Below are 144,179 nucleotides of genomic sequence, written 5' to 3' on the forward strand. Positions count from 1 at the left end.
CATCCCCCAGCACTGTGGGGCAGCCTCCACCAGGCCCCCACCCATGTCTCCCACCACCCCCACCCCCCAGCCACCATGAGCAGTCTCCGCCAGGCCCCCACTCATGCCTCCCACCACCCCCACCCCCCCAGCAGTGTGGGGCACCATCCACCAGGCTCCCACCCATGTCTACCACCACCCCCACCCCCCAGCACTGTGGGGCAGCCTCCACCAGGCCCCCACTCATGTTTCCCGCCACCCCCACCCCCCAGCCACCATGGGCAACCCCCACCAGGCCCCCACTCATGTCTCCCACCCACCCCACCCCCCAGCAGTGCAGGGGCACCCTCCACCAGGCTCCCACCTGTGTCTACCACCCCCCCACCCCCCAGCCGCCAAGGGCAGCCCCCACCAGGCCCGGACTCATGTCTCCCACCACCCCCACCCCCCCAGCAGTGTGGGGCACCCTCCACCAGGCCCCCACCCATGTCTCCCACCACCCCCACACCCCAGCCACCATGGGCAGCCTCCGCCAGGCCCCCACTCATGTCTCCTACCACCCCCACCCCCCACAAGTGTGAGGCACCCTCCACCAGGCCCCCACCCATGTCTCCCACCACCCCCACCCCCCAGCCACCATGGGCAGCCTCCGCCAGGCCCCCACTCATGTCTCCCACCCACCCCCACCCCCCCAGCAGTGTGGGGCACCCTCCACCAGGCTCCCACCCATGTCTACCACCACCCCCACCCCCCAGCCACCATGGGCAGCCCCCACCAGGCCACCACTCATGTCTCCCACCCACCCCCACCCCCCAGCAGTGCAGGGGCAGCCCCCACCAGGCTCCCACCCATGTCGGCCACCCCCCCACCCACCAGCCACCATGGGCAGCCCCTGCCAGGCCCCCACTCATGTCTCCCACCACCCCCATCCCCCCAGCAGTTTGGGGCACCCTCCACCAGGCCCCCACCCATGTCTCCCACCACCCCCACCCCCACCCACCATGGGCAGCCTCCGCCAGGCCCCCACTCATGTCTAACACCCACCCCCACCCCCCCCAGCAGTGTGGGGCACCCTCCACCAGGCTCCCACCCATGTCTACCACCACCCCCACCCCCCAGCACTGTGGGGCAGCCTCCACCAGGCCCCCACCCATGTCTCCCACCACCCCCACCCCCCAGCCACCATGGGCAGCCTCCGCCAGGCCCCCACTCATGTCTCCCACCACCCCCACCCCCCAGCAGTGTGGGGCACCCTCCACCAGGCTCCCACCCATGTCTACCACCACCCCCACCCCCCAGCACTGTGGGGCAGCCTCCACCAGGCCCCCACTCATGTCTCCCACCACCCCCACCCCCCAGCCACCATGGACAGCCCCCACCAGGCCCCCACTCATATCTCCCACCCACCCCCACCCCCCAGCAGTGCAGGGGCACCCTCCACCAGGCTCCCACCCGTGTCTACCACCCCCCCACCCCCCAACAACCATGGGCAGCACCCACCAGGGAGACATGAGTGGGGTCCTGGCGGGGGCTGGCCCTGGTGGCTGGGGGTGGTGGGAGACATGGGTGGGGGCCTGGTGGAGGGGTGCCCCACACTGTTGGGGGGGTGGGGGTGGTGGGAGACATGAGTGGGGGCCTGGCGGAGGCTGCCCATGGTGGCTGGGGGGTGGGGGTGGTGGGAGACATGGGTGGGGGCCTGGTGGAGGCTGCCCATGGTCGCTGGGGGGTGGAGGGGTGGTAAACATGGGTGGGAGCCTGGTGGGGGCTGCCCCTGCACTGCTGGGGAGTGGGGGTGGGTGGGAGACATGAGTGGGGGCCTGGCGGGGGCTGGCCATGGTGGCTGGGGGGTGGGGGTGGTGGGAGACATGGGTGGGGGCCTGGTGGAGGGGTGCCCCACACTGTTGGGGGGGTGGGGGTGGTGGGAGACATGAGTGGGGGCCTGGCGGAGGCTGCCCATGGTGGCTGGGGGGTGGGGGTGGTGGGAGACATTTGCGATGCCATGGTGGCTGGGGGGTGGGGGTGGTGGGAGACAATTGCGATGATTTAGCGATTTTGATGGCTTTTCCTTGCGCGAGGGCGTTCTTGGGGGCGTTACTGGCGCTGCTGCAGGGTCGCTGCAATACTCTGCGCCACCCCCACCCATGTCTCCCACCACCCCCACCCCCCAGCCACCATGGGCACCCTCCACCAGGCCCCCACCCATGTCTCCCACCACCCCCACCCACCATGGGCAGCCTCCGCCAGGCCCCCACTCATGTCTCCCACCCACCCCCACCCCCCCAGCAGTGTGGGGCACCCTCCACCAGGCTCCCACCCATGTCTACCACCACCCCCACCCCCCAGCACTGTGGGGCAGCCTCCACCAGGCCCCCACCCATGTCTCCCACCACCCCCACCCCCCAGCCACCATGGGCAGCCTCCGCCAGGCCCCCACTCATGTCCCCCCACCACCCCCACCCCCCAGCAGTGTGGGGCACCCTCCACCAGCCTCCCACCCATGTCTACCACCACCCCCACCCCCAGCACTGTGGGGTAGCCTCCACCAGGCCCCCACTCATGTCTCCCACCACCCTCACCCCCCAGCCACCATGGGCAGCCCCCACCAGGCCCCCACTCATGTCTCCCACCCACCTCCACCCCCCAGCAGTGCAGGGGCACCCTCCACCAGGCTCCCACCTGTGTCTACCACCCCCCCACCCTCCAACCACCATGGGCAGCACCAACCAGGCCCCCACTCTTGTCTCCCACCACCCCCACCCCCCCCAGCAGTGTGGGGCACCCTCCACCAGGCCCCCACCCATGTCTACCACCACCCCCACCCCCCAGCCACCATGGGCAGCCTCCGCAAGGCCCCCACTCATGTCTCCCACCACCCCCACCCCCCCAGCAGTGTGGGGCACCCTCCACCAGGCCCCCACCCATGTCTCCCACCACCCCCACCCACCAGCACTGTGGGGCAGCCTCCACCAGGCCCCCACCCATGTCTCCCACCACCCCCACCCCCCAGCCACCATGGGCAGCCTCTGCCAGGACCCCACTCATGTCTCCCACCACCACCACCCCCCAGCAGTGTGGGCACCCTCCACCAGGCTCCCACCCATGTCTACCACCACCCCCACCCCCCAGCACTGTGGGGCAGCCTCCACCAGGCCCCCACTCATGTCTCCCACCACCCCCCAGCCACCATGGGCAGCCCCCACCAGGCCCCCACTCATGTCTCCCACCCACCCGCACCCCCCAGCAGTGCAGGGGCACCCTCCACCAGGCTCCCATCCCTGTCTACCACCCCCCCAACCCCCAGCCACCATGGGCAGCCCCCACCAGGCCCCCACTCATGTGTCCCACCACCCCCACCCACCAGCCACCATTGGCAGCCTCCGCCAGGCCCCCACTCATGTCTCCTACCTCCCCCATCCCTCCCAGTAGTGTGGGGCACCCTCCACCAGGCCCCCACCCATGTCTCCCACCACCCCCACCCCCCAGCCACCATGGGCAGCCTCCGCCAGGCCCCCACTCATGTCTCCCACCGACCCCCACCCCCCCAGCAGTGTGGGGCACCCTCCAGCAGGCTCCCACCCTGGGCAGCCCCCACCAGGCCCCCACTCATGTCTCCCACCCAGCTCCACCCCCCAGCAGTGCAGGGGCCGCCCCACCAGTCTCCCATCCATGTCTACCACCCCCCCACCCCAGCCACCAAGGGCAGCCCCCGCCAGGCCCCCACTCATGTCTCCCACCACCCGCACCCCCCAGCAGTGTGGGGCACCCTCCACCAGGCTCCCACCCATGTCTCCCACCACCCCCACCCACCATGGGCAGCCTCCGCCAGGCCCCCACTCATGTCTCCCACCCACCCCCACCCCCCCCAGCAGTGTGGGGCACCCTCCACCAGGCTCCCACCCATGTCTACCACCACCCCCACCCCCCAGCACTGTGGGGCAGCCTCCACCAGGCCCCCACCCATGTATACCATCACCCCCACCCCCCAGCCACCATGGGCAGCCTCCGCCATGGAGACATGAGTGGGGGCCTGGCGGGGGCTGGCCATGGTGGCTGGGGGGTGGGGGTGGTGGGAGACATGGGTGGGGGCCTGGTGGAGGGGTGCCCCACACTGTTGGGGGGGTGGGGGTGGTGGGAGACATGAGTGGGGGCCTGGCGGAGGCTGCCCATGGTGGCTGGGGGTTGGGGGTGGTGGGAGACATTTGCGATGCCATGGTGGCTGGGGGGTGGGGGTGGTGGGAGACAATTGCGATGATTTAGCGATTTTGATGGCTTTTCCTTGCGCGAGGGCGTTCTTGGGGGCGTTACTGGCGCTGCTGCAGGGTCGCTGCAATACTCTGCGCCACCCCCACCCATGTCTCCCACCACCCCCACCCCCCAGCCACCATGGGCAGCCCCCACCAGGCCCCCACTCATGTCTCCCACCACCCCCCCAACAGTGTGGGGCACCCTCCACCAGGCCCCCACCCATGTCTCCCACCACCCCCACCCCCCCGCCACCATGGGCAGCCTCTGCCAGGCCCCCACTCATGTCTCCCACCCACCCCCACCCCCCCAGCAGTGTGAGGCACCATCCACCAGGCTCCCACCCATGTCTACCACCACCCGCACCCCCCAGCCACCATGGGCAGCCCCCACCAGGCCCCCACTCATGTCTCCCACCCAGCTCCACCCCCCAGCAGTGCAGGGGCCGCCCCACCAGTCTCCCATCCATGTCTACCACCCCCCCACCCCAGCCACCAAGGGCAGCCCCCGCCAGGCCCCCACTCATGTCTCCCACCACCCGCACCCCCCAGCAGTGTGGGGCACCCTCCACCAGGCCCCCACCCATGTCTCCCACCACCCCCACCCACCATGGGCAGCCTCCGCCAGGCCCCCACTCATGTCTCCCACCCACCCCCACCCCCCCAGCAGTGTGGGGCACCCTCCACCAGGCTCCCACCCATGTCTACCACCACCCCCACCCCCCAGCACTGTGGGGCAGCCTCCACCAGGCCCCCACCCATGTCTCCCACCACCCCCACCCCCCAGCCACCATGGGCAGCCTCCGCCAGGCCCCCACTCATGTCCCCCCACCACCCCCACCCCCCAGCAGTGTGGGGCACCCTCCACCAGCCTCCCACCCATGTCTACCACCACCCCCACCCCCAGCACTGTGGGGTAGCCTCCACCAGGCCCCCACTCATGTCTCCCACCACCCTCACCCCCCAGCCACCATGGGCAGCCCCCACCAGGCCCCCACTCATATCTCCCACCCACCTCCACCCCCCAGCAGTGCAGGGGCACCCTCCACCAGGCTCCCACCCGTGTCTACCACCCCCCCCACCCTCCAACCACCATGGGCAGCACCAACCAGGCCCCCACTCTTTTCTCCCACCACCCCCACCCCCCCCAGCAGTGTGGGGCACCCTCCACCAGGCCCCCACCCATGTCTACCACCACCCCCACCCCCCAGCCACCATGGGCAGCCTCCGCCAGGCCCCCACTCATGTCTCCCGCCACCCCCACCCCCCCAGCAGTGTGGGGCACCCTCCACCAGGCCCCCACCCATGTCTCCCACCACCCCCACCCACCAGCACTGTGGGGCAGCCTCCACCAGGCCCCCACCCATGTCTCCCACCACCCCCACCCCCCAGCCACCATGGGCAGCCTCTGCCAGGACCCCACTCATGTCTCCCACCACCACCACCCCCCAGCAGTGTGGGGCACCCTCCACCAGGCTCCCACCCATGTCTACCACCACCCCCACCCCCCAGCACTGTGGGGCAGCCTCCACCAGGCCCCCACTCATGTCTCCCACCACCCCCCAGCCACCATGGGCAGCCCCCACCAGGCCCCCACTCATGTCTCCCACCCACCCGCACCCCCCAGCAGTGCAGGGGCACCCTCCACCAGGCTCCCATCCCTGTCTACCACCCCCCCAACCCCCAGCCACCATGGGCAGCCCCCACCAGGCCCCCACTCATGTGTCCCACCACCCCCACCCACCAGCCACCATTGGCAGCCTCCGCCAGGCCCCCACTCATGTCTCCTACCTCCCCCATCCCTCCCAGTAGTGTGGGGCACCCTCCACCAGGCCCCCACCCATGTCTCCCACCACCCCCACCCCCCAGCCACCATGGGCAGCCTCCGCCAGGCCCCCACTCATGTCTCCCACCGACCCCCACCCCCCCAGCAGTGTGGGGCACCCTCCAGCAGGCTCCCACCCATGTCTACCACCACCCCCACCCCCCAGCCACCATGGGCAGCCCCCGCCAGGCCCCCACTCATGTCTCCCACCCACCTCCACCCCCCAGCAGTGCAGGGGCAGCCCCCACCAGGCTCCCACCCATGTTTACCACCCCTCCACCCCCCAGCCACCATGGGCAGCCTCCACCAGGCCCCACCCATGTCTACCACCACCCCCACCCCCCAGCCACCATGGTCAGCCTCCGCCAGGCCCCCACTCATGTCTCCCACCACCCCCACCCCCCCCAGCAGTGTGGGGCACCCTCCACCAGGCTCCCACCCATGTCTACCACCACCCCCACCCCCCAGCCACCATGGGCAGCCTCCGCCAGGCCCCCACTGATTTCTCCTACCCACCCCCACCCCCCAGCTGTGTGGGGCACCCTCCACCAGGCTCCCACTCATGTCTACCACCACCCCCACCCCCCAGCCACCATGGGCAGCCCCCACCAGGCCCCCACTCATGTCTCCCACCCCCCCCCCCACCCCCCAGCAGTGCAGGGGCAGCCCCAATCAGGCTCCCACCCATGTCTACCACCCCCCCACCCCCCAGCCACCATGGGCAGCCCCCGCCAGGCCCCCACTCATGTCTCCCACCACCCCCACCCCCCCAGCAGTGTGGGGCACCCTCCACCAGGCCCCCACCCATGTCTCCCACCACCCCACCCCCCACCCACCATGGGCAGCCTCCGCCAGGCCCCCACTTATGTCTCCCACCCACCCCCACCCCCCAACAGTGTGGGGCACCCTCCACCAGGCTCCCACCCATGTCTACCACCACCCCCACCCCCCAGCACTGTGGGGAAGCCTTCATCAGGCCCCCACCCATGTCTCCCACAACCCCCACCCCCCAGCCACCAAGGACAGCCTCCGCCAGGCCCCCACTCATGTCTCCCACCACCCCCACCCCCCAGCAGTGTGGGGCACCCTCCACCAGGCTCCCACCCATGTCTACCACCACCCCCACCCCCCAGCACTGTGGGGCAGCCTCCACCAGGTCCCCACTCATGTCTCCTACCACCCCCACCCCCCAGCCACCATGGCCAGCCCCCACCAGGCCCCCACTCATGTCTCCCACCCACCCCCACCCCCCAGCAGTGCAGGGGCACCCTCCACCAGGCTCCCACCCGTGTCTACCACCCCCACCACCCCCCAGCCACCATGGGCAGCCCCCACTAGGCCCACACTCATGTCTCCCACCACCCCCACCCCCCCACCAGTGTGGGGCACGCTCCACCAGGCCCCCACCCATGTCTCCCACCACCCCCACCCCCCAGCCACCATGGGCAGCCTCCGCCAGGCCCCCACTCATGTCTCCCACCACCCCCACCACCCAAACAGTGTGGGGCACCCTCCACCAGGCCCCCACCCATGTCTCCCACCACCCCCACCCCCCAGCCACCATGGGCAGCCTCCGCCAGGCCCCTACTCATGTCTCCCACCCACCCCCACCCCCCCAGCAGTGTGGGGCACCCTCCACCAGGCTCCCACCCATGTCTACCACCACCCCCACCCCCCAGCCACCATGGGCAGCCCCCACCAGGCCCCCACTCATGTCTCCCACCCACCCCCACCCCCCAGCAGTGCAGGGGCAGCCCCCACCAGGCTCCCACCCATGTCTACCACCCCCCCACCCCCCAAGGACAGCCCCCGCCAGGCCCCCACTCATGTCTGCCACCACCCCTACCCCCCCAGCAGTGTGGGGCACCCTCCACCAGGCCCCCAGCCATGTCTCCCACCACCCCCACCCCCCACCCACCATGGGCAGCCTCCGCCAGGCCCCCACTCATGTCTCCCATCCCCCCCACCACCCCAGCAGTGTGGGGCACCCTCCACCAGGCTCCCACCCATGTCTACCACCACCCCCATCCCCCAGCACTGTGGGGCAGCCTCCACCAGGCCCCCACCCATGTCTCCCACCACCCCCACCCCCCAGCCACCATGCGCAGTCTCTGCCAGGCCCCCACTCATGCCTCCCACCACCCCCACCCCCCCAGCAGTGTGGGGCACCCTCCACCAGGCTCCCACCCATGTCTACCACCACCCCCACCCCCCAGCACTGTGGGGCAGCCTCCACCAGGCCCCCACACATGTTTCCCACCACCCCCACCCCCCAGCCACCACGGGCAGCCCCCACCAGGCCCCCACTCATGTCTCCCACCCACCCCCCAGCAGTGCAGGGGCACCCTCCACCAGGCTCCCACCCGTGTCTACCACCCCCCAGCCACCATGGGCAGCCCCCACCAGGCCCCCACTCATGTCTACCACCACCCCCACCCCCCAGCAGTGTGGGGCACCCTCCAACAGGCCCCCACCCATGTCTCCCACCACCCCCAGCCACCATGGGCAGCCTCCGCCAGGACCCCACTCATGTCTCCCACCACCACCACCCCCCAGCAGTGTGGGGCACCCTCCACCAGGCCCCCACTCATGTCTCCCACCACCCCCACCCCCCAGCACTGTGGGGCAGCCTCCACCAGGCCCCCACTCATGTCTCCCACCACCCCCCAGCCACATTGGGCAGCCCCCACCAGGCCCCCACTCATGTCTCCCACCCACCCGCACCCCCCAGCAGTGCAGGGGCACCCTCCACCAGGCTCCCATCCGTGTCTACCACCCCCCCAACCCCCAGCCACCATGGGCAGCCCCCACCAGGCCCCCACTCATGTGTCCCACCACCCCCACCCCCCAGCCACCATGGGCAGCCTCCGCCAGGCCCCCACTCATGTCTCCCACCACCCCCACCCCCCACCCACCATGGGCAGCCTCCGCCAGGCCCCCACTTATGTCTCCCACCCACCCCCACCCCCCAACAGTGTGGGGCACCCTCCACCAGGCTCCCACCCATGTCAACCACCACCCCCACCCCCCAGCACTGTGGGGTACCCTCCACCAGGCTCCCACCTATGTCTACCACCACCCCCACCCCCCAGCACTGTGAGCAGCCTTCATCAGGCCCCCACCCATGTCTCCCACAACCCCCACCCCCCAGCCACCATGGACAGCCTCCACCAGGCCCCCACTCATGCCTCCCACCACCCCCACCCCCCAGCAGTGTGGGGTACCCTCCACCAGGCTCCCACCTATGTCTACCACCACCCCCACCCCCAGCACTGTGGGCAGCCTCCACCAGGTCCCCACTCATGTCTCCTACCACCCCCACCCCCCAGCCACCATGGCCAGCCCCCACCAGGCCCCCACTCATGTCTCCCACCCACCCCCACCCCCCAGCAGTGCAGGGGCACCCTCCACCAGGCTCCCACCCTTGTCTACCACCCCCCCACCCCCCAGCCACCATGGGCAGCCCCCACTAGGCCCCCACTCATGTCTCCCACCACCCCCACCCCCCCACCAGTGTGGGGCACGCTCCACCAGGCCCCCACCCATGTCTCCCACCACCCCCACCCCCCAGCCACCATGGGCAGCCTCCGCCAGGCCCCCACTCATGTCTCCCACCACCCCCACCACCCCAACAGTGTGGGGCACCCTCCACCAGGCCCCCACCCATGTCTCCCACCACCCCCACCCCCCAGCCACCATGGGCAGCCTCCGCCAGGCCGCTACTCATGTCTCCCACCCACCCCCACCCCCCCAGCAGTGTGGGGCACCCTCCACCAGGCTCCCACCCATGTCTACCACCACCCCCACCCCCCAGCCACCATGGGCAGCCCCACCAGGCCCCCACTCATGTCTCCCACCCACCCCCACCCCCCAGCAGTGCAGGGGCAGCCCCCACCAGGCTCCCACCCATGTCTACCACCCCCCCACCCCCCAAGGACAGCCCCCGCCAGGCCCCCACTCATGTCTCCCACCACCCCCACCCCCCCAGCAGTGTGGGGCACCCTCCACCAGGCCCCCAGCCATGTCTCCCACCACCCCCACCCCCCACCCACCATGGGCAGCCTCCGCCAGGCCCCCACTCATGTCTCCCATCCCCCCCACCCCCCCAGCAGTGTGGGGCACCCTCCACCAGGCTCCCACCCATGTCTACCACCACCCCCATCCCCCAGCACTGTGGGGCAGCCTCCACCAGGCCCCCACCCATGTCTCCCACCACCCCCACCCCCCAGCCACCATGCACAGTCTCTGCCAGGCCCCCACTCATGCCTCCCACCACCCCCCCAGCAGTGTGGGGCACCCTCCACCAGGCTCCCACTCATGTCTCCCACCACCCCCACCCCCCCCAGCAGTGTGGGGCACCCTCCACCAGGCCCCCAGCCATGTCTCCCACCACCCCCACCCCCCACCCACCATGGGCAGCCTCCGCCAGGCCCCCACTCATGTCTCCCACCCCCCACCCCCCCAGCAGTGTGGGCACCCTCCACCAGGCTCCCACCCATGTCTACCACCACCCCCATCCCCCAGCACTGTGGGGCAGCCTCCACCAGGCCCCCACCCATGTCTCCCACCACCCCCACCCCCCAGCCACCATGCGAAGTCTCCGCCAGGCCCGCACTCATGCCTCCCACCACCCCCACCCCCCCAGCAGTGTGGGGCACCCTCCACCAGGCTCCCACCCATGTCTACCACCACCCCCACCCCCCAGCACTGTGGGGCAGCCTCCACCAGGCCCCCACACATGTTTCTCACCACCCCCACCCCCCAGCCACCATGGGCAGCCCCCACCAGGCCCCCACTCATGTCTCCCACCCACCCCCCAGCAGTGCAGGGGCACCCTCCACCAGGCTCCCACCCGTGTCTACCACCCCCCAGCCACCATGGGCAGCCCCCACCAGGCCCCCACTCATGTCTCCCACCACCCCCACCCCCCCAGCAGTGTGGGGCACCCTCCACCAGGCCCCCACCCATGTCTCCCACCACCCCCACCCCCCCAGCAGTGTGGGGGCACCCTCCACCAGGCCCCCACCCATGTCTCCCACCACCCCCGCCCCTAGCCACCATGGGCAGCCTCCACCAGGCCCCCACTCATGTCTCCCACCCACCCCCACCCCCCCAGCAGTGTGGGGCACCCTCCACCAGGCTCCCACCCATGTCTACCACCACCCCCACCCCCCAGCCACCATGGGCAGCCCCCACCAGGCCCCCACTCATGTCTCCCAGCAGTGCAGGGGCAGCCCCCACCAGTCTCCCACCCATGTCTACCACCCCCCACCCCCCAGCCACCATGGGCAGCCCCCGCCAGGCCCCCACTCATGTCTCCCACCACCCCCATCCCCCCAGCAGTGTGGGGCACCCTCCACCAGGCCCCCAGCCATGTCTCCCACCACCCCCACCCCCACCCACCATGGGCAGCCTCCGCCAGGCCCCCACTCATGTCTCCCACCGACCCCCCCCAGCAGTGTGGGGCACCCTCCACCAGGCTCCCACCCATGTCTACCACCACCCCCACCCCCCAGCACTGTGGGGCAGCCTCCAACAGGCCCCCACCCATGTCTCCCACCACCCCCACCCCCCCGCCACCATGGGCAGCCTCCGCCAGGCCCCCACTCATGTCTCCCACCACCCCCACCCCCCCAGCAGTGTGGGGCACCCTCCACCAGGCTCCCACCCATGTCTACCACCACCCCCACCCCCCAGCACTGTGGGGCAGCCTCCACCAGGCCCCCACTCGTGTCTCCCACCACCCCCACCCCCCAGCCACCATGGGCAGCCCCCACCAGGCCCCCACTCATGTCTCCCACCCACCCCCACCCCCCAGCAGTGCAGGGGCACCCTCCACCAGGCTCCCAACCGTGTCTACCACCCCCCCAACCCCCAGCCACCATGGGCAGCCCCCACCAGGCCCCCACTCATGTCTCCCACCACCCCCACCCCCCAGCAGTGTGGGGCACCCTCCACCAGGCCCCCACCCATGTCTCCCACCACCCCCACCCCCCAGCCACCATGGACAGCCTCCGCCAGGCCCCCACTCATGTCTCCCACCCACCCCCACCCCCCCAGCAGTGTGGGGCACCCTCCACCAGGCTCCCACCCATGTCTACCACCACCCCCACCCCCAGCCACCATGGGCAGCCCCCGCCAGGCCCCCAGTCATGTCTCCCACCCACCCCCACCCCCCAGCAGTGCAGGGGCAGCCCCCGCCAGGCTCCCACCCATGTTTACCACCACCCCCACCCCGAAGCCACCATGGGCAGCCTCCACCAGGCCCCCACCCATGTCTCCCACCACCCCCACCCCCCAGCCACCATGGGCAGCCTCCGCCAGACCCCCACTCATGTCTCCCACCACCCCCACCCCCCCAGCAGTGTGGGGCACCCTCCACCAGGCTCCCACCCATGTCTACCACCACCCCCACCCCCCAGCACTGTGGGGCAGCCTCCACCAGGCCCCCACCCATGTCTACCACCATCCCCACCCCCCAGCACTGTGGGGCAGCCTCCACCAGGCCCCCACTCATGTCTCCCACCACCCCCACCCCCCAGCCACCATGGGCAGCCCCCATCAGGCCCCCACTCATCTCTCCCACCCACCCCCACCCCACAGCCACCATGGGCCGCCTCCGCCAGGCCCCCACTCATGCCCCCCTGCCCACAGGCCCTGACAATCCTCAAGCATGTGCCTCATGGCCAGCCACCACAGCCCAAAGACACAACCAAGTATTACATGTGCCCATGATACTACTCCAATGGAAACAATGTAAATCAACACATGTGTCTCACACACACACACAATGGTTGCAAGTGAACCTGAAAACCCATATCATGACATGCATGAAAACAATGAGATGAGACCACACATTGAAGAATGAAAAAATCCAAATAATGTATTAAAAACAACAGCAATGGCAATCAAAATTAACCAAAATACACACGTAAAAAAATAACAATATTAAGCTGGCTGTCCCTTTTCAAATTAAAATCAATAAATGATAATCCAAAAAAATATCTCCCAAAATTCAAGTCCATGAAAAGGAAATGAAGTGAAAAAAGAAATAGAAAACCATTGCTCCATGGGAAAAAATATTCATAGTAAAAAAAATATCCAAATCCAAATTCCAACTATGTACAAAGTATTCAGGGTCCATCATCCCAAGAGAAGAAATGAAACCTACCAAAAAACCTATATAGTTTCTAAAATGGAACTATATACAAAAGGTGGAGCAGTGTCCGTCGACTCCAAATAAAAATAAACTATAAAGGAAACCTATCACTAAATAACTATATACAAAGGCGGCGGGCCAGTCCAGCGGTTCACTTAGTGGTGTTCCGGGCCAGGGCATCATCGAACTCCTCGTCTATGTCCCGGAGGCGGTCCTGTTCCATGGCCCCGAGGGTCCGCAGGGACGCCGACATGTTCACCTCCAACTCCCTACGGATTGCCTCGAGGCACTCGCCCCGCCTCAGGGCCCTCCGCATGGAGTTCTCCGCCCTGACCATCGTGAGCCGTGCCTCTTCCGCCCGCCGCGCTCCGCATCTATGGCGTGGCCCAACCTCTGCCACACGGAAGACACTTCCCGTCCAGGGTCCTCCTGCCCTCCGGCCGATGCCTGCCCCTCCGATGTTGAAGGCCCCGAGCTATCGTGGCTCCCACCTACTGCCTCCTGCTGCTGCAGCTGCTGCTGTCCATGTGCCCTGTCCGATGGTGCCTGCACATCCTCCTCCAGCTGGGGTGCAGTCGTTGATGTGGCCACCCCTGCTGGACGTCCGACTCCCGACTGTGGCAGGGATCTGTTGTCCACCAGCCTGGCCGCACGGTCGGAGGCAGCTCCATAGGGCACCCAGATGGAGAAGGGGGTCGGAACAAGGTCCAGGAAATGGAGGAATCCAGCCCTGGTGAGTTGTCCCAGTGGGTCAACACGGTCAACGAGCCATGCGAGAAGACGTGCAGACTCATCATTAAAAGACTGCAGGTCAGCTCGCATGGCCCGTTGACGCAACGCCACCCCACCCTGGACAGGCTCAACCTGGTGCAGGATAGCCACATTCGCAGGGAGAGGAAGGCCAGGTGTTGTAAGCCAATCCTCTCCCTGAGAACGCGTCTGGAGGTAGGCATCCCCGCTGGTGCAAGATGATGCAGTGACAGGAGCAGGGACAGGATTGCACACAGGCACCTCCGCGGCGGCCTGTGCTGCCTCCTGTCCCTGATCCTGCACTGCACCACTAACACCAGTGGAATCCCCACCTCCAGACCCCGCCACTGTCGCTTGCACGGCCTCCTCCTCCACCAAACCCCCCACCAACCTGTATGACTCCGTGCCATCTTCCTCCGTTGGGCCCTGTGGGGTCCCAGCTGCCCCTTCTGCTGCCGAGGAGTCCAACTCCAACCTCCGCCTCTTGGACCTCCCCTCGGCAGCTGCGGCCTGGGACACGGCGCCGGACTCCTCACTCCCCGACGAGATCACGGCTGGTGGTGCGACCCCTGACGCTGTGCTCCACAGCACCTTCTCCGCCCTCTTCATCAGTTGACGCTGCAGACAGGGAGAAAGAAAACACAGGCATCAGGGCACTGTAAAATGGACTCATACACACATGACAGTTATACATGAGTGGCATTGGTAAACCTCAGACATGGCATCACAATCCCCAACACACATGTCATTTCTACTTGCACACATGAGCCATACCACAGCCATATTGCAACAGCCAGCACCATCCATTCACATACAACAGCATGAGCAGCCAAAGGTCATCCACACATCACATGCAACATAGGGAGTACACTACACATGCACACACAACACCAAACTTGCATGCATGTGTACACCTCCGCCAACTGTCGCAGTGTTTTGATCGACATCCATGTCACATCTGACAATCATTCCTCCACATCCTGTGCTATGCAAGCCCACACACACAAGCACCATCCATGTGTCACACATGAGACCCCTCGCATGTGTCACCCTCATGGCCCTGTACACCCCCCCTACTTGGCCACATAAAAATACATATTCAACCTGCACACTCCTGGCACACCACCACACGCACAGCTTGCAATCAGTATGCATGTACACTTACCGCTCGACTCCAGACCGGTCTGCTTCTCAAGGACCTGGATGTGGAGCGCTGGGGATATGCGTTCCAGCACCCTCATCTGATCTTCCGACAAGTGGCCCCGGCCTTGTTGAGGGTCCTGGACCTGAAGTCCTCCCAGCGCTTCCTGACACGTTCGTAGTCGCGGACTGCCACCTCCTCCGCGTTGATGGCAGTCACGATGTCCATCCAGATCCGAGTCCGTCCTTCCTTGTCAGCGCGCAACCTTCCGAAGAGGGCATCATACTGCCCCAGGACATGCTCCACCAGGACACCAACTTCGGTGGCAGTGAAGCTGGTGCCCCTCTGCCTCCTTGGCCGGGGGTTGCCACTGGTGCCAGATGTTGCAGTGCCCGACATGGCAACCCCAGAGGCAGGAGTGGGTGGGCAACTGGGTCCTGGGGCTGGGCTGTGGGGCGATGGAAAAGCAGTCGGGAGTCTTCGGTTCCAGCAGGGGTGGTCACAGCAACAGCACCCCTGGCTGATGTGCAGGCAGCAAATCGCAGGACACGTGGGCAGCAGGCAGTCAGGCAGCAGCAAATGGCAGGTGGGAGCGTGCTCAGGGCTCTGGGGGGCAGTAATTCGGCCTTCTGGGCAGGAGCGTGGTCTTCCGTGTGTGAACGCGTGGCCAGCTTGATACGGAGTGATTTTGCACGTGAAAATCCAACACGTCTGCGTGTAATTCGAGGAAAGGCCCATAGCGCGTAAACGCGTCAGCACACTGTGCATTCATTGGCCCAAAGGCCACCAGCGTATGCGCATCTATGAAGTCACGTGCACGTTGAATAGGGCACACGTTGGAAATGTTGCGTGTTAAAAAAATGAAAGACACGTCCGAGTGTCAAAGCGTGTAATTGGTGGAAATGGCCTTAGCGCGTACACGCGGAAGTGACAAAGCGTGTAATTGGTGGAAATGGCCCTACACGCAGAAGTGACAAAGCGTGTAATTGGTGGAAATGGCCTTAGCGCGTACACGTGGAAGTGACAAAGCGTGTAATTGGTGGAAATGGCCCAACACGCGGAAGTGACAAAGCATGTAATTGGTGGAAATGGCCCTACACGCAGAAGTGACAAAGCGTGTAATTGGTGGAAATGGCCCTAGCGCGTACACACCGCGTAAGTGACGCTGGACGTGTGGGCATGCATAAAAGGTACGTGTAGAACACCATTTCCTTGTACGTGCTTTTCGTGGAGAGCGAGTGGGTGAATTCTGTACTTCTTGTCGTTTCACACGCGATTTACTTCACAGCGTTTCAAATTCGTACTCCCTGTTACCTCTGACAGCTTTTTCTCTTTTTTCTCTTTTTCTGGTTTACCTGGGCCTGTTCCCTCAAACAGTGTTCCCTTCTACTGTTGTCCTGTCTCCTCAGACAGCGTACAAATCTTCTTTTGGCGGGGGTGTTGCCAACCAAACGCGCTTATTTTTCACGCTCTTTTTCCTGGCAGACGGTGAGTCACGCAAGTATCTAACATCTGTGCTTGCCCCGTGTGTAGCCTTCCCCTTCAGAGGTCATTCTAGGCTGCGTGTGACACGCATACGTTCATTCTTGTGTTACTGGGTGCCACAGCGTAGTGCAGGTTTTTTTTTCCGCACACGTGGTCTAGGAGGGGTTGCGTGCACGTCATCTCCCTTTTTTGGGCTTCCTGTGCGTTGCGTGACCTGTCATCTTTCCCCAGGAGTCACATTCAGCCTTGCTAGAGCACTAGGGTACAATTACCATCTGGTACCCAACCCCTTTGACCCCCAATTGCCCAGGACAATAGTTTACAGCCACTCCCATACGCACATTAACATCAGTGCCATGGTTGGGAGGCGAGGATTCTGTAAGGGTGGCAAAGGTGGACAAGCCACAAGTGGTGGCCGTGGTGGATCCGGTAGGGGACATGGTCGTTACTTGCAGGGTGACCCTGTCCCCCCATGTGTGGAGGACCAGTCAAGGGCACCCATAATCCCCCCCCCGGTTGAGGCTGATGTGGCTGACACCATCAGCAGGCCTATGACACGTGCGCTTGTGCACGTTGATGTCATCAGGCCACGTGGATCTGGGGCAGCAAGGTCATCTGCTGCCCCAAGTAGGCAGGGTGGAGAGGCTGCAGGGGCAGCTGCGGCTCCATCCACCCCAGCTCTCACACACCCAGCCAGGACAGTTTCGGTCCTAGTCCATCCTGCTGACATTCCCCCTGACACCATTACACTTGAGACAATTCCTGCACCAACTCCCATGCTGAGTGTGCAATCCCACACTCCTGATACAGAGTCCACCAGGGCTCCTGCCCTTAGTGTCCAGAGCGGCGCAGGACACTCAGGATCACCACCACCTTCCAAGCGGAAGAGGAAGAGTGCTCGTCTGGCACAGGCTGATGCCCCAGACACGGCTACACAGTCCGGCCCGTCGAGGAAGCCCAGCTTCACGGATGCCGAACTGAATGCACTTGTCGAGTATGTGTCCGCACATGATAACGAGATGGTCATTGTTGCAGGATCCAAGACCACACCTGCACAAGGCCAGGCACACTGGCAGACAGTTGCGGACATCGTAAGTGCCCTTGGAATCGTGAGGCGCACAGCCAATGATTGCTATTAGCGCTGGAATGACCTAAAGCGCAGGGCAAAGAATAAGCTGGCCTCAAGTCATGCCGCAACTCTAGTGACTGGAGGTGGGTCTCCAGTAGAAGACATGGAACTCACTCCACATGAGTCAGTCGCTGGGACCTACGTCACGGAGGAACAGATCCAAGGCGTGGGTTATCTGCCTGATTATGAGGCATTGTCCGGTGAGTGCACATGCATGTGTGTGTCATCCATGTGCATGGTGTGTGTGTGAGGGCTTCTGTTTGTGTGCCAGGTGAGGGTGTGTGCGCCTGAGTCGTTTGGGTCACCCATGTGCTTCATGCAATACATTCTGCGCAGCAGCATTTGGCCATAGCAGTATCCCTTCTGCCAACAGTAGATATCTAGGCCAACAGCACGCCAGTTGCCCTTGAAGTGTCACCTTGCCACAACATTGTTGCTTATTTTTCTCTGTTCATTCAGGCAGATTGTTTGCATTCCACCACTTTTACTAGGCATTTCTCAGTCCTGTAGTCACATGTCTGACATGGCTATTATAAAGTGGAGTGACTTTGTTACCTGGATATCATTTGTTCACACATGTCCCTGTGCAATCGGACCATTTTGGACTGGCAGCTCCAGGTGAAAAATCAGACCTGTTTGAATTAGAAAAGCTATTACATGCCGGAACTGGACTGAATGAATAAGTGCTGCCCTCCTCTCCATCTTCACTCAATAGCAATGGTACATGCCATCTGTGTGATGGCATATGTATTTCACCTGGCAATCACAGGCCAATGTGTGATGCCACTACCAGGCAGCATGCAGAAAATGTGTTCATCTTCCATCTTGGTGTCATCAGTGTGTGCCATTTGCCTGCCTTTCATACGCAGTGAGGGTGCATGCATGGGAGGGTTTTAGTCATGTGGGACATGTGTCAATCAAGTACTGGTTCTGTTGCTTCTCAGCCCTCATTGTGTGCCATGGTGCTAATGCCTGTTTCCATTTGTTTTCTTTTATGTCTTTGCATGGGAAGACGCACCTGATACTGCTGGGGTTGTGGAGATGGTGCAGACCCAGGAGGGGTCCGAGGGCCGACCGACCACCAGTGAGGGACATGGTGTGGTGGTGGGTGAGAACCCACAACTGCTGCAGGTCGTGCTCTCAAGGGGTGTCTCTGGCTGCACCTCCCCCGAGCTGTACTCAGGTGTTGATTCGGATGATGAGACCTACGTGCCATCGCAGGTGTGTGTTCCTGGGAGGCATTCTGTTCTGTCCCACCCACCTGCACCAGGGTCAGAACCCTCAATGGGGATGTCAGTGTTGGCAGCTACGCCTTTGGTGGTTACGGATGTAGGGTCACACTCCGTGACATCTGATCCTGTTCCTGGGCCAGCAGATCAGAGGGGGAATGCAGTCCTGCAGCCTCAGGCAGTGCCGGCACAGCAAGGCGCAGTTCGCCTTGCCGCAGACAGGTGTGGTGCCCGACGACGTGGTGGCTGTACGCCACCTGGCAATACCGCATGGGAGCAATCCATTTACGGTATGGCAACCCAACAGGCAGCATCATCAGAGATGATGGCTCAGGCCATGGATAGGGTGGCCACTTCCATTGTCCCCTCCGAAAGGCTGATGGAGCGACTACAGCAGGCAACCGACTCCATCTGCCAGTCACACAGGGAGGACATGTTGGCGTCCAACAGGGACAGGCGGGCGGCACTGGTGACTCTGCAGGAAGCCATCTCCATAGAGTCTCATGGCTACAGGGAAGCCCCGAGGCAGGAGCTCCTTCACCTCAGGACAACTCTTGTTGAGCTTGAGGCTTCAACAAACCGAAGGACAGAACAGCAGCTGGAGCGTCTCACCCGTACGCTCTCAGCTGAGATGCAGGCAACTAGGGCGGAGGTCCGGGCATCCCGTGAGTTGTTGCATGGGGACCTCCGCACACTCATCCTCCAGAACGAGACCTACCACACCCGCATGCTTGCAGCCATGGAGGAACAGACTACGCCTTGCGTGGGCTGCCTCCCATAGTGCAACCACCTCCGGATGCAGCTGCACAGGGTGATAATAGCGACAGCAGTGATACTCCCACAATAGGGTAGCCGTGTGGGCCATGAGCCAATGGAGGTGTTTTTTTTTCCCAAGATCCACACAGATGGGTTTTGGTGTGCACCCTGTCCTCGGACCTCCTGGGTGGCCTCCCCAACCCCCCGGGCCCATTAATGGCCATTTTTGATTTTTTTTTTTCTTTCTTTTTTTTTTGGGACAATGTGTTGCCTTCCGTGGCTCCTGTGGGCATACGCTGCATTGTGACTGGGCACATGCAGGCTTGTCATGTATTTGGTTCAGATGCTTGGGTTTTTGTCACACACACCCCTGCTGCTTCCCGTTTTCATGGGCTTGCAAAGGGTGTGCCCAAGTGACATTGACGTACATGGTGACATTGGACTCCCACTACATGTGTGGGTAGTCTAGTCAATACTGTGTATACATTCCTAGTGCATATTGCTGTTGTGTTGTACACTGCATGTTGTATTGATGTGTAACTCATCATCCGTGTCTACCTCCTAATTTGCAGGTCCTTTCCTCATGTCTACACAAGGCCCTCTAGTTTGGAGATGGGGTCCATGTTGGCAGCAGTGCACCTACAACTCTACATGGCGGCAACACTGTACAGTTGGAAGTGGTGGGAGTGCAGGCATTTCCAGGTGGTGAGACTACTAATTCCTTACATTCGTAATGTCATGTTAATGGTAGTTTTGAGGGTCAGTGGCTGATAAGTGTTATTGCTAAATACCTGCTCAAGTGTGTTGTTGGTCCTGCATTACTGTGAGCATTTCAGGTGTTGCGTGTTTCAATTAGGGACACTGTACATTATGACATGTGTCATGTTGTGGGGATTACTTTGTTTATCTGCACATAGCATGACATGGCACGGTGTGTCGTGTGGCGGTGTTGGGGATGGGTTGGGTGACATGGCACTGTCCTCATGTTGCATTTTGCAAGTGGGTATTCATTTTAGCTGCTTGAATGTGTTTTTTCACAAAACTGCATTGGTGGTGTCTGTGTAGGTAGGAATGCAAACATTGTAACACTTCCAGGTGAACAATCTCAGGTTGATATGGTTTTGATGGTTGATTCTCCAGACATTCAGGATCAGTGTCAGGTTGAGTCATCATTGATTGTCAGATGGTATGTGCCAGGGCAGTGTGCACTCCACAGGGGTGTGATTTCTAGGTGAAGTAATTAGTCACTAGCTGTGTACGGGCTGCCTCCCCCCGTGCCCTTTCCCCTCCCATGCGCAGCGGCCGTGCATGTGGTTGGGGATGTGGGGCCACCACCATGTCCACGGCCAGGCCCCGTCGTGTTGCAACATTGTGCAGGACACATGCCGCCACTATGATCCTGCACACTACTGGGGGAGCGTATAACAGCTGCCTGTCAGAACAGTCAAGGGAGCGAAAGCGTGACTTAAACACTCTGAATGTGCGCTCCACTATGCCCCGGGTTGCAATGTGGGCTGTGTTATATCTTACCTCGGGTGGCGTGGTGGGGTTCCGAATTGGCGTCATCATGTGTGGGCTGAGAGGGTAGGCACTGTCCCTTGTGGAGGTGGTGATTGGTATCATTGGTGGGGTTGTGACCTTGCTCAGTATCTGACATGCATGCATGTGCAGTGGCATTCATACTCACCAAGCAGCCATGTATCGCCATGCCGCCCAGCTTCTAGGTCCCGGCTTAGGGTGGACATTCGGTAAATGAAGCTGTCGTGGGTGGACCCGGGATAGTTGGCATATACTGAGGTGATGATTCCCTTGGCATTACATACTACCTGCACGTTGATGGAATGCCAGTGCTTGCGGTTCCTATCGATGTGCTCAGATGCCCTGGGGGGACGTAGAGCCACATGGGTGCAGTCGATGGCACCTAGCACTTTGGGGAATCGTGCCAAACCGTAAAAATCCAGGGCGGCAGCATGCCTTTCTGCATGTGTTCTGGGCAGGTATATGTGCCTGCGGACTGATGGGCGTGCAGTGATGATGTTCAAGACCTGGTGTAGGCAGCGTGACTGCGTGGCCTGTGACACCCCACCCACTATGGCACTTGTCCGTTGAAATGATCCAGTGGCTAAGAAGTCCAGTACATTGAGGACATTCTCCAGGGGGCTGAGTGCTTGGGAGCACAGTGTGGGTAATGTGAGGTCATCCTCCCACTCACTCACCAGGTCCAGTAATATGTGTGGTGGAAACCTGTACCTCCCATACACCTGGTTATCAGGCATCCCGAAGAGGCTGGTTCTGGGTGTGAATATTCTGGCCCTGACTATCCTCCTCCTCCTCCTTTGGTAGCCCACGGCCACTGCTGCTAGGAACGGTATATTCATCCTGGCGTCTGAGCTTGTTTTTTTGTTTGCGCGCAAATTTATGCGTCGCGGGTCGACGTATGCCTGCTTCCTACTGGCGTACGTGTTTCTTTGCGCGTGTTGTAGGCGAGCGTGTGAAACTTCCAGCACACCCCTGAAATCCAATACCGAGGCCAATAGCGTGTGGAAATTCCCGCGCGCCCCGGAATGCACGTGCGCTGATAAACTCGCGTGTGAAACTTCCCGTGCACACCTGAAATCCAGTACCCAGGCCAATAGCGTGTGGAAATTCCCGCGCACCCCGGAATACACGTGCGCTGATGTACTCGCGTGTGTAAGTGCCCGCGCACCCGTGAAATACACATACATAGGCCAATCGTGTGTACGCGCACTTTTGTCCAATTACACGCGATGACACTCTGACATGCAGTCTTTACACGTGTGCTCCATCATCACGTGCTATGAGGGAAACACCCGTGCGGGTCACGTCACAGACGCGCTTATGCGCTGAGGGCCTTTGGTCCAATAGAATCGCGTATGCGTGCTGACGCGCTTACGCGCTAAGGGCCTTTCCTCGAATTTCACGCTGACGTGCAGGATTTTCACGTGCCAAATCACTCCGTATCAAGCTGGCCATGCGAAAACACACGGAAGACCACTCTCCTGCCCAGAAGGCCGAATTACTGCCCCTCAGTGCCCCGAGCAGCCTCCCACGTGCAATCTGCTGCTGCTGCCTGCCTGCCTGCCTGCCTGCCTGCTGCCACCTTGCCCTGCCATTTGGTGCCTGCACATCAGCCATCTGCAGGGGTCCAGTTGCTGTGTCCACCCCTGCTGGAACTGAAGACTCCCGACTGGGATAACATCGCTCCACAGCCCAGCCCCAGGACCCAGTTGCCCACCCACTCCTGCCTCTGGGGTTGCCATGTCAGGCACTTCCACATCTGGCACCAGTGGCAACCCCAGGCCAGAGGGGAAGAGGGGCACCAGCTTCACTGCCACCGAAGTTGGTGTCCTGGTGGAGCATGTCCTGGGGCAGTATGATGCCCTCTTTGGATCGTCCCGCGCCAGCAAGGAAGGACGGGAGAGGATCTGGCCAACTGTGTGGAGGGGGTGGCAACCCGCGACGTCCAGAAGATCAGGAAGCGCTGGGAGGACTTGAGGTCCAGGACCCTCGTGAAGGCCCGGCGCCTCGTGGGTGGGGGCCGGGGCCGCATGAGTACCATCCAGATGAGGGTCATGGAACGCGTACGCCCAGCACTCCACGCCCAGATCCTTGAGAGGGAGACCCGTCTGGAGTTGAGCGGTAAGTGGCCAAGCATTGCTGTGTGAGACAGGGCATGTTGCGGTGTGCTGGTTGTCTGATACTTGCCTGTATGTTTGACATAGGCCATGTATGCATGTATGTGTGCAGGGACATCATGGTAATGCATGTACGACCAGTGATGTGTGAACCACATAGTTGTTGCATGTGTTTAAATGCGACATGGGGAGCCCTATGCAGATTTTACACATGAGAGCATGCCAGTCTCTGTTCCTAGACATGGGTGGGGGTAAGGGATGGGTGCTGATGCCAGGTACATATATGGTAGCCATGTCTGTGTGCCTGACCTGCGTGTCTGTGACTTGTGAATGCAATGGATGCATGACAGATGTGTGTGACAATGCACAGATTCACTGATGCAGCCTAGTTATCCTTGTATCCGCTGTGTTTGGGGTGTATGAGGCCAGATGGATGTGACTGAGGTGTAGTGTGTGCATGTGATAGGCATGACCCATGATGAATGTGAGTTCCATATCATTGTATGTTTCAAGAGTCCATTGGACATGTATGGAAATGTCCATGGCATGCACCATGCCTGTTACTGTGTGTGTTTTGCCTGGACTGACCCATGTGTTGTGGAGGGACATGATGGAAGTGTACTTTGACAGTGGTACTCATCTGCTATTGCTTCCTGTCTAGGGGACCATTGAACAGAACCCTGATGCTTGTGTTCTATGTCTCCCTCAATGCAGCGGCTAGTGAAGAAGAGGGCAGAGACGGCGCTGTGGAGCAAGGCGGCGGGGATGCCCCCACGGCTGCAGCGGAAGGGGTGGGTGAGCCCCCACAGGGGCCTGCTACGGCGGAAGACGGTGAGGAGCCATCCAGGTTGGTGGTTTCCACAGAGGAGGAGGAGGCCGCCACTGAGGCACGCATGGGGCCTGGTGGGGGCATCCCTGCTGGTGCAAGTGGTGCAGTCCAGGGGCAGGGGCAGTAGGCAGCACAGGTCACCGTGGAGGGGCCTGTGCATGTCGCTGTCCCTGACCCTGTGAGTGCACCACCATGCACCAGCAAGGATGCCCCGTCCCAGGCCCGTCCGCAGGTAGAGGGGATGTCCATGTCACCTGACTCCCCTCCACCTGCGGACAAGGGGACCCTTGTCCGTATGGAGAAGGTCCTGATTGGGGTCGCGATGCGCGCGGGTGCAATTCGTGATGACGTGCGTGCTTCCTGGGAGGAGCACGCACGTCATCACGTAGAGCACCGTGCCGACGTGGTCCAATTGGGATCTTCCATGTTCGGGGGTTTCCTGCATGTGTCGGCCAATCTGGCGGCCCTCTCCTTCTCTGTGGAGCTATACGCCGGTCGTTCTCCTTGCCGTCTTCCGGCCCAGATGCCACCAGGGACCCCTGTGGACCTGCCCTGACCAATGCAGCCAGCTCGGTGGGGTTCCCATCCCTGCCACAGTCGGGAGTCGGAGGTCCAGCAGGGGTGGACACCACAGCAACTGTACCCCAGCAGATGGAGGATGTGCCAGCATCATCAAGCAGGGCACGTGCACGACGGCGTCGGTGGTTTCCATCAGCCTGGATGCCGTTGTGCTGGCAGAGGCAGTTGCATCGGAGGCAGCAGCAGAGTCAACGTTGGAGGCATCATGGCTCGGGGCCATCAACATCGGAGGGGCAGGCATAAGCCGGAGGGCAGGAGGACCCAGGACAGGAAGTGTCTTCTGTGTGGCTGCGGTTGGGCCAGCAGATAGGTGCGGAGCGGCGGCGGGCGGAAGAGGCGCGGCTCACGTTGGTCAGGGCGGAGAACTCCATGCGGAGGGCCCTGAGGCGGGCCGAGTGCCTCGAGGCAATCCGCAGGGGGTTGGAGGAGCAGATGGCGTCGTCCCTGCGGACCCTCGGGGCCATGGAACAGGACCGCCTCCGGGACATAGACGAGGAGTTTGATGATGCCCTGGCCCGGAACATCACGGAGTGAGCCGCTGGACTTGCCCGGCTCCTTTGTATATAGTTCTTTAGTTTTAGGTTTCCTTTGTTTCTTCTTATGATTTGGAGTCGACGGACACTGCTCCACTTTTTGTATATAGTTGCATTTTAGTTAGGGTTTTTTGTAGGTTTCCTTTGTTCATTTGGGCTCATGGACCCTTGGATGTTTTGTACATAGTTTTTCATTGGATTGTTTGATTATTTTTTTTTATTTATTCACCATGGAGCAATGGTCTTTGCATTTATTTTTCTCTCTCTGATTGATTTTATTTTTAATGTGACTTTGGACAACATTTTTTTGGATTTGGATTTGTATTTTTGATTTTTTGGACGGACATGCAGCTTATCTTTTTTTCATTGCCTTTGTAGTTTGTTTCATTTCATTTGCATTCAATTTTTTTAATACAAATTTTTGTTTTCATACTTCACTGTGTGGTATCATCTCTTTGGTTTCATGCATGTCATGTTGGGTGTTTTCCCATTTAATTGCAACCATTGTGTGTGACGGACATGGGTTCATTTGCTTTATGAACATTGGGGGTGTAACATGTAATTTCCATTTCCATGTGGGTGAATGGGTTACTTGGTAGGGCCTTTTGGCTGTGAAGGCTGACCATAACGCACATGATTGGGGATTGTGAGGACCTGGGTGCAGGGGGACATGAGTGGGGGCCTGGTGGAGGGTGCCCCACACTGCTGGGGGGGGGGTGGGAGACATGAGTGGGGGCCTGGCGGAGGCTGCCCATGGTGGCTGGGGGTTGGGGGTCGTGGGAGACATGGGTGGGGGCCTGGTGGAGGGTGCCCCTGCACTGCTGGGGGGTGGGGGTGGTGGGAGACATGAGTGGGGGCCTGGTGGAGGGTGCCCCTGCACTGCTGGGGGGTGGGGGTGGTGGGAGAAATGAGTTGGACATGAGTGGGGGCCTGGTGGAGGGTGCCCCTGCACTGCTGGGGGGTGGGGGTGGTGGGAGACATGAGTGGGAGCCTGGTGGTGGGTGCCCCTGGATGCTGGGGGGTGGGGGTGGTGGGAGACATGAGTGGGGGCCTGGTGGAGGCTGCCCCTGCACTGCTGGGGGGTGGGGGTGGTGGGAGACATGAGTGGGGGCCTGGTGGAGGCTGCCCCTGGTGTCTGGGGGGTGGGGGTGGTGGGAGACATGAGTGGGGGCCTGGTGGAGGGTGCCCCTGCACTGCTGGGGGGTGGGGGTGCAGGGGGACATGAGTGGGGGCCTGGTGGAGGGTGCCCCTGCACTGCTGGGGGGTGGGGGTGGTGGGAGACATGAGTTGGACATGAGTGGGGGCCTGATGGGGGCTGCCCATGGTGGCTGGGGGGTGGGGGTGGTGGTAGACATGGGTGGGAGCCTGGTGGAGGGTGCCCCACACTGCTGGGGGGGTTGGGGTGGGTGGGAGACATGAGTGGGGGCCTGGCGGAGGCTGCCCATGGTGGGTGGGGGGTGGGGGTGGTGGGAGACATGGGTGGGAGCCTGGTGGAGGGTGCCCCACACTGCTGGGGGGGTGGGGGTGGGTGGGAGACATGAGTGGGGGCCTGGCGGAGGCTGCCCATGGTGGGTGGGGGGTGAGGGTGGTGGGAGACATGGGTGGGGGCCTGGTGAGGGTGCCCCTGCACTGCTGAGGGGTGGGGGTGGTGGGAGACATGTGTTGGACATGAGTGGGGCCCTGGTGGTGCTGCCCCTGCACTGCTGGGGGGTGGGGGTACAGGGGGACATGAGTGGGGGCCTGGTGGAGGGTGCCGCTGCACTGCTGGGGGGTGGGGGTGGTGGGAGACATGAGTTGGACATTAGTGGGGGCCTGGTGGAGGGTGCCCCTGGATGCTGGGGCGTGGGGGTGCAGGGGGACATGAGTGGGGGCCTGGTGGAGGGTGCCCCTGGATGCTGGGGGGTGGGGGTGGTGGGAGACATGAGTGGGGGCCTGGTGGAGGCTGCCCCTGGTGGCTGGGGGGTGGAGGTGGTGGGAGACATGAGTGGGGGCCTGGTGGAGTGTGCCCCTGCACTGCTGGGGGGTGGGGGTGCAGGGGGCATGAGTGGGGGCCTGGTGGAGGGTGCCCCTGCACTGCTGGGGGGTGGGGGTGGTGGGAGACATGAGTTGGACATGAGTGGGGGCCTGGTGGGGGCTGCCCATGGTGGCTGGGGCTGGGGGTGGTGGTAGACATGGGTGGGAGCCTGGTGGAGGGTGTCCCACACTGCTGGGGGGGTGGGGGTGGGTGGGAGACATGAGTGGGGGCCTGGCAGAGGCTGCCCATGGTGGGTGGGGGGTGGGGGTGGTGACAGACATGGGTTGGAGCCTGGTGGAGGGTGCCCCACACTGCTGGGGGGGTGGGGGTGGGTGGGAGACATGAGTGGGGGCCTGGCGGAGGCTGCCCATGGTGGGTGGGGGGTGAGGGTGGTGGGAAACATGGGTGGGGGCCTGGTGGAGGGTGCCCCTGGATGCTGGGGGGTGGGGGTGGTGGGAGACATGAGTTGGACATGAGTGGGGCCCTGGTGGTGCTGCCCCTGCACTGCTGGGGGTGGGGGTGCAGGGGGACATGAGTGGGGGCCTGGTGGAGGGTGCCCCTGCACTGCTGGGGGGTGGGGGTGGTGGGAGACATGAGTTGTAGATGAGTGGGGGCCTGGTGGAGGGTGCCCCTGGATGCTGGGGGGGTGGGGGTGGTGGGAGACATGAGTGGGGGCCTGGTGGAGGGTTCCCCTGGATGCTGGGGGGTGGGGGTGTTGGGAGACATGAGTGGGGGCCTGGTGGAGGGTGCCCCTGGATGCTGGGGGGTGGGGGCGGTGGGAGACATGAGTGGGGGCCTGGTGGAGGCTGCCCCTGTACAGCAGGGGGGTGGGGGTGGTGGGAGACATGAGTGGGGGCCTGGTGGAGGCTGCCCCTGGTGGCTGGGGGGTGGGGGTGGTGGGAGACATGAGTGGGGGCCTGGTGGAGGGTGCCCATGCACTGCTGGGGGTTGGGGGTGCAGGGGGACATGAGTGGGGGCCTGGTGGAGGGTGCCCCTGCACTGCTGGGGGGTGGGGGTGGTGGGAGACATGAGTTGGACATGAGTGGGGGCCTGGTGGGGGCTGCCCATGGTGGCTGGGGGGTGGGGGTGGTCGTAGACATGGGTGGGAGCCTGGTGGAGGGTGCCCCACACTGCTGGGGGGGTGGGGGTGGGTGGGAGACATAAGTGGGGGCCTGGCGGAGGCTGCCCATGGTTGGTGGGGGGTGGGGTGGGTGATAGACATGGGTGGGAGCCTGGTGGAGGGTGCCCCACACTGCTGAGGGGGTGGGGGTTGGTGGGAGACATGAGTGGGGGCCTGGCGGAGGCTGCCCATGGTGGGTGGGGGGTGAGGGTGGTGGGAGACATGGGTGGGGCCTGGTGGAGGATGCCCCTGGATGCCGGGGGGTGGGGGTGGTGGGAGACATGAGTTGGACATGAGTGGGGCCCTGGTGGTGCTGCCCCTGCACTGCTGAGGGGTGGGGGTGCAGGGGGACATGAGTGGGGGCCTGGTGGAGGGTGCCCCTGCACTGCTGGGGGGTGGGGGTGGTGGGAGACATGCGTTGGACATGAGTCGGGGCCTGGTGGAGGGTGCCCCTGGATGCTGGGGGTTGGGGGTGCAGGGGGACATGAGTGGGGGCCTGGTGGAGGGTGTCCCTGGATGCTGGGGGGTGGGGGTGCTGGGTGACATGAGCAGGTGTGCAGGGTAGTCCCCTGTGGTGTCGGCTGCCTGCAGGGGCCGTGGAGGGTGTACAGGGAATACCTGGGATAACACAGCCAAATCGCGTGTAGAATTTCCCGCGTACCCCTGTCATACACGTACCCAGCCAAATCGCGTGTGGAAATTCACGCGCACGTACCCTGCCAAATCGTGTGTGGGACTTCCCGCGCACCCCTGAGATCCACGTACCCAGCCAAGTCGCGTATGGAAATTCCTGCGCACGTACCTGGCCAAATTGCGTGTGGTACTTCCCGCGCACCCCTGAAATCCACGTACCCTGCCAAATCGCGTGTGAGACTTCCCGCGCACCCCTGAGATCCACGTACCCAGACAAATCGCGTGTGGAAATTCCCACGCACGTACCCGGCTAAATCGCGTGTGGAACTTCCTGCGCACCCCTGAAATCCACGTACCCTGCCAAATCGCGTGTGAGACTTCCCGCGCACCCCTGAAATCCACGTACCCAGACAAATCGCGTGTGGAAATTCCTGCGCACGTACCCGGCCAAATCGCGTGTGGAACTTCCCGCGCACCCCTGAAATCCACGTACCCTGCAAAATCGCGTGTGAGACTTCCCGCGCACCCCTGAGATCCACGTACCCAGACAAATCGCGTGTGGAAATTCCTGCGCACGTACCCGGCCAAATCACGTGTGAAATTCCCTCGCACCCCTGAAATCCACGTACCCTGCAAAATCGCGTGTGTGACTTCCCGCGCACCCCTGAGATCCACGTACCCAGACAAATCGCGTGTGGAAATTCCCACGCACGTACCTGGCCAAATCGCATGTGGAACTTCCCGCGCCCCCCCTGAAATCCACGTACCCTGCAAAATCGCGTGTGTGACTTCCCGCGCACCCCTGAGATCCACATACCCAGACAAATTGCGACTGGAAATTCCCGCGCACGTACCCGGCCAAATCGCGTGTGGAACTTCCGGCGCACCCCTGAAATCCACGTACCCTGCCAAATCGCGTGTGAGACTTCCCGCGCACCCTTGAGATCCACATACCCAGACAAATCGCGTGTGGAAATTCCCGCGCACGTACCCGGCCAAATCGCGTGTGGAACTTCCTGCGCACCCCTGAAATCCATGTACCCTGCCAAATCGCGTGTGAGACTTCCCGCGCACCCTTGAGATCCACATACCCAGACAAATCGCGTGTGGAAATTCCCGCGCAGGTACCCAGCCAAATCACGTGTGGAACTTCCCGCGCACCCCTGAAATCCACATACCCTGCAAAATCGCGTGTGTGACTTCCCGCGCACCCCTGAGATCCACGTACCCAGACAAATCGTGTGTGGAAATTCCCACGCACGTACCCGGCCAAATCGCGTGTGGAACTTCCTGCGCACCCCGGAATACACGCACACGTCATTTTTCAGTCAGCGGGTGTCCATGTTTCTGGGAACCCCTTTGCACATCATTTGTCCTGGAGGGCAACAGTATTGGACATTCATCATGGCTGTATATAGGTGCTATTTGTTGGCGCACCTTTTGGCGCACATTTATTACAGGCGCAGAGACGCTACCGCCTGCTTTCTTGTGGCGGTCGTGTTTGTGCCTGTGCGCTGGTTTGACCGTGCGCTTTTTTGCCCTATTCGATTCCATGAATACGGGTTGTCGGCGAGCGTGTGGGCGTTCCGCGCACTTGCACCCTGTACTTCCCCCGTGACGCCCACATTTTGGCAAGTTGTTCCCCATTCCGAGTGTTACGCCCCGTGTTCTGCCTACTTTTGTTGTGTGCGCTGCGCTATGTGCGATTTTCGCTGTGGCCTGTGCGATTTTCGCTGTGACCTGGCGCATGCCGTTAGATGGCATGTCCGCCAACGTGCGCTGCGCACTTTTTTAGCGCACATCCGATGGTTTTCTCGCGCACGGCCTTCCATGAATCGATGTGCGCTGCTTTTCGTGCGATTTTCGCACTTGCACTGCGATTTTCGCTATTCCACTGCGAATCGCACGTTTTTGGCCACTTGCACCGCGCTAATTATTCCATGAATCGGCCTGTGAATCTGGACTCTGCTGTCTCTGCTTGCAGGTCACGAGTGCTGGACTGATTATCCCCTTGGTCCAAAGAATAGACTGTCTCTGGAAGCAGTTTTGCGATTGATTGATTGATATTTTATTTCTATCGCACTCATACACAAGTGTTGCAGAGCATGACAAGGGAGGGGGACAGGGGAGAACAAAACAGCGATCTTACTAGGCCGAGTGACAATGAGAACACGCAAGTGCATGGGAGAGGGGGAGGGGAAAAGTGCATGGAAGGGGGAGAGGTGGAAAGTGCGAAGCAGAGGAGAAACAGATAAATAACAATAAATAAATAATAAAGGCAACAAACAGTGGTAATGTAGCCAGCAATTTGCAAGTTCTCTTTCCACGAACAAAAGATCCAAATGAGGCAATAATTTCAGAAAGTCTTAAATGGCATGTTCCATATAGACCAATTCCCAGTCTATGCTTCTAATCTGCTTCACTCCAGACAACATGTTGTTTTCTTGTCAGCATAAACAAAAGTGAAGTCCTTGGCAACACCTTCACGATCTGTCCCTCGAAGGAAAGTTTCTACACTCTTCTGTGATTTCGATGATGACTGGAAAGTTTGACCTGAATCACAATACTATGCAAGAGTATACTCAGATGTCTAGTGTTTGCTGGTTCTCTAATGAAAGTGAGGACGTTGACAATTGGCATGTCTCCCCAGAAGGTCGGGGAAGTCTTCAACTAAGCAAAAAAATACAGCATTTGCTAGTCTGTTATTTTCTTGTGATAGGGACATTTGTCTTGTCCTCAATGTACTCTGGAAGTAAAAGAAACTGTTCTTCAATCACGGTGAGCAGCCTCTTTATTGTCTTTTCATTTTCAGGATCTTGAAGAAACTCTGCTATGTTCATGAGTCTTCCCACCAACGACGGGTAGGACCTCAATACTAAATTCAAATAGATCAGAATGTCTTTGGTGAGGTCAGTATTGTGTGACACCATAAGTGAGTCCAAGCAAGGATTCTGTGGCTAAGGACACAGGATACTGTATTCTTTTCCAATTTATATATCCTCAATAAACATTTGGCATGCCTTTTCTTATCAAGGCTTCAGTGTGCCTCAGTCCAAAGTTTAAAGTCAACAAGCTATTTTGTGGTTTATGAATGCAATTCTCTTCTTTCGCCCTGCAACTAGAATGCACAGAGTGTTCTTGTTTTATGTCCTTCTTCCCTTATTTTGCTTAAAGGAAACGTCCAGAACTAAATCACAGCTTTGCGCAAAAGTTCCTTACCTTTTGCTTGACTGGTCATGCGTCCTTCTTCCTTGTCATGGATCTTGTCTGCATGTGCTGTGGTTATTCCACGTTGTCTATAGTCTCTTCGCGGTGGGGTGCGGGCAGAGGGATTTCTCCGATGTATGGCTTGATATCACCAAGGAAGATCAAATCTCTTCTTCCCTGTAACTTGACTGCAGAAGGTGTGATGTCCTCTACAATGAACGGGCCATGGAACCTTGGTTCATCCCACTTTTTTCGTGTGCGATTCCTCACTAAGACAGTGTCCCCAGGGAATAATTGAGGTACACGTAATTCTGAAACTTCATCTGTTGTAGCATCTCCTTCTGTGTTCTGTGCTGCCCTACACCATTCTTGTTGTTGCTGCAGCTGTCCTGTAATTATAGAAAAACAAGATGTCATGCAATTCAAGTAGTTTTGTATTTCCAATCCTAACACTTCTCCTGTTAACTGAGCATCACATCTAGCTCTAGTTTGAGGTGTTAAAGGCCTTCGCATCCTTCTGCCCATCACAATTTCGTGCAGCGTGAGATGGTGATCAGAACAAGCTTGGTTTCTGAGTGCATACAGTGCCAGTGGAAGACAGTGCAACCATCCCTTCTTCAGAGTAAGCTTCAACTTGGCTATCCTTTCCTTTAACAAGCTGTTGAGCTTCTTGCGTATCCCCTATCCTTGAGGATGATACGCCAATGAAAACTTTCTGATCTGTTCAAATACTGGTCAATTACTGAATTAACAAAATGAGGACCATTATCTGACCTTATAACTTTGCACACTCCCCATCTGGGAAGCACCTCCCTCACCAGGAATTTGGCTGCACAGGTAGAGTCTGGGTGTGTACATGGACCTGCTTCTATCCATCTAGAGAATGGACACACCACAACAATTAAATACCTGTACCGGTTACATACTTGAATCATATCGGCATAATCGATATGCAAGTGCTGGAAAGGCCCATCAGGCCTTGGGATGACTCCTCTAATCACACGTAGTGTATGCCCAGCTGTAAACGTCTGACCGATTATGCAATTTATCATAACAAATGCAATGGGTTCTGCCAAGTTTGGTATAAACCAGTCTTCGGCAATTGTTGTTGCTAGATTCTCTTTCGTTATGTGCGCTGGATAGTGTAACTGTTCCAGTGCTATCTTCAATAAGGCTATAGGCATCACTGGTTTACCAGTGCTGTCTTTTCACCACAAGCTCTCGGAGGGGTTTAAAGAACACCCTCTTCACTTCCATAGGCTCTTTTCTTCTTGTGGTGCTTCTCCTTGGAGCTCCATTAACTGAGTTTTTGGCATATTGTTATAGCCTTCCGGCTCACTTCGTGCAACAATCATTTTCTCATGCACATCAAACATTTCCACATTCATTATTATTTCATCTTTGGTTGTCACACGCTTGTCTTCAGCGTCTGCTGCTTGATTTCCGTGTGAAATAAAATCTGTCCCTTTCATGTGGGATGCACATTTCAAGACTGTTGTGCCCACAGGGAGCTGTAGTGCCTTAATGAGCCTGTCCAATGAGGCGGTGTGCTGCACTGCTGTGCCACCCGTTCAGAGGTAGCCCTTCCTTTTTTCAGCACGCCAAGCCTGCGTGCACTGTCAATGTCACACTGGCGGAGTCACTGTACACCGTTACTTCCTGGTATGCGTGATTCTCGAATGCGAGTATCAATGACAATAATTCTGCAGCATGTACCAAATAATGGGAGATTAACCGTGCACTAATGAGTACTCGGTATTCCCCATTCGCTGTGTGCTTCATCACAGCAGCACCTGTATATCTGAGTCCATCATTTGATCGATCCTGGAAGAACCATCAACAAAGACAATTTTTCCTTCTGAAAATGCATTTTCTTTCACTCTGGGAATCTCATCATAAATTTGTGTCATAGTTCACACAATCATGTATTGGCTCTCCTTCAGTGACTGGTTCTGCTATAAACATAGCTGGGTTCACTATTTTGAATCAAACTATATTAATCGTTCGATTCGATATGACCACTTCATAAGCAGAAGCTCTTTGAGATGTCAATGTGCCCTTCGGTTTCTCTAAAATGGCAAATAATGCGTGCTCGACGAATAATGTCATTGGGGACCCCATCACAATGGTTGTAGCTTTCTCTATCGCGAACGCTGCAGCAGCCAAACTTTGTTCACACGAGAAGTGACCTCTCATTACTGGGTCCAAAATCCCATTGTAGTATGCCAGGGGCTTGTACCCTACCTTGGTTTTCTGTGTAAGGACTGCTGTCATAAAACTGCCATTCGTGTGTGAAAACAGGCATAATTCCTCTGCATAATTGGGAATCCCTAAAACTGGTGCCGTGCAAATGGCCTTTTTTAGTTTATCAAACCCTTCCTCCATGGTCTCAGTCCACATGATTTTTTTCTTTCGTTGCCTGTGCTTTCTTTAAGGCTTTTAATAAGGGCTTAGTATAAGAACTGTAATCAAAGACCCTTGCTCTGACGTAATTGCATAACCCCAGAAAACTCTGCATTTGTTTTATTGTGTGTGGCTTAGCTGTTTTTGAAATGGGTTCAGCTCTTTCAGAGGTAACCATTTTCCCTTCAAATTAGATCAGCTTGCCTATGTACAGCACTTCTTGTTGACAATATTGTAACTTATCTTTGTCAACTTTATATCCTTTCTCAGCAAGTATAGTCAATAGCTGAATGTAATCACGTCTGCTCTTTTCCTCTGTTGTGCTGCAAACTAGAATGCCATTCATATATTGCAAGGCAACACTCTCTAATGCAATATTGCTTAAGTCCATCTGCAGAACTCTATCTAAAATTGAAGGAGACTGACAATATCCTTGAGGTAGTCTTGTACTTTACAGACAAACTTGTCTGAACGTGAATGATGTCAAATCCTTCGAATCTGTGTGCAATGGGATTGGGAAACATGTGTTTTTCAAGTCAATCACCCTGAAATACTGTGCTTCTATGGGTATATTACATAGGATTGTGGACGGGTTCGGCACTAGAGGGAACTCAGCCTTGACTTTCTGGTTTATTGGTCTTAAATCTTGGATTAAATGCCAAGACCCTCCCTTGGATTTCTTGATAGGGTACACTGACGTATTACAGGATGACTCTGACGTCACTAAGAAGCCCTGCTCCATCATGGCAGAAATTGTCTTTAAAATCCCTTCATCTGCCTCCCTAGACATGGGATACTGTCATGCTTTTGGTAAGATTGTTCCTGGTTTCAATGTAATCTTCACTTCTCTGATTTATGACTCCTTTCAGTCATAAGGGCCTGTAGTCCATACTGAGACTGGTACCTTCGACATTGTGTCATCAAAATTTTCAGGATGTTTATGTGCCAACTTCATTCTCTGAGGCACCTCTCTTTTAATAATTTTCACCCAATAGATGGGATTTACCTCAACTGCCATCTCAACTTCACCTATTTGCTTTTTAAATAAATCGTCAACAGTGATGTTAGTCAATATGTAGCCTTCCCCAATGGCAATAACTGCACACCATTTTCTACCGTTCGTCATATCCATCAAGCAAAACCATTTTACCTTGCACTATAACTGTTTGTATTGCTAAGGGAAACACTTGTCCCTTTTCCTTAGGCATAGGCATTCTTGGTCTGAATAGAAAATCATCTGGTGTTCTCATCATTCTGTGTGCAAGGCCTGGTAACCATGATATTAATATGCACACTCCATATGCGAAACTCTCAGGTTACAATGGAATGGCTCTCATAGTCATTTGTCCTGCGTATGCTCTAATCATTTTGCACACGTTCAAATAATGCATTGCTGGAGTTGAACATACTATGAACTTCTCCGTAAACGGATTGTCATGTTTAGCTTTGTCATCATGTCTCATCCCAATATAATTACATGAGTCTGCCTCGAATATAGAAGTGGCACTTTCATGTCACATTCTCCTATGGAAACTGGACGTTCTTTTGTAAAAGGAACACGGTTTGTTGCTCCTGTAAAGCCCTGATTATTTATAGCGTTGCTGGACAAAGACAACTTGCCTGCACGAGCGTGGCGCACCTGTGTCAACTAAGAAAGAATTGTCCTTATCCCCTATAAAGACTTCTACCCTTGGTTCCTCATGAGGGTTTGGTGTCACTGATAGGATAGAACACATAAGGTCTCCCAGTGAGCTGTCCTAGTCCATATATAATCTTGTTCCACACTGATTGAATGGATTTCCTCCATCAACAGTGGCATCTCCTATTCCATATTTCAGTACATGTCCTGTGCCTGTTGTTTGTGACAGTTGCATCAGAGACTGTTGAGACTGTCCCTGTGGAAAGTGTGTCACCTTCTGCTGTGGATGCAAGCTTTGCTGTACTCTTGGTGCTTGCTGCTGTACTGTGTGATTCTGCACAAATCAATTTCCACCCTGCTGCGAGAACACAGATGGATTCACCATCGCTCCACTTGTGAATTGGTTGTTTTGCACCATTCCTTGACTTCTTCACATACGTGCTAGATACCTTGTCATTCCAAACGTCCAACATGTTGGCGGTGGTCTGATTTCCTGCCCATTTTGCATATCCTGTTTTCTGTTTTGCATATTTTGAGAACCTCCCTGATTACTCTGAAAACCTCCCTGATTACTCTGCCATCTTCTTCCTTGAAAGATTCGTCCTCTTGGGTAAAACCCAATATTGCTTTGATTGAACTGCCTTTGGTTATTTACCTGCTGCATATTTGATCCATCTGTACTAGTTATCATTGCCCCCTCAATGGCATATTTTGAAAAATGTTTCTGCACTAATTGAGCCTCTTTACCTATTCGTGCAGCATCCTTTTTGCGATTTTTCCTTTGCAGCAGCCTGCAATAGTGCACTATGGTCAGTTTCAGACCATGGCTTAGCCTCAATCCCTACCAATTTCTTGAGCTGCTTCTGTACCTGTTCTGGCAGCCCTTAGCATAATATATGGTAAAACATGGGTATAGATGTCCCCCAAGATTCCCGCGTTTCCAGTACCCATGCGTCTTGGAAATTCTGAAGATAAAGCAACGGTTCATCTCCCTTCATCTTGCGTGTCATTATAGCTCCCATATCAGAAGTGTCTGGGTATAGCACTTGAAGCGCTTTCCATAATGCGGTTCTGCAATTGTTAAACAGTGCTCTGTCATGTGCAGATTTAACTGTAGTCACCCCAGGGTAACCTGCACATGTCCACACATCGTCAGCTCTATTACCAAGTATGGTGATTACAAGACCCTTAACATCCCCTATAGCTAAAGTGTTCCGTCCCGTCATTTTTTCAAACTCATGTATCCACTTTCTGGCTCCAGATGTCAACATTGGGAGCTTATTTTTCACGTTTTCTCTATCCATCTGCGGCCAAGGTATATATTGTGGCCTCATTCCTCCTTTTTCTAATGAGGGGAACTTCGACACATTAAACTCTTTTTCTTCTCTATTCATTTTTCTGTCTACCGCAGGGGTAATATTCCTGCATCGCCGTCTACCTGGCAATATCCTCAACCTGCTTACATATGGTGGTGGAGACACCCCCCACTGACCGTGTGACAATCTTTCATGCCAATCTGATTGTATGGCTAACTCCGGTGCCTTCGGTGGAGTCCCAGTAGAATCCGACCATCTTATGCCCTTCCCCTAAAGAAACATCTTTTGTGACTTCTCTCGTCTTCTCTTTCTTCACATTCTTCTCTTTCTGCGTCTGATATTGTCTGTGTCCAACTCGTGCAATTTCTCTCATCCTCCTCATTTATATTCATAGTCAGCCTATCCAAGGACAGCTCTCTATGTCTGCTACTTCGGGAGGCGTCCTCAGTATCATACAACTGAGTGCTCTCAAGATGCTCATCCTCTCCTTTCCCATGGGGTATCTTTTCTCGCCCCATCTCATCATATATTCTATCGATTGTCTCTCCAATACTTCTGGTGTCAAAGTCATCTTTTAGATTTACTCTAGACGTGCCTGGTACTGAATCGTACTCAGGAAAGAATTCTTCTATATCTTCCCAGTCTTCTACTGGATCAGGTTTTTTTAACCTCTATTTCCTGATATTCGAGATCCCGTGCTCTAAGTCTTTGCTTGTGTTCTATATCATCATCAAATTCTCTACACTCGCTTCCTCTCTGACCCTATCTTCCTCTTGATCTTCCTGATCGTCATCCTTGTTCGGTTTATAGTGATTACCTCGAAAAAAATGGTCGACATGCTAAAGCAACGAATGCAAACAGTCAAATGCCAAAGCATCAAAAACCTATATTTTATATGTAAAAGTGCAATTCCATCAAAACCAGTCCATCGACAATATACATGGACTGGTTTCAATGGAAATGCACTTTTACATGTAAAATGGAGCATTTCCATGCATTTTTGTGTAACTTTAAAATGTTACATGGCCCTGTCCAGTGCTGAAATTTCAGCACTGGCCAGCCCCTTGTAACAATTTAATTGTTATTATTTATATGGGGGGATAACTCCCACAGCCTCCCCAACCCCCACGCCTACCCCCAACCCTAACCCAAGCCCCAACCCTAACCCAAGGCCAAACCCTAACCCTAGCCCTGGCCCCAACCCTAATCCTAACCCTAATGTAACCCTTAAACTAACCCAAGCCCCAACCCTAACCCTAACCCTAATTTAACCTTTAAACTAACGCTAGCCCCAACCCTAACCCCAACCCCAACCCCAACCCAAACCCTAACCCTAATGTAACTCTATTTTGCAGAGGCGATTCATATGGTGGGTTGCTATATCTCGTGGCTGCTTTAAGTTCCCTTAATGGGTACACTTCTTCATCTTTACTGGCTTTGTTTTTTATTTCAGACGGGGCTGGTGGTGCAGAAGGCTCTTCACCGCCCTCTCTGCATAAATTCAATATCCAATCTAACAGTGGCTCCTCCTCTTTTTCTTCTTGGGACATCTTCCAAAGTTCTAAACTAGCCAGGCGTTTGTCTAACTTTTTTCCAGTGTACATAGCATGTAAATATGTTGTCATGTGCTGCAGGACCGTTTTAGATATCGATCCGCCTTGGGGCCATGGCATAAACATTTTGTCTGTGGTCCCCTTAACCCATTCTGCACTGTACTGTTTAAGCTTAGGTGCATGCTTCGGCAACTGTTTGCACAAGTGTATCAATGGGGTAATGTCTTCCATGCTTAACCTGTTTATCCTCTCTTTATATAACACTTTATTATACTTTACGTTTCATAAACAAAATGAACAGTATGAGCGAGCACCAATCGTTGCAAGCTCCAATCCCGTTTTTTCAATGATAATTTTACTTTTCTCTTTTGTTAACAACAACCATCAATCCATGGCGGGCAACATTTTTCTTTTTAATCGTGCAATTTTCATGCTATTTCAAAACGTTTTTTACCTTATGATGTCATAAATTTCCAAACCTCATAAAACAGACAGACAGACTCTGGCCGGCCACACAAATGTTATGCCATCTGCTTCCTCAGTTGCATCTTGTCCCTAGTTATATTCCGACATGAAATGTAAGCCCATCTCTTTCAGATCATCTTTAATCGATCTGGTCTCCCACATCATCCTATCAATCAGGACTTTAGATGAAGGTTTCTGCTAGCGCTCTTTAAAACGTATTCACTGGGTGTATACACCTTTCGCGGCCACACTCACGATATCTCTTTATATTGCTCTGCCACACTCGAGTCAATGTTTCCCCTTATATATACATTTACATTATACTCTTACTCTGACGTTATAGATTGTTCCCACGTCTCTCCGTTACTTTTCCTTTATATTTTTCTTAAGGCATGCACGTTTTTGCCAAATATTCAGGGGCTGATTCATGGAATTATTTGCACCGAAAAACGGGGACTTGTGCGCCATTCTGCCCGCAAATCCCTGTTTAACAAATGGGGATTTTGCGGGCAGAATGGTGCACAAAACCCGTTTTTCAGCGCAAATAATTCCATGAATCTGCCCCTTAGTCTTTTTCACTCACCGTTTGCATGTTTTTCCACTCCGCCTTTCCATGCTGTTCGTTCGATCAGCTACTCGTCGAAGTGGGAACGGGTTTTTGGGAGAAAGCAAAAGTCCTTTCACACCTAACCTGCAGGGTTTTCAATTAAACTAACCACTATCTACGGGGAGCTTCTCGTTCTATTTGCCGGATGGCAAAGGACTCGTGATATTGCTGAGGACCCAAAGTTACATATGTCGGCGGCCGATGGGTATCTTATCTAATCAAATCTCTGCTACCAAGTGAACTGGATGGTTTCCAGCCAGCCCTCTGACTGAGGATCTCCAAACAGCCCTTTAAGATGAATAGCAGAACCCTCGAGATAGATGGGGATGCAGATTCATACTCATGCATCCCATAACTATGACAACCCAATAGTTTGGCAAAGGGAGTCTGTTTAATGACAAGTACATAAAACGGGGAGTACAATGAATAGCAGAAACCACTCGATCTTCTCTCTCACTTTCAACTCTGCTTAGTTTCAGAAAAAGCACAGTATGTACAGCAAAAACTCATCATCATTGTCGTGCAATCTTAAGAACCTAACATGCAACGTGATTGGTTATAGGATGGTAACTTTATCATAGGAACTATATCTGTATGTGGTAACAGGGAGAGGGGATTGGATAATAAATGTCAGGTGGGGCAACTAAGCCCTTCCTTTAAAATGACCACTATGAATGTCACTAAAAGTATGACGTCCAATTGGCTCTACTCTCTATAGGACCCTAGATTACACGGTCCACTATGATTGGGTTGGCATCAACCCCACTCATTCTTTTCCACTTACGTCTATCAGCATGCAGAACGACCAGCCAGGTGCAAAGAGTTAGTCTGCACCCCAGCTTCCCTCCAATTATGTTACAATCAATCATCACCTCAGTGATCATGTGGCAATTACTTCTTTGTAGTTTGGCCTTGAGTCTTCTTCTAGGTCTGAGAACTTTTAAGGAGCATGGGCAATGCAGAGATCCATGCGTAGGTGTGAAAGTCTCACTCTTCCAGCCTGCCTTCTTCATGTATTTTTGTGTATTTGATTTAATTCTGCCAGTCTTCTACCATCTGTGGCTTATCTTGACCTTTCTGAACAGGATACTCTGTCCTTTTCTCCTTAATTGTATCCACTGTTGGCCTTTTCCAACCACATACGACCATGGCTTCTTGGCATGGTTACCCTCAGCTGTGTTTCGCTCCATCTTAATTCTTGATTTGTTTGCTGCAACACTCTCCTCTTGAGACCTTTAGTAACCTTTGTTCAATTCTTTTCATGTGCGTAGTGGAGTTATACTGATGTATAAAGTGGTTTTAAGGTATACATTTATATGTATGTGCATGTTGGCGCTTGCCGCAATCTATTTGCTATTAAGCATAAGCAAGCTTCACGATTTCTTTGCTTTTTGTGGTTTCTTGCATCTGTGCACGCTTCAGCTAACTGAATATCTACATTGTGTACATAGCATACTTTTCTTCATCCTGGGTTCAAGATGTCATTTATCCATAGTATCACCTTTTGACTTTGTTTCCCGTCAGCATTCTCTGGTCTTTTATGAGCTATATCTATGTCCATCCGATGTTTTATGACGTCACCATTCGTCTTCCTTTATTATCTTCTCAGCTTCTTCGGGTATTCGATTCTGACAACCATCATTTTGTCTTAACTGTAGATATGGTTTTCTCAATGGGTACCTTACTGTCCAGGTTTTCTTAGGTGTCGGTACTTCAATATGTGCTGTTTCTCTTATAGGCACTGGGCAGAGCCCAACCGCTGCTCTTTCTGGTTTATTTGTTCTTCGTACGTTAGATACATTTGCATGAAAGTACCGGGTACTACGAAAGGGTCGGCTGTAGTGTGGGCGATGCTTGGCACTTCCTCTTAAATGTCATGTACTTACACATGATTACTTTTGTGATGTCTTTGGTGGTGACTGGAAACATACTTCTCATTCAGAAAGACTTTTTAATGAGGAGAGTTACATTCAAGAAAAGTATGTGCCCCTTGCTATTCATGAGAATGGACGTAGCTATGAAGTCCAAAATGATGTGATTTCTAAAAAGGGTGAAACCCTCAGGTCTGATAATACAGAAATTTAAAGTTTAGGTCAGTCTAGAATGAAACCTAAAAAGCAACATGAGGTATAGACATGCAATTTTTGTGCAATATAGATGCATTTTATTGTAAAGTGTTAAGAGATTTTTGCAAGTTTTGCACACAAATAATAATGTTCTAAGACAGATCAAGATGGTACAAAGAATAAATGACTCTGAAGTTCATGAAAAAACAAGAGTTCCGGATAACTCTCTAGCATGTCTTGATGAAAGTAGATGTATAAGTCAGTTTCATCAAATACGGATGATGGCTGCAAAACCTACTAACATGAGACACCTAGATAAAAGGTAAATGTTTACATTTTAGTTAAACTGTATGAGGGCCAAGCACCAAACTGTATGAAGGGCAAACACCCGGTATTTCACTTTTGAATCAAACACTTCTGACTGGAACTGTAGAAATTTACATTTCTACAGTGCAAATGATAAACATGCATTTAAAAGAGTATGTGTACCTAGATGAAACACTTAATGAATGTGAAAATGATGATCCTATGCTTTCGAAGGATCACATTTTGCAACAGTAACAAAAAGGACTGCAATGTTTGAGTTGTCTTCTATCGAAAGACCTGACATTGTTTGTGTATCATGTCAACACACTTTTCATAAGTCTCAAGTGCAACTAGTGTATATTGAGGAGAACATTATAAACAGTCTATAAAATGTTTAGAAAGAAATTCATCTGCATTTGTTTCTAGAAGAACGATTTGACACAAGTGAGGCACTTTATGTTTGTAGACACTGTTTTGGGTTGTGAAGGCAAGCGTCCCCAGCCAGCACGATCCTCCCCGCAATGAGAGACAATGACGGACTCTCCCAAGTCGGGAATAAAGCCAAGACAGAGTGCGGGTGAGCTTAAATGGGAGTTTATCAATCAGAATAGGGCATGCAAAGAACTCTGCAAACTCTGAGAGCGCTCTGTCTGACAATAGCAAAGACAGGCGTATATATTTACAAAAAACATCATCAGTACCTACATACTATAAGGGGCACAAGTTCAATGGGATTGGGTGGCGATGACTAGCTATAGGTGCTGCTGCGATGTGGTTGGCCTTGGCTGGAGGACGTCACTGGTCAGCCTCGTGGGTTGGGCTGGGCCTGGCAGGTCAGCTGAGTTCATCCGGGCGGTGTTGTTGTGCCATTGTGGCCAGTGTCAGAGATGAATGTCTTTTCCTGACTTATGTGCCCTATGCCATGCACACCGCAGTCATTCAGTCATTGCAATGTTATCTTCTTTAGTAAATCTATCAATAGGTTATTCTATAGGTTAATGCAACACAGGAGGAATGCACCTTGTGAGGGGTTTGATGGTGATTTATCCGTGCATGGTTACCAGTGTCCTGTTTGACTGGTACCATAGGTCGTGGGGCTAAGTCTCCGGGCATGGGACGGGCGGTACATGTCTTTCTGTCTCGTTAGAAGTTATTATGAATGGGCTGTTGTGTGTTGCCACAGTATTGGGTGTCTTCGTTGCACCGGGTCATAAGTCTGAGGTGTTCCGGGGGGTTGTGGGGTTTACGAGGGGGCGTCTTTGGATTTGTGTATTCAAGCGCAGGTTTACTGCTGGGCTGTAAATAATGCAGGTGGCAGGCCGTGGCCTTGGGTGCTGCAGCGGGGACTACAAATCTTTGAAGCGGCTCCAGCCTGGTTGGGGGAGGTGGAGCAGCGTGGCGCAGGCCTCAGCTCTCTTATTCAGCAGACTTTGCAGGGTGGGCGGGGGAGAAAATGGCCTTGCACATATTCACAAAGGTATTTTTCTCGTGTGTTGCCGACTTTTGGTGAGAACATCATAAACATTTGAACATTCTTATAATACTCATTTGGATCACTTGAAAACATACATTTCAACTCACTACATGTCTCTCGAATATAGCCAGTCTGAGCACCTTACTAGTACATTATGTTTTAACAACTACAGCATTTAGTAATATGCATATATATTTGCATTACGTGAGGTAGTAGTGTGGTTGGTGGAGCATAGAGAACGAGACCCGCCATTGTACGCGGCGGTAATGGCACATAAGGGCTGTAGATATGTACACATGACTGGCGCATTTGCCCGCGTCTTGTCACACGAGCCTTATGTACAGTTGCATTCGTCCTCCCCTGCACTCGAGCAGCATTAGTTCAGTTATGGCGCGGGACCGTGGAGTGTACAGTTTTCAATGATACATATAGAGGAGAATCCCCCGGAATGCTTTTTATCATTTGCACATCCCTGCAGGGGTGTGGGTCCTTCATTGCTGGTGTCATGTAAACATGCGTTTCTTACAATAATTACACAATTTTACAGGTTTCTTTAGTGGAAGTAGTTTTATGGAAAGGATACACGTATTACAAGTAGATTTTGACATTCGTATTTGGGTATTTTTCTGCTTTCATCGGATGACCATTCTACAGTTCTCCCCATCACCCAGGCCTCGCTGACCAGGTCATGCTGGGAGCAGTGATACACTGTGGACGGTGAAATGTTACAGTGTTAGTATCTTATGCTAGCTCATGTCCGTCTTGTTCGTGGGAACGGGTTCACAGCGGATCTGCCAGGGTGCTGCGGCGACAGGGATAATTGAAACTCTCCGAGAGTGGGGGCCGCGCTACAGTGCGCTGAGCTCACACCATCTTTGATAGACAAAATGGTTTCTGGGCCTAGCTAAATTCAATACGTGTGGGCAATGTATTCAGCAGGTGAACCCTCCACCACCTGGGCCCGGGTGGTCTGAGGGGACGCCCAATGAGCCATGGCCCTCATTGGGAAGGGGATGTAGGCAAGGGGGGGTCTTTTGGACCACTCCTCCCCTACAGTTCCCCCCTTTCGTTACTTAAGTAACTAATTCTTTAACTCATTCAATCTCCTACACTCTTCTTCGTCCATAATTTCCTCATCCCATGCTGGTGTGCCTTTTATCAGCGTCCAGGCTCTGCACACCCCCCTTAAGCTCTCATAGTCATTTGTCCTGCGTATGCTCTAATCATTTTGCACACGTTCAAATAATGCATTGCTGGAGTTGAACATACTATGCCCTTCTCCGTAAACGGATTGTCATGTTTAGCTTTGTCATCATGTCTCATCCCAATATAATTGCATGAGTCTGCCTCGAATATAGAAGTGGCACTTTCATGTCACATTCTCCTATGGAAACTGGACGTTCTTTTGTAAAAGGAACACGGTTTGTTGCTCCTGTAAAGCCCTGATTATTTATAGCGTTGCTGGACAAAGACAACTTGCCTGCACGAGTGTGGCGCACCTGTGTCAACTAAGAAAGAATTGTCCTTATCCCCTATAAAGACATCTACCCTTGGTTCCTCATGAGGGTTTGGTGTCACTGATAGGATAGAACACATAAGGTCTCCCAGTGAGCTGTCCTAGTCCATATATAATCTTGTTCCACACTGAGTGAATGGATTTCCTCCATCAACAGTGGCATCTCCTATTCCATATTTCAGTACATGTCCTGTGCCTGTTGTTTGTGACAGTTGCATCAGAGACTGTTGAGACTGTCCCTGTGGAAAGTGTGTCACCTTCTGCTGTGGATGCAAGCTTTGCTGTACTCTTGGTGCTTGCTGCTGTACCGTGTGATTCTGCACAAATCAATTTCCACCCTGCTGCGAGAACACAGATGGATTCACCATCGCTCCACTTGTGAATTGGTTGTTTTGCACCATTCCTTGACTTCTTCACATACGTGCTAGATACCTTGTCATTCCAAACGTCCAACATGTTGGCGGTGGTCTGATTTCTTGCCCATTTTGCATATCCTGTTTTCTGTTTTGCATATTTTGAGAACCTCCCTGATTACTCTGGAAACCTCCCTGATTACTCTGCCATCTTCTTCCTTGAAAGATTTGTCCTCTTGGGTAAAACCCAATATTGCTTTGATTGAACTGCCTTTGGTTATTGACCTGCTGCATATTTGATCCATCTGTACTAGTTATCATTGCCCCCTCAATGGCATATTTTGAAAAATGTTTCTGCACTAATTGAGCCTCTTTACCTATTCGTGCAGCATCCTTTTTGCGATTTTTCCTTTGCAGCAGCCTGCAATAGTGCACTATGGTCAGTTTCAGACCATGGCTTAGCCTCAATCCCTACCAATTTCTTGAGCTGCTTCTGTACCTGTTCTGGCAGCCCTTAGCATAATATATGGTAAAACATGGGTATAGATGTCCCCCAAGATTCCCGCGTTTCCAGTACCCATGCGTCTTGGAAATTCTGAAGATAAAGCAACGGTTCATCTCCCTTCATCTTGCGTGTCATTATAGCTCCCATATCAGAAGTGTCTGGGTATAGCACTTGAAGCGCTTTCCATAATGCGGTTCTGCAATTGTTAAACAGTGCTCTGTCATGTGCAGATTTAACTGTAGTCACCCCAGGGGAACCTGCACATGTCCACACATCGTCTGCTCTATTACCAAGTATGGTGATTACAAGACCCTTAACATCCCCTATAGCTAAAGTGTTCCGTCCCGTCATTTTTTCAAACTCATGTATCCACTTTCTGGCTCCAGATGTCAACATTGGGAGCTTATTTTTCACGTTTTCTCTATCCATCTGCGCCCAAGGTATATATTGTGGCCTCATTCCTCCTTTTTCTAATGAGGGGAACTTCGACACATTAAACTCTTTTTCTTCTCTATTCATTTTTCTGTCTACCGCAGGGGTAATATTCCTGCATCGCCGTCTACCTGGCAATATCCTCAACCTGCTTACACATGGTGGTGGAGACACCCCCCACTGACCGTGTGACAATCTTTCATGCCAATCTGATTGTATGGCTAACTCCGGTGCTTTAGGTGGAGTCCCAGTAGAATCCGACCATTTTATGCCCTTCCCCTACAGAAACATCTTTTGTGACTTCTCTCGTCTTCTCTTTCTTCACATTCTTCTCTTTCTGCGTCTGATATTGTCTGTGTCCAACTCGTGCAATTTCTCTCATCCTCCTCATTTATATTCAGAGTCAGCCTATCCAAGGACAGCTCTCTATGTCTGCTACTTCAGGAGCCGTCCTCAGTATCATACAACTGAGTGCTCTCAAGATGCTCATCCTCTCCTTTCCCATGGGGTATCTTTTCTCTCCCCATCTCATCATATTTTCTATCGATTGTCTCTCCAATACTTCTGGTGTCAAAGTCATCTTCTAGATTTACTCTAGACGTGCCTGGTACTGAATCGTACTCAGGAAAGAATTCTTCTATATCTTCCCAGTCTTCTACTGGATCAGATTTTTTTAACCTCTATTTCCTGATATTCGAGATCCCATGCTCTAAGTCTTTGCTTGTGTTCTATATCATCATCAAATTCTCTACACTCGCTTCCTCTCTGACCCTATCTTCCTCTTGATCTTCCTGATCGTCATCCTTGTTCGGTTTATAGTGATTACCTCGAAAAAAATGGTTGACATGCTAAAGCAACGAATGCAAACAGTCAAATGCCAAAGCATCAAAAACCTATATTTTATATGTAAAAGTGCAATTCCATCAAAACCAGTCCATCGACAATATACATGGACTGGTTTCAATGGAAATGCACTTTTACATGTAAAATGGAGCATTTCCATGCATTTTTGTGTAACTTTAAAATGTTACATGGCCCTGTCCAGTGCTGAAATTTCAGCACTGGCCAGCCCCTTGTAACAATTTAATTGTTATTATTTATATGGGGGGATAACTCCCACAGCCTCCCCAACCCCCACGCCTACCCCCAACCCTAACCCAAGCCCCAACCCTAACCCAAGGCCAAACCCTAACCCTAGCCCTGGCCCCAACCCTAATCCTAACCCTAATGTAACCCTTAAACTAACCCAAGCCCCAACCCTAACCCTAACCCTAATTTAACCTTTAAACTAACCCTAGCCCCAACCCTAACCCCAACCCCAACCCCAACCCCAACCCTAACCCTAGCCCCAACCCAAACCCTAACCCTAATGTAACTCTATTTTGCAGAGGCGATTCATATGGTGGGTTGCTATATCTCGTGGCTGCTTTAAGTTCCCTTAATGGGTACACTCCTTCATCTTTACTGGCTTTGTTTTTTATTTCAGACGAGGCTGGTGGTGCAGAAGGCTCTTCACCCCCCTCTCTGACTAAATTCAATATCCAATCTAACAGTGGCTCCTCCTCTTTTTCTTCTTGGGACATCTTCCAAAGTTCTAAACTAGCCAGGCGTTTGTCTAAATTTTTTCCAGTGTACATAGCATGTAAATATGTTGGCATGTGCTGCAGGACCGTTTTAGATATCGATCCGCCTTGGGGCCATGGCATAAACATTTTGTCTGTGGTCCCCTTAACCCATTCTGCACTGTACTGTTTAAGCTTAGGTGCATGCTTCGGCAACTGTTTGCACAAGTGTATCAATGGGGTAATATCTTCCATGCTTAACCTGTTTATCCTCTCTTTATATAACACTTTATTATACTTTACGTTTCATAAACAAAATCAACAGTATGAGCGAGCACCAATCGTTGCAAGCTCCAATCCCGTTTTTTCAATGATAATTTTACTTTTCTCTTTTGTTAACAACAACCATCAATCCATGGCGGGCAACATTTTTCTTTTTAATCGTGCAATTTTCATGCTATTTCAAAACGTTTTTTACCTTATGATGTCATAAATTTCCAAACCACATAAAACAGACAGACTCTGGCCGGCCACACAAATGTTATGCCATCTGCTTCCTCAGTTGCATCTTGTCCCTAGTTATATTCCAACATGAAATGTAAGCCCATCTCTTTCAGATCGTCTTTAATCGATCTGGTCTCCCACATCATCCTATCAATCAGGAGTTTTGATGAAGGTTTCTGCTAGCGCTCTTTAAAACGTATTCACTGGGTGTATACACCTTTCGCGGCCACACTCACGATATCTCTTTATATTGCTCCGCCACACTCGAGTCAATGTTTCCCCTTATATATACATTTACGTTATACTCTTACTCTGACGTTATATTTGTCCCACCTCTCTCCGTTACTTTTCCTTTATATTTTTCTTAAGGCATGCACGTTTTTGCCAAATATTCAGGGGCTGATTCATGGAATTATTTGCACCGAAAAACGGGGACTTGTGCGCCATTCTGCCCGCAAATCCCTGTTTAACAAATGGGGATTTTGCGGGCAGAATGGTGCACAAAACCCGTTTTTCAGCGCAAATAATTCCATGAATCTGCCCCTTAGTCTTTTTCACTCACCGTTTGCATGTTTTTCCACTCCGCCTTTCCATGCTGTTCGTTCGATCAGCTACTCGTCGAAGTGGGAACTGGTTTTTGGGAGAAAGCAAAAGTCCTTTCACACCTAACCTGCAGGGTTTTCAATTAAACTAACCACTATCTACGGGGAGCTTCTCGTTCTATTTGCCGGATGGCAAAGGACTTGTGATATTGCTGAGGACCCAAAGTTACATATGTCGGTGGCCGATGGGTATCTTATCTAATCAAATCTCTGCTACCAAGTGAACTGGATGGTCTCCAGCCAGCCCTCTGACTGAGGATCTCCAAACAGCCCTTTAAGATGAATAGCAGAACCCTCGAGATAGATGGGGATGCAGATTCATACTCATGCATCCCATAACTATGACAACCCAATAGTTTGGCAAAGGGAGTCTGTTTAATGACAAGTACATAAAACGGGGAGTACAATGAATAGCAGAAACCACTCGATCTTCTCTCTCACTTTCAACTCTGCTTAGTTTCAGAAAAAGCACAGTATGTACAGCAAAAACTCATCATCATTGTCGTGCAATCTTAAGAACCTAACATGCAACGTGATTGGTTATAGGATGGTAACTTTATCATAGGAACTATATCTGTATGTTATAACAGGGAGAGGGGATTGGATAATAAATGTCAGGTGGGGCAACAAAGCCCTTCCTTTAAAATGAACACTATGAATGTCACTAAAAGTATGACGTCCAATTGGCTCTACTCTCTATAGGACCCTAGATTACACGGTCCACTATGATTGGGTTGGCATCAACCCCACTCATTCTTTTCCACTTACGTCTATCAGCATGCAGAACCACCAGCCAGGTGCAAAGAGTTAGTCTGCACCCCAGCTTCCCTCCAATTATGTTACAATCAATCATCACCTCAGTGATCATGTGGCAATTACTTCTTTGTAGTTTGGCCTTGAGTCTTCTTCTAGGTCTGAGAACTTTTAAGGAGCATGGGCATGGCAGAGATCCATGCGTAGGTGTGAAAGTCTCACTCTTCCAGCCTGCCTTCTTCATGTATTTTTGTGTATTTGATTTAATTCTGCCAGTCTTCTACCATCTGTGGCTTATCTTGACCTTTCTGAACAGGATACTCTGTCCTTTTCTCCTTAATTGTATCCACTGTTGGCCTTTTCCAACCACATACGACCATGGCTTCTTGGCATGGTTACCCTCAGCTGTGTTTCGCTCCATCTTAATTCTTGATTTGTTTGCTGCAACACTCTCCTCTTGAGACCTTTAGTAACCTTTGTTCAATTCTTTTCATGTGCGTAGTGGAGTTATACCGATGTATAAAGTGGTTTTAAGGTATACATTTATATGTATGTGCATGTTGGCGCTTGCCGCAATCTATTTGCTATTAAGCATAAGCAAGCTTCACGCTTTCTTTGCTTTTTGTGGTTTCTTGCATCTGTGCACGCTTCAGCTAACTGAATATCTATATTGTGTACATAGCATACTTTTCTTCATCTTGGGTTCAAGATGTCATTTATCCATAGTATCACCTTTTGACTTTGTTTCCCGTCAGCATTCTCTGGTCTTTTATGAGCTATATCTATGTCCATCCGATGTTTTATGACGTCACCATTCGTCTTCCTTTATTATCTTCTCAGCTTCTTCGGGTATTCGATTCTGACAACCATCATTTTGTCTTAACTGTAGATATGGTTTTCTCAATGGGTACCTTACTGTCCAGGTTTTCTTACGTGTCGGTACTTCAATATGTGCTGTTTCTCTAATAGGCACTGGGCAGAGCCCAACCGCTGCTCTTTCTGGTTTATTTGTTCTTCATACGTTAGATACATTTGCATGAAAGTACCGGGTACTACGAAAGGGTCGGCTGTAGTGTGGGCGACGCTTGGCACTTCCTCTTAAATGTCATGTACTTACACATGATTACTTTTGTGATGTCTTTGGTGGTGACTGGAAACATACTTCTCATTCAGAAAGACTTTTTAATGAGGAGAGTTACATTCAAGAAAAGTATGTGCCCCTTGCTATTCATGAGAATGGACGTAGCTATGAAGTCCAAAATGATGTGATTTCTAAAAAAGAAGAAACCCTCAGGTCTGATAATACCGAAATTTAAAGTTTAGGTCAGTCTAGAATGAAACCTAAAAAGCAACATGAGGTATAGACATGCAATTTTTGTGCAATATAGATGCATTTTATTGTAAAGTGTTAAGAGATTTTTGCAAGTTTTGCACACAAATAATAATGTTCTAAGACAGATCAAGATGGTACAAAGAATAAATGACTCTGAAGTTCATGAAAAAACAAGAGTTCCGGATAACTCTCTAGCATGTCTTGATGAAAGTAGATGTATAAGTCAGTTTCATCAAATACGGATGATGGCTGCAAAACCTACTAACGTGAGACACCTAGATAAAAGGTAAATGTTTACATTTTAGTTAAACTGTATGAGGGCCAAGCACCAAACTGTATGAAGGGCAAACACCCGGTATTTCACTTTTGAATCAAACACTTCTGACTGGAACTGTAGAAATGTACGTTTCTGCAGTGCAAATGATAAACATGCATTTAAAAGAGTATGTGTACCTAGATGAAACACTTAATGAATGTGAAAATGATGATCCTATGCTTTCGAAGGATCACATTTTGCAACAGTAACAAAAAGGACTGCAATGTTTGAGTTGTCTTCTATCGAAAGACCTGACATTGTTTGTGTATCATGTCAACACACTTTTCATAAGTCTCAAGTGCAACTAGTGTATATTGAGGAGAACATTATAAACAGTCTATAAAATGTTTAGAAAGAAATTCATCTGCATTTGTTTCTAGAAGAACGATTTGACACAAGTGAGGCACTTTATGTGTGTAGACACTGTTTTGGGTTGTGAAGGCAAGCGTCCCCAGCCAGCACGATCCTCCCCGCAATGAGAGACAATGACGGACTCTCCCAAGTCGGGAATAAAGCCAAGACAGAGTGCGGGTGAGCTTAAATGGGAGTTTATCAATCAGAATAGGGCATGCAAAGAACTCTGCAAACTCCGAGAGCGCTCTGTCTAACAATAGCAAAGACAGGCGTATATATTTACAAAAAACGTCATCAGTACCTACATACTATAAGGGGCACAAGTTCAATGGGATTGGGTGGCGATGACTAGCTATAGGTGCTGCTGCGATGTGGTTGGCCTTGGCTGGAGGACGTCACTGGTCAGCCTCGTGGGTTGGGCTGGGCCTGGCAGGTCAGCTGAGTTCATCCGGGCGGTGTTGTTGTGCCATTGTGGCCAGTGTCAGAGATGAATGTCTTTTGCTGACTTATTTGCCCTATGCCATGCACACCACAGTCATTCAGTCATTGCAATGTTATCTTCTTTAGTAAATCTATCAATAGGTTATTCTATAGGTTAATGCAACACAGGAGGAATGCACCTTGTGAGGGGTTTGATGGTGATTTATCCGTGCATGGTTACCAGTGTCCTGTTTGACTGGTACCATAGGTCGTGGGGCTAAGTCTCCGGGCATGGGACGGGCGGTACATGTCTTTCTGTCTCGTTAGAAATTATTATGAATGGGCTGTTGTGTGTTGCCACAGTATTGGGTGTCTTCGTTGCACCGGGTCATAAGTCTGAGGTGTTCCGGGGGGTTGTGGGGTTTACGAGGGGGCGCCTTTGGATTTGTGTATTCAAGCGCAGGTTTACTGCTGGGCTGTAAATAATGCAGGTGGCAGGCCGTGGCCTTGGGTGCTGCAGCGGGGACTACAAATCTTTGAAGCGGCTCCAGCCTGGTTGGGGGAGGTGGAGCAGCGTGGCGCAGGCCTCAGCTCTCTTATTCGGCAGACTTTGCAGGGTGGGGGGGGAGAAAATGGCCTTGCACATATTCACAAAGGTATTTTTCTCGTGTGTTGCCGACTTTTGGTGAGAACATCATAAACATTTTAACATTCTTATAATACTCATTTGGATCACTTGAAAACATACATTTCAACTCACTACATGTCTCTCGAATATAGCCAGTCTGAGCACCATACTAGTACATTATGTTTTAACAACTACAGCATTTAGTAATATGCATATATATTTGCATTACGTGAGGTAGCAGTGTGGTTGGTGGAGCATAGAGAACGAGACCCGCCATTGTACGCGGCGGTAATGGCATATAAGGGCTGTAGATATCTACACATGACTGGCGCATTTGCCCGCGACTTGTCACACGAGCCTTATGTACAGTTGCATTCGTCCTCCCCTGCACTCTAGCAGCATTAGTTCAGTTATGGCGCGGGACCGCGGGGTGTACGGTTTTCAATGATACATATAGAGAATAATCCCCCAACCTGCAGGGGTGTGGGTCCTTCATTGCTGGTGTCATGTAAACATGCGTTTCTTACAATAATTACACAATTTTAAAGGTTTATTTAGTGGAAGTAGTTTTATGGAAAGGATACACGTATTACAAGTAGGTTTTGACATTCGTATTTGGGTATTTTTCTGCTTTCATCGGATGACCATTCTACAGTTCTCCCCATCACCCAGGCCTCGCTGACCGGGTCATGCTGGGAGCAGTGATACACTGTAGACGGTGAAATGTTACAGTGTTAGTATCTTATGCTAGCTCATGTCCGTCTTGTTCGTGGGAACGGGCTCACAGCGGATCTGCCAGGGTGCTGCGGCGACAGGGATAATTGAAACTCTCCGAGAGTGGGGGCCGCGCTACAGTGCGCTGAGCTCACACCATCTTTGATAGGCAAAATGGTTTCTGGGCCTAGCTAAATTCATTACGTGTGGGCAATGTCTTCAGCAGGTGAACCCTCCACCACCTGGGCCCGGGTGGTCTGAGGGGACGCCCAATGAGCCATGGCCCTCACCTGGGGAGGGGATGTAGGCAAGGGGGGGTATTTTGGACCACTCCTCCCCTACAGTTGTTTAACCAAAAAACGTATTCCTCCAAGAAGTGTCTTGAACACCATGGTAGTTCCTGAAATACCTTTTGTGCTTAAATAATTGAACATGGTTGAAGTCATTACATTGCAAACTGTGCATCCTTTTCAAGTTATTGTTAGATTGCAAACAAAGATGACAAACCTGCCTAAAAAATCATTAGTGCAAGGTGTGAGAGGCAAGGTTGTGTATTACCTGCTCAATATGCAAGAAAATGTCAACACTCTAGGAGTGAAGTGTGACATTGCAGACTCTTAATTTGTTTTAGTAAATGGTGTTGCCACTAAAGATAAGAACATTTGGCAAGAATATTTGGCAACAGCTTATAGATATTGGAAAGGTGAAAAACACGTTGGCGTTTATATTGGGGCACAATGATTTATATAAAACCAGTCTCAGACTTCTCTATGCTTGATGTTGGGTCAACAAACAAAAGCAGCGAAGGTCAGTTCCAACATCCATCTGTTGCAGAAGAGAATAGTTTGTATGAACATTACACTATTCATCCTCTACACTGATTTAAAATCATGGGCGACAGTTTAGAATTTTATCAAATGAAAGCAATGAAAGGTGCACCTTTTAGTGTCTGGGAAAAGACATTAAAAGCTCATTGTTTCCCTATGTTTTATCCTACTGGTACAGTAGGCAGATTGGACAATAGCAAGGATCCAATCTCTTCTTCAGAATATTGTTGTACAAGAATGTATTCTGAAGATTACCGATTCCACACTAATGTTGAATATATTTTTTACGTATTGTACAAAAGTGAATTTTCAACATTATGTATGCTGTTGTTCATACACTGGAACTAGATCAGAAACTTGGGCCCTCCAACTTGGTTTGTGACTTTAAGTTGCACTGAGTATGGTTGGGATGATCTTGCAGATCGGATTCATGAAAGTAATCCACAGAAAGAAGATATAAAACATATGACACCAGGAGAATTGTGTTCCATGGACCCTATAAGTGTATTGCAGTTCTTTCATCATAGATGTTTAGATATGTGACACTTTATATGTAATAAAGTTAATGGTCCACTAGGCACTGTGGAACATTTCTTTTGGAGGAAAGAATGCCAGGCACATGGGGCTCAACATATACCCATGCTGTTGTGGATTAAAGACGCTACCCAGTTTGGTAAAGAACGTGATGCTGTGTGATAGACTTCATAGAAAAATATGTAACTTGTTCCATTCCTGCTTCAGCATGTGAATGCTGATCTACTGAACAAAGTGGAAAGGTTTCAAAGGCACTCATGTGGAAAGTACTGTCAGAGAAAAAGTAAAGCCATGTACTACACTGATTGCAGATGTGGCTATCCTAGGCCTGTGACGCCAGTTTGTCGAGTGAATCATATGATGTCATCTGTTTGATATGTTACTGGTAAGTCACCAAGAAATACGTATCCTTGAAAAAGAGATAATGAATGCCAATTCATTAATGATTATAATCCTGTCATTGCCCAGATTTGGAATGCAGCTACTGATATACAGTATATTGCTGATTATACAACAGCTGTTGCACGTTATGAAAATAAGACAAAAGCTGAAAAGAGCAATGCAACTGAGGTATGGGCAGATCTATCAGCAGATACAAGTTTAAGTCAGAAACTTCTAATCTTTGGCCTGAAGATGATCTCAGATAGAGAGTGTGGTAGCTATGAAGCTGCAGATCACCCTACTAGTTTGCCTCCAAATGGACATCACAGTAAGGTATTTTGGTTAAGTCAGGTACTGAAGCCTTTTTGTGAAATTCAACAGTTAGTTGAAACAGTACCTGATAGTAGAGAGATTCTGAAAACTAACTTGATTGATAACTATTATCCAAATCAATATGTAGAATTGGAAGATTTGTGCTTATATGAAGTAGCACAATGCTACTCATATCAGAATATTGAAGCAAATGTGACAGAGGACGGTTTAAAGTACATGGTTTTACTGGTTGTCTAGTGAGACATGAGAAGGCAAGTCTCATTAACCATATGAAACTGTCTTGCCAAACTGCAGAGAAAAAGGAATTATTTCATGTTTGTCTTTTGCAGTTGTTCTTCCCATGAAGTGCAGAGAGTGATTTCCTTGGAAATTTTGAAACTTTTGATAAATTGTTTTTTGCAAATAAAAAAAGGGTAATTACATATCCCAAATTTGAACAGTACTTGAAGTTACTGGAGAAAGAACTACAGTATGAAGAATGTTTGGAAGATAAATTGATAAAAAAAGACTCCTGAGGGAAGTCAAGATTCTGCAGCAGGAAGTCAAAATATGCTTGCTGAGCCAAACTGATGTTGTCCTTGGCAAGGAAGAAGTTGAAAGTGCAATGCAACAAACTAAAGTTGCAGGTGACAATCATGATGAAATAGTAAACCTAATATAGAGCAAAAAGAAGTTTATTATAAAATTAAAGATAGGTTCTTAAGTGGTTTACAGCATGAATGTTCATGCGTGCAATACAAACCTATATTGTTGTATGCTAGTGGACAAGCAGGAACAAGTACATCTATTATAATTCATGCAATAAGACCTGTGATACAAAATTAACTGATTGCTCTTTGTTATGTATTGTAACAGCTCCAAAAGGTTTAGCAGCATTCAATGTAGGGGGTGTTACTTTACATCGACTGTTGATGTTACCAGTGGAGCATGACAACAAACTATATATTGAAAACTTATATTAATTGTAGCCCAAGAAGTAGGAAGCATTTTCAGAAACTGAAATACCTTCATTGTAGATGAAGCGAGCATGGTGCCTAACTTGATTCTAGCTTTCATTCACTTGCGAATGCAAGAGGTTTTGAAGACTGATGTGAGAAACCAGAAGGTGTCTCACCTGCTAGTCCCCGGGGATCTCTCTCTCTCAGGTGGCCAGGGCATGGCCATTATCTTTGGATCAGACTCTAGGGGTGGACCAGTGCAAGAGGATCACCTGTGTGAGGGGTCTTCGGGGAGTGGGACACGGTACCCCTCCCCCTTTAACACCTTTACCCAATCCTACCAGGTAGGATAGTTGGGAACTTTACCCCCCTTTCCCTTCACAAACACTTCCACATGGACAGCCCACTCTGGGAGAAAACAGACTTACATCTGAGCAGTGCACCAGACGTGTCACACTACTATGGTTAGGCAAAATCAGGTAATTTTTGACAATCACTCACACCTGATTTACATTAAACTTCCATGCACAGATAAAAAGGTTGAGCACAAAAGCACACTTTGAGCAGCAGTTTCGAGACTGCAGCTGAAGGAGGGGAGAAAGATGGCAAATCCAGAAGGGTTCATAAGAAGGGAAATACCCTTGACCTTTTTGGCAAAATGTTGTTACTTTCAAGAAACCTTCAAAGCAGAAAGCAAAAGACCAGGAAACCAGACTGAAGAATCCTGCAGTGTGTGTCGAAGATACCAAGGGCCCTCCTGTGTACCTGACCAAGACGGGGAGGAGCAGCAGTCGCTGTGGTATCATCCTTGGCTCCAAGAACAAAGAAGAAACAGAGAGATCAACAAAGCCGTTCAGTTGGGGAGATCGATGCAAAACCAGGTTGCAAGCGGCAACATTGTATGCTGGAACAAACATTGTTAAACGTATGTGATGAAAGATGTGAGTAAAGCTGAACTGCTGATGAATGTTTGAACTTGAGAAAGCAAGATACCATACCATTGACAGAGTGGTCCGGCACAGCGAATGTGATCAATAGAAGGTCTCTGTAAGGTATCCCACAGAGAGAAATGAAAGTAGAAGAGTGATGAAAACGATTGAATGAAGTGAATCAAAGTGCCCTGCAATGGTTTGAGCAAAACCTATCGCACATTCGAAAGTCTTTGATTTTGATACTAAGAGGATCCAAGCCCGAAAGAGGAAGATCCATATCAAGAGGATCTGAGTCTGAATGAGGGAGATCCATACCGATAGGATCCAAGCACGAATGAGGGAGATCCGTGGTCCGGGTGCGAACGAGGGAGAACAAGTGTGAACATTGTGATAACAAGGGGGGCTCCGACCTAAAGAAGGGAGACCCATGATGAACATTGAAATCGAGAACTTGTGCATGTGAAAATCCTGATAGGAATGTAGCTTTGAGATTTGTTTTGTTATGACAGACTGTCTGCAGTAAGAGACTGTTATCAAAAAAGTGGCTTTGACAGAAGGCCCTGATGTCTGTGCTTTGAACTGTGTCCTCATAGCCGAGAAGCCAGAGTGTGTGCAAAGCCTTGGCCTGTGCTAAAAACGTGGGGAAGGGAAGCCAACTGCTCAACTATCCTGACATATTATTTCCTGAACACTTTTCTTTTGCATACACCATTGTCCCACACCTTTTTGTGCTTAAAAGTAAAGATTGGCAATAGGTTTATTAGGATAGGCCCTTATTTTGACAGACACTTGACTAGGACTGCGCTATTATTATTTGATGGTCGTAGCTTGCTCCCATCCATAGATTTAGCGTTAGATAGGCATTTAAGCAACACATTGGAAATGTAAACACCCTTGAACTATGATTACTTGCATCTGTCTTCACTATTTGGTACCATGCCTTGCTTACACTGACTACCTTTTGTTTGGCGGTAAACCTGTAGTTGTTTTTGGAGACTTGTTACAATTAACTCCTGTAAAAGGTCAACCAGGTTTCAAAATACTGCAATCTAAGGATAGTCAAAAACTATAGGAAGTATTGGGAATTTTAACATTTGGAATTGTTTTGAATTCCAGGAATTTACTATTAATATGAGGCAATCTACAGACACACAGAAATGCTTTATATGATTTGTGTAAGTGTTCTTGAGGAAAATGTCAAAGCAGTCTTAAAGGGAAGACTGATATGTAACATGTTTTAAAGAGATTGCAGTTCATCTGATGTCATGTTGCCTCTTCAGCAAAGAAAGATTTCTTGTGTTGCTTTGATGTGTACACTTGTAGAGTGTAACAAGTTCCACTCTAAAATGATACTGTCAGAGAAGAAATATACAGTGGAGCTGTGATGTTTTAGATGGTCATGTTAAGCCAATAGAGTTGGATAAGAGAGTAAAAGCTTGAGTAGTTGAACTAGAGAATTACATTTCTAAAACAGCAGAAGCAGCTTTGAAACTGTGTATCAATCCACAAGTAATGTTGAAGAGGAACTTGAATGTAAGAATTGGCCTATTCGATGGAGCGATGGGAATAGTAATTGCATTTCACACTTTTCCTCACAACCCAAATATTGAACATGTTAAAGTAAAATGTGATTGTGTAGAAGAAACTCATTTGATTTCTCGGCTCTTTCATATTCCATGCTTTTTAAGGATGCCTTATTGAACAGAGCACAATTTCCATTATGCTCTGCATATGCAATTACAATTCATAAATGACAAGGTTTGACTTCAGAAGCAATACTTATTGACATTGGTCATACAGTGTTTAAAGTAGGAATGTCATATGTAGCTTTGTAACGTATAAAAACATATTGAAGGTTTGTTTTTTAAAAACATCGAAAAAAGAAAAGTGACAGCTGATAGTTCTTGTATTGAAGAATATAATAGGTTACTGTGTACTGATGCAACCTTTTACCTGTACCTGCTAAGCACTTAGCCAGGAAACATAAGGAGACAGTGAAACTACTTTCTAATAAAACCATTCCTCTTAATAGTAGAAATAATCTGAATGTATCAGAGTCGGAGAGTTGTTCAACTATAACACACTCTCATTGCAGATTTAGTAATGAAACAGGAGTTTAATGCTATTATAAAGCAGCTTTGTGTATGTTGTTTCAAATGACTCAATTGATGCATGAAATAGCTTCCACAGCAAAAAAGTAGCTATATTCAGAACTTTCATATCTTAAAATATCTGTAGATGAAAAACCACACAGTATACATTCGGTAATGTCAATTCAAAATGTAGAATTTGTTTCAAGTAGAAATCAACAATTTTCTCGAATCACACAGGAAGATAGTCAAGAATGTTTAATGACTGTCTTCGATTTATTAGTGCAGGTAACTTTTAGTGTAGATAGTTATGTAGGAATTGTTACAAATAGAATCATATGTGTCCACAAAGTATGGAAGATTACTCTACTTGGGATATTTCTGAAAGATATGCCTATCCCTGATCAGAAAAATGTAAATTGTTCTGATCTTCTAACTAAAAGCATTCAATGACATGCAATGCAGTGACGGTGGTTGTAATTTACAATCAACACAGGAAAAATCTAGTTTTTAATAACTATGTATTTATTATGTTTCAAGATACAGTGTATATGGTATGGAAATAAGACATCAGTAATGAATTTTGTAAATAGAAAAGTTTATATTAGTAAGAACAGTTTTAAGATATGTGCAATTTTTCATGAGGGGGCATTCATTCACTGTGGACATTTCACAACATGGTTGCGTTTAGAAGTACATAGGCTTGTTTGTGATGACTCTATAGTCATAAATCAAGCTTTATTGCCAAAAGGTTTAAAAAATGATTACTTAAACACATTAGAAGCAACCTTTTAAAATACGTTTTAGATTCTTTGCGTATATAAACATGTAAAATAAAAGTTTGAAATGGAAGAATAGGGTAAAGAGTGTTGTATATATAAAGTAGGAGATGGATTGTTAGTAGTTAATTTAAAATCAGTATGAAATAAGTGTAGAGATAATATTCTCAAGATTGTATAAATTAGAAGAAAAAAACACCATTCTGCAATCTTCTACTTCTTTTTTATTGTGTAAAACAATGTATATTTGAATATGTACAAGTGGTCCCTATAAGTGCCAGGTTACATAAATGGTTCCATGTACATTAATTTGAGTGGTAGGGAGTGTAGAAGGTCACAACTGTTTACATGTGGAACAAGTAAACATTAGGATGTAGATACAAAACCAATAAAGTACAATGTTTGTAAAATAGATGACATCTAACTATTAATACCAGTTTTAGGGCAGGATTTAGCTATACTGTGTTTATTAGTCATGGGTATAGGTGGTCAAAATATGGACGCATTTTTAAAAAGTATTCCAATTCAGTTCAAACATGAAAATAGCTTATTTTAAGTGTTACTTTGTTCAATGATTAAAGATGTTATGTTTGCAGTGTGGAAGTTTTCTGAAAAGTCATACAATGTATTGAGTAATTACACCACTGACCGTGTTTGATTTTTTATAGTAGTTTATACAAAATTGTTATTAGCTTCTTAAGTATGCAGGTTGCCAAAAAATGATGCACACACTTTTTAAAAAAAGAAATATTATAATGGCAATGGAGATATCATTTTTATACTTTAAATTGAAGTTTGATTTCATTAAAAAAGTATTTCACACTGCACCCAACTATGAGTGCAAATAGAAGTTTAAAAACCAATTCCCAGTTTTTAAAAATTTCAAATATTATGTGTACATTTTAAAATGTTATTATTCACTTCTCATGTGTGTACGTGGCAAACAAAGGCACACAGATTTTACAAGTAGTTTGGAAATTACACTTGTTAGGTTATTAGTGTAGCTTTTGCTAAGTGTTACTACGTGTACACACACAGAGGTTTTAATTGACAACCTATTATTTGAAATATAAGTATAACTATATTTTAAAATGATGTATACTCAAAATAATGTTACAATGTTGGCATGTCTTCATTTATTTATTTTAAAAACTGAAGACATAGTTTGGTAATATGTCTTGGTTTCCTGGTTAAGGTTGCATAAATTATTCTGCAAATGTTTCATCTAATATTAAATAATGTTTGTACAGTATCGTAACAAATCTTCATTGTAGTGAAGTGCCTTTGTAGGTCACACTGTAGAACTCCTTTTATCTTTTAAGTTGTTTTCTGACACAATGTTTATTTTATACAATTGTTCACATTTTTATTTGGCCTGCTATAGAGATGTACTTATAGAAAGTGAGATAGTACATAATTTGCATCTATATATTTTTTGTTCAATATTTTAAATAAGTGAATAGAGTTTTTTTTCTTTCCAAAAAGTAGTTTTTTTTCCCTTTGTAGCATGATTAATGAATACAACCTTTTATTGGTTGTGTACTAGGAATACATTCAGTTTTCACTTAGTACCATTATGAAAACAAATACATCAATATTCTTGTTTTCATTTAATACATTTAATTCTGTTTCAGAGTTACTAATATTGAAGAAAGAAGATGACATACATTTATTAGGTAAGACATTTCATAAAATTGATATATATCTTTAATGCACATATGTACACACACTAATTTGCATATAGTTTACATTATTATTTTCAGGGCAGCTACAGCTTTAGATAACGAGTCACAGGTTTATGCTCGTGTAGCTAAGGCGAACAACGACTGGAGTGGCTCTATCTGCGGCTGCAATGGCCACCCCCATTAACATAGTAACCACGGTTACAAACACATATTTTTGGGTATATAACACACTCAAACTGCATAAAATAAATTGCAATAGACATTGTAATATATTTCTGCAGTCTGTGTTCAATTCTATCTATTTCTGTAACTTAAACGGGGGCCCTTAAAAGGGATGTTTTGTGGGAAGGAAAGAGTAGGGTGGAACAGGGGAGGAAAACACATAAGGATGAAACATATAACAAAGGGAATGAAAATAAAAGAAACATATTTCATTTGGTATTGTCTTTATTTATTTTTGTTTTTTTTAAAGGGGAACAAAGAAATGGCCATTTGAAAATAAAAACTAAACTTGACAGTTAATCTGGTGTTCAGATATTAACTTCCGCCAATGCTTAGTTGTGGCACCCGACATGGCTACCCATTTGAGGAATTGTGCACACAGGTCTCTCATCACTGAGAGATCAGGATGGTAAAATTTTAGCAAGTGCAGTTGATCCTGCTGCTGAAAGCTTAGGCTTCATACAGTGTTGGTGATGTCCCACTAGTGGATGCAGTTTTAGAAAAAAACATAAAAAGTACAAAATATAAAATGCAAAAAAAGTTATACCTTTTGTTGTATGAATCCTAGTGTTGTTCCCTTCCCAATTCCTACCTCTTTTCCTTATCCCCCAACATGGTCCTTTTCAGGGCCAACTTTTCAGTTATAAAAATAGACAATAAAAATGCATACTGTAAATATGAATGAAAGACCTTTAACTGATACTTTCAACACAGCATGTGATAAAAAAAATGGGGCCACGAATATCCTATGTGGGAGCTGCGAGTGGCATCCTCAGTTGTTGCTACATTTAGCTTTGCATATATTTTGACAGCCGCAGCTATAAAAAACTATTTTAAAAAAACATATCTACATATATATGGGCAGTAGTTTTATAACAATTCTTTTAAGATATAGTGAGTGTAGTCTTTGTACACAGTTACTGTAACACTTTTATAACTATCTATTTATCAACAGTACATATAAATGTAAATACTTTAAAAAGTTAAGTACAAATGCAAAGTTTTTTTAACAACAGGTTTATTTGGAGGGAATGTGGTTGTACACTTTATTTTTATTTTATGTTCTACACATGCTACATCATTTTCATTAGCCCAATTGTCTGTATTATTAATGCCATTTATGCATGGCATAACAAAACCCTTGAAATTCAGGGAAATTGCCTGGACAATAAGGTAAGAAAAACATTGTAAAAATAAAAAAAAATGCAATTCAAGGAGAACACTTTAGTTGCAGCAACATTAACGTGAGAAGTACTTTTTTTTAAAACTTGGTATTCAAGTAAACACCTTTAGTTGGAGGAGCGTTAAGGTGAGCAACACATTTTAACAGAACCTTTGAAATTCAAGGAAATAACTTCAGTTGCAGGGATGTTAAGGTGAGAACTTAACGCAACAAAAGCCCTGAAATTCAGATAAAGCCACCTTGACTTCATACCGCCTGTTGCGCAGCCTATGACCACTCTGATGACATCACTGGTGACAACAATAATTACATTGTGTATAACTGATTACATCAATAACGGAATTAGACATAAGATCATTTATAAATTAGCCCATGAAAACTTTGATTACCCTGATAACAATTTAGGCCGTAGACTTGGCGATGACAAAGGCTGGGGTCACTTGCCACCAACATAGCTGGTGATCGGTAAGTGTTAACAAATACTGATGTGCATGGTTAAAAGCCAATCGTGGTAGCCCATCACTGTTTTAAAATATACAGTGGGCAACATTGAAAGCTGTAGTCAGTGGCCATGGCCAGAGGTTAGAATATAGCTATGTTAGAATATACAGTAGGCAGAGCCAAGGGCCATGGCCACTGGCTAGTATTGTGTTGAAGACACTGGCTAGTGGTTGGTTAGTCTATATAATACACAGTTGGCAAGGCCGAAGGCCATCACTTATTGTATTTTATACAAATATACAGTGGACATAGCCAAAAGATGTTCAAACTGCTCGAGGTCAAAGGCCATGGCTAGTAGCCAATATATATGTTAGAATATATAATGGGCATAGCCTGTTAGTGTTTTCAAATATTCAGTGCACGTGGGTGAAGGTTGTGACCGTTGTGCATAACTGAAGTCCATGACTAGTACTTGTTCATGTGTTAAAATATATTTGGCAATGAACACTAACCATGGATGAAGGCCATCCTTAATGTCAGTTACAGTTGTAATGTAGTCATAGGCAGTGCAACAAGGACCATGAAGTTAAGGTGGCTTTAGCTGTATTTAAAGGGTTTTGTTGCATTAACTTCTCACCTTAACGTCCCTGCAACTAAAGTTTTTTAGAAATTAAACAGCTGCCGTGGCTATATCCGAAGTTATTGGAAAATGAAACCCAGGTAAAAAGCCATTTGCAGGTCAGAAAACATGCACATGTTATTAGGATAGAGGTGGGGGGTGGTTAGAGGACACCAAGCAAATGCGGGCACTGCAGGGGGTATAGGGACTGAGTTTGCAACACAAAGGGCCTCATTACGAGGCAGGCGCTGACCGAATGAAGGGGGGCGGTACGGGACTGGCCCCCTTCATTCCATCAGGGCCAATTACGAGGTTCCCTTCGCGGGACCCGGATCAGACGTCTGGTAAAACCAGACATCTTTTCCGGGTCCCACGAGGGGAAGAGGGAGGTAACAATGGGACACATATAATGTGCCCTTTGTTACCTCCATCCCCATTCCTATTGAGCCCTATGGGGGCTCAAATGGGAATGGGGAATGGTCCCTGCAAGGAGGACTCACCGCGTCCTCCTATGTTGGAATGACCCGGTAAGTCCCCATTGCAGGAACCCGGTAAAGGAGCCCGGTTTGGTGGCAGCCATGGAGCTAATAGCTCCATGGCTACTGCCAAACTCGTAATGAGGGTCAAAGGTTTCTGTAACATCGGCTATAGCTGTGAATAGCCAACATTTGAAAGCATACTGCGTTACTGAAACAGCGTGTGTTATGGGGGGATTGAGGAGGCCATCACAGGTGTGTGGGGAGCAGGCTCAGATTAGGGAGACACTTGGTGAGGGCCTGGGAATGCAGAGAGGCATTTTTTCCTCTAAAGTAATTTTTCCTGATCAGCGCAATTACATAAGACTACAGATAGCTGAGGGTATGTGTAGTTCTGTACCTGTGGTTTTATATACTAACAAAAAACATTGTTAAAGGGGCGTTATGGTTAAGTTACACCAATACAAACCTATCCTCTTTACTGAAAAAAACTATGCTAAAGGAAGGGTCTGATTACAGTGGCCTACTAAAAACCAACTTCAGTGAAAAAAAGTTGGTGAAGGGAAGTTATGCTTCAGTTTCCCTAAGAACAACCTAGCAACTTCAGTGCAAAAACTTTTGCTACAGGAACGTTAGCGCTTCCCCAAGTACAGCGCGGGCCATGCCCCAGTAAAGCAGGAGGAGACCTTCTTCCTATTGCCACCCTTTCCTGTGACACACACCCTGAGCATCTGGTTGGACAATCCCCACTGTCCCATTTCCATTGGCCAGCATGGTGAGAAGCGCAGAATGTTGCATGTGTGCTTCCCCAAGTACCATGAAGGCTGCACCCCCGTAAAGCAGGAGGAGCCCTTCTTCCTATTGCCGCCCTTTTCTGTTACACACTCCCTGAGCACCTAACGGTACAATCCCCACAGTCCCCTTTCAATGGGCGCCATCCTCAAAATCCCTGTATGTGGCTTTGCTCTGCGTGTGGGCGTGGTGGGAATAACTTGCAGGGTAGGGGGAGTTCGTTGTAAGGGGCAGCTCTGAAAAGAGCCTTTTTTAGATGCTTGTAGATAAACACCAATTTTATTGTTTTTATTTGATTTTGTGTTTTCCTGTGCTAACATTGTTACAGTAAATTCTTCGCGGCATCTTATAGATGGGCAAACAAAACAGCATTACCAATTGGCGACAACTAAATGTCATTTGCTTGGAAAAACTCTGCATTTCCACAACTAATGAGATAATTGTTGCAGAAGAACATACCACTAGCGGACAAAAAAGTATACATGCTTCTGTTGATGAGACACCTTCCTGCCACTGGCTTGGAACAACTTCTAGGAGCATTGACCAATACTCTTCATGGTGTTATGGATGAGAAAAGCACCTTGGCAGTTGGAAAAAGCCTCTTCACTAGATTTAGCAACCTCTTCAGTCGACGAAACAAACCTAAACAAGACACGTAACCCATATGCATGCTGCCGTAGTGGATTACAATGGCATCCACAGTAGCAAAAGTGGCCAGGTCTTTGCAAAGCGCATGCATGTCAGTGAAACTGCGCTCGTACACAACGTTCCACAATGTGTCCACTCCTTCCAAACCAAAATTGCCATTGAAATGTCTTTCCAGGGCATAACTGTGCAGATATATCACAAAGGCATCACCCAAAGTCAAGACAATGCATTTCGCCATGTCATCCAGCCTCTCTACACAAAGTAATGTACAACAGTATGACCGCCCCTTCCTGTGAACCACACTCACAGTACCTGATTGGATAATCCCCAAAGTCCCGTGTCCCTTGGCCAGCATGGTGAGAAGCACACATTGTGGCATGTGTGCTTCCCAAAGTCCCGCAGGGCAGCACCCTAGTAAAGTAGGAGCAGTCCTTCTTTCCTTGCCACTATCTTTTGTCCACCACTACCTCATTGGGTACGGGTAAATAGGCACACACAATTACACCAATGCCATCCAAAACGTTAGCATCTAACACGGTCAGTTCTGCACAACACTTCATAGGTAGTGTTACAAAATCTGCCTGCAAGTGTCCTGTCACTCGAAAACATGTGGAGTAGAAAGTTCAATAAAAGATCACAAGATTTGTGCATCCACATGCCTCCACGTGTGCACCCAGCACCATAAACTGGAGGTATGAAAACCTTTTCTGTAGTATGTTTAACACTGTGTTATAAGTGCCTCTGTGTACGGTATCTGCCACTGAGTGCCCATTACATTCTTTAAAAGCATACTGTCTTTTTTACCCATCCCCTACCATCAAGTGTCACTTCAGTGGTATGTGCTTGCAATGTTTTCATTTACCCATAATCATACATGGTAATATCAAAACAGGAGCTCTCTACTTTCCTTCCGGCAATGCTACAAAATGTTTTCCCCACTAACCCATCTCCTACAAAAATCGTGAAGTTACGCCACCAAAAGCAGCACTACATGTATTTTAGCAACCTAAAGCAAGTTTCCAAAAGTTCACTGTCTGCACAGCTATGCTTCTGGCAAGGCTGCACTATTGCAACAGGCTCTTTTTTTAAAACTGCCCGCTTCTACTCTCCGCCCTCTGCAACGCATCCAGAAGAGGACTGCATGACTTGGGATGGTATCCCCTCTGCACTAAAATGTCTTCAATAGCTCCCAGTAGCTGCGAGGAATAAGGAGAAAACCCTCTACATTATGCACAAGGCCTTGTGGGCCCTGGGACCTCAATAATACAACTCTTACTTACTATGTATCTCTGTGCTCGCGCTGTTCCCTCATCCCCCTACAACTCCCTCAGGGTCAATCGCTTCTGCAAGCAACCAGTTGGTGGTAGATGTTTTTTTTTTCAGCTGGGCCTCCCTCTGCAACAGCCTCCCTGAAACCGGAGAACCATCACTGGTTCCAGGAGCACCTTAAAGCCTTTCTATTTACGTCTGCTTCTTCTCCCCCTCTCCCCGGCTGACTGCCTGGCATAAACTGAGTCTGCACTGCTTACCTGGCGACTCTGTGATGACGGGCCAAGGCCACCTCCCCCCACCAGGTGAACCCTTGCACTGCATTTCTAGCAAACCCTGCACTTGGGGACTGTTTTCTGTATCCCTAACAGTTCCTGCACCACCTGATGTGTGCAGTTATCCTTGCACTTGCCACAATCGGCCCGTATTTTTACTTTGCATTTTGTATTTTTTTTTTAAAGCGCTCACACTTCTTTGAGGCGATGTTACAGGAAATGTTTTTAAGTTGCGTAATTGTTTTTTTTGTCTTAGTTGCATATTTATAACACGCTTAAACACCCAGAGGTTTCTAAGCGCGGACCCGGGGATTGAACCTGTGTTGCTTCGTGTCGTCTTGCTTCCAAGGCGGGCACATTGCCGCTGAGCTATCCTCCCGGGACTTATTGTGATGTCTTCTTCTAACCATGAACTGAACCTTCCCCTCGCCTCACCCATGCACTTGGGAGATGTAAGTCACACCTGGCCTAGTAGGTTTGTTGTCTCTGTCTCCCCTCTGTTTCCCCATCCCCATCCCATCCCTTGTCTTGTTGTGCTTTGCTAAACATGTGTAAAGGTGCATCACTCATGCCATAGCATACAATTGCACATCACATCATTCATAGAATGAATTCATACAGTAGGATGCCAGCCACTTACCTTGTACACTGCACAGGTTTTTTTTTTTCCACAGTACCCCACTTACTTTTCCAAAATTATAGCTCACAAACAGCACTGCATTCATATTGCAAACTTCAAACAAGTACATACAGTTCATATACCCAGGATGTCTGGACATTACCATGCCCACTTCGACCATAGCCTTCTGCACTTCTTTGTACAAAGAGACCTTCAACGACACTTTTTGCGTACACATCACAAACCACAAACCTCATTTCGCTCCACAGTCCCAGTTCCATGGTTCCCATCCTGAAACTAGCCGGGTGTGGCACGTGTAATCCTGAAAGTACAGCGTAATCCGCTGAGTTTTCGTGCTAGGAAGGGGGGGATTGGAAAACAGAGTATGCGATTTGGTCTTTAGAGGTCCCTCTGAAAAGGTTTTATTTTTTCTTTATTTTGTGTTTATTTTTGTGTTTTTTACGTGTTTTTTATGTGTTTTTGTGTGTTTTTTACGTGATTGCGTACCACCTTTTTTGTTTTTTTCTCTTTGTATGCCTTCCTGTTTGCTTCTCCTCCTTCATTTTTTACTGAATTAAGGGCAATGCTTTGTGCACAAAGTACAAGAAAATGGTAGTGCCAATGGAGGTCAATGAAATGCCATTTGCATGAAAGCAGTGTATGTTTTGTAAATTAATGCTCTCATAGTGAGTGGACAACATCCATCAGGGCACATAAATGCAGACATGCTACTGTTCATAAGACACTTTCCGAGCTGTGGCTGGGGGCAAATTACACTGGCAATGTCCCATTCTCCTTTTGGGGGAATGGGTGCGAAGACAACCTTGGCAGTGGGAAAAATCCACATCATTGCAGTCATCAACTTCCTCAGGTGACGGGGCAAATTTCCATATGACATGTAACCCAAATGTAGACGTCCATAATGCACCACAACTACTTCACCAGTAGCGATGGAGGCCACATATCTACAAAGGTGAACCATCCCACCAAAATGGCATGCATGGAGACTGGCCCAAAAACCAAATACTCCTTCCAACCGGAAATTAGCAGCAATGCCTCTTTGCACGGCATACCTGTACAGATCTTGTACACATGTATCACCCACAATCAGCACTGTGCACCTCTCCATGTCCATCAAGCTCATTACACAGAGAGTATTGATAGAAAGTAGTACCGCCCCTTCCTGTGAATCACACCTTTGACACATGATTCCATAATTCCCATAGTTCCATTTGCATGCCCACCATGCTGCGAATGGCAGGATGTGGCGCGTACACTTTTCAGGCTACAGCGAGGGCAGTAAAGCAGGGGCAGTCCTTCTCCCCTCTCTACTGTTCTTCTTCCAGCACTCCCTCATTGAGGATTGTGAAATATTCATGCATGCATGCACCAATCACAGCCAAGAAGTCTGCATCCAACATTATCATTTCTGTACAGCACTCCATATTTACCGTTCAACACTCCGAGTACACGTCATGCGTGCTTCCAAAGCACCTTCCGTACAAAGGTGTGGGAAAAAACCCACAATGTCAGCATCCAAAATCATCCAAAGCAGCACCCATCACGCCTTTGACCATGCACAGAAGAGTCTATCGCTTGCCGACACCCATCACAACATAATGGAGCCATGCATGAGAAGATGTGGCCATAAACCACAATCCACATACATAACATAGCCAGTGGCACTTCTACCTAACCCGAGCACCATAACACAGTGATGCATGGAAACAAGTCACAGTTAGCAGATTCCACAAACATACCACTGCCTCCAGCCCTACCCACTTCCATGCACAAATTATTATTTCACTGGCAACCAAACCGCATACTCCTCACAACATTGGGCCTACTCCCAGGTAGCTGCACAAACCAGAATGTCCAAGCACATCACACATTCACTTCAACCCTACCCTCTTGTATACTGACAGTGTTCCAACACTGCATCTAGTGGGAACACTGCAAGACTTTTCACTGCACAATCTCCAGCCATACACCAAAAACCATAGGATGTTCCAACAATGACCACACCCATGGAAAGAACAATGTATGCATGTCAGTGAACTTCTGGTGTTCTATGAAGAGTAAAATGTGTTCTACAACCATTCTGTGAAGGTGACCACACTCTGAGAGATGCAGTCAAAACTGCACTGCTGCTGTGGGTATGGTGACGGCCTTGGCTTTCGGGTGCATGGCCTATGGCCTACGGCCTTTGGCCATGCACCCAATAGTCTAGGCCTTGGCCACATGCACTGCAATGTAATGCAGCCATGCATGGCAACATGTCATCAAGTGCCACAATCCACACACATATCACATCCACTGGCACTCCTACCCAAGCTCGGCACCGTCATACAGCTATCCATAGAAAGATTCCCCTTTTACCAGAATCTACAAACTTAACACAGCCTCGGGTGCTCCTACCCACTTTCATTCACATATGATGGGGTTACTGCCGACCCAACCAACCAACAGTATTTGCATGTCAGCTGATTTCTGGTGCTCTATCAAGTGTACAATGTGCTCCACAACCATTCTGTAAAGGTGAGGAGTCTGTGACAGATGCAGTGTAAAGTGCATTGCTGCGGGTGGTATGGTCAAGGCCTAGAAAATTGGGTGCATGGCCTATGGCCTACGGCCTTTGGCCATGCACCCAACAGTCTAGACCATGCCTAGACTGTTGGGTGCGTATATATATAGTGGGTGCATATGTATATATATTTGGTTATGTAGTTATGGTTAAATTGCTAATCCCATAGGAACAGCACTTTTTGGGTGGCTTATAATTTTGCTTCCCCTGGACGAATCATCACCACACTTTGCAAAGAAATTATATGGCGCACTCAAATTCTTTTTGCAAAGTTTGGTGAGGCTTGGTCCAGGGGGGGCAAAGTTATAGGGGGATCCCAAAATTTCTTTTTTTCCCATGAGTGAATGGGAAAAAAAGTTTACGCACGCCTACAGCCCAAACCACTGGATTAATTTTCACCAAATTTGCGGCAGGAGCAGCGGCTTGGTCCCACAAGCGTGCTTTTGTAAATTTGGTGAAAATCTGTCAAGTAGCATTTTTTTGAAACGATCAAAAACTAGGTCTAAAAAAATTAGTGATATCTATGTCCGCTCCGCGGACACACTTCCCTGTTCGCTCCACGGGCAGGACACCGATTGGTTAACTGGCTAGCGTCATGTCTGTGGACATGCAACGTGTCCGCCGATTGGCTGGAGTGAGGTGTGATGTGCGTCAGATTGTTCCAATGAGCCCTCCATCTTGGATCCGCCGACAGCGCGGTGGCGAACAGAGGCTAATTGCAGTTTTGGGGAGTGTTTTGGTGTTCAAAAGTGCTTGGGGAGGTTTGGGGAGTAAGAGCTGGGTCAAATACTGTATTTGTTTAGGTGGCAGGTGCTACTGATGTATTCACCATGCCCGCGCTGCCCAGGATGTTCGTAATTAGTGAAAATGAGGGGTGTCCTAAGGATAGTATTACTGTGCGTGTTGTCCGTACGCAAGTTGAAACTGTTCTAAGGAAAGGCGCGGTGTCAGCGGACATAAAAATTGACCCAATGCCGCAGTTAAAATGTTTGATTCTATGGGTGTGATAAGCTGCGGTGGTTGTGGGCAGGGCCTAAGGCCATGCACCGAAGACCGAAGTTATAAGCACTGAAGTTATAAACCAGCATGTGTGTGATATGCTGTGGTGATTGTGGGTGTGATATGCTGCGGTGGTTGTGGCCAGGGCCTAGAGTCTTGGGTGCATGGCCAAAGTTATATGCACTGAAGTTATAAGCCACCCTGGGTGGCTTATAACTTCGCTCTCCCTGGATGAATTCTAACCAAACTATGCAGAAAGTGTGATATGGGTGGGCCCATACAGACATTTAAAATGTTTGATTCTATGGGTGTGATCTATGGGTGTGATATGCTGTGGTGGTTGTGGCCAGGGCCTAGAGTCTTGGGTGTATGTCCGCAGGCCGTACCGGTAGGACATACACTCAAGACTCTAGGCCTTGGCCATAACCACCGCAGCATATCACACCACAGATCACACCCATAGAATCGAATATCTATTAAATGTTTGCAAACTGTTTGATTTGCAAAGTTTGTATGTGAAGGTTTGGCTACATCATGTCATTAAGATTGTAGAGTTTGGTAACAAGCACTGTAGTATAACATATCCATGGAAGTGAACATTTTGTATTGTGGTGTATGGTTAGATGTTTGCTTCAATGGTTCTGTTATGCAGCAGTATTTATGCGTTCTATTAGAATATACTTACTTTTTGATTTGTTGCGATTGGATATATTTTTTTCATGAGTTGGGTAACTGGAGTACATATTCTTTTTCAATTTCTGTGATAAAGAAAAGAGCATGTTAGTGTATGTATTTTATAAAGACTTATTACATTGCATAATAGACATTTCAGATTTTTTTAGACCCTCATATTTAGTAGTTTACAAACCAGTGTACTGTGCAATTTGCTCAGTTTCTGTGTTTGTTTTTCAAATCATTGGGTCTGTGGGAAAAAAATCAATTTCGGATTTTTGTTATGCTACAGTCTATTTGTTTGTTTGTTTTCAGTGTTCACTTGTTGTTTCTGGCTAATGTTCTATCTGTTGGCTTGTTGCATATTTTTGGAGCAGTTAGATACCTGTTGGCATATTCTGTCTATTTTCTTGTTATAATTTAGTGATATTGATTTACCTGTTTGGTTGTTGCAAAATCTTGGGCAGTTAGATACCTGTTGGCATATTCTAACTGTTTATTTCTTGTTATAATTTAGTGGTATTCATTTATCTGTTTGGTTGTTATAGAATCTTGGGGCAGTTAGATTCCTGTTGACGTATTCTAACAGTTTATAGTTTTTTAATTGAACTTTTGTAAATGTTTAATTATAGATTAGTTATTAAAATTTGGTTTTAAGAAGATAAAATAAGCGTTTGTAAGATTTGCTGGTAATCTCTGCTTTAGAGTAATGGTACTATCATTACATTCGAACCATCCACATTCCTTTTTAACATATGCAGTGCAGTGACCTGCATTGGCTGTGGCTCCTGCGTGATAGATTATAACTATTGTTGTGAAGATTTTCTTACCAAGTGATACTTGACCATGTGTGAATCCAGTCAGCTTGCAGTTGTTTTTGGTACCATCTGCATTGTACCGTCGAAGCATTAGTATTACGTATTTACTTTGTGTTTGTATTAGTAAGTGGAGCGATTATCTGAATTGCAGGTAGTACATAATCTTACATGGTTTGCATTTTGTACAAGTTGCTGAAATGGAATGGATTGACAATTAGGTATGGATACATACACAAAGCGCTCATAAGGGATTTGTTCCTGTGTCACATTGTTGCAGAGAGTGCATGTATGTTTCCACATGTATGAAATCTGGAAGATTTCATTTATAGGTATGTTTTTGTTTTCCAGTACTTGTAGTAAGTACATTAGAAATTCTTGTGGATCTTCTTGTGAGTTAACACTGAATTTCACCATTCCAGCACAGTAGTCCAATTCTTGTGTTATTCCATGAACACTGTATGAGTTGTCAGGATTGTTTGTTGCATTTCTATGAAGTACTAACATTTGCAAACACAATTGGTCTGTATTGTGTAAGCAAATGTTATCAACAATTGGTGGCAATTGAAATAGAATATTAATTGCTACATTTTTGTAGCAATTTACACCAGTTATATTTAAAATTTAAATGGACCAGATAGTTCTGTGTCCAAGTAATTTTTTCGAAGTATGTGTTGCTTCTTTGAAGAAGTACCTGAGTTTTATTTGAGTAATAGGTTCTACTTTGGTTGTGTAATTGATGAAGTATGAGCTTCTTTTACTCTCTTTGGAGGATTTGCAGTCAGATGCTGTTGCATTTCTGTTTGAATTAGTTTTCTTTTACAACGTTTTCCTTTTTGTGGAACAAGATATGTTTTTAGATGGGGTGTATAGTGAACGTAGTCTATTGTATTCTAAAATGCAAGGAATATCAGTGTTTACTTTAATTGCATCAAAGTTGATAAGAAATAGACCGTCACGTGTACGTAAGCGTGATAGTGCTACGTAGCTCAACCTTCTTTAAAGACTGTGTTACCAATATCTATCAATGCTTTGTCTAGGGTAAGACCTTGTGATTTATGAATGGTGACTGAGTATGCTAGAGTTAGAGAAAATTGTTCTCTGCGTACATACATGTCTTTGAAGAGAAGGAATCGAGCTGTTGAGCGCCCTATCCTTTTTACTTCTGAAGGTTTGTCAAGGAGAATATTGACAAACTGAATGTTGTTGGCACGTGGGTAAGTTTGTACCCAGTGCCCCCATTAACTAGTCCTTGCTCCACTTCAAGGTTACGTTTAAGCATTACTCTACAGTTTAAGGATAATTTTATTATTTTCTCCAAACCAGCTGTGTTGGAGATAGAATTTTCTAAGGTATTTAGTCTTGTTGTGATTTGTTGACACATGGGTAGTGTCATACCATGTACGTCCAGTTTGTCTGTGGAGCAAATTTCAATTATTGGTTGCATTTCTTTTTTCAACATTGTTTCAATGACTTTGGAACAGCTTGCAAGAGTTGGCATTAAGGACATATAATTGACATTATGGTGCGTTAATTGTTCTATAACATCAGTAGCATATGATTTATGGCCATAAAGTGCATGGATGTGCCGGGTTTTTAATATTGCTTGTGTTTCTTGAGATAGTACACCAACTCTAATACTTTTTAAAATATTGGCGTAAATGAGGTCTGCAGATTGGCGCATGTTTTCTGTTAATTCTCTGTATTGGAAATGTTGCCAAAGTTTGACATTTCCTATGCTGCCAACAGTTTTACGGCAGAGTTTGTGTCCTAAGGTTTTAAAAATAGGTTCACCTTTCACTGGTGTCAATTGAAGATCTCTGAAAACAATAATGTGTTTTCCTCCAAAGAGCTCTTCATAGTTTGTTTTAAGTACTTCTTGCAATCTGAGGTGAATCAAAGCCAACATTAGCTTGGAGACCATGTTCACTTCATCTATTAGTAGCATTTTCATTTGTTTTAACACTCTGTGTAGTTCCATTGCAGCTTCTGTAGAACATTTGTAATATTCTAATTTGTTTTGGTTTTCTACTGGAAGGAGCAGTAATCGGTGTAAAGTGACACCGCCTATGTTGTAGGAAGCTAAACCTGTGGGGCCAGTTACAGCTGAGAGTTTATTGATTTTTGTCAATTGTTGAAGGAACTTGCTGATGATTTTCATTAAGAATGTTTCGCCTGAACAAGCTTCACCACTGACGTATAGTAGTATAGGTTTGTAATTTTGGTAGGTACATTCTTTATTTTCATGTTGTACACCATGTGCAATTTCTTTTGTTACTTCTTGTAAAATGGTGTGCTGCTCTTTGTTCAGTTTTGATTGTAGTACAGTTAAGTGTTCTATATCTTCTTCATAGTGACACATGGTGTTCTCTATTTCTGTCATAGCTAATTCTGCCTCATTTGCTATTAGTGGTTGTCGCAGTGGTTCTTGGCTTCCTGTTACAGAAGGTTGACTACTGTCGGGAGTGTCCTTATCTAGTTGGGCCTGGAGTTCTTTTTCGTGTTGCTGTTCATTGTGCAACATTGTTTTGTACTGTGTAAAGTTTATATCGGGATAGTGCTTTCATTTGCGTTGAAAGTGTCTTCAAAGGAGTCATAGTTTTCTAGTATCTCTTCGTCTTTTCTCCATGGTTTAAAAAGTTGTAGCAGGGACATGTAATATAGTTCTTTCTATTGATGATTTTTTGATAACAATTTGATATGATTAATTAAGCTTTGTTTGGTAAGTTTCACTAAGCTGACTTCACAATCTGTCACTCTATATCTACCTTTTTTTTCATCAGGTTTTATATTATTTTTGTATGTGAAGTTTTGGGCTATGTTTTATAGACACATGGTTTCCAAAGTGGTACTCCTGTTCGGGTAGTATGTGTCTAGTAAATTTTTTTTCAAAATGTCTCGGCTGTTAGGATCATTTTTGGCTATTGTTTCTATGTCCTCATATGATTTGAGAACTCTTTTTCTAGATTTAGCAGGATCAAGACTTAGTCATACTATTTCTTAAGATTTTCCATACAAAGCAGTACCGGTTAAACGATCTGCAGCTTCATAGGAGCCACATTCTCTATGATAGAGCATTTTTATGCCTAAACTGTACAATTTCTGGGATAGTGTTTTGTCTGCTGATAGGTCATTCCAGAGGTGTTGGAGCTCTGTTTTTTCTGCTTTTGTCAAGTAGGCTGTAACATATCGTGCAACTGCAGTGGAATTGTCCGCAATATACTGCACATCTATATTTGTATTTCATAAGAGGTCAATGATTGTATTGTAATCATTGATATATTTTGATTATTTTGTTCTTTTTATTTAATATGTGGTCTTAGGTGATTTACCTTTAATACTATGTCTAACTGAAGACATGAAGTTCTTCACTTCACCTGTTTCTGTAACTGGTCTAGGGAAACCAAAGCAGCATTTGATGTAGTATTTCTCTTTGTTTTTGTATTTGCGACGACAATATTTGCCACATTTGTGTCTTTGAAATTGTACAATTTGTGCATGAAGATCACTATTTGTTGCTTTCGATGGAATTTCACAAGTGACCTATTTTTCGATAAACTATAAAACAGTGGAATCACTGTCTTGACAAAATTTAGAAGCATCTTTAATCCATAAAAGCATTTGAATATGTGGTGCTCCTCTGGCTTGGTATTCTTTTCACCAAAAGAAGTGTTGCACTTCTCTGAGGAGAGGAACAGTTTTATTACAAATAAAGTGTAGCAGAGCAATGAAACAATGATGGAAATATCTTGAAACATTAACAGGATCTAGAGAGCAAAGTTCTCCATGTGTTAGTATATTTATGTTTTTTTTTTATATGCGTAGGAAATCATGTAAATCTTCCCTTGCATATTCTGCACAACTTAATGTAACAAACCAAGTGGGTGGGCCAAGGTTTATTATCATACAACATACATCTCCATGACATCGAAACCAGTACTCTTTCGTACCATGCATGTTTTCTAACAGATTTGTAATGCTTGATTGTAAAACCTCATCTTTTTCTTGCACTTTTTGTGTTAATTGCATAGCTGACATATTTTGAAAGTGGGTTCCTGATTTCAATATGTGTGCAACTCCGTAACATAGGGCCTAATTACGGGTTTGGCGGTAGCCATGCCGCTATTGGCGGCATGGCTACCTTCAAAACCGGGTCCGGGATCCCTGAATGGGGAATTACTGGGCCATTCTGATTTTGGAGGGCCCCGTAATTCCTCCCTCTGGGAACCCGGGCCCGGACCTTCCCCATTCCCACTCGAGCCCCTATAGGGCTCAATGGGAATGGGAGAGGGAGCTAACAATGGGCAGATTACGACCGGCCCGTTGTTAGCTCCCTGGTCCTCTCGCGGGACCCGGTAACAACGCCTGGTTTCACCAGGCGTCCTTACCGGGTCCCGCAAGGGTACCTCATAATCAGGCGGAATGGGAATAAGGGGTCCGCATCCATTAGCACACCCCGTTAACCCATTCCGCCTGACTTGAAATGAGGCCCATAGAGTTGCTAGTTTACTTTCAAAGAGTAGGTGGAATATGTATTCCACATTTTGTCTAAATCTGGGATCTTCAGAATACATTCATAACGAGTGGTATTCTGATGCTGTTATCTGAGTGGGTTATCATTGTACCTTCCTCCTTTGCCAGCAGGAAAGAGTAGAGGAAAAGCATGTGCTTCTATGCTTTTTTCCCATATGCTGATTGGTGATCCTTTTGTTTGTCGCATTTGGTATGTTTCTAGTGCATCATCTATGGTGTCATTAGAGTGTAATGGATGAATTGTATAATGGTCTAAAATATTGGATACTGTAGCAGGATCTAGAAGTTCAAATTGACCAGTTTCTGGTGACTCTTGAATTATTTCAGTTGTTTCCCTTAAGTTTTCTTCAATATTTATTTCTTTTTAGTATTCATTATTGTCTTTTAGATATTGCAAGTCTTGTCTAACTTTATGTAAGTCTACGAGTTGTTGCCCAATTTTTTTGTCTTTTGCTGGTACACCATTTGCTAAGACAATTAAAGATTGCTGTATTGGACATTGCACTCCCAGAATGTGCAAGTTTTCTTTCACATCTAATGGTAAATAAACTACTTTGCCACAAATGCCTTTCACTTCAGATGGAGGTAATTTTTCTGTTTTTGGTTGAAGGCGTATTATTGCTTGAAATGGGTGCACTAGACTACAGACTAGATTTCTTATAGTTGAATGATGTGTTGATATCATGTTGATATGATGGAAGGTGCTTTTGCAAACAGGTCCTGAAATGCAGGCTAATGAATGCCCGTGTAGTCTTGTGTATTTGCGCACTGGACAGGTATCCATATTTTGCACCACTTTCATTTTGATTTTGTCTTTGCCTTTCACATACTGATTGAGGAACGGGCATAAAGATATGAAAGATTTTATGGAATGTTACACATCGACGTGCATGGCCATTTGTATACTGGACGTTCTGGTTCAGTTGAATGGAGAGGTAATTCTGAGTTTTCTGGGAATATTTTTGTAAGCAGTATTTCTTGTTCCATTATGGTATTATTAATTTTTTCATAACCTCATCCACTGCTATGGATGGAAATTGTGTTTGTTTGGTTTTGTTTGTATGCTTCCTCATTAAAATATGGTTCTGTGCTCCTCGTGTGACTCCATTCACTTCCACAGATATTTAATAAGTTATTTCTGTTGATATTCAGTTTATTGAGAAATTTATTTTGTAATTTAGTAGTTAGTTTTGTTAGTGCTTTCATTCTGTTTAATACTAAAATTAATAACTTCCTTTTGAGAAGGATTGCACTGTCTATTAAAGCTGCTAAGATTAATTTTCTACAGTAGGTTTGAAGGGTTGTGCATGATTTGTCTCCTGTTTTTATAAGATTCTGAAGGACTCTGTGGCAGAACATTTTTGCTAAAATACTTTTTTTGGTGTGGTTGCTTGCTAGTTTATCAAGATTTATAGGAGCATTTTTACCAGTAGTGGTAGCCGAATTCTTGTTGAGCATTTTTTGTTTCATTTTACATTTTGATAGAGGAGGCAAAGCTTCTGTACTAGAAGCTTGTTTTTTTTCACTAAACGACTGTAGTAGCTGTTTTGTTTGAGTGTTTTGTACAAACTCTGGTAGAGATGGATGCTTATTTTGGACACTTTTATTTTCATTTGCTCTATTTCTGCGTTTCTTTCTACGGATTTGCTTTTCAGTAGGCATTCTTTGGGGTTTGTTGAAAAAAAAGAAGGTATGGGTTGGACCGTTCTGCAATGTATGTGTGCTGTGTGCATGAGTGTCTGAGTATGATGGGAAAGATGTATGTGGTGGTGTGTGATTGTTCATTGGTCAGTTACAATTAGTTGGGAAGGCTATTCTTCTATTTGTTTGTTACTAAACTAAACTGTGGTTCAGGTGAGAGTAGAAAATTAAAACAGTTCTTTGTTTTGTAGTACTAACATTCTAAGGGTTGAGTATGTTATTTGTGTTCCAAAAAAACAGGGATTTGTGTGCCATACTGCCTGCTAATGTCTGTTTAATAAATAGGGATTTGTGGGCAGAATGGTTCAGAAATCACAGTTTTTTTTGGTGCGCAAATTACATGAATGCACCACACAGTGTGTTTGAGGAACAGTAAGAATATTAAGGTATTATTGTACTTACTCTTTTTTTGTGGAATGAGCAGGTTTCTTCGGATACGTTGTTTGTAGTTCAGATGCTGCTGATTTTCAGGAGAGTGGTCTTCACTGCAATTGTAAAAGAAAGAAGTTAGTAATTTTGTGTGTTTATAGCAGTGATGTTAATATAGACGTTGATTTTTATGTTTTTGTGGTAGTATTCTCATTTGATATTTGAACATAGTGTATGCATGCATTTCATTTGACTATGTGCAGCTTTTATATTTTATTTAGTTGAACATGCTTTGCAAATGAGTACAATTTTAAGTGCATGAAATTCACTTGTTTTTTTAAAGGTGTGTTGTAGATAGCAGACAGGTTTGGAAGTGACAGTTGATTATTGTAGAAGGGAAACATTTCAATCAATAAGTTTTTTATAGGTAGACGTGCCAACAATCGGGAGCCCCTGAGAGGCAGATTTCACCACAGCAATCGGGAACATTTATTTTTCCCGTAGGATTACATTGGGATTAGCATCAATTTAGGTGGGAGACAGTAAAAAATAGTGTGATTTTTCAATGGAAAATCGGGAGTCTTGCGCCTAAATCGGGTGGGTTGGCATGTATGTATAGGTTATGCAGAAGACAGTAAAAAATAGTGCGATTTTTCAATGAAAAATCTGGAGTCTCACGCTTAAATCGGGAGGGTTGGCATGTATGTATAGGCTATACAGGTTTAGTGACATTACTCTGTTTATATGCATTCATAAGAGTTGTACATGTACTCTGAATAAAATATGCATACCTGTAGTTTGTATTCATGCATGTGAATATGCATGCAGCTGTAAGTAGAAATCTTGGAGACTTGTACAGTAGTTTTTGTAGTAGGTGCTTTCCAATGATATAAGACTTGTACTCAGAGTGATCAACAATACATTTGAAGTGCGGAACTCAGATGATGGAGTTAGATGTAGAGGGCTTAGATGTGATTGGTGGATGATTGTGTGACTGCTTAGCTGTATCCAATGAGGGAATGGCACCGAGAGTGATGTGGAAAGGGTAGAAGGGCTGGCTAAGAGTTACGTGCTGCATGGACACTGCGGCGGTCCGTGAATAGGGCTTGCCACATCCAGGGTTTTCCAGCAAATCCAGTATGGAAAGGGGACTGTAGGAATCAGCCAATCAGATGTTGACTTTGTGGATTTGTGTAGAAAGAGAGTGTGTGTAGTGAAGATCACAGAGGTGGAGAAAAGTCAGGGTGTTGGTGCTCGGAGATATGTTTGTCGATGGTTTGCAGCAGTATGCTCAATGCAGGCATGTAGCAAACAATTTCGATGTTAAAGGAGTGGAGGTGGTGTGGAGCGTTGTGCCTGATTGTGGCTGCAATGTAGAGGGAATTCTACAAGTTTGTGAAGATATGCGTAGGATGAACAGTCCCATTTGGTTGTTTTGCACTATGCTGCTTTTCATTTGGGCTACGTCAGTGCCCCTACTTTGTTGGCAGATTTGGAACAGTTGGTTCAAGCAGTATTGAACATCCTTCCAAATGCGAAAGTCATTTTTTCTGGATTACTACCTAGGGCAATATGGGACAATAGTTCTGTTTTTGTACTCAGAAAAACATTGCTAGGTGTGCAATCAATTGAGGCATGAGTGCTTTCATGCTTAGAGCTGGTATGTTATTCTGTAATAATGAGAATATTGATTCGAGTAATGGTGTTTATTTTGAAGAAGATGGCATATCTTTTTTGAGAAATGCCATGCTATTTTGGAATGTAAGGGTTGGTTTGGAGAAGGTTATGTGAAGATATTAGTTGTAAAGTAAGAAGAAAAAAAAAATACAAAACAGGTGTCTGTCAGGCAGCTGCAAAAAAAAAAAAACGGCTCTTTTCAGAGCCCACCTCAAAGGGGAAATGGGGCACACTATTTAAATGTACATTCATCAAGCTCAGATTTTCAATATGTCCGCGGACATGGCGGTAGTCTACAGACAGTGCGTATTACATACAGGGATTCTGGGGTGGAGAGGCAAGCAAATGAGAGTGATCCGAGATAGGGATTATTCAGTAAAGTTTACTGGGTGTGGTGTGTAAGGAGAGATTTTGTCAGAACGTCTTTTTCCTGAGAGAAGAACAGATAGCTATGGCTGTATGTTTCTGAAAACAGATTATCTGGATATTGGGAGACTCATGGATACATTGGTTGCAGGTGCATGCAGAACGTTGTAGAGTAGCTGCAGATCTTGGATTCCCTCATGTGTAAGTGCACTGGCATAGAGTGCGTGGAATGAAGTGGCTGGACTTGGTACCTTTGCAGTTTGCAATGAAAGAAGCACTTGAGAAGGTCATGGACATGTTTCCGAATTCCCAAGTAATTTTTTCTCGTATTGCGCAAAGACAAATGTGGCTGTGTTCTTCTTTATTTGGTCCACAAATGGAGAAAGCGAGGCACAATGTCAATAAGGCTGTTTGTGCCTTTCTAAGAGATGTTGGCATGTCCTCTTTTCACAATGAAAATATTATGTTTGGTAGCAAATACATTTTTCGCAGAGATGGAGACCATCTTAGTTATGCTGGCAATCACATTTTTCTGAGAAATGTACAACATGCATTGCAACCTTTTTTGGAATTTGAGCACCTATTTTGCAGTAGATGTTGACGATTTCAAGTTTTTCAAACACAAAAACCCCACCACACAAAAAACACTATAGTGTAAAGAACTTCATAATAGAATGCTATTTATATCAATGCATTGCCTAATGTACTACATAGCTCAAGATATCTATTCCAATTATCTTTGACACTTTTTCTGTCAACATTATAATAATAATCCCTTGTACAGAGTTTTCAGGAAAGTAAATGCACATGTGATGTTCTCAGTCATGTCATCAATGACATTTGTGATGTCATCTTTGATGTCCTGTGTGTTAGTCTTAGCAGTGCACGGTGGTGGCGTGAGTTATGGTTGCTTAGCTGACCATAACTGGTGAATTTCAGGGAGTTTTCAGTTTTACTTGGAACCATAACGTCCATTTTACAATGTTTTTTTACTGAATTTCATAGGTTTTTAATAGCGCAACTTAACCATAACTTCCCTTTAACAAAGATTTTTTACTGAATATATATATATATATACTGAATTTACTCTCCCTTTTTTTCCTTTCCTGACATATCTAGGCCACATGATTTTCTTCAGTAACAGTCAGGAACTAAAAATTGTAAATTACTATATTCGTAGACTTATCTTTCAAGTATGTTCTTAGAATAATTCCCTTATGGTCCAGTCATATCATATGAAACATATACATAGGAGAAGGCACAACCTTCAAAGACAGCAATCCTTTTTGTGCATTAAAATTATCAGTAGATTTATCACCACTTTCTGATACTTTTGATGTTTTTATATTACTGTACTTACCCTGTATATGCTCATATTTTTATATGTTGTACTCACACTATTTTCCTTAGGGTCCAGACACATCATGTGATATATATAGATAGGGTAAGTAACAGCTTTGAAACAGAGCAATCATTTCTCTCCATAAAGGTAATCAGTTAGGTTATGAACACTTTCTGCTACTATTGCTGTTTCTTTTTCCTACTTCAATTCCCTTGTATATATTCATATTTGTATGTGGTGTTGTCTCTTTGTGATTTGTGTATAATAATGCAATTATGTAGTAAGTGGGTTTTATTACCTACTTATCACAAGTTTCACTGTACGCAAAACTCTAATATGAAAACAGTTATCATTTCAATATTGAACATGGCAAGCTTATGAATATTGCACCTCCATCATGTATGCTGCACAAAATGCCTATGTTTCTACATGAGTACCTTAGTATACTGGATTGAAGTTAATAATAGAATGCTATTTATATCAATGCATAGCTTAATGCACTGATTAGCACTTGATTTTTATTCCAATAATCTTTGACACTTTTTTTTTTATTAACATTACACTAAGAATCCCTTGTACAGACTTTTCATGAAAGGTAAATGCACATGTGATGTCATCAGTGATGTCATCAATGACATTTGTGATGTCATCTTTGATGTCCTGGGTGTTAGTGTTAGCAGTGCACGGTGGCGGCGCGAGTTATGGTTGCTTATCTTACCATAACTGCCGAATTTCAAGGGTTTTTTCGATTTTACTTTGAACCATAACGTCCCTTTAAGAACGTTTTTTCACTGAATTTCATAGGTTTTTAGTAGCGCAACTTAACCATAACGTCCATTTAACAAAGTTTTTTCACTGAATTTCATAGGTTTTTAGTAGCACAACTTAACCATAATATCCCTGACTTCATATACATGTAACATAGAACATACTAACCCCCTCGTAGTGATTTTCATGTCCGCGGACTACCACCATGTCCGCAGACATATCGAAAATCTGGGCGTGGTGAATGTTAATTTAAATAGTGTGCCCCATTTCCCCTTTGAAGTTGGCTCTGAAAAGAGCCGTTTTTTTTTTACAGATGCTTGACAGACACCTGTTATTTTGTATTTTTTTCCTTGTTTTTTTTTCTTACTTTACTCTTAAAATCTTCACATAACCTTCTCCAAAGCAACCCTTACATTCCAAAATAGAAAGGCATTTCCCGTAAAAGATAAAGAAATACCATCTTCTTTAAAATTAACAGCATTACTGGCATCAATATTCTCATTGTTACAGAAGAACATACCAGCTCTAAGCATGAAGGCACACATGCCTCGGTTGATGACATACCTAGCAATGTTTTGCTGAGGACAAAAAACTGAACTATTGTCCCATATTGCCCTAGGTAGTAATCCAGAAAAAATTACTTTCGCATTTGGAAGGATCTTCATTACGGCTTGAACCAAGCGTTCCAAATCAGCCAACAAAGTAGGGGCACTGACGTTGCCCAAATGGAAAGCACCATAGTGCAAAACTACCACATGCGGACTGTTCATCGTGGCCATATCCTCACAAACTTGTACAATTACCTGTACATTGCAATCAGACACAGTGCTCCACACCACCTCCACTCCTTTGACATCAAAGTTCTTTGCAATGTGCCTGCATTCAGCGTACTGCTGTAAACCATGCACAAACATATCTCCGAGCACCAACACCCTGACTTTCTCCACTTCTGCCATCTTCACCACACCCAGTCTCTTTCAACACAAATCCACAACCTCGACATCTGATTGGCTGATCCGTACAGTCTTCTTTCCATGTTGGATTTCCTGGCAAAACCCGGATGTAGCACGCCCTGTCCACGAACAGCCGCGGTGTCCGCGGACGGCGTCCACTTTACTCTCTGTGCCATTCCCTCATTGCATACAGCTAAGCAATCACACAATACGAATAACGTCCTCAGAACACCCCCATTTTGTGAATTTTTGAACATTTCAGGACAGTTATCTCATTATTCAACATATTAACATTACAAATATTATACTTTCATCTTGTACTCTGCACACAATGCTATCTTTCTACATTAGTAGCTCAGTATAATAGATAAAATCCCATCATACAATGCTATTTATATCAATGCATCGTTCAAAGCACTAATAACGGTATGATATTTATTGCAATATCCTTGACACTTTTTTCGGAACATTATAATAAAAATCCCTAGTACACAAATTCCATGAAAAGTACATACACATGTGATGTCATCAGTGATTTCATCAATACCATTTGCGATGTCATACTTGATGTCCTGGGTGTTAGTCTTAGCAGTACACGGTGGTGGCGTGAGTTATTTTTCATAGCTTACCATAACTTGCTATTTTCAGGGGTTTTTCGGCTGTACTTAGAACCATAACGTCCTTTACACAAACTTTTTTTAATATCACGCAAACAATATACAAACATGGCGTGCAAAAACCAACTTCTACAGATGGCTTTACACAGAATGTTGCAAAGTAAGAATTTATGCTCGTTCACAGTCAAGGTCAGCTGCTTCCATTTTTTTCTCCGGCCCCGGAGAGGCTCACGAAGCAGACCATATTGTTGTATTGTGTTTTGACCTTGACAGACAAAGATTGTGATGAAAGACTTCTCTTGAAGTAGTGTTGCTAAAACGTAAGAGAAGATAAGTATGAAATTTTTGAAACAAAACCACTTTTATATATTATATCAATATGCGAAAGATCGTTGGCACGCGCAGAGTCGTACTTTGGGACTGCACCACTCGTAGACAATGGAAATTGCAATTGTACTGTAAGTAACCCTTTAGATTATTTTATACCAAATATAATTACAATAGCGTAGCATTAAAGACCGCTCAAGTTGAACTTGTTCATTGAAAGTGGCATAATGTTTTCTACCGCGCACTATCACCGCCGAATGGATCCCCTCTCGTTTAGAGGGCTCTGAAAACGGCAGACGACACAGGGTGGGTTAATATAAATAATTTAACCAGTCTATAGGCGGTCAAGCGCTCTACTCGCTGTGCCACTTCACTGTAGCCTGTCAAGTGGCACAGCAAGTACAACGCTCGCTTTGACATCCGTGCACAGCGTGCTAACGCAAGTTCGAATCCCGGCAAGGCCAAACTCAGCCTTTCATCCTTCCGTGGTCGATAAAGGAGCACCACACACCGTGGTTAATAATAAGCACCGCTTAGATACCTCACGGTTCTCAGCGCTATATGAATGGGAAAATATTATTATTTTATGACTAACATACTCCGTTGCACTATCTTTGATAGCAAATAGTTTCACGCCCTAATAAATAAAATTATGATTTTTAATGAAGATCGGCTGGTGAGACTAATTTATGTTTTTTAAAACAGGTATGTGGCCCCATTTTGCCTATGTTACGATTTACAGACTCCAGCAGATGGGGTCTTCAACTGCCAGGTGCAGGTCCAAGTATGCAACTTCATGACCCTCACCATTTTATGGGACAATCGCCAAGGACCAATATGCCATTATGCAGTACTAGCGGCTACAAACAACATACCAACCAATAGGGTGGTCTAATGGCTCGTTATTGGAGCAACCTTCCGATTATCAGAGCGACCATTTATTGCTTTTATCATAAACCAACAGCCTATCTACCGCAAAGGAACAACGCGTGGCTCCAAATAAACTTTTGCTGATCGACAGCAGAGACAATAGCAAATCGCTAAATATCCACTAAACATTTCATCTGAAATAAATGTACTTTACCAAATGTACAATCCTGCTGTTTACTTTTAAACCACAGTTTCATATTCCGAATTGTGGCGCACTGAGTTGTAAGCTGATCTAACACCCTCTGTACCGCAAAGGAACATCACGTGCCTCAACATGAACTTTTGCGGATCGACAACAAAGACAAATGCAAATTGCTGAATATTCTCTAAACATTTGATGTCAAATAAATGTACTTTACAAAATTTACAATCTTGCTGTTTGCTTTTAAATCACTGTTTCATATTCCGAATTGTGGCGCGCTGTGTTGTGACATAATATGTGTTGTCTTCCGGGTTCTGTGCAAAGTCACTTAGGACTCTAGAGGACTGGGCGCGTTTGATGACGCACCCTGTAACGTCACGGAGAGAGGCGGGGAATATGAATGCTTTGATAATATCAGGCTTAGGGGCGGGAGATATGATTTAGTGTCGCAAAAGCAAGTCAGCCAGGTCAATAGCGCCAGTCATAGGATTATCACATAATGTCAGCGCACACCAGCCGGATTTATCGTTTCGTTAGTGGACAAAAAGTCGGTTGACGCCCATAGGAAATTGTACTATTAGCAGACAAAAGGAGTGGTCTTAAAACACTTTCACCCTGACAACGAACAATACAAACAACGTTCTCAGAACACCCCCATTTTGTGTAATTGCAACCATTTCGGGACACCGCGAGTGTTCTTAGAACACATTCAACTAGACAGATTACAATACGAACAGCGTCCTGAGGACACCCCCAGTTTGTGTATTTACAAACAATTAAGTACACCGCGAGTGCTCATAGCTCATTTTTACCTTCCTTGCAAACAAAAATGACACATACTCCGTCCTCTAAACACCCCACCATTTAGTTTATTTACAAAATGTCAGAATAGCCGTGTTCTCCGCTGACAAATCGAACGCAACAAAAACGTCTAGCACATAAAAAAACAAAACATTGAACCTATCTCATAATCCCCCACCCTCCCCAAACACTCTTACACACCAACACAGGGCACTAAATACAATTTTTTATCCACTTTTCACCGCGCTGTACGCGGTCGACGGTGAATACAAGATGGCGGGCGCCACAGAAAATCTGACGCGCTCCACGCCCCTTGCCGTCCAATCAGCGAACATGTCACATGTCCGTGGACATGACGCAAGGCCATGGGCCAATCGGGGTGCTGTCTGCGAAGCGAAAACAGATATCACTAATTTTTTTGCCTTACATTTTGGTCATTTTTAAAAAAAACTACTGGACAGATTTACACCAAATCTGCAGGACCTGGCCGCCGCTACTGCCGCAAATCCGTCCAGCAGTTCGGGCTGTAGCCGTGCGCAAAGTTTTTTCCCATTCAGTCTATGGGAAAAAAAAAAGTTTTGGGACCCCGCCTATAACTTTTCCCTCCCTGGACGAATCCTCACCAAACTTTACAATAAAATTCAGAGTGGGCCATATACTTTTTTTGCAAAGTTTGGTGAGGATTCGTCCAGGGGGAGCGAAGTTATAAGCCGCCCAAAAAGTGCTCTTCCTATGGAAACACCAACTTAACCATAACTACATGGCCGCTACCGCGACCATGTAATATATATATATATAAATGATTGACAAGAGAGGGGCGCACTCTCGTTCCCTGCACAGATAACCTACTCAGCCAGTGGTGTTCTTCTCCTACCGGTTTCAGTGCTCTTCACATCATCAGGGAGGCAGTCTTAGCTTGCAGCTCACAGCAAGTGCAGGTATTCACACTCAATGATGATTCTGCTGCAAGGACGTCTGGTAGCTGTAGTAATCAGGTTTGCAAGGAACAAGCTCACACCCAGTCCCACAGTGGGGAAAGGGGGGAGTGGCCCCACTGTGGAACTGGGTGTGAGCTTGCCTTTGCATACCTCTCCAGATCACATACAAAGGAATCTGCCACTATACATACAGTAGCTCCAGCCATCTTTACTACACAACCAACACAGCAATGAAAAAAGTATTACCCTTCCTTCCTGTAAAGCACACCCTGAACACCTGATTGGCTAATCCCCACAGTCCCATTTCCATGCCAGGGATATTGAGAAGCCCCAGATGTTGCATGTGTGATCCACGAACTACAGAGTAAACACATTGGATCTCCAACACCTCGGGAACACAATGGAGCACAAAACTAACATATAACAAAAGGTGTTCCCGAACAGGGTTAAGTTGTAATGTGATTTAGAAAGCAGTGCATATTCAACTGATAGCTGAAACAGAACAAATCATTCAGTTACACATATATATTTTTTTCCCTCACCAGTCAAATAACCTCAATTGTGCCTATTGTTGGTAGCACACATATTACGCCATTCAAAGAGTATGTAAAGAAAATATATATTTTTAATTTGAAATGAGGACACAAAAATAGCCACTTGTTGGCTTCATACATGAGAAATATTTACAGGAATAAGTAAACATATATAGACCAATCTGCAAATATAAACAGAATACATTCCATTTTGTAGGAAGAGTGGACAAACCATAATGTCATTTTAAAGTGGCTATTTTTGTGTCCTCATTTCAAATTAAAAATATATATTTTCTTTACAGACTCTTTGAATGGCGTAATATTTGTGCTACCAACAATAGGCACAATTGAGGTTATTTGACTGGTGAGGGAACAAATATGTATGTGCAACTGAATGATTTGTTCTGTTTCAGCTATCAGTTAAATATGCACTGACAGCTTCCTAAATCACATTACAACTTAACCCTGTTCGGGAACACCTTTTGTTATATGATCCACAAACTACCACACTGTTCACGGATCCAGTAATACAGGGGCCACCCTTCTTCCCTTTCCACTTCACACTTTGCAGCACTCTCTCATTGGCTACTGGTAAGCAGTCCCACAACCATCCACTAATCACATCCAAGATCTCTACATCTAACTCTATCAACTGAGTACAACACTGCAGATGTACTGTTTAGCACTCAGAGCACAGATCCCCTATGATTCCCAAGCACCTGCATTCAAAAGTACTGTAAAACTCTCCGAGATTTCTACTTCCAGATTCATCCACATCTACATCCATCAACACAAACTACAGGTATGCATATGTTTTGTAATGCACACAGAAAATGAAAACTGCATGTATGTTACCAAAGCCTGGCAAGTACATAGAATGTATGCATATTAAAAGGGTGCCTGCCACTTGCCTTGCATAATCTACTCAATAATCATACTCTCGTTTGTCCCATCTCCTCACATCAACTGACAGTTACTTACAATGCTGTTTGCTTTCAAAGTTTTCTTGTACAGGCCACTTGCATAACAGCTGCAAACCACATATGTCAATGTCAGTACCACTGTCTGTGATTTCTTTTATTAAAAAAAACTATATTGGGAACATTTGCACAGCAAATGCAAGTGCCAGATCCTATGTGAAATGTCCAGAATGCACACAAAAAAGGGAAACTGCATGTATGTCAGGAAAGAGTGGCAAGTACATACATTGCACAATTGCCAAAATACACCATTGGGAGGAAAGCCAATAAATGTATGTGTACATTGTGCTAACTGTACATTTGGATAAATACACAAAACAGGAAAGGATTCCTGCACTCATATAGCAAGCATATATGTGTGAGAAAGTTAACATTCTCCTTTTCAATCTGTACATCTTTCTGCCCTTTTTCTCATTCTATTATGACTTGCCCTAATCCATTTCCAAAGCAAGTAGTGCAACAACATCTCACACACTTCAAAAGTACAGCCCCATAGGGCACAGTTATCACTGCAGCACTGGCTCCCATACCAACAATGCGGATACTACCAAGTCCCTACTCATATGCAATGCTGTACAATTGGACACACACACTAACTCTTCCTGCTAACACATTCTCCTACAATCTAAAATAATGTGTTCTCCTATTACTGTACCATTAACACACATACCCACTAACTTCCTTCTTTTGCAATTGCAGTGAAAAACCGCCTCCTAAAAGCCAGTGACATCTCTGCTGGAAGAAAAAACCCAGAAGAAAACTACTCTTCACACCCAACAAAGTAAGTGCAGTACTACTCAGACAGTGCAGTGTTGTTGTATTGTAGCCTAGATAATTCTATCCAGCCCCACAGCACTCGCTTCACCCTTACTTATTGCACCCTGGCAGGTCCACTCGTTGTATTGTCATCAGAACATCAGTATGGCAATACCCACTAGATTTATAAAAACATTGTAATGTCCTTACTTCTTCAAGCTCACTACACTGTCATACACACCTGAAGTAAACTGTTCCTACAGGAACACACACACATACCAGTACAACCTTCCCAAGCAAATGTAACAGCCCTTTGCACAATCATACTCCCCTATGTATGCTTACCCTCATATTCAGACACTCATGCACAGTACACACAAATACATTGCACAACTTCCAAACCCACGCTTTTCTTTTTTCTCCAACAGACACAAGAGAATGCCTACCAAAAAGGAACTCTGTAGAAAACAAAGCAGAAATTGGGCAGAAAAAACTCAAACCATGCAAAATAGCTATCCACCTCTAACAGACTTTGTATGAAAAGTTAAAAAACCCAGCTAATATTGACTGAGCAAAAAGGAACAAGGTTGCAGGAAAAAAAGTGTGACATCGCTTCCAAAATCTAAAACTAAAAGTAAATGTATTAAGAAAAATGCAACTACAAGTAGTGCCAACAGTACATCTACTAATGTTAAAATAGCCACAGGTAAGCATTCCAAAAAATTAATTTTCCAAAAAATGTTCCACCATAGAATCCTTCAGAACGTTATAAAAACAGGGGCGAAATCATTCTCAACCCTTAAAACGTACCACAGAAAACTGATCCTGTAAGCTCTCATAGACAGTACCATGCTCCTCAAAAAGAAATTGTTTTTGTATTAATTTTAAACAAAATGAAACCAATAACAAAATGAATTAGTAAACTACACAAAGTACTTTACAACATACGCAATATCAACATAGATACTTTTGCAAACTTCTGTGCAGGTGAGTGGATTCACACAACCAGCACAGCACCATATTTCAATGAAGAGGCATAAAAACAAGAGCAAACAAACCCAACTGCCATATCTAGCAGTGGCTGAGGGTATGAAAATGTCAACACTCCATTTCACCAAACCAATCCGCCCCATCTAAAAATCGCCCTGCACCTCAATGTTTAATGTACAAAAACAATTCTTCAAATCTTTGCTGCAGTTCCTCAATCAGTATGTGAATGCCAAACACAAATTAAAAATTTAAATATTACAAACCATGGACTCTTGTCCACCGCCCAAATACACAGGACTATGAGGACATTCATGGGCCTGCATTTCCAGGCCTATTTGCAAAAGCACCTTCCATCACATCAAAATGTTAGCAACACTTCCTACTTTATCACTGGAACATTTAAATCACATTCTGCTACATGGCACAGCCAAATAACTCCTGGAAGAAATACACCATATACAAAGCAAATATTTTGGAAGTGAAGAGCACTTACAAAATCCAGTAACCTTAGAAGAGAGTAGCGACAAACTTGCAGATGCCAACCTTCTATTACACACGTACAAAAAAGAAATAGCAAAGTTTAAAAGCACATCTGCTGAAGTACCAAACCAAGTATGTGTGTGTTGTATCAGAACTTTTTATTCAAAGAGCACCAAAAATCTAGATATAACATACAAAATAGAAGACAATGAGGAATCCCAATGGTTCCAATTAGCTCTCTGACGTATAGCAGAAAACAAATACAAAATTACTAACCCCTCAATACTTTGCACATACTGCACTGGAAAACTTGATAATAACCAAATGACTTCACGGTCTATCACTAATGAACTGGAAATATTACCACTTCCAAAACTACCCCAACAGCTTAATTTGTATGAGAGCATTGTAATCCAAACAGTGCACCCATTTTAAGTGATAATATGCCTTCAACTGAAAACAGCCAAGTTACCTCCTTCTGAATTACTGAAAAGGCATTTGTGGCAAAGTAGTTTATTTTCTAATAGATCTTAACGAAAATGTAGACACTCTGGCGTTGCAACGGCCAAGAGATCAATCTTTGATAATCCTTGTGAATGGTGTACCTACAAAAGACAAAATAATTTGGCGGCAACTAGTAGACTTAAAGAACGTTAGAGAAGCTCTGCAATATCTTAAAGAAAACAATGAATACTACATAGAAATAAACATTGAAGAAAACCTGAGAAAAACCACTGAAATAATTCAGGATTCCTCATCAACTGGCCAATTTGAACTTCTAGATCCTACTACATTGTCAATATTTTAGACCTTATACAATACACCCACTGCACTCCAAAGACACCATAGACGATGCACTAGAAACATATCAAATGCGTCAACCCAAAGGATATCCAATCAGCATATGGGAAAAAAGTGCAGAAGCACAAGCCTTTCCTCTACTCTTTTCTAATGGAAACGGTACAATGTATGATGAAAGAAGCATCAGAATACTGCTCTTTACGAATGTATTCTGAAGACCCGAGAATCATACAAAATGTTGAATACATATTCCACCTTCTCTTTGAAAGTGAACTAGCAACTCTATGTTACGGAGTTGGACACACATTGAAAACAGGTTCCAATTTTTGAAACATGTCTGTTACGCAGCTGCTTCAAAATGTGCAGGAGAAAGATGATGTTTTACAATCAATTATTATAAATCTCTTGGCAAACATGCATGCTACAAAAGAATGCTGGTTCCAAAGTCACGCAGATGTACGGTGTATGCTACGCAATTTTGGTCCGCCCACATGGTTTGTCACTTTAAGTTGTGCAGAGTATACATGGGAAGACTTGAATGATTTCCTATGCATAGCAAACAAAAACAAAGCAGGGAGAGACATGAAAACACCAGGGGAACTCTGCTCTCTTGACCCTGTAAATATGTCAAGGTACTTCCATCACTGCTTTATTGTCATGCTGCACTTCATCTGTAATAAAACAAGTCCTCCCCTCTGAGAACTGCAACACTTCTTTTGGAGAAAATAATATCAATCCAGAGGAGTACCACACATCCACATGCTTTTGTGGATTAAAGATGCTCCTACATTTGGTCAGGACAGTGATGCCACTGTTTTGCAGTTCATTCACAAATATGTCACTTGCAAAATCCCTTCGGAAAGTGCACATTGGTCCTACTGCATCCATAAAAAGAGTTCTCAAATCATACCAAGACATAGAAACAATAGTCCAAAACCTCTCATACAAAAGTAATATTAAACCAATTGAGAAAAAAGGTAAACACATATTCAAATGTTGTGAGGGAAGCCTGGTTAAACTTTCCAAACGCAGCTGATTAATCATATGAAGCTATCATTAAAAAACTCCTAAATATAGAGAACTTTACTACATGTCCTACTGCAACTTTTTAAACCATGGAGAAAAGAAGATGTATTGGACACCCATGCCTCCTATGAAGATGCTTTCAATGCGGGGGAAAGCACTATAACAGATATGCACTTCAAACAGTACAAACACATGTTGGACAATGAACGCCAACAAGAGGAAGAACTTAAAGCACAATAAATGTAGACACTCCTGAGAGCAGTCAACCTTCTCTTATAGGAAGCCAAGAACCACTTGGAGAGCCACACATAGTTAATGAGGCAGAATTAGCCATGACTGAAGAAGAAAACACCATCTGTCAGTATGAAGAATCTGTAGAAAACTTTGCTCTACTGAAATCACAACTGCATGATGAACAGCAGAGCATTTTCCTATAGGTAACTAAAGAAATTGGACATGGTGTGCAGCACGACACTAAAACTTGTACCTGTCAAAACTATAAACCTGTACTCCTGTATGTAAGTGGTGAAGCTCGTCCAGGCAAAACATTCTTAATAAAGATCATCAGGAAGTTCCTGCAACAATTGATAAACAAAAAGGTTTCAGAAGTTCCTCCAACAATTGACAAACAAAAAGCTGTTGTAACTGCCCTCACAGGTTTAGCTGCCTACAACATAGGTGATGTTACTTTACACCGATTGCTACTCCTTCCAGTAGAACACCAAAACAAATGGTGATTGGTATGACCAGATATCTGAGCGTGGTGATTAGAAATGCAAAGAATTTATCAAGTGTTTATGTCAGCTGCAGATTTTGGAACCATAGGCTACCCCTGCCTAGTACAATGAAAGAAAAAGATCACTATGGTTCCATATACATGTGATGTCATTTGACTATATAAACATTCAGGACTGAGATACAGTATTTGATATACAAGAATGTTTTATTTTGTCTTGTCTAAGAGACTAATGGTGCCGACACATGTTTCTACCTTGCAAGCCCGACTTCAAGGCACAACAAATCCATTTAAATTCAGTACAAAAATAAAATACCAATAACAGTTTTCCATGCTCATAACAGAAAATTTTAAAATGACCATAAGCATTGTGCAAGGGAGGGAGAGAGTAGGGAGGATGAATAAAAACAAGAAATGAAAAGAGAAAAAACATTAGAATCATGTCAAAGACAAGAAAGCTATATGTCCATTATACCATCAAAGCAAGTATAGGGACCTTTTACTGTTGTTATTGACTAGATACAAACAAATGTACAATGACTATTCATGATTGTGATGCCATTAGTTAAACATGATATAAAGTTGATTTCCAATTCTTCATAACCCTTATAACAGTGTAACTCTACTGCAATCATTGTTTAAGGTAATAGGAAAGGAAGCGCCTGACTAATCAAATCATACCAAATGTTGGTAATTGAGAATGACACTGTTGTAATAATGTATAAGTCAGAATATAATGTATAACAAAAATTGAAACTGGAGACGCCAACATGAGTGTATTCAGGGCATTGCGTGGCATTATTGAATGAAAAGTAGCAAATATGCCATTGTTTATTACCCGTAACTCACTAATAAGTCCTGGCTATTTAGCCTGAATGGGAATTTCACTTTGTTGTCTGGTCAAAGTCATTAATGATTATGCTGTAAAAAATAAAATTGGGATTGTATCATTGCCAACATGCTTTGAGCAAGAGGATGATAATTCACGTTAGAGAAATGAAAAAGCTAGACACATTTGGTGTAATTGAAAATGGGTACCCCACATGTGAAAGACTGAGCCTAAGCAAAACCGCATGTATTAGCTTAAAGTCTCTCGTGTTTCAGAAAAATGTTATTGTGCATGCACGCCATATATGGATTCCATGGGGCCACTGTGATTAGGCAAAACAATAAAGACAAGGTTGCTCCAAATTCAATGAGTGTTAGATCACCTTGTGTACAATGCATGCAGTCCCACTGTGTATTGCAGATTCAGGGACTCATCACGAGTTGGGCTGTAGCCGTTAAATGCGATGGTAACGGTATTACAGCCGTATTTAAGGGCTGGCCCTATCACGAGTTGGGCGCTAAATCAGCTGTTTTACCTCCAGCTTTTTTCTGGAGGTGAAAATCCCTGTTTTCGGTGGTATTGCAGCTGTCTGTATTAGCCTGCAGTATTAGCACCGAAAATTCCCCAATGGACCCAATCAGGAATGGGGATTTACCGTTAAGGCCCAACCCGTGATCCGGTAGTAATACCACCGGGCTGGTCGGTGCTTGGGCTATTACAGTCTGCGGTATTACAGCTGGAAATACAGCTCAACTCGTGATCAGGCCCTCAGTATGATAAATGGGCTCTGTTTACCGTCATGCATTTGTCCAAGATGCTTGTAGCATGATATTGTTCAAAATGAAAGGGAAGATGCCAAATACAAAAACAACAAAAGCTAAGAATCAATACCGGTCAAATAAAGCATAACCTTCACATGGAGCAAGGTTTAGTTAATGAAGCACCTGGTACAGTTGTTGGCTTACAGACATACCAACATGACAACAGCATTCAGTTTGTCAACATCCACTTTGACAAACTTTCAGGAGTTAAAAGGATAGGACGCTCAACAGCCCAATTCCTTCTTTTCAAAACATGTACATACATACGTACATATGTACCTACATACGTACATACGCAGAGAACAGTTTTCTCTGTCTCTTGCATATGCACTCACTATTCATAAATCGCAAGGTGTAACCCTAGATCATGAATTGATTGACATTGGCAGCGCAGTCTTTAAATAAGGCATGAGTTACGTAGCACTGTCATGCCTATGTACACTTGAAGGACTATTTCTAGTCAATTTTGACGCAAGCAAAGTCAAGGCTGACATTCCTTGCCTCGTGGAGTACAACAGACTACCCACACTCTACACATCCCATCTCAAAATGCACCCTGTTCCTTAAAAAGGCAAACTTTGTAAAAGAAAACTGGTGCAAATACAATTTATACATGATCTCCCAACAGTACCACCAAAGAAATTGAAAGCAGCTGCTACTCCATCAATTACCACAACCACAGAAGGATGTACTGAAAAGGCAAATGCATACCCAACTACATAAACAAAGAGAAGTACCTCTTCAAAAAAACATGTGGACTTCCATCAATTGACTCAGACACACACATGTCTAGTCCATTCACAATTTCCTTTACAACTGGTGTAAATTGCTATGCAAATGTAGCAATCAATTTTCTATTCCAATTGCCACCAATTGTTGAAAACATTTACTCAAACGGTGCAGACCAGTTGTGTTTGCAAATGCTACTCCTTCATAGAAATGCAACAAACAATCCTGACAACATTTACTATGTCTCAGGAATAAGGCAAGGATTGGACTACTGTGCGGGAATGGTGAGATTCACCATAAACACACGAGAAGATCCACAAGAATTTCTAATATACTTACTGCAAGTACTGGAAAGTAAAAACATACCCATAAATGAAATCTTCCAGATTTCATACATGTGGAAACATACATGCATTCTCTGCAGCCATGTGGCACAGGAACAAGTCTCTAATGAGTGCTTTGTGTATGTATCTATACCTAACTGTAAATACATTCCATTTCAGCAGCTGATACAAAACGCAAATGATGGCATATTATGTACTACTTGCAATTCAGACAATCATTCCACCTTACAAATACAGTCACATAGCCAATACGTAATAGCAATGCGTTTACGATACAATGCAGATGATACCAAAAATGACTGCAAGATTACTAGCTTCACACACTGTTAAACCGTAATCATTTAGTGCCTCCTTATTATGAATATTGGCCTATGCCCATTCGCGTTACGCAGAAAACCGCGTTCGCAAAGTTCCGATTTTGGGTTAACTTTGCTGCCATTTTAAGACTCATCCGCCATTTCGATTTCAACTCATGTTCCATGTTCTAAAATGGTGAACTTTATTTTCGACTTGCAGTCGAGGCGAATGACCTTTGAGTTTCATTAATATTTAGGTTGACTGAGAGCAGACTGTTTAACCTATGCAAAGAAACCTTGCACTTCATACGAACTGTCATTTAAGTGTTGTCTGCGCTCACAAGCCTCATCCTCGTATAAACACAGAAACAATGGAGAGTAAACTTCAATCGTATGCTTTAACTGAACTGCATCGTAGCAGCTCTTGGAATAAGGCTTAACATGGAACCGAGAACCTACAGCTTCATTGTATTTCCAAGGACATGTAAACTTGTTTAATCCTATGTATAATATTGTAACATATGTCATGTGAACTAGGCACAAACTCAAGCCTTCAAATTATTAACTTGGAGAGAGGCTGGACAATATTGCTAAAATAGTATAAATATATCTGTGTTTATATGTCCAGCACTCTCACTCCTCACTGTGTCTGCTGGTACACACTGCCAGATGTTAGGAGCCAGATAGCTATCTGTTTTGCTTTGTAAACTGTACAGTAATAAAAGATACGTTTATCTTTTCAGCCCGTGATTGGTGTATTTCATTTGTGGTACTAAGCCTTGATATTTCTTTGGTCTTTCAACACTAACAAGTATCAAGAAAATTGTCACAACAGTAGGCACAATCTATGACATAGGTGCCACAACCACGGCAGGTCACTATACTGCATTCATTAAAAAGAAATGTGGGTGGTTTGAATGCAATGATACTTCCATTACTCTGAAGCAGATATTACCAGCAAATCTTGCAAATGCCTACTTAATATTCTTGAAACTAAAATGTACTCACTGATCTACAAAAGTAACATAGCCTACTGACCAATACCCACCAACAGATATTTAACTGCAAACGAAAAATAACCTTCAGCCCTGTGAAACTGGAACAACTTAGCATACACCACTGGCCCATGAGGACATCAGTTACGCTGCTATACAGTTTTTTCCCCAATGGCCCAATAATTATAGTCACAGCTATGAAATTCACACAAAAAAAACTTTGGTAACGGGACATTATGGTTCGAAGTAAAACCGAAAAACCCTTGAAATTCGCCAGTTATGGTAAGCTAAGCAACCATAACTCGCGCCACCACTGTGCACTGCTAACACTAACACCCAGAACATCAAAGATGACAGCAGAAATTTAATTGATGACATCACTGATGACAACACATGTACATTTACTTTGAATGAAAACTCTGTAGAATATGTAGACATCATATTTGATGTCCTGGGTGTTAGTGTTAGCAGTGCACAGTGGTGGCGCGAGTTATGGTTGCTTAACTTACCATAACTGGCGAATTTAAAGGGTTTTTCGGTTTTACTTTGAACCATAACAACCTGTTAACAAGGTTTTTTTGTGAATTTCATAGGTTTTTAGCAGTGCAATTTAACCATAACGTCCCTTTAACACAGTTCTTTTTACTGAATTTCATAGTTTTTTAGTAGCACAACTTAATCATAACATCCCTTTAACAAAGTTGTTTTGCTAAAGTTGATTGGTTTGAAGTAGTAGCATGTAATCATAATGTAAAGTAACATCTGACTTCATTTCACACCTTGCGGATAATGCCACATGACCATATGCTGGCGTACAGCTTGGTGACGTGTCTGAGAATCCATACACACTTAACAATAAGATGTATGCCTTGTGGACAGTGTGGAAATACATTTTTTACTGATGTAGGAACTTCCAACTTCAACATTTCCCTTGCACAGCTCGAACACTTAATCGTAGTCAGCCATTAACAATGTAGTATACAGTACATACTTTTAGCAAAAGTACTAGTGATCTGAAAACAACATGGGCTAAGCGCATCTCTCCTCCCCAAGAAATAGCACCACTGCTGTAATGAAGGAGCATGAGAAACATTGCCCCTACCTTACAAATAACACACGCACATTTTACCCCGTCCACCTACCCCCCTTTTAACTGTTTGGTGCCTCTTTGCTCATTTCCATCTGCAACTTTCCTTCTTAGCTGTCCTTCCCAAAAAAAGCCATCCGTAAACAAAGTAAATGTTCCTTTAAGAACCACCTTTCACAGTTTAAAAATATTTTTCTATAGATATATATATTACACAGCCACTGTAGTGTAGAGTAACTTAACCATAACTACACGGCCACTATATATGGCCGTGGCTGTGTGATAGATATATATATATATATGTATATATATATATATATATTACACGGCCACTATAGTGGCCGTGTAGTTATGGTTAAGTTGCTGTTTCCAGAGGAAGAGCACTTTTTGGGCGGCTTATAACTCCGCTCCCCCTGGCCGAATCCTCACCAAACTTTGCAAAAAAAAAAGTGTATGGTGAGAATTTGTCCACAGGGAGCGGGGGGGTCCAAAAACGTCTTTTTTTCCCATAGACTGAATGGGGGGAAAACTTTGCGCACAGCTACAGGTGAAACCGCTGGATGGATTTTGACGAAATCTGCGGCAGGTACAGGGGCTTGGTCCAGAAAGCGTGCTTTTGTAAATTTGGTTACCATACGTGCAGTATGTTTCTTTATAATTATGAAAAAGTAGGTCTGAAATAATTAGTGATATCTATGTTTGCTCCGCGGTCACACTTCCCTGTTTGGTCGATGAACAAGAAACCGATTGGCTAAGGGGCTGCCGTCATGACCGCGTACACGCAACATCTCTGCCCATTGGCTGCTGCGAGACTTATTCTGCGTCAGATGGTTTGGATGCACCCGACATCTTGGATCCACGAAAAGCAGAGCAACAACCAGCGTACACATGCTTTTTTCATTAACCTATTTTGCTGTGTCACAGAGCATTGGGAAAGGTTCCGACAGTAAGAAATGGGTGATCTATGCATTTGTTCTTCGGGCGTCATGATGTAATTTCTATGGACACCTTGCACATACAGTAAATGTGGGGGGTGATAACGATAGCACTTCAGTCCATGTAGTGGACAGGAAATTTGTAACTGTTGAAAGCACACAGGTATAGGTTGGCAACATTGAAATTGACAACATGCAGTGAACGCATTATTTTTTCCATTGCTATTATTATATTCATTAGTACGCCACCATGGGTGGCACATGCTACGGTGGTTGTGGCTTGGGGCTACAGTCTTAAGATATGGGTGATTAATAAACTTGTTCTTGGGGTCGCTCGTCATGATGTAATGTTTATGGACAACTTGTACGCACAGTACGTATGTTCTATGGCCTCCTTGTATGCACAGAAAATGAGGGTCCAATAAGGGCAGTATTTGAGCCCTTGCACTGCACGGGGGAGTTGTTACATTTGTAAAGACACGTGTGGTGTTAGGGAACATTGAAATTGCCAACATGCCGTGAATACATTATTGTTTCCAATGGCTATTATTATATTCAATTGTACGCCACGGTGGGTGGCACATGCTACGGTAGTTGTGGCCAGGGCCTAGAGTCTTGGATGCATGGCCGTCGGCCGAAGGCCGAAGGCCTTACTTCCAAGACTGTAGGCCCTAGCCACAACCACCGCGGCATGTGCCACCCATGCATACACCCGTAGTGTTGCATTTTGATTGGCAAGTTGAGGGGAGTGCGTGCAATGTTGGGTGCATGGCCGAAGGACATGCAACCAAGAACAAAGTGGTAAGTACTAGACTTGGAAGACACTGCACACCCATCACATGTAAGATCTACAGGCATACACCTAGGAGGGAAGCCTCTGGGCAGAGGTACTGAAGGATAACACACCTATAGAATAACCCCCACTACCACACATCACCGAGGTGGTTGTGGGGAGACCCTGCACTCTTGGGTGCATGGCTAAAGCCCATGCATGCAAGACTGAAATCATAAGCAGTGGAGTTACAAGTCAATATGCGTGTGGTGGATTGTGGTCGTTGTGTTGATGCCCTAGTGTCTTCACTTCATGGCTGCAGGTGATGGTCCAAAAAGTACATTCATAAGCAGCTAATTTACAAGGACCATGTTTCACATATGCAGCGATCGTTGTAGATAGGAACTGTACTCCTTGAAACTTGGTTGTAAGGCGTAGGTGGTAGGTTACTCACCGAAGATGAAAGGGCAGCCTACAGGCACTGCAGCATATTACTACCATAGATTAGACGAGTAGATTCCCATGTGTAGAAAACACCTGCCAATATACTTACTCCTTACTTTGTAAAGAATCCATAAACTTTTTAAAAATTGGTTATTGTACTTGGCGGAAGTATCACTTTTTCCATTTCTGTGATGAAAGAAAAAGGTGTGTTAGTGTTTGCAGTTTTTCCAAATTTACCACATTGCATAATAGGCAGTTAACTTTTTTTTGGACCCTCATATTTAGTTTACAAACCGGTGTACTGTGCACTGCGCTCAGTTTCTGTGTTTGCTTTTCTAATCCTTGGGTCTGGGGAAAAATATCCTTGTTGGATTAAAAAAAATAATTATTTTCTTATGGTACAAAGTACTTCATTTTTTCCTTTCAGTGTGTTCTCATTTTTCTGATCAATGTTATGTTTGTTGCCTTCCTGCCCATTTTTAACAACAGTTAGATACCTGTAGGTGTATTCTAACTGTGCATTTGTTCCTACAGATTTGTGATACTCATTCATTTGTGTCGTTGTTACATCCTGTTTCCTTCATCTTTCCCATTAATGTTTTCTTTGTTGCCTTGCTGCTGATTTTTAACAACAGTTAGATACCTATAGGCGTATTCTACCTGTGCATTTATTTCCAACGATCTGTGATAATCATTTATTTGTGTCATTCTTCCATCCTGTTGGGTAGTTAGATACCTTTGGGCGTATTCTAACTGTCTGTAGTCTTTGACATACTTTGTTGACAATGTTGAAGTATACATTATTTCATAGATTTTGGCTTCAAGAACATTAAATACGCATTTTTTAGGTTAGCTGGCAACCTCTGCTTTAGGGTAATGGGGCTATCATTACATTCAAACCATCCAGAATTCTTTTTAATGTATGCAGTGTACTGACCTGCATTGGTTGTAGCTCCTGCATGGTAGATTATTCCTACTGTTGTAAAGGTTTTCTTTCCAAGTGACACTTGACTGTGTGTGAATCCAGTCAGTTTGCAGTTGTTTTTGGTGCCATCTGCATTATAACGTAAAAGCATAAGTATTATGTAGGCACTATGTGATTGTATCAGTAAGGTGGAGTGCCAAATACTGCAAATTCTGCCATGGTTTGCATTTTGTACCAGTTGCTGAAATGGAATGCTCTCAGTATTTGGTATGGAAACATACATAAATCGCTCATTTAGGATTTCTTCCTGTATTACTTTGCTACAGAGAGTGCATGTATGTTTCCACATGTATGATATTTGGAAGATTTCATTTACAGGTATGCTTTTGTTTTCCAATACTAATAGTATGTACATTAGACATTCTTGTGGATCTTCTTGTGAGTTCATAGTGAATCTCACCATTCCAGCACAGTCGTCCAATTGTTGCCTTATTCCATGAATACTGTATGTGTTGTCAGGATTGCTTGTTGCATTTCTATGCAGAACTAACATTTGCAAACACAATTGGTCTGTACTGTGCAGGTAAATATTGTTAATAATTGGTGGCAATTGAAATAGAATATTGATTGCTACATTTGCATAGCAACTTACCCCACTTTCATGTGTACATTTGAATGGGCCAGCAAGTTCTATATCTGAGTGCATGTTTTGGTTTTTCTGTTGCTTCTTTGCCGACGTGCCTGGTTTACATTCCCTAATAGGTTCTTCTATGTTTGCGGCAATTTATGAAATTTTAGCTTCTTTTCTTTTCTTTGCGGAATTTGCTGTTGCATTCTGTTGCATTTCTGTTTCATTTAATTTTCTTTTACCATGTTTCACTTTATCTGGAACAGGGTATTGTTTCAGATGAGGGGTGTACAGTGAACGCAATCTATTGTATTCTAGAATGCAAGAAATATCAGCTTTGGCTTTACTTGAATCAAAGTTTATTAGCAATAGACCGTCAAGTCTACGTAAGCATGATAATGCTACGTAGCTCATGCCTTCCTTAAACACTGTGTTTCTTATATCTATCAATGCTTTCTCTAGGGTAAGACCTTGGGAATTATGAATGGTAACTTCATATGCAAGATATAGAGAAAATTGCTCTCTACATACATACCTATCTTTGAAGAGAAGGAATCGAGCAATTGAGCGCCCTATCCTGTTCACTTCTGAAACTTTATCAAAGCGAATATTTACAAACTGAATGTTGCTATCACGTGGGTATGATTGGAAGCCAACAACTGTGCCCAGTGCTCCATTAACTAGCCCTTGCTCTACGTCGAGGGTACGTTTGAGCATTACTCTAAAATGTAATGATAATTTCAATATTTTTTCCAACCCAGCTGTGTTGGAGATTGAATTTTCTAAACTATTTAGTCTTGTTGTGGCTTGCTCACACATGGGTACTGTCATACCATGTACGTCTAGTTTGTCTGTGGCGCTAATTTCTATTATTGCTTGCATTTCTTTCTCTAACATTGTTTCATTGAATTTGAAACAGCTTGCAAGAGTTGGCATTAAGGCCCTACAATTGACATTTTTGTGCGCTATGCGTTCCATAACATCAGTTGCACATGCATTATCGCCATAAAGTGCATGTATATGCCGGTTTTTCAATACAGCTTGTGCTTCTTGCGATAATACACCAACTCTAATACTTTTAAAGATGTTGGCATAAGTGAGATCTGCAGATTGGCGCATGTTCTCATTTAATTCTCTGTATTCAAAATGTTGCCAAAGGTTAACATTACCTATGCTACTAACAGATTTCTGGCAGAGTTTGTGGCCTGAGGTTTTAAAAATCGGTTCACCTTTCACTGGTGTCAATTGTAGAAGATCTCCGAAAACGATAATGTGTTTCCCTGCAAAGAGTTCCTCGTTATTATTTTTAAGTACTTCTTGCAATCTGAGATGAATCAAAGCCAACATTAAGTTGGAGAACATGCTTGCTTCATCTATTAGTAGCATTTTCATTTGTTTCAATACTCTTCGTAATTCCATTGCAGCTTCTGCAGAAAGTTTGTAGTAGTCTAATTTATTTTGATGCTCTACTGGAAGCAGTAGTAATCGGTGTAAAGTCACGCCGCCTATGTTGTAGGCAGCTAAACCTGTGGGGGCTGTTACAACAGCTGACAGTTTGTTGTTTGTCAATTGTTGAAGGAACTTGCTGATGATTTTGATTAAGAATGTTTTCCCTGATCCAGCTTCACCACTGATGTACAGCAGTATAGGTTTGTAATTTTGGCAGGTACATTCTTTATTTTCGTGTTGTACACCATGTACAATTTATTTTGTTACATCTTCAAAAATGGTGCACTGATCGTTGTTAAATTTTGCTTGTTGTAGTTAACTCTTCTGTATCTTCTTGATACTAATACATGGTGTTCTCTACTTCTGCCACAGCTACTTCAGCCTCATTTGCTATTACTGGTTGTCCTAATGGTTCTTGACTTCCTGTTACAGAAGTTTGACTACTGTCGGAAGAGTCTTTATCTAGTTGGGCCTGAAGTTCTTCTTCCTGTTGTTGCTCATTGTGTAACATTGCTTGGTACTGTGTAAAGTTCACATCGGTGATAGTGCTTTCATTTGCTTTGAAAGCATCTTCATAGCACTCATAACTATCTAGTATGTCTTACTCTTTTCTCCATGGTTTGAAAAGTTGTTTCCCTTCACAATCGGTCACTCTATATCTACGTTTGCTTTCATCTGGTTTTACATTATTTTTGTATGCAAAGTTTTGAGCTATGTGGTATAGACACAGGTCTTGAAGCTCTGTTTTTTCTGCTTTTGTTAAGTAGGCTGTAACATATCGTACAACATCAGTTGAATTGTCTGCAATATACTGCACATCTATGTTTGCATTCCATAATAGGGCAATGATTGCATTGTAATCATTGATATATTTTGATTCTTCCCTTCTTTTTATGTAATACGTGTTTTAGGTGATTTACCTTTAACAATATGTCGAACTGAAGACATGAAGTTGTTTACTTCACCTGTTTCTGTAACTGGTCTAGGGAAACCAAAGCGGCATTTGGTGTAGTATGTATCTTTCTTTTTGTATTTGCGTTAAAAAATATTTGCCACATTTGTGTCTTTGAAACTGTAAAATCTGCCCTTGCAGCTCACTAGGTGTCTGTTGTGAAGGGATTTCACATGTGACATATTTTTGGATAAATTGCAAAACAGTGCTATCACTGTCGTGCCCAAATTTCAGTGCACCTTTGATCCATAACAGCATGTGAATATGTGGTGCTCCTCTGGCTTGGTATTCTTTTCTCCCAAAAAAGTGTTGCACTTCTCCAAGGGGAGGAACAGTTTTATTGCTAATTAAGTGTAGCATTGCAATGAAACAATGATGGAAATATATTGAGATATTAATTGGATCTAGAGAGAAATGTTCTCCAGGTGTTAATATATCTATGTTGTTTTTGTTACTGTTTGCTATGCGTAGGAACTCATGTAAATCTTCCCATGCATATTCTGCACAACTTAGCGTAACAAACCAAGTTGGTGGTCCAAGGTTTCTGATCATGCAACGCATGTCTCCGTGCCGTCTGAACCAGTATTCCTTTGTACCACGCATGTTTGCAAACAAATTTGTTATACTTGATTGTAACACCTCATCTTTTTCTAGTACTTTTTGTATTAACTGTGTAGCTGACATATTTTGAAAGTGCGTTCCAGATTTAAGAATGTGTGCAACTCCATAACATAGTGTTGCTAATTCACTTTCATAGAGTAGGTGGAATAGGTATTCAACATTTTGTCTAAATCTGGGATCTTGCGAATACATTGGTAATGAGCGGTATTCTGATGCCCCAATCTGAGTGGGTCTATCATCATATCTTCCACCTTTTCCAGTAGGAAATAGCAGTGGAAAAGCACGTGCTTCTATACTTTTTTCCCAAATACTCATTGGTGACCCTTTGGTTTGTCGAATTTGGTAAGTTTCTAGTGCATCATCTATGCTTTCATTGGAATGCAATGGATGAATTGTGTAATGGTCTAAAAGAGTGGATACTGTAGCTGGATCCAGAAATTCGAATTGTCCAGTTTCTGATGGCTCTTGAATTATTTCAGTTGTTTGCCTTAAGCGTTCATCAATATTTATTTCCTTATAGTACTCATTATTGTCTTTTAGATATTGTAATGCTTGTCTAACTTTGTGTAAGTCCACTAGGTGTTGCCAAATGTTTTTGTCCTTTGTTGGTACTCCATTTACCAAGACTATTAAAGAATGCTCTATTGAACGTTCCACTCCTAGAGTGTGTACATTTTCTGTTAGATCTAATGGCAAGTAAACTACTTTGCCACAAATGCCTTTCACCAATTCAGAGGAAGGTAATTTGGCTGTTTTTGGATGAAGGCGTATAATTGCTTGAAATGGGTGAACTGTTTGCATTATTATGCTCTCATACAAATTGAGCTGTTGCAGAATGTTTGGTAATGGAAACAATTCCAAACTATTTGTAATTGCACGTGAAGGAGTGCGGTTGTTGACTAATTTTGCAGTACAGTAACTGCAACATATTAGGCGTTCAGTTATTTCATATTTGCTTTCAGCTAAAAGGTACAAAGCTAATTCAAACCATTTGTTTTCTATTTTGTATGCTATGTCCACATTTTTTGTGTTCCTTTTGCAAAACGTTCTGCGGCAGCATACACACACATGGTTTGGTACTTCAGCCGATGACCTTTTACATTTTAGTATTTCTTTTCTGTATGTGTGTAATAGAAGGTTGCTATGTGCAGTATTGTCGCTACTATGCTCTAAAACTGTTGCATTTTCTATGTGGCTCTCACTTCCAAAATACTTTTTCTGAATACAGTCCATTTCTTCTTGTAAGTATTTGGGTGTATCATGCAGAAGAGTGGTATTTAAATTGCCTAATTCTGAAGCTGGACTTTTTGCATATTATATTTTATACATTAAATTTCTTACTTTGGACTGATGTACTGATATTCTTTTGATATAATGGAAGGTACTTTTGGAAATGGGCCCTGAAATGCAGGCTAAAGAATGTCCTTTTAGTCCTGTGTCTTTCCGCACTGCACAAATATCCATATTTTGCCACACGTTCATTTTACTTTTGTCTTTACCTTTTACATATTAAATGAGGAACTGACGTAAAGATTTGAAAGCTTTGTTTGGAATGGCACACATTGATGTGCATGGCCATTTGTATACTGGACGGTGTGGTTCTGCTGAACTCACAATTCCGAGTTTTCAGGAGATAATCTTGTAAGCAGTGTTTCTTGTTCCATGATGGTAGTATTGATTTTCTCATACCCTCATCCACTGCTATGGATGGCAATTGTGTTGGTTTGATTTTGTTTGTATGCTTCTTCATTAGAATATGGCTCTGTGGTTGTTGTGTGATTCCATCCACCACAAACATGCACAAAATGATTTTTGTTCACATTCCGTTTATTGCTGGGTTTCTTTTGTAGCTTGGTTCTTAGTTTTGTTAGTGCTTTCATCCTATTTAACACTAATATGTACAACTTCCTTTTGAGAAGGATTGCACTGTCCACAAGTGCTTGTAGAATTAACTTTCTACGGTATGCCTTAAGGGGTGAGGATGATTTTGGTCCTCTTCTTAGTAGATTCTGAAGGACTCTGTGATGAAACATTTTTGCTAAAATACTTTTTTTTTACTATGGGTTCTTCTTACACTATCAGGATTGTTAGGAACATTGTTAGCTGTACTGGCAGCCGTTTTTTTTTTAACATTTCTTTGTTTTGTGACACTTGATGATGGAGAAGGTACAGTTGCGATAGTTGAGACTTCTTTTATTATGTTACCCAACTGCATTAGCTGGTTTGTACCAAGATTCTCTACTAACTCTACAACAGGTGGATGCTTACATTGGGCACCTTTATTTTTATTTGCTCTAATTCTGCGTTCCTTTCTACAGAGTTGCTTTTGGTAGGCATTCTTTGGTGTCTGTTGAGAAAAAAAAAGTATACTTTGGTCTATTGTCCAATGTATGTGTGCAGTGTTCATATGTGCATAAGTGTGATGGGGAAGCTCCCCTCTGGTTGGTTCATCGACCACTTCTGCTTCCTCCTTTATATTTAGTTTCTTTATTTCTTCAATGTCTTGTTCATCGTTTTCCGGGTTTACACAAGATGGCGTGAATGCAAGCAATTTGGGTGTCCATATCTTTATCACCCCTCCAGCAGTATAGCTCTCCTGGCTGCACATCCAGAGTATGCTCTGATCATTTTGCACACATTAGAATAGTGCATTCCTGGTGTGGAGAACACTATACCATCCTCAGTAAACGAGATTGTCATATTCAACTTTGTCATCAAATCTCAACCCGTGATGTTTACTGGGGACTGACGTGAGTACAATAAGGGCACATTCATTTCACACTCAGTGAGACTGGAGTGTGTCTGTAAAGGGAACACTGCTATGAGCTCCAGTGAAACTCTGAGTATCTATAGCCTTGCCGGACAAGGACAACTTGCCTTCTCATATGCATGAACGCGTCGCACCCGTGTCAACAAAGAAGGAATATTCTTTACCCCCTATGGTGACATTTACCCTGGTTTCCCTATTGGGGTCTGGTGTCACTGATAGGATAGAGCTCATCAGAGTTTCCTGTGAGCTGTCCTATTTTACGTATAGGTTCTGGCCACTGTAAGTTTGTGGAATACCCCCATTCCCGGGGTTGGTTCCTCCTCCATTATTCATTCCTTGTGGCACCGGCGGCGGTGCCTGTTGGGGCTGCCCCTGTATCAAGTTCCCCATGTTTGAGGGTTGAAACCCTTGTTGTGCACCTTGCTGCAAGCTTGCTGCCTGCTGCTGCACTATGTGGCCCTGTGCACTGCCTTGTTGCGGGGCGGCAGGCTGATTCACCATACCTGCTCCCATTCCTGGGCCATTTTGCCACATGCCTTGGTTTCTGCACATGCGCGCCACATGTCCTGTCATTCTGCACAGCCAGCATACTGGCGGTGGTCAAACCATCTGCCCATCGGGCATGGCTTGACCGCTTATCTGTTCATTCTGAAATCCGCCTTGGTTATTTTGAAAACCTCACTGATTACCATGGAAACCTCCCTGGCCACCTTGCCATCCTCTTCCTCTAAATCCTGTAACCCTCGGGTAATATCCAGTATTCATTTGGTTATTTACTTTCTGAGTGCTGGGCTCGGCTGGGCTGGTAAACATAGCTCCCTTGAGAGTAAACTTCGAGAGCTTCTTTTGTACCAGCTTCGCTTCTTCCCCCTTACGGGTTGCTTCCTTTTTTCGGTTCTTTTCTTGTAACAATCTGCTGTGCAATTGTCAATTGAATTTCGGCCCACAGTTTGGCTTCGATCCCTACCAATTTCTTGAGCTGTTTTTGCACCGGTTCAGGCAACCCTTGACACAGTATGTGGTAGAAGACAGGCCTTGAGGGAGCAGCTTTTCACATCACCTCCCTTCCTCCTGTGCCTCGTCCTCCATATCCCCACCGGAGTCAGACGCTGAATATTCCCAGTTTACACAACTTCTTGCATCATCTTTGTTCTGTCCAATTTCTAATCTGTCTAGGGACAGTCCCCTAATCCCACTACTTCGAGTATTATCCTCAGTGTCATATAGCTGAGTGCTCTCTAAGCGCTCATCTTCCCTTCCCCCTTGGTAGGCTACTTCTAGTCCCATCTCATCATATATTTCGTCAATCTTTTCCCCGATGCTTCTGGTATCAAAGTCATCGTCAATATTTATCCTGCTTGTACCTGGTATTGCATCGCTTGCAGGAAAGAATTCTTCTATGTCTTCCCATTCTACTGTAGGATTGGGTTTAACGACTACCTGCTCCAAATACTCAAGATCTCGTGCCCTTTGTCTGCGTTTTCATTCCAATTCCTCATCTGTCTCCTTTCGCTTTTTCGCTTCTTGTCTAGCCTTATCTACTTCTCTCATTCGTTCAATTCTACGTTCCTTTGCCCTTCTACTCTCCTCGTCTTCCCGCTTTTTCACCTTCCTTTCGTGAACTCTCCTTTCTTCCTCCAACTTTAACATGTTCAGCCTGTATTTTTCATAGGCTGCATACTGTGTGCGACTGAGCGGTATTCCTTGCTCTTCATGATATAGTTGTTCTCGCCTTAATCTATCCTTCTTTCTCGTCCTTTCGTCCCTTGCTTCTTTCTCCTTTCTTTGCTATTCATCGGCCTTCCTCTCGTCCGCACATCATCACTTCCCTTTCCATCTAGCTTTAATAGTATCTGTCCTCCCATCCATTCCTCTTTCGCGAATGCTGTCTCATCACTTCCTTTCCGCTTCTTTCCCTCTCTCTCTTTATCGAGAGGTGCACTAGCCTGTGCCTGATTCTTACTACTTTCGCCGCACCTCTCCTTGTCCTGCGCGACTGTGGAGGCCAAATCAATTTCCTGCTCCTCTTCCTTAGTTTCGTCACTACCACACGTAGGTGACTCATATGCGGGGTTACTGTACCCTGTGGCTGCTTTGAGTTCTCGTAGCGGGTATAGGCCCTCTGATTTGCTTCCCACAATGACTGGTTCTGGCGGGGCTGGTGGCACGGTAGGCGTCTCACCCAGTTGTCGAGGTGTACGAAAAGAAGTAGTGGAACTATTTTCCCTGCTGGCCTGCACCCACTGCCCACAAACCCCATCACCACGCCCCCTCCCACACACAATACAAACTCCAAAACACATCCACCTGCTGTTTAAGGGAACGTTCAGTGCAGTGCACTGTAAGTGCAAGCTGCAACATCTTCCTACACTTTTATTTTAAAACAAAACCATTCTGGAACGGTTTATTTTTAAAATAAATGTATAGGAGCTGTAAAAGGTGATTTAAAAAAGTAGAAGAGCAACGCTCCCGACCGCTCCCACTCACTTCGACCACTGGTCTCACCCCCTTTCGTACATGCATTTAATATCCAGTCTGCAGGTGGTTCTGCTTCCTTCGTTTGCTCAAACATCTTCCAAAGTTCGAGAACAGCAAGGCATTTCTCAAGCTTCTTGCCAGTATATGTAGCATTTCGGAAGGTTGTCATGTGCTGTAAAACAGCCTTAGACAAGGACCCATTCTGGGGCCAAGGCGTAAACAACTTATTGTCAGTACCCTTAACCCACTCCTGGCTATATTTCTTCAATTTTATTGCATGCTTGGGCAGTTGCTTGCACAAGTGCGCAAGTGGGGTAACCTCTTCCATTTTTTAACTTCGACACCAATAATATTTACACAATCTTTTAATCTTCCCACTAGTATGAGCGAGCACCACAACCTCAAGCTCCAAGCCACTTCTTCCTGCCAAAATTTATACCATCAATTAACTCAAAAGAAACCATCAATTCACTGGCGATTCCTTCTTCATTACAGAATCGCATAAGGCCAAAATGCATTTCACTCAATCACCAATACAATTGTTGTACATTTAACATGCAGTAAGACACATATGACGGACACTTGACAGACTAGACAGACACCAGCTGGTCATACATGTACCTGCCTTCTAATTAATACCCCACATTGGGATTTGAACGAACCCTGTTAATTCCGTCTTTAAACGTAATCGAAGCCTAAATTGCCCCCCCTCTGTGGGCTCTGGGTTCACGTTCCTTCTGACCACGCTTTAAAGCGCAGGAACAAGGCGAAATCTCATTTTTCTCTCGGGTGTCCCGCCCCGGTATTCTTTTACATTTTAGCTCAGGTGCCCCCTGGTATTCTCTTACGTTTTAGCACAGGTGCCCCCCTGGTATTCTTTTTCATTTGAGTTCAGGTGCCCCCCTGGTATTCCTCTTTATATATGTTTTTCTTTTCATACTCGAGTCATTAACCCTTTAAATATATACCGTCTACTCTACCTCTAGCTACTTTATTTTTTCTCCGCCACCTTCTGTTACCTTTCCCCTACTTACTGTAATGCCTATGAGACATTTGCCGAGGTAATGAGTTTCATTGTTCCACTCACCGATCTCCTCTTTTCCTCTCTGTAACTTCAGGATCACCGCCCCTTCCTCTTACCGCTTTTAACGTTTTCGTCCGATCCGCTGCCCGTGGGAATGAGAAGGGTTATGCTTGGAAAGGCGGGTTCCTTCAGACCCACTGCAGATTTTTTTTTAATTCTTTACTCTATCATTGTCCACGGGGAGCTTGTCGGCCTACTCAGCCGGAATGGTGAAAGGACTCGTGATGTAACCAAAGGCCATCGGTCTAATGGTGTCTTATAACTATATTAATCGATTATCAATAATTGATGGCCGAAACCATTCTCATGCTACCAAGAGTTCACGTAGAGAGGAAATTACTGACAGGCCCATTGGTCAGTACTCAACCCCCGAGAACTTGTAATACTGGATAGCTGCACCATGTGAGGACATGGTGCAGGATTCACATACTTCAGCACATCTAAAAAATCAGGATTCAGTAAGTTGGCAAAGGGAAGTCTGTTTAATGATACATACATCAGCATATCGAAATCAGCAGCAATGCAAACACCTGTCTCGCTCCGACTTCCCCGAACTTTAGTCCAACAGCCGTTTTTATAGGCTAAACTCGTCATCATTGACATCTAATTCTACAAAAAATCATCGCGCAATATAATTGGTTGGGAAGGTAACTTAAGTATAGGTATTATAGCTGTATATGAAAATAGAGCATGCGGATTGGTTAACTCTTACCTGGTGGGCATCTACGCCATTCCTTTACATCACACGCGATGGACGTCACTATAAGTATGACGTCCTATTGGTTACAGTGTCTATAGGACCCTAGATTACATGGTCCTTTGTGATTGGGCAAGTTACACCCCCAACCATAAATCTCCACTTTAATTAGCAGCATGCAGGATGGACACCCAGGTGCCTAGTGTCCCAAGATTCACCCTGCCTCCCTTCCATCAATCAGTGGTTTTAGGGCAATGTGTCAATTAGTTGGCTAAGGAAGGCCTCTAAACTGTAGTCTCTTATCAGGAGAAGTTATGGCACCCCTTGGATCTGGGTGACATCAGACGGTGGTACATCTTCGCGCCTGGCTGGTCATGTGTTGGTTCACCGTGAATCTGCTTCAGTTTCCAGATTTTCGTGTATTTAATTATCCATGTAGCTCCACCACCTGCCTGGGCCTCCTTATCAAGACCTTCACAGGGCAGGCTGCTATGCTCTGAAGTTACGATTCTCCTTAGCTGAAGCTCGCCTCCCTCTCTTGGATTGACCTCGATTTCCCAGGCCTGAGCCGTCCTTTGTTGAGTTTCGATTCCGCTCTTTCCCCTGGCTTGGGCTTGGATATGAAACCTGACCAGTTAGGCCTTGGCCGCCTGGGCGTACTTCTGCTTTTACAATATGGAGTCGCACATGTACATTGTGCCTTATTGAGGTAGATATATGGTTGGCGCTTGCGCTCTATCTTCTACTAAGCATTGCAAGCAGTATCGGTTTCTTAGCATCTTGCGTTTCAAGCCTATTTACACACGTTTAACCGGTTTGATTCTTTCATCTTGGTTCTTTCACTATGACGTTTCTTACGTTTTAAAATTGTGTTGTCCTTCGTGTCTCTTGCACCTGTTTTCGTGGATACACGCATTTGCGTGTTGCCTTTTCTCATGCGTTAGTCTGTCCAGGCCCTCTTCTCATCATCGTTTGCCTTCCATTAGGGCTCTTTGTGTCTCCTCATGGACAGTCTGTAAATACTCATAGTTTCATATTAGCGGCTGGTATGGTTGTCTGATTGGGTACCGGGCTGCCCAGGGAAGTCTGCTTATTGGCATTTCAACAGGTACTGATCTTCTAATGTACACAGGGCAGAGGCCCAATGCGGCTCTCTGTTGGTTCAGTTGCTCCTCACACCTCACATACCTTGGCGAGTATTTTACTGGTAATTCGCAATGGGGGCAGGGGTGCAGGCCATATCTGGGACCTCCTCTACACGGCAAACAGTCATTTCAGTTGGGGGGAATTAGCAGGGTAGGAGGAGAGGGAAGGAGGAGAATAAGAGGAAAGTCTTAGGGAGTTTCAGGAACTTAAAGAGATCCTGCTCAAGTCTGAGAGGTGCAGGGAGGCCAGGGAGGCCATTCCTGATAGAGGCTCCTGCTTAGGAGAGATATCTGCCCCTATTCTCTGCTTGGAGAAACTTTTGACTGCAGAGAGTTAGAACTCTGAAAGGGAGTAATTTAGGGAGGGAAAGTTGGATAGAGTGTGGCCGCAAGCTCCAGAAAGCCTTGTGGATGATGCAGAGGGTCTCGAATTTGATCTTTGCAGCCACTGGGAACCAGTGGAGAAATTCTATGGCTGGAGAGATGCAGTCCCTGGGCTTGAGATCAAGGAAAAGACTTGCTGTCCTATTCAGGATAGGTTAGAGAGGTCAGAGAGAAGAGAGAGGCAGACTGAGGAAGAGGCTGTTGCAGTAGTCCAGCCTGGAGAGACACAAGCTCTGTAGACCTTAAGATTCTGAGGGAAGGTGAGGATAGAGAAAATGCCTCAGAAGAGGTAGAGCTGAAATTGAGCTTTCTTGGCGAGGTCCAATAATATGAGGTGAGAAGGAGAGGGAGGAGTCAAAAGATGACTCCAAGGTTTTAAGCCTCGCAAGATGGGTACCAAGGAGGGAAGGAAGGGGCAGCAGTTCCAATGAGAAGAATCTCAGCATTACTGGCATTAAGACAGGGATCGTTAGCAGCGCACCATGCCTGAATAGCAGTCAGGCAATTGGGAATGAGAGAGGAAGGAGGGGAGGTAGAGGAGGGCAGCTTAAAGGAAAGCTGTGTGTCATGGACATAACACTGGAAATGAGGAGAGAAGGTCGAGATCAAGAGGGGAAATGTAAATATTGAAATGCCACGGTGAAAGGATAGAGCCCTGAGGTATGCTGCAGGTAGAGTGTGAGGTAGAGGAGAGAAAGGGACCATTTGAACCTGGAATGCCAATTTGAAGGCCAGTCCCTGATCCGTAATACCCAGAGTATCGCAGACATGATAAGAGAGTTGCATGATTGGTGGTGTTGAAGGCAGAGGACAGATCTAGGAGGAAGAGAACAGAGGGAGAGCAGGAGTCGAGATTACAGAGCAATTTGTCAAAAGTGTTCAGCAGAGCAGTTTCTGTGCCTCTGGCTGCTCTGAAGGCAGACTGGTGGTCATGGATACAGCCAACAGCTTCAGTGTGGTGGGTTAGTTGGGAGATGGCCAACTTCTCCAATGGTTTGCCCAAGAAGGGGGTAGTGGAAATAGGTCAATAGTTAGCCGGGCAGGAATCGTCTGTAGAGGTGATTTTTATGGGGGGGATGCACAAGGGAGTGCTATAGAGGTTATGAGAAGGAGCCATTGGCAAACAAGTGGTTGCAGAATTTAGCCAAAGAGGGAGTGAGTGGCAACAATATTGTCCTTGGTAGTTCTAGAGGAGCAGGGAAGCACCTGTTTGCCGGAGACTCAAACAGTCTTGGTGATCTCATCCAGTGCTATGGGTGAGAAGGATGAAAGTAGGAGGTAGGGATAGATAGGGACCAGGGGAGGCCTGATATCAAGTAGAGGAGAGAGTGATGTGGAGAGTGAGGGCAGAATGTCCTGTGTTTTGTTATGAAGTGGAAGGCCAAGGCCGTGCAGAGGTCCTGTGAAGGAAGAGAAGTAGCGATATGGTCTGATTGGCAAGTTCCTTACAGATTTTGAAAAGTTCTGCCGTGTTGTTGGTGGCCCCCAAGATGCAGGCTTGGATGGAGGTCTGCTTCTTGGACCAGATGGAGAATCTGTAATGCCTTTGAAGCAGGCCAGTTTGTCAGAGGATGTGCGGGAAGCCAAACATTTCCATTCCACAACTCTAAACTTGCTTTTCAGCAAGGCTAGGTCAGAATCTACCAACTGTTGCATTTGGAGGAAGACTTCATGCAGATCCCTATGGCAGGGGCAAGTATGTCAAGCATGTTGGAGATGGAGAGGTGAAGATTATCAAGGGCTGAGTCAGAGTGAAAGCCGAGAGCAAGAGTAGGGGGAGGGATAAATGAGGCAGCAAAGGTAGCTATTGACACTCACTTCGTAGATTGCATGGCGGAGAATGAGGCTGGCTGTGCAGACAGAGGCTTAGCTGGGGAGCCCAGGAGCTCCAGTTGAGAGGAGAGGAGAGGAGAGAATTATCAGACCAAAAGACAGGTGTACTGAGAGGGTTAGAGAGAGAGAGAGAGAGAGAGAGAGAGAGAGAGAGAGAGAGAGGGGTCAGCTGAGATAACGTATCCATAGTGCGCTCAGCTGAGTGGGTCAGATAAGAGGGAAGAATGGTGAGGAAGAAAGAGTCTCAGAGGTTGTAAAAGTGGATGGCTGCTTCAGGGGAATCAAGATGAATAATACAGTCTCAGAGGAGTAGAAGCTTATAGGTAGAGGATGGGAGAACAGAGGTGAGGTTGTCCCACTCCAATAGGAATGTGGAGACCGGTCCAGGGGTACCACCACCAGAGGGGGGAAGAAGGAGGGGGTTGGAAGGAGGCAGAATGGCAGGAGAAGGGAGGAAGTTGAAGAAAGATGAAATAGGCCTGTCACGAAGTAGAATGTTCGGGTGAGAGAACTGGGCCATGATAGTGCCACTCAGGTAGACATTGATGATGCAACTAGATGATGAGAAGTGTGCCAAGAGCACTTCCCATCTGGTTCCACCATTAATGGATGAGGAAGAGAAAGGGGAGAGGACAGAGAACATATGGGGGATCCATAAGTCAGGGTAGGGAACAACAAAGAGAATGTCGATGAGAGCCTTCCTGCAGGAAGCAATGACATAGGTGTCAGCAATGGGCAGACCAGGGTTAGAGACCAGGAGAGCCTTCTTACACTTTTACCTTCCAGGCTTCAAAAGAGAGTGAGGATAGGTGATAAAGAAGGAATTAGAATAGATAGGGGAAATGAAGAGCACCACAGGGGAGGGTGATATTTAAGGGCGGCCAGTTAAGGGAGAGAGACAGAGAACTGCATGGTACACAATAGAACTAATCAGGTGGCCTAGCAGCAAAGCAGGAACAGAGGGAGCAGGTATTTTACACAGGTTTAAGTGAGGACAGCAGAGTTAAAAATACTCAGATTTCATAGTTCAACCAAACATGAGGAAGACACCTATGTTTGAGTATCAAGCAGTCATGAAAACAAGCAGTTTAAATGGGGCAAGGCATTATAAAATCATGTCTAAATATGAGTTTCCACACAGTCATGCAAATCAAGTAGTTCAAATGGGGCAACAGATTTTAATAGCACACCTAAATATGATTTTCCACACAGTCATGAAAAGCAAGCAGTTCAAAAGAGGCAGCAGATTTGTTTTAAACAAGATTCAACTTTTCTTCAGCTGGGTGTGAGCATACTTTTAAAACATAGCTGGCAGTAGCAGCGAGGCATAATAATTACCCGACAGATAAGTAGTGAGCATACAAAGTTACAGCTGAGGTTAGGCAGCTAGTCCAGAATGGGGTAGGATGCCATAGTCCGCAGAGGTAGGAGATGTAAGGTAGTGTGGAATCAGATATGTTTTCATGGAAGGGTAAAAGGGGCACTTGCCCAGGGCCCCCACCTTGGAGCGGGCACCACAAGACTAGCTGATCTGAAGAAGTAAGATTCCAGTGTTCACCAGTCTTAAATAGCACACATCAGGATATTTTATGGGGTGCTGATGAGGCTCAAAACCCATTGTCTTTCTGTTTTGGCAAGTGCATTCTCCCTTGATCAATTCATCATGTATTGATTTCTGTGTTTACTGTGGTATACATAGTTTGTGTGTTCCGTAAGGCACAACTCTGTAGCATTATTTCCTTTCTGTGGGAATTATGTTGATCATGTGCAATAGACAATGGTGAAATGCATATTGATAAATTGAGTGCCATAATGGTTCAGAAGTTAGCTCAGTATGTGAAGCACCCATTCCAGAGATATGTGTTCATATACAAAACTAGAATATCACAGTCTTTCTTATGTCTGAAGTTTATAAACCTGCCTATATATGTACTTGGTTTTGCAGAACAACATTCTCTATTATCAGCAATGTACCTGTACCAGATAGGTGTTGCTATAAAAACTAGCATATCATCCGTATGATGAAGGTCTAGAAATTGGTTTGTTCAGATGGGGTGTTGTAAAACCTAGACAATCGCCTCCAACGATGGCATAAACTGTTAGTCCAAGAGGTGAATAAGTATCCAATTTAAGACTATTGAATGACAGCGTTCATGTTTGTATCCTGGATTTGCCAGCAGATGATACAGTGATCCTGGTCAAATCATTTTATATATCTAACATTATGTGCTGTCTTCTGTGAGGTTTTCGTTCCTGCATGCTGCTGGTTTTGTTTAGCCCATTACTTGATCTTTCTACTTATGTAGGCCATTTGGGTGGAAGGGTTGGTATACAGCAGAGAGCGGACGATATGTTGCAGGCGTCAGGCAAGCATATTTTAAGGTCTGCTCTTTTGACAAAGCAGACCTTTTTAAAGGATTCTATGCACGTTTATAAATGAAAATGCCACACACCATCGTTTTGGAAGTATTTAAAGCTTTAAACTACAAAAGACAAACCCAGATTAAATGTGGTATATCACATCGATTGGTAAACTGGTTCTTATATACTTCCCTTGACGATGGAGAGAATGAAGCTGTAATCAGTCCCATTTTGCATTACACCCTTCTATAATATTTTGTTTAAAAATGGTCACGTTTGGTAATGTGATTTTGTACTTTCCAAGTCCATTTACAAATTAAATTAGATTGTTTTAGTTCATGGTAAGAACTGGAAAAGAAAGTGTTCAAATGCAGAAATTGCAAAGTGGGCACAAATCCCAGTTTCACACCTTCATCCCTTAACCAACGTGCAATCATTGGCATCTCATTTAATCTTGCATTGCCTAACCTCTCAATATTGCCAGTCCCTAAACCTTTCAAAAATATCAGCCCTTCCGAGTGATTTCCTTCTCATGGTATGTATGATCTTCATAAAAGCCTTATTCATGGTTGTACTGTGTTAATAGTGAGCATGTTTATATCGCACACCACAGGTATGTGTTCCTTTGATATCTAATGGCAACACTATTTGAAAACCATATCCCACTTCTAATCTCAGTCTGTCTGGATGAAGACACCTTCCTGGTAGCTTCTAATCTGCCTCCACTATCCATGCTACGGTATGCATAACGTTCTCCTCCCTTCCAATTGGTGGTGTCAAGCCATGAATGAGCACTTTTGCATTCTGTGAGGCAGCTAATGTGAGTTCTCTGTCTGTTATTGTTTACATGTACCTTTTACATACTGTCCTGCATTAATACTAAATCTACCTTTCTGGATGTTATTGATAACAAGTATCCTGTATCTACTAGAACAGTAAACCCTTTGTTGACTGCTAATGTTGGTCTTCAAATGCTACTTGTTTATCGTTCTGATTAGAGCAAGAATGAAGAGGGTAAGGGGACTTAAAAGGAGTAAACGTGCTTATTGTGCTGCGAGACAGCATATCAACCTATAGGTTGTGAGCGTGATGGGTGGGGAGCGTGATCAGTATTCTTGATCCCTTAATTCCTTTGGTTTGGTGCAGGGGGCCCCAAAGATGTCTGTGCCCAGGGACCCAAAAGTGCTTAAGGTGGAATGGCGAGAAAATGAAGTACAATTGATCCTGGGAAGCAAGACGAGAAAGGGCAGATCAGCAACAGGGTAGAGGTGCACAGAGACAAGAGGGGCCCAGGAATAATACATTAAAATGATTTAATTTGATTGTTGATGTGTTATGATCACTTGATCTGAATTGGGGCCTAGATTGTTACTAAACACGTTAATATTAGGTACGGATAGATGAAGTTACTATCACTAAATTTGAGTACGCTGCAGTTGAGCATATGGGGTATATCCATAAATAGGATGGCTTAAATTCATTGGTGTCTACGACACACCAAACCAGGGTGTGTAACCCATTGCTTCTCACTAAACACAGGAATTTGTTTTGAAGACAAAAATAGCTGATTAACTTCAATCTAATTTTGGTGTGCATGTCATCGTGTATTATACTCCACAATGACATGCCACTCAATGTGTGATTTTTAAAATATGCTAATTATGCATTCCATACTCTCAGTGAAAAACTGAAAACAACTCAAAGTTCTGAAACAATTTGGAATTACTTGAATGTTCATGCTTTGAATACCCTAATAATACATCTTAATCCCACAAATCATACCCTAATAAAGACAGTTAATCTTCAAACACACCATAACTGCTGCCATTCCTCCTGATGATTAAGGCCATTGACATGGTTTGGCATAGCCATATTTGTTATCTTGTCACAAGTCTAGTTTACATGCTGTTTAAATCCTTCTAGGCACATATCATTGAGCCATTGTTGGACAACTTTTTGTTTAACAGGATACAGGATAACTGATGAAGACAAATTCATTCTTAGATAGGTTTAGTTTAAGGTATGCAGTCGACATCCAGTATTGTATGATGGGAAGATAATTACAGAGACAAATTATGTCATGTGTTCTGTTTACTATCACGTACAACTGAGTAAAATCTGCATGTTGGTGAATGTCTAAATTGGGATCTTAGAGGAGAGTGTTCAAAGGCGCCATGTAAAAGTTAAAAATAATTGGTCAGAAGATGGTGCCTTGGGGTACTCTGCAGGAAACCTGGAGCCAATTAGAAAGCAACAAGTTCATCTGGATGGCCTGATATCTGCCCGACAGGTAGGCGGTAAACCATTTCAGAGCGGTGCCAGGGAATCCCATCCTGCCAGCAAGGAGGGAGAAGAGGATGTGGAGGTAAATGGTGTTGAATGAACCCGAGAGGTCAGGGGGGATGTTAAGGTATGAGTCTCCCTTATTCATGATTTTGAGAGCTTTAGCCACCACCTGAATGGTGTCTGGCTTGATGCTACACTTTGGGTGGAACCCTGACTGATAGTACCTAAGTCCATGCAACTTCTCTTCTCTTTGTAGTCTGCATTTCTGTACTGTTGTAAGCAGTGTCATGATGCCTATGGGTTTGGTGTGCTTTATACATTTTAAAATAAATAAATGCATTTAGGAGGCGAAGTTGTTCAGTTCTGGTGAGTACTTGTGGTGTAACTAATTTTTCCAAGATTTTGCCAACAAACAGGAGTTTCGCAATGGGTCGTTTGTTTGCAGGTCACCTGGAGATTTGGTTGTTTTTTTCAGACAAGATCATGTGAGACTTGTCATTAGCGTGTCCAGAATTGCCTCTTATGTGAGGTAGCCATTAATTGTGCTGAGAAACGTGTTGAGTCCCGGGCACGTCAATTGTTTAATAATGGAGGCCGGGATGATATTGTCAGATTAAGAAGTAGGAGGCAATGGGCCTCATTACGACCCTGGCGGTGATGGTATGAACGGTACTGGTAAGGCCCTGGCACCGTTCATACCGTCCCGCCGCATTAAGAGTTCTGCTTGCGGGTCCTTGACAGCCCGACAGGCCTTACCTGGCAGGCTGTACGGCACCCGCGAGCAGAACTCGTGATTACATCGGCACCGTTATCAATGGTGCTGGTGCAACCATGCTCCCCACCCCAATTCTGCCCCATTGGCAGAATAGGGATCGAGAGTCTGGCAATACCGCCACTCTGAATGGGCAGTTACCAGCCCATTCAACTCGTAATGGGCCAGTTATTCCCCAATCGAGGGTTGCCGGGCCGTTAGCGAGCATGGTGGTAGCCGTGCCTGCCACACAAACACTGCTTCCGCCATGCTCGTAATGAGGCCCAAAGTGTTTTAGGAGCTCCAGGGGTGAGAGAGGAGATATCTGGTCGAAAGGGTACAGTGTCTGCATGCCCAGGTTGAAGGAAGCGCTAATGCTGTAGGAGTTTGATTCGATGGGCACTCTAATTTTGTCCATTTATTTTCTAAATAATGTGTTCAGTAGCACTGGTATTTCAAAGGGTTGGGCACCCCCAATCTCAATGACAGTACGTTTGAAATTCTGGCAGAGTTATTTCTGAACAAGAGCACTGCTTGAATTATGCATTTCTAATCCATCGATGGAAAGTTCACCCTTTCCCACACCGTTCACTAGTCCTGCTACCTTTGTGGTGAGCTATGGGGAATACAATGCAATACTCAACATTTGATGTGTGTATGCATTGATGTGTGTATTCAATGACAATGCCCATTATATCTTGCAATTTCTGGAATATGATGCGAGAACCTGGTATATGATGACAAGATTTTTCATTTGGCAGTTCCAGAACTTTAGGGAGTACATGCCATTTAATGCAAGCACCTGCTAATTTGATGGTACAACTTGTCAATGATTAGCATGTACCGTGAGAAGCTAGCATGGGTATAATTTGTAATATATTCGATTTACCTAGACATTTAATGGGGATATGGTGTATGCAATATGAATACCTACGATTTCATTATGAAAGCGGTACTATAATGTGAGCATATGGTAATTTTAGAAATGTTGGTGAGAGTTTCTGGGAATTTGCGGGCAATACCTTGTGTGTAATAGGAAAAATATTCATAAAATGTGTGGAAATACCTGGCATGTGGCAGAAGTAATTGCCATGTGATGGCACTCATTGCAAGCAGTGTGTGATGCAAGAACCTGGGCTTTGGATGCCAAACCTGCCGTTTTGTTGTAAGTACTTGACCTTAAATTCGATTATCACACACATTGAATGCGAATACCTGCCATTTAAATGGACTACTCATAATGAGTACTTGGCATTATATGGTAAGAAAAAACATATGTTATGAGTACTTGAACATTCAGTGGAAATACCTGATAACACAGAAAACTATTTCACTTCACAAAAAAAGACCTGTTGCTTTTGCCAATTTGTGTTTATGTATGCAGTCCACAAGAGAGGTCGATAGACATGTAAAAATATTGCACCTTAAAATATTGCACAGTTGTACAGAATATGGTCACATGTAATTGAAGCAAAAAACAAAGAGGTGGTGGCAGGAAGGTTTTGAATTAATCTTAACCTCTGGAATTGCTTTGGGCAACCCTCCAGACCATCGTTCTTCACCTGCCAAGCCATTACAGAAGGGGAAAGACCATATACAAATCAGGCTTGGTCCCACCTCAAAAAGGCAAATCCAGCCATAACTGCTAGGTCACACCACTTCTGCACGAGACCACAAGCATACCCAGACATGCTTCGGCCTCATTGGGCCTCATAAGTGAGGAGTAGCTTGGGTCTCCAGGCCCAGCAGGCATGGGTTCCACGTCTGGGTATACCCGTCACACTTGGGATGACAGGGCAAAAACAAAGAGGTGATGACTGGAAGGTTAAGTATGAAACTCAACCTCTGGCATTACTCTGTACAACCCTCCAGACCGTCATTCTCTGCCTGCCAAGCCATTACACAAGGACAAAGACTATATGTAAATCAGGCTTGATTACACCCCAAAAGGGGCAGTCCAGCCCAAACTGCTAGGTCACATGCCTTCTGCAGGAGACCAGAGCATCCTCATACATGTTCAAGTCAATTGTTCACCTCCATTATTTTTGATAAAACATTTTATTGTAATTTAAACACACAAATACAAGAACATAACACATAAAGGGTCCACAATCAAGTACTGTCAGAGTCATACCATAATTGAGTTAGGATTATTCACGATTCTGTGGATTACATTTTCTTCACAAAACATAAAATGTGTCAGGTTACCAAAATGCTCCCTTATAGTCTTATATAGTCACGGTTATGTGTTTTGGGCCGTGTTTTAGTGAGCGTCCTCCCATTTCTGCCAAATTTTCTGCGCTTTTGTTGGGAATCCTCTGCCAGCCTACACTCTGCGCTCAATTGTGACACAAATGTCCACATCTGTCACCCATTGTTCATAGATTGGTGACACATCAGAGCCCCATAATTGTGTTATGTTCCTTTTTATTAGTGCAGAGGAGGTAAACAAGAATAGTTTCTCATATCTGGACAATTCAGTCTCATCATCCACAACCAGAAGAAGCAGCTTAGGGTCTCTGGGGACTGTTCTGCCCATAACTCTTGATAGTTCGTTGCAGCATTCTTGCCAGAATAGTTGGATGTGGGTACACTCCCACAGGATGTGGAAAAAGGTGCCTTCCTCAGCTCTACAGCGCAGACAGGCTAGATCATCTATCCTTCCCCAGGGCTGGACTGCCCCACCGGGACATCCCCCGGTAGGCCTCGGGTCAAAGGGCCTCTTTTCACAGAACTCGGAAGGATACATATAAATAATGAATAACAACGATCCGACTGGGTCGTTCGCATGGAACTGGCTGCAGGTTCTGCGCATGTCTTTTCTTCAGCCCCCTCCAGGACTGACGAGCCAGACTGCATCTGCGCATGAGGCCAGGAACTGCACGTGCCCTGCCTTGCAGCCTGTCTCTGCACAGTGCACACATGCGCAGCAGCCAGGCAAGTGACAGGGGCAGCCTTGAGTGACCTGGCTGGCTGGCTGCTCTGCTCCGACCAGCGAGCTAGGCAGGCCATGCTGGGGAGGATTGCTGAACTGCGTCTGCGAGGGAGGTATGCTGGTGGCTACAAACATGGCGTGTGCGCAGGAGGTCAGGGGCTGCTCTGAGCAGGGCTTTGCAAGCACGGGCACTGAATTTACCCCTTTCTCATCTCTCCTCTCTCCCTTGTGCTGATAACATCGCCCTCTCACCGCCTACCTGGTAAGCACCACCCCGAAAATATTCATTGGGGAGAAATTGCCGTTGTCTTTGGTGTGCGGGAGTTGCTTGGCCAGGATTGGCGGCACATTGCAGGGTGCTGAGTCTATTGTTGGGAGCATCTAGAACACCCGAGTATCCGGGGTGAAGTTCCTTCCTTCCTTCCTTCCCTGCTCCCTTCCTTGATTCCTTCCTTGCTTCCTCCCGTCCTTGCTTCCCCCTTCCTTGCTTCCTTGTTTCCTTCCTTCCCTTCTTCCTTCCTTCCTTCCTTGCTCCCTTCCCTGCTTCCTTCCTTCCTTGCTTCCCTGCTTCCTTCCTTCCTTCCTTCCTTCCTTCCTTCCTTCCTTCCTTCCTTCCTTCCTTCCTTCCTTCCTTCCTTCCTTCCTTCCTTCCTTCCTACCTCCTTCCTTCCTTCCTTCCTTCCTTCCTTCCTTCCTTCCTTCCTTCCTTCCTTCCTTCCTTCTTTCCTTCTTTCCTTCCCTGCTTCCTTGTGTCCTCCTTTCCTTGCTTCCTTGCTTGCTTCCTTGCTTCCCTCTTCCTTGCTCCCTTGCTTCCTTCCTTCCTTGCTTCCTTGCTTCTTCCTTCCTTCCTTCCTTCTTTCCTTCCTTCTTTCCTTCCTTCCTTCCTTCCTTCCTTCCTTGCTCCCTTCCTTCCTTCCTTCCTTCCTTCCTTCCTTCCTTCCTTCCTTCCTTCCTTCCTTCCTTCCTTCCTTCCTTCCTTCCTTCCTTCCTTCCTTCCTTCCTTCCTTCCTTCCTTCCTCGTCTTCTTTCTTTCCTTCTCTCATTCCTGAAGTGTATTTCTCCCCTCCTTTTATTCCTTCTATAGTCCTTTGTTTGCTTGTTTTTTTCTTTCTTAGTTAATTTCTTTTTATTTCTCACACACTTCCTCTTTCTGCCTTTACTTCTTCTCTCTTCCTTTCTTTCTTGTTTCTCTCTTTTGTCTCTTTTTTCTTCCTTCCCTTCTTTCTAAATATTGGTCGGAATCCATGTGTTACTGTGTTTCTTGCACGGCATGACCTTTATATTTTACACATGTGTTTCAAATAAAAGTTAATGTCATTTTTATTAAAGTAGTATTAATCTTTGCAGGCAGTGTGTACTCCTCTGGGTGCCATTATACATCTGGGAGACTTTCATTTCAGCTTGACAATTAATTGGGGTTCAGGAATGGGGTGGAGGGCCCCTCACAATAAACCTGAGCAAACCCACCAGCAAATCTAAGTGTTGGGGGGATTGGAGGAAGTGGGCCTGGTCTTGGCCGGGAACTCAAGCGCAATAGATTCTGGAATCCTGGAGTTTTGACATAGTGACCTAATGACATTGCTATGCAGAGCGCATCGTGTGGAAGCGTGGCCTAATGTTCACATGTACACCATGTACTTCATTGCAAGTATCTGTGGCCCACGTGGCCGGAGCAAGGTGTGACTCTGCACCACTGGCGGATGCAGGCGCGTCAGTGAAACTGGCGTATGTTTGCACATCCACAGATTGCGCTGCTTGCAGAATACGGAGCAAGTTCAGTGTACGCCGGTGCCACAGACGTGAGCAACCTTAGCACAGACAGGCGGAAAATGCGGGTACGTGGTTGCCCATATACCACGCATTGCAAGTGCAACATGCGTTTAACATATGCACATACTGAGTGCGCATAAAATACACACAACTGTAAATACGCATGCTAGGTTGGAAACAAGAACAACGCGCATTGGCAGAGCCAACAGTTTGGGCTTTTTTAGGCTGAATCTGTTCCTTGTGCCCAGGGTTGGACTGGCCTATACGTAACTCTGGAGATTTTCTGGTAGCCCTCTGCACCCTGTGCCTCTTTTGTGTGGTATTTCCAAATGTTCCCATAGGAAAAGGGTTGGGCTTGCTGAAAATGTGTAATATGGGGCCACTTTGAAAATAATTTCCAGGGCCTCTTTTGATTACCAGTCCACCCCTGTCCTTCCCCATCTATAGAGCGCTACTCTGGGATAATATATCTGGTGCAGTATCTTCATTTGAATTAAACTAAGCCTAAACGATATAGCTACTTCTCTGGGAAACATTAGTGCAGAGACCCATTCTTCCGACTGTATAGCCGCTAGATCGTTTTCCCATTTGGCTTGTAGGCTTGACAGTTCAATTGTGGCAAAGGAGGTTAATGCACTATACAGGATCAAGGTTATTCTATGTTTTATTTGCTCTGTGAATAGGTTGTATTCCATTGGGGTATATTCTGGCAGGCTATCTAGGTCAGGGAGGTGAGTCTGTAATGCGTGCCTCAGCTGGGTGATGTGATACTGTTCGGTCTGCGAGAGAGCAACGCTTAGGGCTAGTGAATCAAATGTGGTTATTTTGCCATCCTCTACGACATCCCCTATCTGCAGTATCCCCTGTCTAGCCAAGGTCGGCCATTTTGTTAGTCTATCACTTCTGAAAGATTCCTGTTACACAGTGGCTGTGCCTGGGTCAGTTTATCTCCCCATCCGACATATCGGTGCGCGTCTGCCCATATGTTTGATATGTGTGATTCCATGGTTGAGTTGGTTGTCTTGGTTTTCCCACGGTAATGGTATATTATGATGGGTTTTTCTGGGATGTCGGGTACCAGCTGCCTATTGTGTGGTAGTGAGGTGTCTCAGTGCAGTTTATCAGTCATAATTGCCATCTGACTGGCCCAATAATAAGTTTGTAATTGGGGAGCCCGATCCCGCCCTCCCATATAGATCTCTGGAGGGTAGCAAGCGACAGGCGGGGGTGGCCACAACACCACAGCAGCTTTCTGAGTGTTTGATCTATTTTGCGGAATTCTCTTTGTGGGATATATAGCCAGGCATTTTGTAATACGTATAGGAAACGGGGTAGGGCCATCATTTTGAAAAGCGCTGCCCTGCCTAGCAGAGTCAGAGGTAGGGCTGTCCAGTGTCGGACATCATCCGCAAATTTCACCGTCACCGGGTGTAGGTTTTTGGTATGTAGTCGGTAAGTTTATTTGTTATTTGTATACCTAAACTGATCCCTCTCTACTCGGTAGGGGCAGTGAGCTGGTATTGCCCCCTCATCTTGTTTTATTGGGAATAGAGTGGACTTGACCCAATTGATGCATAGTCCACTGAAGGAACCATATCTTTCCAACAGATGTGTCACTATAGGGCAGCCTCTTATTGGGTCTTTTAGGTATATCAGCAGGTCATCCGCATATAGGGACACTTTGTCCTCCCAGTTGGCCGACCAGTGAAATCCACTCCATGTCCCTGTGGATCTCAGTAGCTCAGCAAGGGGTTTGATCGCTATTGCAAAAATCATGGCTGACGGGGCAACCATGTCTCGTTCCCTTCCATAATTCAAAGAGCATAGGATACATATCCATTCACTTTTGTTGCTGCCACTGGAGATTTGTAGAGCAGTTTAACCCAGCTGAAAAAATTGCGGGCCGAAGCCCATTTTAAGCATTATTCCCCAGATTGCCTCCCAATAGACTGAGTCAAAGGCTTTCTCAAAGTCTACTGCGAGCAGGGCTAGTGGCCTTGGATGGTGTCTGCTCTCTCTCTCTATAGCTGAGTGTAGCCTGTGTATATTCATTCGGGTAGATCTTTGCGGCATGAAGCCGCATTGATCTGGATGGATTAGTGAGGATATAACCTGTTGTAGTCGGTTAGCCAGTGTCTTTGCCAGTATTTTGGTTTCGGTATTTATGAGGGAGATGGGTTTATATGAACTGCATTAATCTAGGGGTTTGTCCGCTGTGGGTATTACCACTATGGTGGCTTTCCTAAGATCCTGTGGTAAAGAGCCCTCTATATGTGAGGTTTCAAACATTTTCAGCAGGTGCAGTGTTATTTCATTCGGGCCTATTTTTTTCCACACTTCGATTGGGAAGCCGTTTGGTCCCGGGGTTTTACCGGATTGGAGGTTCGATATGGCTATGCTTAGTTCATGCTGTGTGATGTCTTTTTCTAGTAGGGCCATCTGGTCGGTTTTGAGTGTAGGAAGGGTGATATCTGATAGGATTGATATGTCCATAGGGGAGGTTGGTGTACTAAACAACTCAGTGTAGTAGGTTGCGAACCCTTCCGCTATGTCCCGGTCCCCCGTTAGCGGCTCCGAGTCATCTACGCTGATCATCCCGACCTGGCTGAGGCCCTGATCCCTCCGCTCTAGCCAAGCAAGCATCTTGCCCGCCTTATCTCCTGTCCCGTATACTCTGGCGCATTGCTGTATGTGCCTTCTTGGCATTGTCTAGGGCCAGGTTTTGCAGTTGCTTTTGAGCTAGTTGTAGCTCCCGGTGTGTCTCCGGTTGATCCTGAGCTAGATGGGCCTCCTCTGCGCTCTGTACTCTCGCTTCATCTTGGAGCTTGCATAGGCGTTTTTTCTTGTGGGCTGCTTTCCCGGAAATTATTTCCCCTCTTAGCACCGTCTTGTATGCCTCCCACAGCACCGACGGGTTCTCCACGGAGCCCGCGTACAGTTCAAAATAGGTTTTAGTGGCCTTCTGGATTTGCTCCACAAGGTCTAGGAATCCCAGATAGTAGCTTTTCAATTACAGTTGGGCGGGGGGGATGGCCTGTTGGTAGTGAGCTCTAATATAAGAGGGGAATGGTCGGAGACGCCTCTGGGCAGTAGTTGTGCCTTGCATGCTTGGTGGAGGTTCACCACTGGGAGAAAGAAGTAGTCTAGCCTTGATAATGAGGCGTGTGCTCAGAGTGGTGTGAGTATTCTCTTACATCAGGGTGTAGGTGTCTCCATACATCCTTCAAGCCTAGAGCGTCGGTGAATGTTGCAAGCTTGGTGCTTTTGGAGGGGTTCCTTGTGCAGATATGTGTTCGGTCAAGTGCGGTGTTCATGATCTCGTTAGAGTCTCCTCCTATTATCATCAGGTCTGAGGGGTTGCCGGTAACCATGGGTGTGATATCAGTTATTAAGGAGGACAGTAGGGTTGGTGGGGCATAAACTGCTAGCATGGATATGGTGCGTTCCCAGAGAGTCCCTGTTATTTGTACAAATCTGCCCCCTGTGTCTTGCGTGACAGAAGAGAGAGTAAGGGGCAGTCTCTTGTGTATCAGGATAAGTACCCCACGAGACCCCATAGTAAAACTAGAGTGTATTGCTATGCGGTAGTTTGTTAGTTTGAACAGTGTACAGCTCGTGCCCGCCAGCTGTGCTTCGGTTAGGAGTGCGGCATCTGGTGAATGCCTATTGAGTTGCTGCAGGACCAGGCACCTCTTTAGGCTGCTGCTGAGACCGTTTACATTCCATGTCATGATCCTGATGGATCTGGTGGTGTTTCTATTAGTGACTTCTGTCATTCTGGTCGAGAGATAGGCATGTTGCCGTACAGTGGCTGTGCAGTGTTGTGGTGGTTTTGTGACCATGTATTGGGAGTCCTACTATATTCCTTTGCTATGATACCTACAGGGGCATTCTGCTCTCCTTGCATCGTGACGTTTCTCGCTACTAGGAGGTATTACCCGGCAGAACTCTTAGACCCATTAACAACCCATGCATACCAATGCAATTCCCCCCACCCCATACTCCACCCAACCTGAAGTATCTGTCACCCAAACATTAAAGGACTCCTGTCAAAAACAGACAGTTGTCAACTAAACATTAACTCGTTCTGATTTACCCAGTTGCTTCTGCTTACTTTCTCGACAAGAAGGCTTTCAGGGGGTGGTCCACCAGGGGCTGCCAGCTGTCTGTGGTTGAAGCATTGGGCATCACGTTTCATGAACTAGGTTTAGTCAGCGTGCCTGGTGTTTCTTTGAGGGTTGACCGGGACAGGTGCACAGGACTTTCCACACTATTCATCCGCTATCTGTGGCTCTTCCTCCGGTGGTGGTTGGGGTCGCACATGTGGTGATCTGTCTGGGCACGGTCTGTTCCATCCATTGTCTCTTCTGTTTGCCGATCTCCAGTCTCCTTCCAGATGGTTCTCTGCCCAGTCACATGCTTGTTTGGGGTCTGTGAAGTGCGTGGGTGAACCATTGTGGTATATTTTCAGTTGCGCAGGGAACAGCCGTCCATATTTCACATTCAGTGTCTGCAGGCGTCTTTTGAGTGGATCAAAGGATTGCCTTGCCTTCTGTACTTCTATGGTGAAGTCCGGAAAAAAGGCGATTCTCGAGCCGTTGTAAGTTATGATTCCTTTGGTTCTGGCCAGCTGGAGCACCGCATCGCGGTCCATATAGTTCAGAATTTTAGCGATTACTTTGCGTGGGGGTGCTCCAGGAGTCGGTCTGCCTGTTGGTACGCAATGGGCTCTCTCGATTGAGAAGAATTTCGAGAAGGTTTTTGGTGCAAATAGGTCTATTGGCCACTGTTCAAGGAAGAGTTCCATAGATGGACCTTCAGTTTTCTCAGGCAAGCCAAGAATGCGAATGTTGTTTCGCCTTGAGCGACCCTCTCCCTCTTCTACCCGTTCTTCCAACGTATTCATGTGAGTTAGCATTCTGTTCACTTGCTGACCTATTGCTCGCAGGCCATCCTCCGTCTCCAATATTCGGGCCTCAGCTTCTCCTGTTCGCGAGGTGAGTTTCTGAAGATCATGCTGCAACAGGGATACCTCTGTGCTGATATTGTCCATTTTTGTCTCCATTGAGAAGCGGGAGCTGGCAATAGCGTTCATTACATCTTTGAGGGAGAGGCTGCTATCGGTATCCGGTGTGTCCGTGGGCTAATTTTAGTCGGGCGAGTTAGATGGAGCAGGCGTCGTATACTGTTCCATTTTGCTTTGTGTTGTGATTTTCCTGCTCTTGTCCTTTCCCATGCCCGGGCCTCTGTTGGACACCTCTCGCCAGTAGAACAATATTTCCTTCCTGCACCCAGAGGTTTTAATGTAGGGCCAGGTCAGTTCGGCATGGGGTGATGCTACTGCCTCATACAAATCTGATTTTGTCAGGCCTCCGTGCAGCCATTGATCTTGGGCTTGACAGGTATCCGTGGTCGTGTTATCTGCTTTTTCCCTCCCTCTTCTATGATGTAACTGCCTGCTATTGGGGCCGCACGACCCTGAATGCCTCAATGCCTCAATTCTCTATGGCCAGTGAGGTCAATAGCGTCTCGGCGGGTTAGGCACGTGTGCAGCTATGATGTGTGCACCTGTCCTTCCTGACACTTGTGCTGGTGTGGAGCAGGTTCTATGATGTCCTGCACACTGTTTTATGCTCCAGGTGTTGTGCCTCCAGCACGTGGGTGGGAGTTCACACATACATTTACAGCATAATCTGTTGGTGTGTACTCACGGTGCTTCACTCGGATCCCTGGCAGCTCGGGGGTGGTGTGTTTGACACTCTCATAACTGTTCTCCTCTCAGGCGCTGTTGTTGTTTGTATGGGGTCTTGTTTAATCGGGTGTGTGTTTCATCCGCGTCCCCTTCTCCCAACAGCACGGACCGTTCAGTGCCCATTGCGCCAACCTTGATCGTGGTCACGAGTTCCGGATAGCAGGGACTCACTCGCTGCTTCCTTTCAGTTGGCTACGTTCGTGCTTCACATGCCCCATAGATCGCATAGCGTGCTGTACCGCGGAAGTTAGGTTGAATTAGCTGCAGTGTTGTGGTTGTGCGAGATCAATCCCGCATTCCATTTTATTGTGCCTCCACTGGCCGGTCCAAGTACTGGTGCATATGCCTTGTTGCTGCGGGGGCTGCAGACTAGGCTTTCTGGCTGCGCGCTGGCAGTGCCCCGCGAGTCTCAAGACTCCACTGTTTGTTTACCTCCGGCAGCTCCCAGGGGTGCATCCAAGCACGCCACAGCGCGCACAGCAGTCCGTTCCTCGGTTCGCTCGTGTTTCAGGTGATCTGGGGTTGGTATCTGGTCCGATAGGGCACTTCGCCCCTTCGCTTTGGCGGGAAGTCCCTGCCAACACCACAAACCGGGACGCGTCCAGCACCCGCGGCAGCCTGCTCCCCTCTGCTCCCCTGCGACCGCAGGTCTAGGTCAGGGGCATGCAGCGCTCTTGTGTTCCGTATGGTCTCAGCAGGGCATTCGTTGCAGAGGGGCCACCATTGCGATGTGTGTTTCTCTTTAAGTTCATAGCCCCAGCGACCATCTTGCGTTCAGTGTTTGGCGTCGGCTGGTCCCACTTTCAGCAGCATTTAATGTGTAATCTGCGCTCCGATTCAGGCTGATATTGCAGCAATCTGCTGTCTGAGGATTCTGCTGCCCGTAGCTGTTGTTTCTCTCAAAATGTGGTATCAGTTTGCATGATAACGAACAGGATTTAGCTGGCGGCCCGGGAGCGACGAGGGAACACGTCTACATCGCCCGACTGCAGGCCACGCCTCCCTCGTTCACCTCCATTATTAAACAAATGACGTGCCCTTCAGCCTTGTTGGGCCTCATCAGTGAGGAGTAGCTTGGGTCTTTGGTCTTGGGTTATTGAAAACAATATGTTTTTTCTTACCTGTAAATATTTCTGCAATGGTAATTTGAACACACTCTAAAACAGTGTCAGACTGCAAGTAATTATTTCATTTTGCCGTAAAAAACACATTTTAAAGATTATTTTAGAGGCCAGCTCATCCGTTTAAAATGTTCAACCAAAAAATAATCAATTCAATTAATGTCTGATAATAAGCCTAAAATGATTGCACAAACTTTTTCATTGCTCTTTTTTTTTAACCAATTTGACACCGAGACCAGCACCCATGGCATGAGCTCACAAAGTGTTGAATCAATGCATATACATTATTCCTGTTGTATCCACAGCAGATATTCTCCAATGCTGCATTGTAAAACTTGAGATGTTTTGGTTCTCGGTGGTATGCGAATGCCTGAATTATACAGACGTCAATCCCCAACAAGCAACTCCCACTTGCAAAGTCCAACTCTAACTGTCTTAATTGTAATTGCGCTTGCCTTTTGGAATTCAAATAAACGTCTGGCATGCATCCAAACATGCATAATACATCCCGTCTCGAATAACACACTTATCTCCTCAATGTGTCTAACTGTACACATTTGAAAGAAAACTGACACCAACGTAAACAAAAAATGCCAATGCCAAGTTGGCTAATGTGGAAAACCAGTATATTTCAATGTGCCTTTTTTAACCAATAAACATTGTCGCCATTTTCTGTTAGCCAGAGTATGTGTACAATGAGGTGAACACTTGCTAAAATAATATGATTTTTGAATGTTATGGGTCGAAATCAAGAATTACACTTTAAGTGGAAACCGTTCAACTGTCGCTTATTTGAAACATTCACGCAGGGCACCGAAAGCTATGAGAAACGACAATTTTAGTATAATGATTTCCACAGCAAGGGGGTAGATCATTTGCCATTTCGGGTGGCACTTAACGAGCTGTGAACAGTCCAAAGTATGTCATTTTCCACTGTAATCATTTCCAATTATTAGCGCAATTCACATTTCAAAATGAATGCTCTGCTGGTGTAGAGGTTAGCAAAGCCAGCCTTTCTGGAGGATTTTGTTCTATGGAAGAACTGAACATAATTCTTCAAAATATGTTCAATTCCATTGTGAGCGCATACAGTACTTCCGATCTGTTGAACCGGAATGAGTGTAAGGTAGAGAACAGAGTTCAATATTTTAGAAAGACAATTGGAGAACTATGTTTATCTGAGAGCTAAATAGACGTACTCCACAATCTCCTAATTGAGATAGGTTTCATAATTGTATTATTCAAACATTAATCTCTAAGGACGGTATATCTATCGTTTATTTATTTATTTATTTATTTATTTATTTATTTATTTATGTTTTTGTTGTATTATGTGTGTCTCAATTAAGCCTGGCCAAAAGAAATTCAGACATGAAGCAACATTTCCGAAGATTATGTATTTTTGATTAATTGTGTTGCTGCAAAACATATCAGTGGATGGGGCAGAGTGATTCGGCATATTTGAGCTAAAATAGTATAATTAGGACAGGTTGCAAAAAGGCTTTTGACTGGGGGGGGTATATTTTGAACAGGGTTGAGTTGAAGGAGCTTTGTTGTGTGTCATAAAAGAAGACTGTCCTCAAAGTGAAACAATATTGGCTTTATTGGATTTCCCTTGGGGGCAGATTGTTCTTAAAAAGAGACCCACTGTACCCTAGTTGATGTTTATGGCATTTTGACCACTGCAACCGTGGTGCTAGGGGGTGGGTATGATTAGTACATGATGGACCAGAGGTCCTTGTGTCAGTTTCTTTTTGTTCTTTCATTGCCTTTTCTTAATATTAATGATTTAAGGTTTTTTTGTCCCTGTGTCCTGGATACACAGTGAAGATCCTTCATCAGTCCTTGTCTTGGTTTGGATAGATCAAACTGTAATCTGGCATATTGCATTCAATTTAGTTGTGCAGATACAGTGTTGTGATGAGCCGGCCGGTTTCAGTGTTGGAGACCACTTTCATCAGGGATGGAACAGCTGATGGTTAGTGGTGCTGTTGTGGGTGGAAGAAGCTGAATCTAGCTCATAGATTTCAAATGGACCTGTCTGTAAAGGTACAGAGCGGGGTGGGGACGGAAGGGGAAGAAAGGAGGGAAGAGAGAAAAGGCACAGACATGAGTTGTGGCGGGGATACACAATGTGTCTTAAGGTTGCCTTTTGTGGGTGACATCTTACCCTCGACAATGGTGTCTCCAGACAATAGAATTAACAGCACCAATGGTTGAACACTTTACCAGCAAAAATCATGCCCCAGGGGATTTTACCTGGTCCCTTATTGAAAAAGTAAACCTTCCATCGAGAGGAGGAAACCTCCATGATATACTGTACCAACGTGAACAGCAATGGATATTCAGACTAAAAACAGACATCAGGGGTCTGAATGAATCAACATCCTGGCAAACCCTGGCAACCCTATAAGGATTGAACAATTTGTGGTTACCTCATTAACTGTATCTCTAACACTGTACATTACCTATTCTCATCATTTTTTCTGATATTGAGATATCTATTACAACATTAAGTTGTGTACTGTCGGTCAAAACATGTGACCCATATGGTGCCATAAGTCTTGATCATTTTTACTAGAATAAGTATTCTTCTAGCATCCACGACATGGTCTCAAACCGTCTGTTACCAACTCAATCATTGTTTGCTGTTCATCATTTGTTTTGCTGACACTGTATGGTGCCAACCCCCCCTTTTGTGCTTAATCGACCTATTATGTACTCTAGGTGACTACCATTTCAACTACAAACCCGAGTTAATTCCTCAGTCTGATTCCACTATGTGTTAAAAAACCAGATGCCCCATTGATCCAGCAGGTATTAAATGTGATCACCGCCAGCATGTGACCTCTCAGACATGTTGTTGTCATGGTTTAGATTTGCAGACTGCAATGAGAAACCCATATTGTCAATCTATGTATATTTTGTAACATCCCCAATATACCTCAAAGTTTTTCAGCACATATGCAAGTCGAGCACAGCTCCAACACTCTCCCAGCCCGCCTAGGTATATGATGTTTGTGCGATCAACCAATGGCGGGGATTATTACACATATACCAGCCCTCCTAGGTATATGATGTTTGTGCGATCAACCAGTGGCGGAGTCTCCTCCGGGGTCCCACTATTCTGACCCACAGTGGCACATGAACGACTGCGGCGTGAAATGATGTCACGTTCAGGTATTAAATGTGATCACCGCCAGCACGTGACCTCTCACACATGTTGTTGTCATGGTTTAGATTTGCAGACTGCAATGAGAAACCCATATCGTCAATCTATGTATATTTTGTAACATCTCCAATATACCTCAAAGTTTTTCAGCACATATGCAAGTAGAGCTCAGCTCCAACACTCTCCCAGCCCGCCTAGGTATATGATGTTTGTGCGATCAACCAGTGGCGGGGATTATTACACATATACCAGCTCTCCTAGGTATATGATGTTTGTGCGATCAACCAGTGGCGGAGTCTCCTCCGGGGTCCCACTATTCTGACCCACAGTGGCACATGAACGACTGCGGCGTGAAATGATGTCACGTTCAAAACAAATGACAGATTACATTACGTGCATTACGTGCATCACGTAATCTGTCCCGTGAGTTTAAGTGACACCCATTTGGGATGTCTCTCGAATCACAATGAGGCCAATCCCTAGCCATATCCATAGTCACCGTTTTGAGTATCAACCAGTGCCAGGCTTTTATATCCGAAAAACTACAAATCTCATGCCCTCACGCAATGTGATAGAATTACTCTGTCTTGACTATGGAGGCGCACGTACGTATACGGAACTGCTCACCAATCATGAGTTCATGTCACGATTATCACGTGACTTGCCACAAGTACCACGTGACACGCTCTGTGATCCTCTTTTTCAGGTGCCCCCTCCCTGGGTCTCTCACTTTCGGCATCGGCAGTCTTCGTACTTGGATGCACACTAGATGATTACTTCTAAACAGATCCAGGTAAGCTTGGTAGCCAAAAATACACGGCACCCCTTTTGGATCTACTAGCTGTTCCTGCATTTCAAAACAAGCATTTTTGAAACAGGCACAATTAAACTTTGTCCACCTTTGTTCTATTTTCCTTTCCTCTATAGTGTGTTTTTGGAATTGCTGTCCAACCGAATTACCCGTTGTAGCACAGTTAGAGGCACAACAGGTCAGTCTTTTCCTACTCTGCCTTTTCTGCCCTAGATTTTAGATTTTAGATTTCTCTTTGATTGAAACAACACAATTGTAATTTAAGCCACACAGCCAGTTGCATGTGAAGCTTCCTAGATGTCAGCTGCATTTAGACCTCTGGGTTATTTTGTTGAAATGCTTGCATAAGGGTATAGTACCCCTGTGTTGCCAACCACCCGGCTTGGTATATATGTACATTACACACGCACCCAGCTATAGATGTGTTTGTACATCTATGTTCTTGGAGAACATCGCCAATCAAAAGTAATCTATGTTGCTATATAGTTATGTCATCAAAACAGATACCTAGACTGATTTAAACCATATTTTGGTCTACATTTAGGTGCTTTTTACAGATGGCTGAAAACTGTCAGCACCTACATTGGGACTGAAGCTCCACAGTCACACATTAGGACCACCCTGACGAGAGAAGACACCATTGTCGAGGGTAAGATGTCACCCACTAAAGGCAACCTAAGGACACATTGTGTATCCCTGCCACAACTAATATCTGTGCCTTTTCTCTCTTCCTTCCTTTCTTCCCCTTCTGTCTCCACCCCGCTCTGTACCTTTACAGACAGGTCCATTTGAAATCTATGAGCTAGATTCAGCTTCTTCCACCCACAACAGCACCACTAACCATCAGCTGTTCCATCCCTGATGAAAGTGGTCTCCAACACTGAAACCGGGCGGCTCATCACAACACTGTATCTGCACAACTAAATTGAATGCAATATGCCAGATTACAGTTTGATCTATCCAAACCAAGACAAGGACTGATCAAGGATCTTCACTGTGTATCCAGGACACAGGGACAAAAAACCTTAAATCATTAATATTATGAAAAAGCAAAGGAAGAACAAAAAGAAACTGACACAAGGACCTCCGGTCCATCATGTACTAATCATACTCACCCCCAGCACCATGCCATAAACATCAACTAGGGAACAGTGGGTCTCTTTTCTAAGAAAAATCTGCCCCCAGGGGAAACCCAATAAATCCAATATTGTTTCACTTTGAGGACAGTCTTCTTTTATGACACACAACAAAGCTCTGCAAAGACTTTGGGCCTCCAAACCGGGCTCATTTTCTGGGTTCCAGCAATGGGGACTTACCCGGTCATTCCGACATAGGAGGACCTGGTAAGTCCTCCTTGCAGGAACCATTCCCCATTCCCATTTGGGCCCCCATAGGGCTCAATGGGAATGGGGATGGAGGTACCAACGGGCACATTATAAGTGTCCCGTTGTTACCCCCCTCTTCCCCTCGCGGTACCCGGAAATGACGCCTGGTTTTACCAGGCATCCGATCCGGGTCCCGCGATGGGAAGCTTGTAATAAGCCCTGACGGAATGAAGGGGGCCGGTCCCGTACCGGCCCCATTCATTCCATCAGCGCAAGCCTCGTAACGAGGCCCTTTGTCTTTTAGAAAATCATTTGAATAAAAATACCCAAATCCAAGTGTGAAAACAGCGTAACTAAGGGAAGATTTGGGCACTAGACCGCCCTTTAGGGTCAGTACGTGGATACCCTTGAGTTGAAGGAGAACATGATAAATCTTTTAGAGGGACAGGTAGAACATAAATTCGGATTTAGTTGAAGGACAGGTAGAAAGGTGAAAATTGGTTGGCTTGTCACTTCTACCAACGGGCTACATTCCAGGAACCACCTTGCATGACAAACAATTGTGTAACATTTCTTTGTCAGTGTTAAAAGAAGACTGCCACAGAAATATTGGACGCCAGGCCGGAGATTATAGTATATTCAGTGTCTGCAAGGGACAGTACTGTTTATTTAGTGGCCAAAGGAAATATTGGTAGATGTAGAGAAAAAAATCCTATGTTTTTGGGGAAACAAGAGGAGATTATTTTCCGTATTTGTGAGTAATTTCACACCAAATACTAGTCACAAAAAAATGTGTGAATGCTTGTTTTTCTGTAGGCGGGGGATTACAACCAGGAGCTGCAATTAAATCCATTTTATTTTACTAGCCACCCCAAATGAAAATTGCAGAGAAAATGTCATGGTAGGAGGAGGTTATATTAAGTGACTGTACCATATGTTAGTGGCCATGGCAAATACATGTCTCAAGGTGCAAAATTGCGAATATCACATTTTGCAATGCTTTTAAGGTAGCAGAGTACACCATTTATATCCTGGGTCATCCCCTATGTGTTGTTATTGGGGGGTGGGGGCTTGCCTCTAATCAGTGAGGAGACTACATATAGCAAAAGAGTATAAAGAGTCGCAAGCTACCCCTCCCACTTGTATGAGTTATTTGGAACCTGTGGAAAAAATGCAGGTAAACCCAATCACTGCAACAGACTTTCACCCCCTTGTCACCATTAAACATGTTTTATTTATAATAGATCAGTTTGATAATAAACATACACAGCACAAATTCAACATACTTCAGTAATCCAACATACTTCAGTAATCCATGATATGTATAAAAAAGATCTGCCTATGAATGTGCATACCTACTCATAAAAGTGCAATAGTGCTGTTTGGAGTTAGTAAACCAGTGCCTTGTGTGCAATACAATACTTCTATTGAAACATTCTTATTGTTATTATATCATTGCTGTATTCATGGGGACATACATGTTCACACTACCAATGTTGATGATTTCACAAGATTCATTAGTTCTAGTCAGTTAACTAACAGCCATATAGCTTTGAAAAATGCTTTGATAAATGCTTTGATAAATAGCTTTATAAATGCTTTTCCAGCGAACTCAAGGTTCATCACAATTTTGCTTATTGGATTAGTGTGTCCACCATTGCCCCATTGGTACTCTTAATATTCTATATCCCTGCTTTAAGAGGATGATTTTTATAAAACCAAATCTATTGACACAAACGTCTGTCACAAAAACGCTTCTTTTTAAGTAATGCTACCTGTGATCTGATCTAAATTTTCTGATCAATGTCCCGTCTTCCTACGTCTTTTTGTGTTGATGTTTCCTGGTGCCCTGATGCCAGCAAACTTTAAATAAATAAAAGAAAACAAATAAAAATAGATTGAGATAGGGGAAGAAGCTAAAAGAAGGGACAGACAAAGCTAAAGAAGTAACAGTAGCAGGGTCGGACTGAGACAAGAAATAGGCCCGGACACCCTCAAAAAAGTAGCCTACCCCTCGCCTCAAAAAAGTGGCCCACTACTCACCTCAAAAAGTGGCCCACCCCTCACCTCAAAAAAAGTGGCCCTCAAACCATCATCCGTGAATCGCATCAATTCACGACTTTACACTGCTACCTATGGAGGGTTCATGTGTCTGTTGCATGTTGTTATGTTTTGTGTAAATGCTTAGAATGTGCTAACATTCCTTTGATCTTTTTTTTTAAAAAAAACATCATCACATAGCTAAACACTTATTTTGCAGAACCAGACTCAAAGCATGTCTACTCGTCGCCACCAGTAATGAAAATAAAAGTTTCATTTAATAAGCAGTACTGCTTCATTTAAGTCATTAACTCTCAGAAAACTGCTTTGCAAAAATACTAGCAGGAACTTTGAGTGCAAAGTTGGAAGGTAAGGCTTGATTAAAGTGAGCTGAAAGAGTTCCCATGAGGTGGTATTTTTGGCATGGAGGCGGGACAGGAACTGGGTAGGAATGGCCATAGGGATTAGCGTGGCCATGGGCACTCAATGGGTGGGCAAATAACTAAACCACACCTACTTTGTGTCCCTCCTCATGCCATTTCTCCCTAGCTGTACTCTAATGCAATAGTTTCAGCTTATATCTGGTGCAATAGCCAAACTAACAAGAGGACCCTGGAGAAATATAAGACAATTACTAAGTGGCACTAAAAAGAGTAACAAAGCACATTGACTTGAAAGGCGACATACTCAAGCACCATCTGCTATTCCACAATTGCCTTCAAAAACCAGGTCAGACTGTGGATGACTTTCTGAAGTGCTGTTTGGAATCCAGCAAGCACCTGCCAGTTTGGAAGACAACAGGTAAAACGCAGAGAGGCCTTTCAGTTCTGCGGTAGAGGAGAGGGAAAAACTGATACAGAAAAAAAATAATCACACTATCTGCGCAATGTGTGTAAGAAGCAAAAGTGCACTGGGTAAAAAAATGCACAGATGACCTGCAGAAACAGAATGCACAAAATTCAACGTAGTGAGGAGCAAGAGAAAGAAAAAAGGGTGCAAATACTTGATGAACCAAAGACAGAAGGCACAAGAAAGGGCACTATTGCTGCTGTAGCGACCCACACATTACAGGGAGTAGAGAATGCCCTGCCAAAGGCAAGACTGGTGGCAACTGCCTGAAAGTAAGACATTTTACCAATGTCTGCAAAAGCAAAACAGTGGAAGAAGAAAGCAATAGCAGCAGCTGCAAACAAAATGAAGACAGCAGCATAAAACCACCATGCAGAGTACTGAGAATGCAGGCTGTGAAAACCAAATGCAAGTGCACCAAACCCATATGTTGCACAGTATTCAATAGGCAAGGGCAACATGATGGTTCACTCAGGTTCAGACCCCACCCTGGGTTCACGCCTCATTCTAAAAAGCGAAATCTCGATTGGAAAGAAGCCATTGATCAAAATAAACTCTAAACCTGGTGCGCACCGCACCTAGCAGAAAAACTGCAAATACTTTAAAGACAGGGTGACCACTGGAAATATACACATTACAACCAAAGGGGGCTCTGTAAACTCTGTGTGCCAAGGAAACCGAACATAAAAAACTAGACCCAATGTCACAGAACAGGCAGCGTCAGTCACCCGAGAAACCCAAGAACAAGTGTCATGAAGCAGGACCAGGCGTTCAGAACCATTGCAGGCAGGGTCGGAGTCTGGATCATACAATTGTCTTGGGC

The sequence above is a fragment of the Ambystoma mexicanum genome, chromosome 5q, assembly GCF_040938575.1.
Source record: "Ambystoma mexicanum isolate Mex_15411 chromosome 5q, UKY_AmexF1_1, whole genome shotgun sequence".
Classification (NCBI taxonomy): domain Eukaryota; kingdom Metazoa; phylum Chordata; class Amphibia; order Caudata; family Ambystomatidae; genus Ambystoma; species Ambystoma mexicanum.